Below are 144,179 nucleotides of genomic sequence, written 5' to 3' on the forward strand. Positions count from 1 at the left end.
GGCTAAATAAGGTGGGGGAAATGAACTTGCCTATCCCCATTCACACCCCCACCACTCTCACCCCTTACCTTTTGAACTACTCCCTGAGGCATCCTGGGAATTTGACTGATTCCCAGATTCTGAAAATTAGCCTCTTAATGTTGGTTGGGCTTGTCTGTCAGGTGCCACCCACAGTGGATTAATTTCCATTTTTTACCTAACTATGCACGCCTTTAGCCATTCATACACACAAAGCTGGAGTTGATAGAATAGTAATATATTCAGGTTGCACATTAACCTAAGGCTTTGCTATATTCACATTTTCATGAATTACCAATAATATATATATATATATATATATATATATATATATATATATATATATATATAAACACTGATGGCTAACATTGCGCTGAACAGTAAATCATGTGCAAATCTAATTCATAAGGACAATTAGCATTGACCAGTGGGAGCTGTACTCGCACTCAGATGTCATGAGACCTTTGTCATTCATCTTGAATCGCTAACAACACCTACGTACGCTGTTAGAAATAGGGCAGCCTGCTTCCCAAGTAACAGTTTTTGCCAATGTAATCCAAGTTAATTACTGGATTCCAAGATACAGTACTCATTTGTACCTTATCAAGGGTATTTTTGTTCATTAACTATAAAACACACACCAAAACTTAGCAACCTATGACCATAACTACGGCTTCCCTGCAATGGATCCAGTAGAAGAAGAAAAAATGGTAATAGAGTCAGAGGGCTGCAGAGGTCGCAGAGTCGGATGTGGGTCTGCCGGGACCCAGCGAGGATTAACACAAGCGCTATGCTCAGGACATATGGTATTTGACATCTCCCACTGGGGAAGAGACTCTCCCTAGGCCCCCCCACATCACCACGTCTCGTTCTAGCTGGCTTTCCCTCCCTCTTTCTGTCAGGATTTAAAGGCCTAAAGTGCTATAGTTGTTTACTGTGAATTAAACCGGCCCCTCGTACACACTTTATGAGAAGTCGTAAGGGCAGGCAGGATGGTGGGTTGGCAAACATTTAACATTGCAAAACTTCAACTTCAACTTCTCCCTTCAAGATACACTGTCACAGGTCTCACACTCAACACAAGTTAAGTGTGTCTACTTAACATTTATTGCTAAATCAATTTGTTCTTTTCATTTTGGCAAACGATCTGTAACAAAATTGCATTTGTTCTTCACTTTTGACAGATACAGTATTTCCAGCATATTCTCCACCAAATACCCCAACTTTAATTGAACAATAACTGTACACATTGCGCAACTTTTTATTGTTACCGTTTTCCATGAATTAGGATTTCAAATTCAATTTGTTGTTAACACAAATAAAACAATAAAATGCGGGGCCGATTATATATATGTAATAATATGATGAGGTGATTATTATTTTATATGATTTTCACAGTCATATGAAGGGAAAACAACTTTTGTTTGACAACTATGTACTAAGAGCCTTTGTGTCATCCGTACTGATTCACGCAAACACACCTCTGGTGTATCATGACCTCTGTCCTTGGGCCTATTAATTCTGAGTGCAAAAAGTGTGCGTTGATAGAGGCCTGAGGAGTAAATGGTTAAAAACCTTGCATGACCGTGTCCCTCAAGCAGGTACAAAAACAGTCACATGAGAGCAACACCTTGTTGTCGCATCCTGTATTGTGCCAAGTGTCAAAGCAAGTCATTTGCGAGTTTATTATTGTTCGCAGCTTGATTATCAGCATGTTGTAACAACAGCATAAAAAAAGAAGGCTCTGGTGGGAGCTCGCCAAAATAGACCCTCATTCAAGCACAGCTAGCGTGTGAAAATACCACCCCACCTCATATTTCACAGCGAGAACGAGCGGTTTGCCGAGAGGGCCCGGTGATGAATTACACCAAAGCATGTTCCTTATGGGAAATGTGGATGGTGTAGGAGAAAGAAAGGGGAATGAGCTCCAGCGACAAATTGCCTTCACTGTCAGTTAGTCTGTGTTGCTTTCTTCTTAGTGTGTTGTCAGGCAAAGGTGGTTGGGGGCTTTATTGTGTTAGGTTGAGGTTATTTTGTCTTGTGTTAGACATTTGAAAATCCCTTCAGGTAGTAGAATCTCTGCATCTGGGACTGCCTGACCAGGAATTTGAGCGCCTTGGGAGTAAAAACAAGCGATGCAAGCCATAAAAAAAAACCTCTTAGATGATGATTCGCCCCATCAGCTCTGTCGATACCTGTTAGCAGCAGCAAGCAGACGGTGGGCTGCAGGCCAGATGAGCTACCCAGCCGATTGGAATGTTGCCAGCTTGAATCTTTGGGATGAGTTCAACGCGAATTTGTGTTCGCCGTTTTCCATCCCACAGGCCGGAGCGTCAGCAAATGCCTAAGGCCACGAGGATGACTCGCGATCTAGAGGATGAACCACGGAAAGGCAAGTGAGAGGGAGACAGACAAACCTTCTGACCAGGGAACTCATACCCTGTGAGCTTTGACATTTGATGTCTACATTTAGCTCCATGTGCATTTCCATTAGATAAACCAATATTAAAAAAAATAAAAATACAATTTCCAGAGATTATTTTCTTTCAGCCTGAGTTGCGTCATTCCATGGTTCGCTAGCCGCCATTTTGGATGTTTACCACACACACGGATAAGACGCAGGGATTACCAGGCCTGAGTGCGTTTCCCTTCGATCTCAATTTACCTCTGAATAAATCCCAAACTCTGAGCATGTAGCAGGCGTAATCCAGCCTCCATTCTCTCATTCCAGGCACGGGAAGAAGAGCGAGATTACTAGTGAGGTTTTAACCAGAATAGGTAGCTAACAAAGCGGATGGCAACAGAGGTGGTCTGATTTACTGAGATCTTTCTGCATTAAGCTTTGTTTTCTGTCGGCGTGGTGGGGTGCATTGACAAATGCAGGGGAGTGGCCTTGGATATTCCTGTTGATGAGGCGTATTTTCTGTCAACAAGTGCCGGTGTGAAAAATAGTGCTGCAAAATTTTGGCTTTGCACCGTGATCAAGATTAGTCCTGTCTCACTCAGGACCTGAAAATCCTTCGAGCATTGTTTGAGCCTTGAATTGGAGATCAATAAAGGATGATCTTATTTTACACCAGAGGTTAAGCGATACAATTTTATTTTTGAAATTCCGTCTGTATCTGAAAACATCTGGATGTGGGTTTTAAATAGATCTATGATGGCTAACGTAAACTCTTCAACGGCAGTAAATTGAGCCTTCTTTTCCTAAAACCGAGCCTTGTATAATGGGGACACTTGCTACTGAGGACACTTGTGGGACAAATTGCTATAAAATCTTTGATAAATATAATTTGAGGAATCACGTGATGACTTTCTGATGACGGGTTTCCTGAGATTTTCCTTTTATCTTACTGATGTCTCATCTCTACATTGCAAATCGTTGTGACCCCTTGTTATCCACTCTTCTCATGCCATTTACACCAGAATGGACACGGAGACGTCCTGCAGATCCGGCCCATCCAGGGCAGTTAGTGAGTAATTAGAAAAAGGAGCATATAATGCTCTTCTCCTTGAGAGTTTGACCCGATTTGTTTGTGCCGAAGTAATTTCATTATGTCTATGTGATTCCCAGGAGTGGCGCTTAAACGCACACCAGAGAGCGGATAAGTATTTGGCACGGCGTCAGCAAAGGCGAGCAGTTGCGGAGCTCAATTTCACTTGCTTTTATGTTGACAAATTCTATTAGGTTACAAAGGTGGCTTAAATTCAGATCATAAAGTGTTGATTTGCCACCTAAGGAGCCTGAGAGCACGTGGCCACCCAGTCTGGTGTTTTTTTTTCATTTTAGAAACTGCAACAATAATTTAAACCTTAACCATGATCCTTAAACCAAAGTATCTTAATCATGAACATTCTCAGTTTTTCAATGGACAATAACCCAGAGATTTATAATCAACAACATTTGCAAGGAATGTTTTCAAGGAGACATATTATGCATTTTTTTTATTTATTCATTTTCTAATAAAAATTTTTACAATTTGAAACTCTTCACGTATCTCCATAATACATACTGTATGTATGTGACATCCCCTTGTCAATATACCTCAAGGATAAAGAATTACAGCAATTTACAGCAATAGAAAAGTTTATTTATTTCCTTAATTTCATTCAAAAAGTTAAACTCTCATAGATTAGAGATTCAGGGCCCACAATTTTTGAACAATTTCAAGTATTTATTTGTTCACTTTTACATAATTTGGGCTTCCAGCTCATAAAACCCAGGAAATCAGGAATTCAAAAAATTTGAATACTGTGAAGAAATCGGCCCAAATTTTGCAGGCCATAAATGTTATAAACTGAATGTCACGCACTAATCATCTACGAAATTCAAAGCACCTGCAAATGTTTCCATAGGTGTCATTAAATTGCTTCAGTTTGGTTCAATTGTCTCAGTTGGGTTCAATATGGGGAAGACTGCTGGCCAGAAGACCAGCATTGATACCCTCCATGGGTAAGCCACAAAGATTCATAGCTTAGGAGGCTGGCTGTTCACAGAGTGTTGTGTCCAAGTATATCAATGGAAAGCCAAGTGGAAGGACAAAATGTGGCAGGAGAAGATGCACCAGCAAAATAGATGACCATGGGCTTCAGCGGATTACCAAACAGAGAAGATTTAAGAATATAGCAGAGATCCAGAAAGAGTGGAATGAGGCGAGTGTCACAGCTTAAAAAACCACCACATTCAGACGAATCCGAGAGATGGGCTAGAACTGTCGGGTTCCTCGGGTCAAGCCACTTCTTAGCCTGAGCCAACGTAGGAAGCGTGTCGACTGGGCCAAAGAGAACAAGGACTGGACTGTTGGCCAGTGGTCCAAGATCCTCTTTTCTGATGAAAGTAAAGGTCCAAGGATTTGGAGGAAGACTGGTGAAAAACAAAACCCAAGCTGCTTGAGGTCCAGTGTAAAATATCCACAGTCACTCATGATTTGGGTTGCAATGTCCAGTGCAGGTGTTGGTAAACTCTGCTTTCTTACAGTAAATCCAAGGTAACCGCAACAGTCTATCAGAATATTTTAGAGGATTTCATGATTCCTTCTGGTGAGGATGTGTATGGAGATGCAGATTTCATCTTCCAGCAGGACCTGACCCCTGCCCATACCTCCAGAAGCACCAAAACCAGGTTTGATGCCCATGCCATCACTGGCCAGCCACCTCGCTGGATCTAAACCCCATTGAGAATCTATGGGGTATTATCAAGAGGAAAATCAGGGGCACCAGACACAAAACAACAAAGAACTGAAAGCAATCATCAAGGAAATCTGGGCATCCATAACTCCCAGGCAATGCCACAGGCTGATTGTTTCAATGCCACGGCGCATTGAGGCAGTGATTAAATCAATGGGATTCCCAACCAAGTATTGAAGATTAACATATCATTCTCAAAGTACCATATTTTGATTGATTTAAGGCAACCCTAATTTTTTTCTTTTTTTCCTACAAAAACTGAGAAGTAAATGGTGATTTCTCACAGTATTATAATGTTCTAATGTGGGTTTTATGAGTTGGAAGCCCAAATTATGTAAAATTAACAAATAAATACTTGGAATTGTTTAAATTGTGCGGCCTGAATCTATAATCAATGAAAGTTTAACTTTTTGAATGGAATTATGGAAATAAATAAACATTTCCATGACATTCTAATCTTTTGGAAAGGGTTTGTATATAGTACAGCTTTTGAGTCCACAGGAGCTAAGGAGGTTTATGTTTTACCATTTAGTGTATTTTTCATTGTCCTATCCTGCTTTTAACTATTTACAGCATTTTAGCAGTGACATCTTTGGCAGAGAACATCAGCGCTTGTTGTTGTATTGTGCGCCTGCGAATTGCCAGCCCGTTTATAACAGCTCTGTTAACTTTCTCCTTTTTTGTACTTTCTTCCCTTTTATTGTTTTTGCATCGTGCAAAACCTTTTGCACTATTAGAATGTTTTAGCCATGATTTGTTTTTGCAGAGAATATGTTCGCTATTGGACTTTTGTCGTTTATTTACGATGCTATAACTGTGAGGCAGGGGCGCCTCCAGAAATGTTTGGGTGGGGTGACCAAAGGCATTTGTCAATCGGTGGTGGGGTGGCCTCAACCAATCGTCGACGGGGGAGTGTGGAGGGGGGGTGCTGATAGACTTTTTCTTCTGCTGAAACTAATCGTAGACGGCTGGGCGCTGACTTTTTTTTGGTGCGGAAAATAGACCTGAACAAGGAGTGGGTTGGGGTGGGCTTTGGCTGAACAAGTTTTTCTGCCGCCAAACCTTTCATTAACGAGGGTGGGGGGGGGGGGGGGAGAACCTTTCCGCCGTTTGACGCTAGGATCTATGCAACTGACTGGTGAGTGGGGTGCCCAGCAACAAGTTCATAGGGATGGCTGTGGTCATCCTTGGCCACGCCCCGATGGCGCCCCTGATGTGATTTGCTTTGCCCCAACATGGAACTGGCCACCATTCCCTTGGCGTGCATCCAATGAGAGACATGGAGAAGGATGAGAGCCGCCACTGAAATGAACTAAAGCGAAGCAAGAGCGAGGGGACTGATTGGCTGGCAATCAGTTCAGGGTGTACCCCTCCTCCTGCCCGATGATAGCTGGGATAGGCTCCAGCACGCCCGCGACCCTAGTGAGGAGAAGCGGCTCAGAAAATGGATGGATGGATTGATAGTTAGCTAGTTAGTTAGTTACCGTAGTTTCACGACCATAAGGCGCACTTTAAAGTTGTACATTTTCTCCAAAATGGACGGGGCGCCTTATAATGCGGCGTGCCTTATGTTTGCACTGAGTTCCAAAATCTATAAATGTTGTTGTGTGATGAGCGCTCTGCTTGACTGACTGGGAGCATTTCCTGCCGCACGCTGCTTATACAGAGGAAAAGCGGACGTGGCTGAGGACAGCATGCGGACGTAAAAGGGTAAGGGTGAGCGTGAAGGAGGACGCTAAAGGCAGTAGGTATATAGCGCCGGTCAAACCAGCCTCCACTCGTAAAGTAGCAATCAAGCCAGCCGTCACTAATTTTGTTCATACTAGGTAGGCATTACGGTAATAAGTCGCCAACTCGCGGCGAAAGACACCTTCAAAATAAAAGCTTCCCAATACGTCAATGCTCTTCGGTTAAGGAATGCAACCAGCAAGATTAATTTGAATCTTGAGATGCATTAAAAAATTTAGTTTATTAGTTTTCGGAGACTTTTATTTTGAAATACAATATCAGATCTTCATCAAACCTCTTTTAGTGGAGTCCTTGGTGGTCTGTTACACAGATCTGGACTTGTCTTGCAATGACAATAGGATTATGTTGGGGTGGCTTCGGCTCAGTAGGTAGAACAGGTTCGAATGCCTGCTAGGACTGTCCGCATGTCGAAGTGTCCTTGGGCAAGACACTGAACCCTAATTTGCTCCCAGTGGGCCTGGCAGCGCCTCACATGTCACCAGTCGCCCATTGGTTTATGAATGTGTGTGTGAATGTGAGGCTTTGTAAAGCGCTTTGGGCACTGTGATGATGTAGATAAAGTGCTATATAAGTGCAGTCCGTTTACCATTTATTTACCTGATACCTAAGATATCAAATAAACTACATTTTTTAATGTATTTCAAGATTCAAATTAACTTTGCTGGTTGCATTCCTTAACCGAAGAGCACTGACGTCCGTATTATTGGGAATCTTTTATTTTGGTTGGCTTGACCGCAGTCGGAAACTGCAACTACGAAGAGACACGCTTACGAAGCACAGTTTAAACTGCAAGCTATCAGTTACGCGGAGGAACATGAGAATCGAGCAGCATCGAGAATTCAAGATCAACGAATCCATGGATCGCAAGTGGAGGAAGCAGGAAAACGAACGTCGTCAAATCAAGAAGACGAAGCTGATTTTCCGCGGGAAAAAAAAGAAAAACAAAACGCGGAAACAAGGCGAGGTGGCCCGAGATGGATTCATGAGCAAAGAACAGCCGGGAGAAGCGTCTCTTCAGTCACCATTCAACTGAGTGCAAAAACTTGGAGCTTGCCATCATTCTGGGAGGTTTGACGAACCGCTGGACAGCCGTGTAAACAGGGCGTTGAAAGTAAAGTTGCGAGCGGTGTGGGAGCGATGGATGACAGATGGCGAACACAGCTTTACTAAGACTGGGAGGCAACGCCGGGCAAGTTACGCCACCTTGTGTGAATGGATTGTGGATGCTTGGGCTAACATGTCCATCAAGTTAACTATCAGCATAAATCAGCAAAATGATAAAATGATACTACATCTGAAGCCACCCAGGAAAAACTCCATTACCATGTCAGATTTTGATACAGTTGACCAAAAAAAGCGAGTCAAAAGCTGAAACCATCAACGAGCTGTCTTGACTCAATACCATCTGACTTTTTCAAAGCTATTGCAAAGTCTGTGCTAGCTGATTTGCTGCAAATAAAAAATTGCTCACTTCAGTTAGGCGAGTTTCCTAAAGCTCTAAAGTAGCTGCCATTAAGTCTCTGCTAAAAAATAGAACGCTGGACGCTTCCATGTTAGAAAGCTATAGACCCATCTCAAATCTCCCTTTCATAGCCAAGATAGTTGAGAGAGTTATTTTTAATCAACTCACCAATTTCTTGAACTTAAATTTACTTTTTGACAAATTTAAATCAGGTTTCCGAACTCATCACAGCGCAGAATCTGCTGTTATCAAAGTGCTAAATGATATAAGGTTCAATACTGACTCGGGAAAGGTGTCATTTCTGGTCTTGTTGTACCTCGGTGTGGCTTTTGATACGGTAGATCATAATATACCGCTGAACAGGTTGGAAACGTGGGTAGGACTAAATGGAACAGTCCTTAAATGGTTCAGGTCCTACCTGGAGGAAAGGAGTTATTTTGTAACCATTGGAAGTGTTCAATCTCATCGAATGACCTATGGGGTACCTCAAGGGTCAGTTCTTGGACCCCTCCTGATCAGCCTGTATATGCTACCCTTGGGTCAAATTCTTCAGAACTTTAATTTTGACTATCATAGCTATGGAGATGACACACAGTTATATCTAGCAGTGTCTCCAGATGACTACAGTTCAATTGAGGTATTGTGTCACTGTCTAAAACAGATAAATAACTGGATGAGCCAAGCTTTTCTTCAATTAAACCACAACAAAACTGAGATAATTGTTTTTGGCAATAAAAGAAAGTGGATTGCTGTTAGTAAATACCTGGAGTCACTCTCTGTAAAAACCAAAGACCAAGTCCGAAAACTTGGTGTTCTGTTAGATTCCGACCTGACTTTCAACAGTCATATCAAATCAATTAGTAAAACTGTCTTCTACCACGGCACGGTGGCCGACTGGTTAGAGCGTCAGCCTCACAGTTCTGAGGACCTGGGTTCAAGCCCTAGCCCCGCCTGTGTGGAGTTTGCATGTTCTCCCCGTGCCTGCGTGGGTTTTCTCCGGGCACTCCGGTTTCCTCCCACATCCCATAAACATGCATTAATTGGAGACTCTAAATTGCCCGTAGGCATGACTGTGAGTGCGAATGGTTGTTTGTTTCTATGTGCCCTGCGATTGGCTGGCAACCAGTTCAGGGTGTACCCCGCCTCCTGCCCGATGACAGCTGGGATAGGCTCCAGCACGCCCGCGACCCTAGTGAGGAGAAGCGGCTCAGAAAATGGATGGATGGATGGATGTCTTCTACCATCTGAAGAACATATCCGGAGTGAAGGCTTGCATGTGTCAAGCAGACCAGGAGAAGCTCATCCATGCTTTCATTTCAAGTAGACGTAACTATTGTAATGGTCTTCTGACTGGACTCCCCAAAAAGAGCATTAAACAGCTGCAGCTCATTCAGAATGCTGCAGCTCGGGTTCTGACCAGAACAAAGAGGTGAGAGCATATTACTCCAATTCTAAAGTCTTTACACTGGCTTTCAGTCAGCTTTAGAATATATTTTAAAGTTCTGCTACTCGTCAATAAATCACTCAACGGTTTAGGTCCTGAATACATGCAATAAATGCTAATGTTATATAAACCCAGTAGAGCTCTGAGATTGACAGACTCAGGTCATATAGTGGAGCACAGAGTCCAAAGCTAACATGGTGAAGCAGGATTTAGCTATTATGCGGCACACAAATGGAATAAGTTGCCAACAGAAGTCACTTCAGCCCAAAGTATGAATGTTTTTTTAAGTCCAGGTTAAAAACTTTTTCATTTTTTTTTCATTTTAGAGCATTTCCATTTTTTTAAATTATATTTCTTGCACTGTACACTGTTTTAATTATACTTTTATTTTTTTTAAAATGCTTTTAATCATGTAAATCACATTGAGTTACCTTGTATATGAAATGCGCTTTATAAATCAATTTGCTTTGCTTTGCTTGACAACGTCACAGAACAATCAAGTATGTGCAGCACCCTTATCAGAAACTAAGACTGTTAGCAATTACTAATCTGTGCGTCCAAAGAATAATAAATACAGCTCTGCTTAACCTATGTCTTAGACATCGTGTTCAGACAGTGTAGTACGGGCGATGTTTGAAATTGATAGATCTTCGCAGAGAAACTGTAAATTAGCTGAATTGTGACATCACAATTGGCCACAATTGTTACGAACAACTTGCTGTCAGGCACATTTTCGTTAAACTCAGACAAAAGATTTACTTGTGTAATTTTAGACTTACAATCCAGAGACCCATCTATTTATATACAAGAAATTAACATTTTCCATACTATATCCCCTTTAAATTTACTTGCAGAGGAGTTCATTTGTAGAGAAAAGTCATGCCTAGAAAGTTGTAGTCTTTGTTGATATCATAGTTTGAGAAGATGACACACACAATGCTGAGGTTGGAAATATTGTGATGTCAACAGAAAAAGAAATAGAAAACGCATTTAAATGTCTGGCACCAGGAACGGTGCTCGGGAGCCAAGGCAGGCATTGTGTGTGACAGGACGCATCGTGGGATGGCGCACAAAAGAGCAACTCAGCGAGGTACATCCCAATCTAAGGGCAGGGAGTCAGCACAGGTTGTACCTATTAAAACAGCTTAGTAACTAAAGAAGCAGCAATTTAAAAGCGAGGGCGGAGGCAGGATAGAGGAAGAAAGCTCAGCTAATGCCATAACTCTGAGGGCTCCCAAAAGACAGCTTTGAGGATTGAACTGGATGACAGCGAGGCTCGTCATGACGGAGGTGGCTGGGAGTGCTGGTAATGAGAGGACGTGCCCCATGCCAGGCATGATCGTGCACAGATTGCACCCTGAGAAGGAGGAGGCAGCCCCCTTTGTCTATTTAAACAGTGTCATCGGCACCAGTCGGAATGAAGAAAGCCATCCTGAAACACATATTTGGCAGCGCAGCGCTGCCGTGTTCTCCTCACTTCTTGTGGTTAAAACTCAGCAGATTATTTGTTGCCCCACAGATGATGGGAGAGACTGCACCAACCTACAGTAATTTTTCCCTCCTCTGTGGTTGGCAGCAGCGACCAAACCATGCAGGAAACAGTATCCTATCACTTATATGGTTAAGTATTTTATGAGTAAAATGCTTCCAAATGTCTCAGAGAAACCTTCCAGACCACACCAAAGACCAAATGAGGTAATATTACATTTCTGAAAAGTCCCCACGATGATACCCTGACTTTGGTGTAATTGCATCAGAAAAAAACACTGCACGAGTCTCGCTGCGTTACATGTCAGGCCATTTGACTTGGTAAAAGCCGAGCTCATTAAGCGTGTGGGAGAGAAAACTTTGCAGTGTTTTGCCGGCCCAGGGCGTCGTGCACGTAGCGGCCAGCACAACATGCAGTTGCACGGTATCAAAAGAAATCATCCTGTGTGCTGTTGGCTCCTGTTTTTCTGCAACACAGGAAGAAGCTTGCACATAAAAACACATCAGCCCTACTACGAATGCTGCAATCAAAGCATCGCCTCACGGCTTTTAAATGGAAGTGGAATGGAAGTGAGTGAATTATTTTTTTAAAAAGTGCTGGGATTAAGAGGGACAGGCCCACTCCAATTAATTTATTATTTTAATCATGATTATAAAGATTATAAAAAAGTTTTTGCTGCTCTTTTTTTGTAAATAAATTTGTCTTGCCTTTTAATTTTATACTTTTGAAAAGCCAGTTATTTTCCCCTTTAAATTATGCCTCATTTGTAAAGATGTACTGGGGGGATGATCAGTGTTGAGTCCACTTCAAATATGTTTAATTTCAGCAGCTTTTGATTATTATTGTTATTTCTATTTTTTGGCATTTAGGTGCCTGTGGAACATGTGGAGAAATATCTTATTGTAATATACACAATTACCGGTAGAGTTGCAGTTTCAACACACACACACACACACACACACATTTTATCAGATATCTTAAAACTGTCTGTATCACTTGAAAGTAGAGTACTATTAAAATTATCTTTTGAAAAGTCATCCCTCTCCAGCTCCATTTTATGGCTCAAACTTGGCGCAACAAGAATAGCCAATCAGAGACTGCAAAGAATGGAGATGTGACCGAGAAGTGTGTCAATGACTGCTCGTGGACACTGCCGGAAATGCAGCCTCGTAGCCTCCTTAGTTAACTCTGCTTAGCAGCAAACGTTTAAAAGAAGAAATTGGACAGCTCTCAAGACAAAACAAGGGTAAACATAACTGGTGACCTATACGCGGACTGGGCTTGGAAAACCACTGAATACATCACGTCACCGTTATCAGTGGTTCATTGGGTAAGTTGTTCACCTCGCTTATATTTTTTATGGATTTGATAGGCTCAAGCACACCTGCGACCCTAGTGAGGATAAGCGGTACAGAAAATGGATGCATGTCCATTCCCCAAAAAATACAACATCAAACTGGTAATATTTCTTGTTTGTCAATACTCCATCATGAATAACCAATGCTAACAATGTAGCTGCCGGGCACAGTAACGTAGTGAGCTGGGGACGTTTCTCTGGCCAGAGACGCGAGGGGGAATGCGTGAGGATACGTTCCAATCTTGCTAGCAGTTTGAAAACTGCATACTCAACCTTTAAGCAAAAAGTCCAGATTTGGTCCATGTAAATTGAATCAAAGGGTTAGAGTGTGGAGAAGACAATGATAATTATATTTTGTTTGGTGCAGAGCTAGAGATCGACGGGGTGACATATCAAGCATGGGAAAAATCAGGCTTGTTATCATTAAAGAAAATGTCGATGCAGAGAGATCAGGATCTACAGCAAGGTGTAATTTCCAATCCTCCAAGGTGACAACGCTCGCCCCCGCAGACTTTGGGAGTCAAAAGAATGGAGTGGCCTGCCAACGGCTGTGACCTCAACACTTGTGGGATCAGCTTGGACAAGTTGTTAGCGCAAGAGTGACCACACAACCACATTAGCTGAAGTGCAGCAACTCCTTGCTGAGGAGTGGAATATCCTCCCACAGCAGTGTGTGACCAGAATGAAGAGGAGGTGCCAGAATGGTGTGGCTGTGTATGTTTCAGCCACATTCTATCTATCTATCTATCTATCTATCTATCTATCTATCTATCTATCTATCTATCTATCTATCTATCTATCTATCTATCTATCTATCTATCTATCTATCTATCTATCTATCTATCTATCTATCTATCTATCTATCTATCTATCTATCTATCTATCAGATAAACATTCCTTACAAATCGAGTATAATTTAAAAGAGAAATAAATATACAATTTATTGACAAGTAGCATTGTTAGCTAGAAAAAAAATATAACTTAAAAATTTTCAAACATTTTGCTTTGCCTTTAAGTATTAGTCCATGAATTTTCTCTTTATATGAGTGCCACCCATGACCCTGAACAGGAAGTAGCTTATAGCATATGAACTGATGCTCTGTGTGTTTTTGTTGTTAACATAACAAGGTAGAGTAGGTAAAAACTAAACAAACAACTCTACCTGTCTGCAACATTATTCTTGCAACAAAGTGTAAGGTATTTTTCAAATGTTGAGTACAAGAAAACATGTAAATTTTGTTGTAACAAAAATTTACTTTTCTGATTTTAGATGGTTCTCCCCAGTGAGGGAACTCTCACAATGTGTCTCATGCTAATTTTGGCTGATACATGGACTCAAGGCCCTTAAACATGGTTATAGTATATGAAGCTTGAGAAAATTATTTGGAGGCTCTGCCCCCCCGCCACCACCCGCTCTTCCCTCTCCTCAGCAGCCTAATCTTGTGCAGATTAAAACATTGTTATCAAGAAACAGGCTTTCCCTGTAAGTAATCCCCTCCTTTTTGAAAGTGGGGGGTAGGAGTTGGGGTGGGGGGAAGAGGTGTTATGAGGAATCTGCAGCAAAGAGCCTTTTTTTTGCTTCTTGTTATGTCAGCCTGTATTTTAAACTGCGTTAATCATATACCTTTGTGGACACTTAATTAAAATTACAAAACCAATTTTAATCGCAGGTCCAATTAATATGTAAATATATGCAAATGTGGTGAAACAAGGTGGTGATTAAGTTAAGGACACTATTTCATGCCGTCTTTAAGTGTAAAAACAAACCGTCTTCACTGTTTACTGACAGATATAATACTGTAATTCTTGTCTGAAATCTGCATGATTCCATGCATCATCCTTTGAATAGACTATTGTCCAAAGTTTCCCAGGCTGGAGGTGAACGTTGACTATTCTAAATGGGTAGATTCGCCCTTCTAATTAGGCCTTGGAGATATGGTACTTGTTCAAAGTGGCGTCTGCAGGGGGGTCGGGCAGGAGAATGAGCATTGTTGGTGGGGTTGAGGGGGGGCAATCAGGTAATAATGAATGGATATTATGCAACTTGGGGCTAAAAGACTAAAGAGTAGGAAGAGCAGTGAAGAAGATTAATTCCAGCCTGTGAGAAAGGCCTGTAGTGGCAGCACCGTGGAGGTGATGGCAGGTCCTTACCACTTAGATAACTTTAGAAATAAAAAGTGGATCTACGGAGGCTTTTATCAGTGTTGAGACCCGTCTACTTACTTTGTAAGATTGTTGCACAACCCTGAATGGATGGATGAAGCAGATGGGTTAAACATTGTGTTTGTGTTCTCTGCTTCTGATGCAGGTTGTTTGTGTAGACCATGAGTGTCCAAACGTTTTTTCAGAACAATGAAAGGATTCAAGGGCCACTTTGACATTCTTCATCTTTGATTTATTTACAGTAACATGCTAAAAACTAAGATATGCTCAGCAATTATATATATGTATACTGAGCAGAAATCTGTACTAAATTGACCTTGATACTGATCAGAAAGTGCAGCGAACAAGTGTGTGTGTGACACTATTTGCAGCTGTAACTGAATAATCTTTAATCATCAGGGCAGTGTGAGTAGAAATGTTATTTCTATTTAGTTGTAAATACTCTGGGGTGTCACTCTCAAACAGGTAAATGACATGGGCCGTGTCAATTGTTAATTTTAGTATGCACAGAGGGCCACTAAAAAATGAATGCCGGGCCACAAATGGCCCTGGTCCATAGTTTGGACACCATTGGAATTGCCCTAACCTGTGTGCTCTATTTCTCTGTGTGTGTTGAACCTGCGAGTGAAAGGGAAGCCTGCTGGGCAAGATTTGAGAAACAGTTTGTGTCGTCGGTTGTTAGCAACCTGTAATCCCATCTGAGCCGCCAGAATGTACCACGTCCGTTCACTCCCTGGGGCTCCCAGGGAGACCTGGACCCAGCTGACACCTCAACTACATGAGCTTTCCAGGTGACTTACACACACAAACCTCAGCAGGATGTCAGGGTCGCAGCTGTCAGAAAGATGACGCGAGCCCCCAAGTGGAGGAAGATGATGAGCAAGAGTGGGCCGTAGCAGATTACTGAAGGGAGAATGCTTCACGAAGCAAAATGTTGCCCTCCAAGACAAAAAACACCATGTCATACAATTTTGTGCAGAGGAACACAATAGTAATAAAACGGTAGTGAAAAATAAAGTCAGCCCAATATTCGATGTGAAAGTGTTTCATCAATGACTTTCGACTGCTTCTCAAAGAAGTTTTAGATTAGTTAATTTCACTATTGACTGAACACTTTCAGTGGACAGCGAGCTAGGATACTAGGACTATGAACAGTGTTTCCTTATGAGGAAGAAAATAACAGTTGAGATGTCTCACTTGGCATAATCTTCCCGATAGCACGAGCGCAAGCAATGGATTCCATGCATGTGTCACTTTTAAAGACGTTTCTAATAAGATCAAATACTTAGACGGCAATGACTGTCTGAGGTAATCATCCGTCAAAAAGCAGAATCCAGACAGAATTATCACCTGCTACGAAATGTGTAGAATTGCCTCTTTTCTTCTGACAAGTGTTAAAATGTATTTTTGCTGGCTTTGAAAATTAAATGTAAAATGACAACACTTTTTTTTTTCATTGAGGCTACAACGCTGTGAGCAATCGTACATACCTGCCTTGTCTAAATGTACAAATTTCCACTTAGGTCACATTCTGCATTCATTTCAGACATGCAACTGGGATGGATTTTGTGCCTTGAGGTGCATACTAAATGTCTTCACATTGGCATGATTTGGATCTTTTGACAAATAAATTGCACAGAATGTTTTCAGCCGCCGGAGGATTAATGCGTCGCAGACAGGGGACACTGACACCAGCCCTTACATGTCCGCAGAGATATCCACCAAATAGGCAATTTTAAAATGGAAGGAGTTGGTTTGACTAAGCAATAAAATTGTTGCACTGCCACAAGAGTGCCGGCGTAAGCCACTGCAGCTGTGCACCCCAATTATTTTCTTTATAAATCAACAGCAATTTATTTGATAACGAGGTTAAATTTGATCAAGTTGCTGACTTGGAAGTTGCCTAAACGAAGAGAAAAAAAAAATCATTGATCTAATTCCCTTTATTGGTCATAATCATGAGTCCCCCTTTGGCCTCGCTTAATCACAATCACATTGATTTTCCACTGGGTCACACTGGCCAGTGGACTGCCGCACTGTTAAAAGAGAATCTTGGCAAGCCCGATCTGACTGGCTGTTACTTCACAAATATTCACTTGTGATTGTTTAAAAAGGCTGGGGAATGACAACTATTTGCAGCTGTGGATAAACGCACAATGAAGTGAGATAAAGTGGAAATAATATCAACTTGTTTTGATGCTTTTAATGGTTTGTTCATGTGACAAATTATACAAACCACAGCTAACTGTTTTTTTTCTCTATCACTGGATTGACTAGTGGCCAGAACAGGGTGTACCCTGCCTCTTGCTCAAAGTCACTTTGGATAGGCTCCAGAAGCCCAAGACGCTGAACAGGAGAAGCTGTAAAAGCCATAAAGGATGGCTGGCTGGTATTTTGTATTCAAAGTAAAAGTTTTCATCCGGACTAAAAAAGAACTTGGATCCAAAGGAGTCCTTTGGATGGACATTCTGTTATTTGACAGGAAACTACAAAAAGATAATATATGTATATATATATATATATATATATATATATATATATATATATATATATATATATATATATATATATATATATATATGTAAAATAAATATTCAACTATTATTCATGATTTAACTAATGCCTAATAAATAAAATGAGGTTACCGGGTTAGCGAGGTCATCATGGTGCTGTGGTGTGTCACTCCCTCCCATCATCAGGCTCCTCATTAACATGATCTCCTTCCCAGGTGAAGCACACGGCAAGTGTAAGGTCCAGAATGAAGGAGTCCAATAAGACAAATAAGACATCATTAGTGCACATTAAAATCCACATTATCGCTTTTACTGCCTCTTCAGAAATCAAACGTGGTGGCTGAGTCATGGGTCAGCCCACTATCTTGTCATGCTGTGGCCAGTGGCAGGTTGTGTGGATGCCAGTGCGGCAGCGGCGATCAGAAACGCTACAGTACAAGATACTTGAGATGCTGCTACTGGACAATGGACTGACAGGATGAGGCGTCTATCCTAAATTGACCCTGGCCTGCTAGTCATCAACTCATGCCATAACAGAGCATTTCTGCAGGAAGGCATGTTTTTGAATGCAGACAAGTTCCTATATATGAGGTAAGTTTTAAGCAAAGAGAAAACCACCCCTTCGCTATCGTGCATCAAAAAAAAAAAAGAAAAAAAGAAAGAAAAGAGAAAGAAAAAAAACTTGCACCTTTTGAAGAGAATTCAAAGAATAAAATGTATGGCTTGTTCCTTGCGAACCTTGAGGGGGCTGACGGGGCAGCAAACAAAAATAATGTAGCTTGTTAAACAAGCCAACTGGGACTTGTTTGGCTCACATGCCCTGCCAAACAGGAGAAGTACAGTTGCTAAAGGGTCATAAAGGCTCAATACTGGACTGTTGGAAGAAATCCAAAGACTGCTTCAGGTTCGCACATTAGCGGGCAGAAATACCCACGCTATGCCACAGCTTTTTTCTGCACAGAGGTGAGATCATTGAATTGAGAAAAAAAATGCTGTTGCATTAAGTCATGGCACAACCTCAAATCCCTTATTAAGAGTAACAGCATTTGGAGTAATGCTGTGGGGACTTCTATGTTATGTGGCATCCAGGAGAAAACCATCTTGAAACCTGGTGACTGTTAATGAGGCGGTACCACCGAATCTTGGATCCCCAAGCAGACAAATAGAGCAGGTTACCAGAGTTGATCCAAATAAAACAGCACAAAAAGTAATGAAAAACTATGAACTATGAACTATGAAGGTTGACACGAATACACAAGAGAAACAGTACAAAACAAAAGTAAAAAAAAAAAAAAAGAAGGGGACATAGCCATTCCCGAAGGAACATGCCAAAAAAAAGGATACAAATGGGATCTGCACCACACAGAGAAAGAAAACTAAAATAACTAACTAATGGAAGTGTTTAAATTCATCAAGACTGGCAAATAACTGGAGTCCAAAAGTCAAAAAAGCATGAGCAACAAACAACAACATGCAAGAAAGTGGATGGCAAGTAATGGCAATATTCCGGCGTCTTCCTTCTGCTTCTGCAGCATTTAAAAACCCAGCTGATTGTCCTTGTTAGCAGGTGTGCAAAGGAAGCTCTGCCCAGAAATGGTCACCAAGGAAACAGAGGGATTGCAAGCAAAAGAGGCACTAACAACCAGGCAGGGAAAATGGATCATGACAGTGATCAGATTGTAAAATTATTCACTTTATCGACATGAAAACATATGTGGGCTTTTATCCACAGTCGCTCCTCAATTCTCACCAGTTTCCTTTCATTGTATTCTCGCAGATGCATAAATCGAGCTACAGAAGCCAGAACAATCCTCTTTTTTCTTGACAATCGCGTCGTGTTCTATGTGGTTCAATAAAATAATATAGGTGGTCCCAATAAGAGTGCAGGTGTCACTTTTTCTTTTTTCTTGAAGTGAGATGGTAGGTGTGCCAGGATCAATTGCTGACTGTAATTTGTTCACACTGGTTCAGTTCCGTCGAATTTGTGTATGGCTATCTTAAAATCCTGGGATTAAAAACAATAATGACATATTTTCAAGCATTGCCTGCTATTTAATAGCATCGAATGTGCTGCTAACCAAAAGGAACACAGCTACAATTTGTTCAGGTAATTTTGGTCAAACATTTAAAATAAAAGTCATACAAATTAGGCATGTATAATGGGTAATGTCTGTCTACATTTTTTCGTATATTATACCTCTATATCAGCCATAAAAATATCAACTGTTGATACCTTATTTTAAAAATACAGCTAATTGCTTCTTCTTTGAGGAATGATAAGCATGACAAAGTCAGTGCTGAAATCAACGAGCAAAACATAACAAACAACAACAAAACATGCAGTGCATACAGTACATACAAATTATTGAACAACCACCCAGAGTCATTTAATTTTTTTTTTTAATGTTTTGGTAATAAATGGTTAATATGTGTGTATGTAGAAGCTTGTTAACAGAAATAATAGTTTGAATAATGATAAATTATAAATGATTGTTATTCACTTAGTATAGCAAATTATTATTTCTTAATTAAGATGTCAAATTATAGTTATTTATCTGCATTCCAAAATGAAAAAAGTAAATATTTTCATGGTATTTTATAACGCTGGATTCATTTCTGATTTCTCACAGAAGCTCACTCAAATTTGCATTAAAACGTTTGAAATTCGTCATTACTCTGCAAAATGTTAAAATATGACAGACAGACTAAAATAGAACAGTCTGTATTAAAGAACTTAATGGAGCTGGATTGTGTCCTAGACAAATATGTTGTAGTGCGGTGGGAAAATGTGTTAAGCACTGTATCTAGTTACACAACATACAGTAGATTTATTAATACAAACATCCATCTATCCATTTTCTGAGCCGCTACTCCTCACTAGGGTCGCGGGCGTGCTGGAGCCTATCCCAGCTATCATCGGGCAGGAGGCGGGGTACACCCTGAAATGGTTGCCAGCCAATCGCAGGGCATATACAAACAAACAACCATTCGTACTCACATTCACACCTACGGGCAATTCAGAGTTGTCAATAAACCTAGCATACATGTTTTTGGGATGTGGGAGCAAACCGGAGTGCCTGGAGAAAACCCACGCAGGCACGGGGAGAACTCCACACAGGCGGGCCCAGGGATTGAACTCCGGTCCTCAGAACTGTGAGGCAGACGCTCTAACCAGTCGTTCACCGTGCCGCCTAATACAAACATGAAACTGATAAAATTCCACGCAATCACCAAAATGACAAATTTTTGTACGTCTTTACCAATTTGAATAATTGCTTCTCCCTTAAAATGAATATAGTGTCAATCCTTTGAAGAATACCATCTTGTTCACAATCAACATACATTGTATGACCTTTCTTTTTAGATACCACAAGTAGAAATGCATTGCTGCAGTTTGGCTGTCCGGTCATAAAAGTGAAAATGCGAAAAAAGATGCGGGACTGCCTTTGACAGAGTTAAAATACAGCACCTCTCTGCAAAACACTTGCACGCTACTTTGATTCAAGAAACCAAAGTTTCCATAGATACCAAACATGTCACTTTGGTGCAAATACGTTGAGAAAAGATGCACACGCGCATCCAAGAAAATGTCCGTGTGATGTCACAGCACAGCCACAAAATGCATGAAGTCTTGAGACATTTCCCTTGACATCACCATCACATTGCTCAGAACTTCTGAGGTGAAACTTTGGGGTAAAGGGACCGAGGATCTGTTCTTACAGCTGCTACAGTATTTGTGCAGCTGAACTTAATTGCATTATGAGCTCGGAGCACACTTAGCCCTCAGCGCAGCACCAGGAGTAACTCCTGCAGCGGCAATCTCTGGATCAGAAGGAGAGGCTGGGCTCTCGCTCCCTTGTGATAAATGAGTTTGTATTGTCTGTCAGGCTGGCTTCCTGCCGGCGCAGGTCACTGCTTATTAAATTACCACTTGTCAATGTCCTAAATACTGATTGATGGATGAGCATGGCAAACCAAGGGCTCCCATGACTTTTGCTACCCCCTCCACCACAATTTTCTCATCGTGAGGGGAGGCCTCCATCACATTGTTATTGATTTGTATTGAACTCGGGCTGGTAGCCGCCTTCTTGAATTCTTCCGGCAAGTTTGGATAATGTTGAATTTTGTTGCTAGATGTTTCACAGTCCCCAAGGTGACCTTTCACTGTTGCTATAGTAAAACATTTCTAGGAATCAAAGGTCTACCTTGATGGCTTTACACAGTCCAAATCCATATCCTTCCTTTGAGACAAATCTAGCCTCGTTGGATCTTTTCCCCTAACGCACTGAGCTTAAACAACCGGGTTATACACTGGGTAAAGAAAGTTCTGCTCAGCGGCCACCAGTTAAATTAGTAAATTGAATGAAGTTCCCATTTCATCCTCCCCCAAGCATGGCTGTGCAGTCTCCCCTAAAATGCTGGGCGAGAATGCACTCATCCGCGTGCGTGCGTGTCTCATGGGTGAGCTCTGGGTTAGGGGGCATTGATGAGTCTGCAGATGATATTTGAACGTGATTGAGGGGGAGAGCAGATAGTAAATCACTGCATTGTTCCCGCTGTCGCTGTGACCCGTCATCACTGCACTTATCACGTTGCCTAAGGAGGTAATAACCAATTAAAAGGCAACAATGAGGTGTTCAAACTTCTCTGAGAAGAAATGTTTGTAATGATTAAGTGTGTTTTTACTCAGCAGCCATACATTTGAAAACTTGTGGCACTTAAAAAGCGGCCGTCTGTTTTCTTAGCGGCTGTTAACTATGCCACGTTTGTGTCCGACGATAAGGTAAATGAAAGGATGTTTCAAAGGGAGGCGGCTTCTCTCAACACTTTCCTCACTCAAAGACCGGACAAACTAGAGCAGTTTGGAAAAAGACCGCCGGCATGCCGAGTGATTGTCAGCCATGCAAATAATCACTTACTTACACTCAGTGAGTTTGCTTCGGATAAGGCAAATTACCATTTGAAAATGAGCTCAAAAACACTCTAGGCAAAAAGCTTGCATCATGATTCTTAGTAATATTATCAAGGATACGTAAGCACTCGCACACACACATGCACACACTGACACGGGCAAACATGCAAAGCAGCCTCCCCTCCGCCGCCTCTCAACTGGCTGTAGGGACACAGTGCACTCTCGCATCTGATTTGCTCTTATTGCTGCATCCAGCTCTAATTGGTTCTCAGCCAATCATGCGCCACTGCAGATTTAGTTCCCGCACGCTGATAGTTGGAAGACATTTAGAAAACATTATAGACAGTGGGATAAATGGCGTTGGTGACTGGGCAAGGCTAATAGTGATGATGACGCACTGAAGGAGTCAAATAGGCACCATCAAGTGATTCATAAAATACAAAGAAAACTAAACTCTGGTTATATTTCATTGTTCTTAGAACACCACAAATAACACACTAACTTCTATTTGAAAAGACTTGCCAGGGGTGGTCAATGTCATTCTTTCCTCTCACATTGAACATATTGTATAAGCTAACAGTTTCGCGATGGCTTGTTCAGCAGCTAAGGTTTTAGTACAGAGACACAAAGTTTTCACTTTGAAGTCAATAATTGAGCATTTACAGAGGACAGAAGCTTCCTGGAGTCTCAGGCAGGTGATGAGTGTATCAGAGTGAATAGCCAGGTTTTGAAAAAAAAAAAAAAAAAAAAAAAAAAGGCCTGAACTTTAAGCTCATCTTATCCATTTAGTTGCTGAGTCTATGGTTGAATTCAGCAACTTTATGAGGATCTCAGCTGGGATTGGGAGGCAAGTGAAGTTTAAGCTACAGTGTCAAACTAATGCCAGTTTGATTAAATGCTGCACGCACACACAAGCAGCGGGTGCCTCTGATCCTGAGCTGCATGCACTGTGCCACTTTCTTTTGGATGTGGTCCAGTGGACTACACGGCACGTGGAGTGGTTTCCTGTGTTTTGGGTGAGAATGACATATAGAACATTTTACTTTCATGTTTAAACATAGAAAATTTGAAGTTTCCAGATCCGTGACACTGAGGAGATTTACAGGGTGGGTCGTGTATTTCCATAGATGGGAGAAATTGATTTAATAAATATATATGAATAAATTATGTTTGTATAGATGTACATATGTATTTTCCAGATACTCTGACTTCCTCCCTTTTCAAAAACATGACTATTAGGTTAATTGCAGACTCTAAATTGTTCGAATGTGGGATTGTGTGTGTGAATGGTTGTTTGGGATGAGGTCCAAAGAGTACAACAACAACAATACAACAATAACGTATGTCAACCAAGCAAGAAAATCACTGTTTTCCTTGTCATATTAAAAAAAATGTTATTGAAGAGATTTGGTTATTAATATATATATCTTTTTATCTCTAAGCATAATTAGAGCGACATACAATGCACACAAAAAACGGGCAAGGGAGAGTTGTCACACCCGTGAGCAGTTTGGATTGGATATCTTCACGATAGATGGCAATTAACTCTGTTCTCTGAATGGAAGGTATCATCCTATCTACCAAGTGTTTGTTCCTGCCACGTTTTCCTTCTGCAAATAATGCAAAAACCATCACTGATTCAGTAGATCATCCAAAAGAGTCACAGAGAAGTCTGGAAACTGATAGTGATCTCAATGCTCAGGTCACGAAATCATATTATATGGGTCAAACCATCATGGGGAGATTGCATTTAGGGGTAATGGACTTGCCTTGGTGGAGGTTTGGGCTCGTTCTTCTTCTGGACAAGCAATGACCATGAATCACTGGCATGACTAGATCAAAACAAGATAAATCTTTATGAGAAAGAACATGCTTGGTTTTCAAAACCAAACCATCTTTCTTGGGTGAAGTGAAAGTAAAAAAATAAAATAATAATAACAAGGAAATTAATGAATTAATCTCCATGTGCTGCTGAGCTGTAAACCTTCTGTTGCCTTTTTGCAATAATAAATACCAAACAGATAATAAGCACTACTCTAGATGGACACAGGTAACAACCACAGCTGCAGAAAAATCAAAGAACAAAGGTTAACCTTCTCCTTGATGTTTCTGCTACCTAACTAAACATTGAATAGGCAGTTGTACAGTGTTCCACAGTGTTACTGTCAAGGGTTATTACAAGCTTAGCAAGAAAAATGAGATACTGGTTGACCTATTTCTGAGCACTTTTTTTCATGCCAACTCACACAGTCTCCCCTTCCTCCACGTACATCCCTTTCTTCAACACAAGTTTGCCGCTTCCTTTTTATTCCTGTGCCCACCGGTCCTTCTAGAGAGGAGGTCAGGTCAGAGGCCACCTGGCTCATCCACGTTGCCGAGCATGAGCAACCTGGCAACAAAGGCTGCCACTGTTGGAGACCTGTCACCCGCTGCCAAACTTTTACCGTCGGCCCCTCCCCTTGGAGCCTCTCTGTGAAGAAAACCCCTGCAGGGATACTTCAATGGGGGCAGTGAGCACTTGAGACTTTGAAGCAGTAAAGTTTGGATGCTGTCACGAGAGGAGTCACACTGGGAACTCACTAGCCACGGGAAGGTGGAAAATAAAGGCAGTGACGTACTTCTGCTTTGGTGCGTGCACAAAGACAATTCTATAGCCGCCATTTTTGGTCACGTCTTTTACATCATCAGCATCATTTGGCTGTCAGAACTCATTTTGTTAGTGGGCCCAGAAGCTCCTTGATTGGCTGTTTCAAAAACATCTTCAAGCAGCTATAAATGTGAAACAATATGCTATGAAACCAGATGAAAGAGTATTAGTTTCTCGCGCAACTGAAAATCCTGCACGTTGAGTTTTGCAGATAAGACTTGAAGGCCCTTCTGTTCTAAAATACACACCAAAGCAACATCGGAGACCAGGGGTTTGGTCTTAAGAAGAAGTTTGTTATTGCACTGCCTTTGACTAAGGTCATACCAAATTAACAGATGAGTGACTGAATAAAAATAGCATGCCATTAATTCATTTTTTTCCTCCTCTCTGCTCATAGATCTTAAAGGTTGACCTGATTTTTAATGCTAAACTATGTGGAGAAATGGGGGGGTTGGGGTAGTCGCGGTGTTAAAATTGGAATAAGCAGCACAGATTCTTCCTAAACCAGGTTCCGTGTGGAAACTAAAAACGTGTTTGGTCTTTTTGAAAAACAACTTACACAAGTGTGCAGTTTGGATTTTCAGACTTGACGTACAATCAGTGCTGACAACCATAATCAATTTTCAAGTGATAGAACACATAAACAAACGGGTTGGTGCAAGCCATTTAATTGCCAGCACAGTCGTTAACATGCTTAACTCCCAGCACTATGCGCCACACTCAGCATTCAAATAGATCCTAATTATTTCTTGTTGAAGGTCTTAAGATTGTCAACTCTTGTGCTGGCTGACGATAAAACACAGCTATTTCAAACTTAATCATCAAGTACAGCCATTTGGCATGAATGGCTCAGAGGTTAGCGCGCCATTAAATCTCCCGTCCGTTTTGCTTGAATAGACTGGCATGCACAAAAAGCAGATTACGTCCTCAAATCAAACTCAAACTGATAATCGCACTCCTGAACAGTCAATTATGGAATGTTTACTGTAGCACCATTTGCTTCTGTGTGCTTGATAAAATGCTAGACCGACTCTAGATTGACAAGGATTTATGGGAAATTGCATAAACACAAATTATAAGCAATTTAACATTTTTTGTCTTTTTCTAAAAATGGACGACGAGATACCGGGTGTTTAATGAGGAGAGGCGATGATGGGCAGTCCTTACATCATAGTATGCAAAATAGGCCATCTATGAAACAGTGTCTAATGCACTTCTGCACAGTGCTGGATGCCAAAGAAGACCACTGCTGCTGCTTACTTATTGGGATAATTACCAAGTTTTTTATTTTTGAGAGGAAGAGTCAGAGGAGATAAAGTAACAACAAAGCACTGGAATAGATATGCACATCTATCAGAATCCTGCTTTTGGGACAGATAAGTTAATCGTCAAATAAAAATGTAATTAAAATATGATTTCATCTTTTTTTCTAGAGTTCACAGTAAGCTCACCTGTCCTGGGAAAAAAACTAAAGGTTTTATTCTTTCATATCTCTAAAAGCAGTCAGCATGTGGAATAGTGGTTAACACGTCTGCGGCAAAAACCGAAAACGTCACACCAGTTGTCCGTTAAACCAAACCTCCGCTCAACCAAACTTCCGGAAGGCAGCGGGCTGTAAGTGGAAATTCCGCCACCCAGCACCCGCTCTCAAGCCCTCGACTTGCTCATTCAATCACAAATCTGACAGAGCAGCATTAGATTTGTGATTGACATTAGCAGGAGAGAATCTGTCTGCGGCTGGTTTGGCTCACAATGTTTCGCCAAACGAGGACTAAACACGTCATCAAAACCAGTGGAATCTATAACAGCAGTTCAGCGGAAAATTGCTAAACCTTTCTACGACTGCCAGTTTGTGTTGTCACTGTGTGGATCCAGCGGTTTCGGGTCAGTAAACATAGAAGCGTTCACCGTTCTTGTGCTAACTGCAAAAGTGGTCAGAGCCAGCGAACTACAAAGGAGTGGACTTCCTACCAGCACAGGCCAGTAGAGGCCAGGGAGTGCCGGCACCATCTAGCTAAAGTAACTCATATACCAGTGATCACTATCTGGCAGACCGTGGTCCGGGTCTGGATCCTGAAGCAGTCCCATACGGACCCACACCATAGCCCAAAAAGAAAAGGTTATGATTAACGAAAAACAGGGTACTTCTATTTGAAGCGGCACAGCATTATAGGCTTTACGGTAGCCTTACCGACCAATCACATGCGAGCTCAGCCACCGCTTTCAGCCAATCAAATCAGATCTCAGGCGGCGATCAATGACTGCGCGCAGCCCAGACAGAGATGAGGAGAAAAGGAGTAGGGAGGAGTGAAAGAGACTAGCGTAGAAGTGAGTAGACGGAGAAATGCCATTATGAAACAAAACATAAAGGTTTTAAAACAAAACCCTGAAAACGGCACAGTTCTTAAAATATGTTAAAATAAAACATGTACAATTGTTTGAGACTTCACTGTTGTGTCAAGATGCCAAACAGAAAACAGGAAACTCAAACATTTTTTATTTTTTTATTTTTCTGGTTAGGCACTTTATTTGAACACGTATAACTTTCTCTTTTTATTTACTTGCTCTTATTTTAAAATTCACAGGCCTATTTTTATTTAATAAAGGAGAGAACACACAGTTGTGCTCATATGTTTGATTACCCCAGAATTCGTAAGATGTGGACAGTTCTTTATAGAAAACATGACCGACCAGGCGAAACACATTTAATTTTATTTTTTAATGGGATTCAAACTAACCTGTCAGGCATTTCAGAAAAGCACAATCATTAAGCAAAACATAACCATTAAGAAAATAATGATGATCCTTTTTCAGTCATCTCAAAAAAAAAAAAAAGTCAAAAATTTTTCCAGGGTATGTAAACTTATGAGCACAACTCTACATATCAGTCATACATATTTGTTTAGTTATGTGTTACTTTGACAATAATAAATGCCAAAAGGTTTTTGAATTTGACTGCGGTATTGTTTACAAGCAGATGCAGACAACTAGGCAGGCTACTGAAACACATATCACAATAAATAGACACTAGTTGATCTTCCGGAGTTTTGCTTCAAGTGATTTTCTCAATCTGGACCTTTTAAAATTTTAGTTGAATACCCCTGTCCTATACACTTTGCTGTGCAGTCAAAAGTTTATTATTTTACACTGGACTGCACCACTACAGTAATCATCATCATCAATCATCATCCATCATCATCATCAGCAGGAGTTGCAGCAGAAGCATATTTGTTGACATGTACGTACCAGGACTGTACACTGTGTATCCGCATGCTTAGATGTAAACTGTTTATTGTGCTATATTTGTAAGCATTCAACATGCTATTTAAGTGTTTTGGGATGATTGTGTGTGATATACATTTATGGTTTTAACTATTAATTTGGACAGTTATAATCACTTTAAGGGGCGCGTCAATTATTTGCAAAAATCCACTATTGGCAGTCAGGCTCAGTCCCTATATCCTGCGAATAGCGGGGGTCTCACTGCACCAGCAAAATGGGATTTGGTTGGCAGTGTGCTCCTTTATACTGATGCAACTTTGTGGAGCAAACTAACCCGACAATCAGAGAGACAGCAAATCGAGATGGAACTTCTCTGTAGCTGAGAATCAGCTTCCTCAGCCCCTCAAGTAAGATCCATTTCCAGGTCTAGGGTAGAAGCATCGAGGACGTATGTACGATGGCCCTGAAGTTCAAAACACAACAGAAAATAACTAATCACAACGGCAAATAAAAAACACAACAGCAAATAACAAAACACAACGGCAAATTAAAAAACACAACAGCAAATGAAAAAACAATGACATTAAGCTACCGGAAAAGGTAGGAACTGGGCGGGGATAAAACTCATCCCTGATTGGACGAGAGGGAGGACTTGATTGGACCTTTGACGAGGAAGTGGTTTTTGAAATGAGCGTTACCGGTGATTCAAACATAGTAATATTTTGACTCGGGACATATGTAACCTGTCTGATTTTGTGGCTCTGTGTTACATAACTACTGCAACACTTCCTGCGTGGTCAAACACACTTGAGTTCGAATCCATGCTGCCACCGTGTCACGGATTGGGAGATGAGTGCCCGGGCCGCTAACTCAGCAGCCAGCAACCTCTTTTAAGGATTGGGGTATGGGGTTACTTAACATACATCCGCACCGCTTAACACACATTTTTACAGATACATATGAGGTGATAGTCGCTAGATATGCTCAGGACTAAATCACAACATTCAAATAAGTATGCGTTCACTGACAACACATTTAAAAGAGGGTGGGCTGCACAGACGGTGTCGTCCAATCAAGTCGTCCCTCAGCTTAATGTGATTGTGTATTTTCATTTGCTGTTGTTTTTTAATTCGCCGTTGTGTTTAGTTATTTGCTGTTGTGTTTTTTTAATTTGCCTTCATGTTTAGTTTGCTTTTGTGTTTTGCATTTCAAGGACACCGTACTTAGGAGCAAGGACGGTTGCAAATAACGGACTTGAGATTCACCTTGAGAGTTAGATAATGATTCCCAAGTAAAGTGCACCTTTGCTGCACCACTACTTCAACCAGTCAGTCACATTACATACTGTACATACAGTATGTGCATACACAGAGATGAAGGGTGTTAAAAGCACTTTTTTTCCAGAAGGACAAGCAGTTAGTGTGAATGTGTGCAGTGGTTTTTTGTTTTAGCATTATCATATAAATCTATCAAAGAATGGAACAACCTCCCCAGTGAATTGAAGAACATCACAAATTACAAAACATTCTGTAAAGAAACAAAGATCTTAAGGATCCAATCCTGTCAGCATTGACTTACTTTGTTTATGTATGTTAACCAAATTTTTTCAATGCACAAAAACTAATACATTCCATGTGGGTATGTATATTCTGAGAATTTTGAGCACTCTGCTACTGCACAGGTGTGAATCATGTCATTAATGTAATGTACAAATATACTGTGCAGTTTGATTCTTCTAATCTCTTTCAACTTAACTTTTCTACTCTTTTAATTGTTTTTACTTGCCTGCCACAGGGACTGCAGATGAAAAGTTAACAAAAAAAATATAATCTGGAATACATCTTCTCTATTCTCGAGTAAAATTTTTCCTGTACATGGGTCCTGACAAAACGAATAAATCAATAAACTACATTAAAGTGCAAACTTTTCATTTCGACAATGTCATCGTTATGTGAAACTTTTCAAACAGGCAAAGAAAATAAGATTCCTGTTTTGCCTTGGTTGTTGTGGTGTACCCTTATTCATGTTGCATCTTAGAACAATGGAACTAGCAAACACCATTAATGAAAGACATTTCTGGCCACAAACAGTGTGGCCGGCCAGCCTCTCTGTCTTTGAAGTTCCCCCCTCTCCCTTAACTTAGCCCACTCTGTTGGCTTTGTCCTTTAATGTGGCGGGCGGGCAGGCCTCCTCAAACCGTCCCAACAATCACGTCAGTAGACGTCTTCAGAGCTGGGACTATTTGCATTTCCTGCTCCGTTTGAGCTTCAATCACACAAAAGGGTCCAGGATTGCCGCACAAGAAAGAGCGGCGGGGTAAAAGCACCCTCCCTCTCCTCAAAGTGATGTGGTGCTGCAGAACTCAAACCAGATGAATCTTCTGTAGTTTTACCTTCTCCTCTGCCAAAGAAACATCAGGCACATCCTGTTCGCTTCACTAAAGACGGACTGAGGGAACAATGATGCTTCACTCCACACACGCATTTGATTGTGATGGGTGTGTGAGATCACAAACGTTTATGGTGGGAGTTACAAAACAGCCTTCAGGATGGAGATGAACATTATTCCAAGGTCACTGTGAGTCCTGTAACGTTTGGCAAATACTGTAACTTCAGGTGGATGTTGTCGCTGTAAAATATGTATGGGCAAACATATTGTGACAGATGACAATGTTTGATTGGCTCACACCAAATTATAATTTTTAATTACTAAGTACAGTACTTCTTAATTTGGACATTGGGTGATGCTGATCTGATGAGGCATTCAAATGTAAAGATTACTCAAAGAAGAGTGAGCTCACGAAATCATTTGACACATCCTACACTGTTGAGAAGCGAGAGCAGAAACACCTGATAGCCAAATAGCTCAACAATAACAACAAATATAATTTTGCAAAAACATTGCTATGAAAACCTTTCAGAGATTGACTTAATAAAAACAGTGCCTTGCTAAACCTGCAAGAATCCACCTGTCCACAAATAAAATTGGCTGGCAAAATGTATCTGCTAAGTTACTTGAGAACAGAAATAATGACTCTTTTAAAACATCCACATGGCTTTTGAATGGCCAAAATGATTGTATGAACAGCTGTTGTCTGTGACAAATTTGACATCTAAATGTATTTAAGCATGAAGAAGTGAATACATTTAATCAGTCAGATATGATGAACCATATAAACTGGTCTATTGAGCACACTGGTATATCAGCCACACCCAATAAATACATAAAAATATCAGAATGTTTTTCCACCCATACACCACACTCTGGACTAGTCGCCAGCCAATCGCAAGCCATATATACACAACAACATGCAAACTCTACACAGAAAGTCTGGAGCCCGAATTCGAACCACCAACCTCAGTATGTGCTAACCACTTAGTTACCGTGCTGCCATAATTGCACAGACTGTATAACCATAATTTTGAAAACGTCTTGAGCCCATGGACATTTTTTTTACTCCCTGGAGATGTCGCTGTTTGCATTAATTGTGATCTATATAGCAAGTAAATTGAATATTCTACAGTGGTGAGGTCTGCTGCCTGATCTTTCACATACTGAAGATAAAAGTGAAAACAGCAAAACCCAAAAACAAGCAGCAACTGAGGGTGACTGCAGTGAAAAGCTGGTAAAGGAACTTTGTTGATGGGTTCCAGACTAATAGCAATCAGTAACTGCAATTTATTTTTTCATTCAAGTGGAGAATTTTGTTACATTTCCATTCAAATACTATTAAGCTCTTAAAATTGGAAGTAGTCTACAGAAATGACTGTAATCCCTAAATGGTAAATGCCACATTTTTGTGAAATCTCTTCAATTAAAGCTGGATTTCTAGACCTCAGTCACATTTTGTTTTATTTCAAATGCATCTGGTGGTGTCAAGAAAAATCCTTGAAACTCTTTCTTTGTGCAGATACTTCTGACCCTAACTGTATACAGTATTTGTATAAGTTTGGGTCCAGGATAGGAACCATACTTCTAATTTGGGTATTCAGCCGAAAGTAAGTTTGGGAAACTGTGGTCTACGGAGAGAGTGCTGAGTGAAACTCCACCCCCTCTGGCATCAACAGCAACTTTAAGTAAACGCTATGAATTATTTGCAGCTCCTGCTTGTCCCCACTGCGGTGCACATCCACAGTACTGTATGTACATGCGAGGTGCGAGGGTGTGGCCCGCTAATGAAACCCAGCTGTCGTGAGCTGAACTGTAGAGAATGCTAACTCTGAGCCACATCGGCAAAATACAAACAAAAGGAGTAGTGATTTGCAGACGAGACAACTGAACCGAGCCGGGCCGTCCACAATAGAGATGTTCATGTAAACAAGAGCGTTGTGCTAAAACAATACAGCTGCATCTCCGCTCGGTAAGCGGCGATAGTCATCACTCAGTGTTTACTAAAACAGAGCGAGCTCCACAGAGCCTCAAAAACGCAAACCAATCTGGATCCACTAAGTGCGTGGCTGTGTTGATGTAGTATATATTGAAAGCCTGGGCCGGCATAAGGCCCTCACTACTGTCCAAACGCATCAGTGATTCACTTCTTCTTGATCAGGAATTGTCATTTTAGCACAATGTCCTGCCCAACTAATGCAAAGTGACAGTTCCTCCTCAATTTCTGAGAGCCTGCAACACTTTTTCCACAGCAACATTTCCAAAACTAATCATTGCTCTTTATGGAAAAAGAGCTTATCATATGCAAAGTGCTCCACATCAATGTCTTCACAGTCTCGTTTGAGAAATTCATTGCACTGAGAACTCCCTCGGGAACGCCAAGTTTCTGCCTCGCTAAAGTTTTTTTTTTAGTTTTTTTTAATTCTCTCGCTTTAATTCAACTTGGCACGTTATTTCTCAGAAATACAGTCAGGCTCGCGGGAGACACACAGACGTGGTCGCACTTGTTAGTGCTGAATAAAGATCAGACAATGGCTGAGGGGAGAGAGCCTGCAGTCTAGTGCGGTATTGACACAGGAGATATTGCCTGAACAAAGTAGATCCGTGAGAAAAGGGAGCGAGCAAGTGTGAAGGAAGAAAAAAGAGAAAGATTATCTTAATTATCATTCAGGAGCTGCTTAGTGCAGCACCTGTGCATGAATAATGTCATTTATAGGCACATTGAGATGTGCATAATTCCCCCTTAAATCATACACATTAGCAGCATAACAAGGGATGAACAAGTCGGTCTCTCGCAGGCTCGACTCTGAGCTTCATTGTCAGACGCTCACCTCCCTGCTAACAATGTACTTCTTTATTCAAACACTCCGCTCTCCTCTCATTTAACATTTGCTATTCGGACCACAGGGGCTGTGAGGTTACATATCCTGCTTCTTATTATCGGACTGGATTTCATTTGTGCGCAGCAATACTTCAATATAGGCCTAATCTAATGCTCGCAGGGCTATAAACTTGTTTTGAAGGAAAAAACAGTGGGGCGTTACAGTGTGACAAATACTGAAACAAATCATTATTTCATTTTCAGTCCTTGTTCACTTTAAAAGACTGACTGCTTATAAAAAGATTATCTGGACGTTAAGTAAACGCTTGCATTTGGTTAAAGGTTACATTGTGCATCCAGTTTAGTCTTGCTTAATGTAACAGTTTTCACAAATAAACGAAATTGTCTCTAAATTGCGGAAGTGTGAATGATTTGGTTGCCCGTTGATTGACTGGCGATCAGTCCATGTGGGTGTGCACTGCCACTCACTCAAAGTCAGACCAGACAGGCTCCAGTTAATCCACCAAACTGGGCAGGATAAATGGTTAAAAAAAAAAAAAAAAAGATATAATACACCACAGGGATGCTTAATTACAGCTAGTCTAGCAAAACATTAATGGCCCAGTATGCAATATAAGGCTAATGTTTAGAGAGATATATATACTGTCAGTGGCATCCAATGGCAGCATAAAGAAAACTCAAAGGATGCAAGAGCCTCTATGAAGTCCTTCAACTTTAAATAACTTTAAATTATTAAACATGCTAAAACCACATGTTATTTACCTTACCACTATACACTACTACTGATGAGATAGTACACCTAGTTTTTCTATTTTTTCCGACGAGTTCTCCTAGTTTTAATCAAAACTTCAAAATGTCTCTATAGAGCAAGTAGCCTATACGTGTTACAATTCTCTGACATTTCATGAATTTACTGTTGACAAACGCACCTCAAAAAATTCTAGTGAGTCAGATAATTTTTCTAATCCATTCTAATCTGTCTAATATATTTTTCTATGCTTTCACCAAATGTGATGTAAAATGGTTGATTCTTCACACGCATTATTTGGAGCCCGGGACGCTTGTGATGTTACTCTGACCCTTCATGATGGCTCATATTTTCCTTAGCTTGCAACGCTAATTTCATAAATGTTATCAACTACAAATGCCTCTTAACTGTATTATATTTATTTCTTACTGTGTATTTTAACAACTTATTGAGTGTTTGTTTGTTATGGACTCTTAATTTGTTTGTTTTTTCTATAGAAATTGTATGTTCCAAATTAAACCAAACCACAACACGTGACCGCCATCTGCAAACTCTGTTTGGGTCTTGAGCATTTGTAAACTTAGGCGCTTGGCTTTCTATAATTACTGAAGGTTCATCAGTTCATCATTATTATATGTTGTCTGTTTCTGAGTTTAGGAAGCTTTCCAATGATACTAGCCTTTTAAAAACAGGATAAAGATTAAGAATGTCAGGAAAGTTTGAAACTCTGTTTCAACAAAAAAGGTCACATAATTTCTCAACCTATATTGTCTTTGCATAAAAACATTGCCCATATATTGATGATTACGATAATATTGATGATGAAGATTCATAACTTGATTAATATTTGTCACAGGAAATGATATATCAAGATCTGTCTGATAATGCTGATCTTATGTAAGTGCCTGCGTGGTTTTTCTCTAAGCACTCCGGTTTCCTCCCACATCCCAAAAACATGCACGGTAGATTGATTGAGGACTCTAAATTACCCTTAGGTGTGAATGTGTGCACGAATGGTTGTTTGTTTATATGTGCCCTGTGATTGGCTGGCGACCAGTTCAGAGTGTACCCCGCCTGTCGCCTAAAGTTAGCTGGGATAGGCTCCGGCAAGCCCGCGACCCTTGTGAGGATAAAACGGAAAATGGATGGATGGATGGATAGTTTCAAACTGGTCGAGAATTTCTCAAACACACATGACCGGCGCTCTGCAACTGGAACGGCTGGCAGTCGCTCGCTCGGCAGGAGAAAAGCAGTGCTAAGACTAAGAGTGAGAGGGAGAGGGGGACGGAGCTTTGCTTGTCGCCAAGTCTTGTTGTTGAAATGGGGAAATTGTCTTGGCGAATGTTAAATTCCTATCTCTTTTGTAGAACCGGGTCAATGTGAAACATGTTAAAATAAAGAACAGAGTTGAATAGCTGAACATAACGGGTGATTGACTGGAAGCGCTGTCCCTTCGTCTTTAAAAAGGAAAAACATTTAATGACATTTCCACCTCCAGTACCAGCACCAAACTATTGAATACTCCTACAACACAACGCCACATTATCCATCCATCCATCCATTTTCTGAGCCGCTTCTCCTCACTAGGGTCGCGGGAGTGCTGGAGCCTATCCCAGCTGTCATCAGGCAGGAGGCTGGGTACACCCTGAACTGGTTGCCAGCCAATCGCAGGGCACATAGGAACAAACAACCATTCGCACTCACAGTCATGCCTACGGGCAATTTAGAGTCTCCAATTCATGCATGTTTTTGGGATGTGGGAGGAAACCGGAGAGCCCGGAGAAAACCCACGCAGGCACGGGGAGAACATGCAAACTCCACACAGGCGGGGCCGGGGATTGAACCCGGGTCCTCAGAACTGTGAGGCTGACACTCTAACCAGTCGGCCACCGTGCCGCCACGCCATGTTATCACATATTTAAATAATGAGGTTATTATTTCTGTCAGATGACATCCCAGTAACCTGAAACGTACAGACACCAGAAACTCATGTACGCCACCTATCCCTTCCAACAGAAATGCGTAATGTGTTGCCATGCATTTGGTCCATTCCAGGTAAGGTCCGCTAACTCTTTATCAGTATGGTAAAAGTGAAAATTCCCACTGTCAATAAGTCATGTGACAACTAACAAACATTGCAAGCTTTTGTGTCAGCAGCACAGAAAATGTGATGAACCTGATTATATTTGAACAAAATATATAAAAAATAAAAAAACAAGTTGTAAGCTGCTCTCTCAGCAGTCTATAATTTTAGGTTAAACTAAAGACAAAAAAATGACAAAAACAAGAGTTTGCATGAATACAGTATACACAGGGTTAAATACTCAGAGACGCTCGAACCATGGTATCTGTGTCCCGACAGAATACATTTACACCAAGAGGACGTCAAACAGTTGAGAACAAGGCGGGTGGGGTTCCAACATGCCACAGTCACAGAAAGTGTTTGTCATCCACATCAAGTTTAGCGTTGCCCCGGGAGACACACACACACACACACACACACACACACACACACACACACACACACGCAGGCTACAGTAGAAAACAAAAGTAGAAATGAGACCGCCATCACAGAAAAATGTCAAATATTTCTGCCCCCACTGCAGACCGTGAAGCGGCCTACGTGGCCCAAAGTTCACAACAACAATGTGCGACATTGTGGCGCTTCTCTCGTAAGGAGAGCCATCCCGTTTACGGCGGGCCCATCTGAATTTCAACTATGCTGGCAAAGATTTGGAGTAGGAGGCAGCTGAGGGAGTGTGCTACTGTCACATTTTATTGAGTAAAGTAATCCACAGAATAATAAGAATTCCTCAACGAGAGCAGAATATCCCTTATACTTTTATGATTTCCATTTGACCTTTCCTTCAAAGAAACACCACACGTGAATTTCCTTCCCTCTTTAAATGAAACGGTACCTTCCCTTTCCTTCCCCATTCTCATGCTCAGCAGCAACATAATTCATATCGAGATCATTATTCTTAATCCCTCCGAGCATTCCGGTAATGTTGGATAATTGCAGTGGCGTGACCTCAGGACAAACGCCATTATGAGTCGAAAGGATGACAAGTAATCTAAAGGATGTAATTCCCCCTGAAAATTGGGTAGCTCCTGTAGACAAGGGCCGCCATGTCTGAACTTGGGTTTTATTTATCCACTTCCATGTGATATCTTTAAGATAAGCAACATAAATAAATTATTCACATCAATTAATGTTTCATCCTGCAAGATGAGAGCTTGTGTGATCCCTCTAACAACTATTTATTTCATGCTGGAACACCACTCTTCCTGGAAGCCCACCGCTATCGCCTGAGGACATGTCTTTTAAATAAAACCATCAGAGCTTTACATACCTACAATTTGCATATTAAAAGCTCGGTGAGACATGATGGTAGAATTGGGTAAAGCAATCTAATCGTCGCACCACTATGAATGGAATCCCATACTGTTTTTGGCCATAAGAGATGCAGCAGACTTTATGTTTCCGTTTAACGTTGGTTCTCAGGACACTTTACTTTCAGCAATTAATCATGACTTCCATGCTTCAGTCTTTAAATCTAGTCTTTAAAAACAGAAACACAAACTTAATCAGGAAAAAATGCATTTCGACTGATATTTTTTAATATTGGACACGACAGTCCTTTCACACACTGAAGTTAAAAGTGTAATTCAAATCAAACAGAGGACTTAGCAAACTTAGTGTTCACAAAATATGTTTAATTTGAGGGCGAATAAAATTTTTACACAAACGTACCCCAGGAGGTATATGTGTGTGTGTGTGTGTGTGTGTGTGTGTGTGTGTGTGTGTGTGTGTGTGTCACGCTGATCACCTCTGATGGTCTGCAGCCCCATGGCTACACATGCCCTGTTTAGGCAGAGACAAGAAGACACCCGCTCATATCATGGTCAAAGACTTCCAGCACCATGGCTCAGAGGCGAGTAGGCCGCGCTACTCTGCCTCAATTAAAACACACAGACACAGACGTGAGTTACATTCTTCAGTCCACTGGGCAACGTAGGAAAATTCTACAGGCTGTAAAAATTGCAAACACAAAGCATAGGGGACAAAGTAAAAAACTCTAAAGCAGTGGTTCTTATAACTGTTCTCGTCCTGGGACCTGCATTCTCCTATTGTCACCAAGTCGTGACCCACTTTTATAGACGTTAAGATCAAGAAAGAAAATGTGTTGTTTAAAAATAAAAGTCCTTAAATTTTTGTCTAAACATAACTACGCATACTTACATGATTACAAATTGCCATTCAGAGCAATTTATTAAGATTACGATTATTAAAACTTAAAAAAAAGGGCTACAGAATTTCTTAAATCTTGTCACTGATTTCTTCATTTTTTTTTTGTAATGTTCGTTACCCAAAGTAATAGACTTTTTCACAAATACCTGTCAAAATAATTGTAAAATAATAAAATAAGTAAAATAATAGTTTGACCTGGGTTCACTTTTAAATATTTCACTGGATATGGGGTCCAAGGTTTTTTTTTTTTCGGTTTTTTTTTTTGCTTACATACTTGCTTACATACATAGTACTACATACTATTTAAATCAGAATGATCACTAATCCACACTAACACAGAATTCATAATTACAGCAACTATCTGTAAGAAATACAAATCCAATGAAAAAACAGGAGAGCATCAACTGAGCACGCCTTCTTGTGCCACGTGACCACGTATTCTCATTCCACTGCGTAAAGCAGTTCATTGCACGCCATTCGTAACCTTGAAACATCGTATGTCAGTATCGTTGGAAACCGAGGACCCCCTGTAATTTTGTTACCCATTTGGGTCCATGACAAAGCAGTTGAAAATCACTGCTATAAAGGATAGGAAAGAAAATATAGAACATAAGCAGAGAGTAAAGAAAATGAACCAGGATAGAAAAGGAAAAGAGGAAACCAGAAAGAAAAAGAGAAAATACTTTAAATGTGAAACAAAACAAATTTGAAAGGGAATTAGCAAACGACAGTAGAATAGGAAAGGGATGAGGAAACAAAAGGATAAGAAGATAAATGAGAAAACTGAAAAGGATGGGAGATAAATGAGGAAACTAAAAATGGATAGGAAAGGGGGATAGGAAAGGAAACTAGAAAATTAAAAGGTGAGGAAATGAAACGAGGAAAAACGAGGCTCGAAAATGAGGAAAAAGGGAGAGGAAAGGACACAAATGAACTTAAAGCATAGGAAGAAGACATGATACGAGAAGAGTTACTGGGAGTAGTTGCAGAGTTTGTTGAGTGGACGCAAAGTGCACAGCAGCAAACTTCTCAGCCGGTGTCACTGTGACTTCCTCTGATTTGTTCGCCCCGTGGCAACCGGCGTCCTGCATCGGCCCAGGCAGAGAAGACGAGAGCTGCCCTGAGTCCATTTGCCTCGCTGCTAACGGGTCACATCACACGCCGGCGTCACTTCCATGTCCACTCACTTTGGACCTGACCCACTTTGCCCAGTCCAACTGTAGTGGCATCATCCTGTCCGCCTTGGCCAATAGACCCTGACACGCGGTGATTGGATACACACAGCTAATTAAAGCCTTTATGCGCCATCATCGCCATCAGCAGATTGATGCTCCACCGCATCACGCAAATGAGGACGTTGAAGCATTTGGGAAGGACTGGAACTTTTGTGGACAATCGTCCACAAACTTTGCCAAAGACGAAAAATTGTATTTCATCAAACCCTAAGTCAAAATTTTGTTATCAAGTGGCTCTTTCTCCAACAGGCTTATTCAGCTTTGCTTCTTTCACTATTCATTGACAGCGTGAGAAATATACTTCTGGAAACTGTGCAGTAAATATTATACAATATACAATCAATATTATGCATATTAACAAACATGCTATAAACTGTTTATATTACGAGAGATCAGAGGTGGGTAGGAATTAAAATGGTAGCAGGTGTGTGTGGACTCCAATTGAACATGAGTTTGAAAGTGATCTGTTACCTCTGAACACAGCCACATGCCAGTTATAAGAGGGAGTGCATACTTGTGCGACCAGATTTATTTTTAATTATTTTATCTGAACTTTATATAACCAATTAAAACAGAACATCTCTCTGGCAATGGTGACCTGGCCAAGAAGGCATCAAGTTAAACATCAAGTCCAAGTCAATCACATTTAAATTTATTTCATTTGTTTATTTTCACCTCCACTCTCAAAATGATTGAGTTGTACAAATTCTACGTTACATTAGTACGGTGGCCCTGAAGTTCAAAACTCAACAGCAAATAACTAAACACAATGGCAAATTAAAAAACAACCTATAACTAATCACAACAACAAATAAATAAACGCAACAGCAAATCAAAAAACACAACAGCAATTTAAAAAAAAAAGAGAAATAACTAATCACAACAATTAACTAAAGAAAACAGCAAATGAAAAATCACAACAGCAAATGAAAATACAAAATGAAATTAAGCTACTGAAAAAGGAAGGTACTGGTCGGGGATTAGACTCATTGCTGATTGGAAGAACCTACAGGAAGAGGTAGGTATTGGTGAGGGAGATAAGACTCATCGCTGATTGCATGAGAGGGAGGACTTTATTGCACTCTTTGACCAGGAAGTTATTCCTCATCGAGTGAGGTTTTTTAAATGAGCGTTACCGGTGATGAGTCTTATCCCCGACCAGTACCTAACTTTTCCGGTAGCTTAATTGAGTTTTGTTTTTTCATTTGCAGTTGTGATTTTTCATTTGGCCAGCACGGTGGCCGACTGGTTAGCACATCTGCCTCACAGTTCTGGGGACCGGGGTTCTAATCCTGTTCCCGCCTGTGTGGAGTTTGGATGTTCTCCCTGTGCCTGTGTGGGTTTTCTCCAGGCACTCCAGTTTCCTCCCACATCCCAAAAACATGCGTGTAGGTTAATTGACAACTCTAAATTACCCGTAGGTGTGAAAGTGAGTGCAAATGGTTGTTTGTTGATATGTGCCCTGCGATTGGCTGGCGACCAGTTCAGAGTGTACCCCGGCTCCAGCAGCCCGCGACCCTAGTGAGGATAAGCAGTAAAGAAAATGGATGGATGGATAATTTTATGTTATTTGCCGTTCATGGTCTGATTCAATAAATAAATCAGAAGTTACTCAATAGTTACTCAGCACTTGAGTAGTTTTTGTCTTTACTCTTACTCAAGTAATTATTTGGATGACTAATTTTTACTTTTATTTGAGTCATATTATTAAAAAGTAACAGTACTTTTACTTGAGTACAATTTTTGGCTCTCTACCCACCTCTGCTATAGAAATATATAATTCTCAATTTGTGTCAATTTTTCAAATATGACTTACAGCATGCAATATTATGCACACATTATACATATCAACAGTTTCATACACTGTACATATTGAGTGTATTATAATTTATCATTGTAACATTCTATATCACTTTCAATAATATTTTACTTCCCACTTTGCACAAATATTACTGTAGCATAATTAGACATTATTTTTTATTTACCACACACCAACATGTAACAATGTATTTTTTTGTTGTTGTTGTTGCTTAAATTTGATTGAAATGTCTTTTAATTCCATCTTGTTGCTACTCTTTTACTTATTCTCACTTTATTGGTTTGTGTGTTTGTATGAATATTGCTCCTGTGACTACTGTATGGATCGATGTTGCGCAGACATCCGGAGTGCAAGTCCAAGTTGCACTTTCTTCTTACACATGGCAACGGGTAAAACATTTTTTCTACTGCAATCGTCATCTCTACATTTTGAAACCAAGCTTTATCTCCAGGGGCAGACAAAAGTGAAGTCTTTGTCAATAATGTTTGTTAAGTCACACACCGCCTGGGCTTCCACTGGTCTACATGCCAAGGTGCACAAATACACTCTGAGTGTGCCATCATCCTTCCTGAGAGCACATGAGGACATCATTTATCGAGGTACCCTGACTTAAAGTATGTTATGGTGTTGAACAACTGTAAACCCTAATTTGCATCACAAAAATAATCTAGCCAGTGAATGAACCTGGGTTTATCTCCCACACCTGGTGACTGACTATCTGAAGTTATATAAGGAGGGTGTCCACAGATCATGTTAGTAAGTACAAAAATCCATCCATCCATTTTCTTTACCGCTTATCCTCATGAGAGAAGTCAAAGCCTGGGGGCTTTGCTCTCTGCTTTGACTGTATATTTTATTATTATTATTATTATTATTAGAACTCTCAGTGCCATGAGGCACATTAGGCCACATTTGCGGTTTCTGTAATCTGTAGTTTTTTACAGGAGCAGGTGATTGGCCTTCTGCTCAACCCCCAACCTGGAGGACCAGTTGTTTTTTCTGTCATGGTTTTCCTGCCCTTACCCAAGCTTACAGGACCTGGTATTCCCATGCAGTCTCCCATCCAAGTATTAACCAGGCCTGACCCTGCTTAGCTTCCAAGATCAAGCATTCTCAGGGTAGTATGGCCGTAAGCCCGGACTCCTGACTCTATAATGGTGGAAAACTCTGAGGTCAGGCACTATTTCTTCAGTGGTTTCGCTGAAAATTCCATCCATCCATCCATTGTCTTATCTGAGGTCGGGTCGCGGGGGCAGCAGCCTCAGCAGGGAAGCCCAGACTTCCCTCTCCCCAGCCACTTCCTCTAGCTCTTCTGAGGGGATCCCGAGGCGTTCCCAGGCAAGCCGAGAGACGTAGTCTCTCCAGCATATCCTGAATCGTCCCCGGGGAACCAGGGAGGCTGAGGAGTGTGATCCCCCTGTGGTAGGAACACACCCTCCGGTCCCCCTTCTTAAAAAGGAGGATCACCACCCCAATCTGCTAATCCAGAGGCACTGTCCCCAATGTCCACGCGATGTTGCAGAGGCGTGTCAACCAGGACAGTCCGACAACATCCAGAGCCTTGAAGAACTCTGGGATAATCTCATCCAACCCCTGGGCCTTGCCACCGAGGAGCTTTTTAACCACCTCGGTGACCTAAACCCCAGAGATAGGAGAGCCAGCCTTAGATACCCCAGACTCTGCTTCCTCATGGGAAGGCGTGTCGGTGGAATTGAGGAGATCTTCGAAGTATTCTCCCCACCGATTCACAACATCCCGAGTCGAGGTCAGCAACGCTCCATCCCCACTATACACGGTGTTGATGGTGCACTGCTTCCCCCTCCTGAGATGCCGGATGGTGGACCGGAAGTATTTCTCCATGGACTCACCAAACTCCTCCCACACCCGGGTTTTTGTCTTAGCGACTACCAAAGCTGCATTCCGTTTGGCCAGCCGGTACCCATCAGCTGCCACAGGAGTCCCACAGTCCAAAAAGGCCTGATAGGACTCCTTCTTCATCTTGAGGGCATCCCTCACTGCTGGTGTCCACCGACGGTTTCGGGGATTTCCGCCACGACCTTACGGCCACAGCGCCGGTCGGCCGCCTCGGCAATAGAGGCGCAGAATGTTGGTCCACTCGGACTCAATATCCCCCGCCTCCCCCAGGACGTGGGTGAAGTTCTGCCGGAGGTGGGAGTTGAAACTCCTTCTGACGGGGATTCTGCCAGACGTTCCCAGCAGACCCTCACAATACGTACAATACGCCCCTTCCCATGGGCTCACCACCTGTGGGAGGGGCCATAGGGATCAGTCTTAGTGTGAGCTGGGCGGTGGCCGAAGGCGAGGATCCGATGCCCGGCTACAGAAGCTGGCTCTAGGTACGTGGAATATCACCTCTCTGGCAGGGAAGGAGCCCGAGCTGGTGTGTGAGGTTGAGAAGTTCAGACTAGATATAGTCGGGCTCACCTCCACACCAGAGCTTGGGCTCTGGTACCAGTACTCTTGAGAGGGGTTGGACTCTTTTCCACTCTGGAGTTGCCCATGGTGAGAGGCGCCAAGCAGGTGTGGGTATACTTATTGCCACCCGGCTCGGCGCTGAAAAATCCTAATGATTTAAATGCTGTGTCTAGGAGTGTCGCAAGGTACAATGTGCTCATCGACTGCAAGGTGTACAGCTTCTCCCGGAGTTGCCTGAAGAACTGGCCTCCCATCTTCAATACAACTGCAAGTCCCTGGCTTTGTTAGTTCCCCCAGCATTTTCATGAGGTGGAAATTTGGAGACAGACACATTTCCTCTCCCGAGAGCTCAACAGCAGCATTTTGGACGGGAGAATCATAAAAAGGCACCCTCCAACAATGTTGAACACCTCTGATGTGAAGTGGATGTGATGTTGTAGCCCAGCTAATGCTGCCCCTACTTGGCTCCCTTGCAGCATCAAATATGTGCCGTTTCATCTGGTCTCCACATCTTGCATGAGCTTCATTTTATTCCGTCCCCAGATGAAGCTACACTTGTGGAAGCTTCTGCTGTCAAGATGATTCGGCCATTAAATTACTACACTAGAAACACAGACAAATTATTAGCGTTATTACACATTAGAATAAAGGGAAAGAGCATACCTTAGCATTGACACTGCTTCTAAGGTAGGCAACAGCTTACTTGATTTGGCCCAGATGCCATAGAGCAGAGTCCTGGTCAAGAACCTTCTTCACAATCTGAACTACTGTGCATGTGCGTTTGAGTGTGTGTGTGTGTGTGTGTGTGTGTGTATATAGAGCAAATATGGTACTGAAGCTGCAGCTCTTTTGCACAGGCCAACCATACTGGGAGCAACGCACATCACCTTATTAGTGATTCCTCCATTAGGGAGCCTTAACACACAAGCTATATTTTTAGCAGTGCAGCAAATTTGGTATCCAAGTTGATGGTAGTCCACATGTCAGAACTAAGGCTAACAGCAGCCACCATTTCCAATTGAGCCTTTTGTTACGACCGGCTTAGGGTAACCGGTACATAACAGAAATATATATATTTCCCTTTATCTTTGCCTACTTCCAAAGACAACCAAGACCACAACAGTTGTAGTCCAGGCAAAAGACAATTTATTAATACTTTAAATGTAAGCAGCAAACAGTGTCTGTTACCTGTCTTTATTTGCACAACAAACGAAAGTCAACATGTACAATGTGATACTGCATTTGTAATATTTTAAATGACTTAGCTGGGTACAGCTTCGGTTTCCTCCTTATCCTCATGCAAGGCACAGTAATGCCTCAGCATGGAGGAGGGTATTGCACCCCAACTCCTTGAACACAAACGCCTCAAAAAAGAAATTGACAGAAATACTGTTCTTGATTAGCAAATCTAATGTGACTGAAATCATTTTAGATTTGGCTTACCTTATTAGTGTGAAAGTGTTCCCAAATGGAGGAAATCCTCATCTTCCTAGTTGGCTCCACTACCTTTCATCCTTCTCTCCTCACTCTCCTAAATCTTCAAATTACCTCTCTCTTTTTTTCTGTCACTCGCCAAACTATCTCCAAAATCGATAAATGCTATCCAAACTCCAGTATCAAATGTATTAAAACTACGGTAAATCCGAGCTCTGACCTGACCGCAACGCTCTATCAAAAACAAATACTGTATTGTTAATGGAGTCGGAGAGGTTCATATTGTTTTCAAATCTTGCAGCAAAATCTGAACGACTTCCCGAAGCAGACTATTGGTAAAGCCAGGCAGCGAGTCCTCGAACTTCATCATTTTGGGCTCCTCGCCCAAATGAAGCAACCCTCGATAGGCGCTTCGTTATTCGACACACGCCTCGAAGCCTCTGCACATCTTGTAGCATTACTAGCGATTTTGTTTTTCATTTAACTTCCACCGTTTTACCCTCTTTTCTCGTGACTCCAAAATTTAGTTTTAATTTGGATTGAGGTCCACTTCTTTTGTTTCTCTATCATTTTGATCAAATTAGTGGGTTATTAGGATGGATTATTTGCCCCAACTTCTTTTAAGAACACATTCGGACCCCATTTGTTCCCCATATAAAAATTTGTTCTAGGTTGAAACATAACATGAGTATGCCAATTTAAGTTTGTTGAGGTTATGAGCTGTCGCTTGATGTTTTTTGTTTAGTTTTTCCGTGCTTTGTTGCAAGCCAAAATGTGATTTACGAGCAAGCTTAAGATATGCTAATGCTCGATTGAAGTGAAAAAAAATTAGAGCAACAGCCCCCAAATGCAATTTCAACCATTTATACAACAATACAGTCGAACACACAAACACAAAGTGAGAACACTGCCTTAGACCCAAAGTCACTTCCAGATGCTCACACGAAGACCAGCCATGTTCCTTCACTCACTAGGCCATGCCCCTTAAAGGCACACATCCACTACAGCTATTGTTGTTGTGACTTGTACAGCAAATACATGTAAAAAAGGTTTAATTCTTTACTTTCTCATTCTTTTTTTGTACAATGCAGTGCTATTTTGTTTATTAAAAACACGTAACAAAAAATAGTGTGGTGTTTCATAAGGGGATGGAATGGATTTCAATTCATTTCAATGGGGAATATTGGTTTGATAGTCGGGTAAATGAGCATGGGCCCAGAACTAATTCAACTCTTAAGTCAAGGTACCACCACTGTACATGACAACTTTGACAGAAAGTGAACTAATATTTAACAGCATTATGAGCCAAGCAAAGGCAAACTTGGATGATACGATCGTGTTTCAGCAGCACCTTTGCCATGCTGACTGTCGAAGACATGCACATATGATTACTTGCAGCCTTACTGGGGGAAAACAAACAAACAAACTATGTTGCTGCTGTCAGAACCATAGGAATGCATGTTGATTGGTCATTGTGATCCCGTTCCCCCCCACAACTTCCTCAAATTGTTTACTAATTACCTTTGAGGCTCATCGCCAGCCAAGTCTCACAGCCTCATTCCATTCCATATTTCATCTCTTGTTACATGGCACATCGCCAATGTAAGTAATGCAATCTGCACTTTTAGATGAAAAATGGAGCGAAAAATGTTTCTGAGCTTTGGGCCTCAGAAGTTGCTTTGGAACCTGGGCGTCCGAAATGTGTATTTTTTACCGAAAAAACTTGTATTTTTTTACCGAAAAAAAAAACACCCACACAAATTGACATAATTGCTAGGCACCCACCCACCGCCGCCCCCAAGCACCCCACCCCACCCCCCACAGCCCCACTGTGCAAATTTGGACATGATTACAAGTGTGAAAAGCAAAGGGGGGTCTAGCTTCATGGCAGCAATCGAAGATATTGCTCCCACACACACACACACACACACACACACACACCACAAGTACATGCATGCCCGGCAAGTCGATTTAATATGCACAGTTGCACAAATGGCATGACTCGGAAAGTCTCCAAACCTCACTCGAGGTGAAAAGTGTCCTGGAAGAACTTGAACAATAGCGCTCTGTGGCTATAGCGTGGCAACCATTTAATACTTTTGCTGGAGTCTTTGATGTGCAAAAAAAAACCAACCCAACCTAAATTTTGCTAGATTAAGGGCTCCAACGACACTGGTTTCTCTGCTTTAAATTGTCCGAGTGGAGCATCATTACACTTCAAAAGTCCTCAGCAGAAAAAGTCAATGATTGAGTAAAAAGTCATCTAATTATCAGAGCACAAATGCACATAATTCTCCTTTTTTCCCCTCCCTTCCGGCTTGTACTCAAAAGGGAATCTTGTCAACCATTCGGGGGATTATAGTGCACGACAGCTCGAGCACTTTTCACTTGAGGTGTCAAGGTTTCACCGGCTGGAAGAGGAGAGTTAATTCCTGCTAGGACAGGCAGCACTTGGGAATCTTTACAAATTCTGTGAGTGGCTCCTGAGTGGCTTGTCATCCCCTCCAGTGTTTGTGACTTGAAAGCTGGGTTAAATGACATTTTTAAACATGCTTTCTTATTCTCTCTCTCTATACAGCGTGTGTATGTGTGTACAGATATACTGTTAGCATGGACTTTATGTATAATTAATTGATTTAATTTGCACATACTTCAAATATTTAAGTTTGATTGCATTGCTTTACAGTGGTAAGTATATTTAACTAATTTGTACACATAGTCAAATGTTAATTTAAAATGACCTTCTATTACTTAAATATTTGTTGTAACCGCATCTCTATTTCCACTGAGTTGTGAAGACAGATCATTTGACATCTTAGCTTGGTACAGTACACTATCACAACTTTAAAGAAGACAAGCCATGAGTGTTCTGTAATGCAATTTATGTGTGGACACAAAAACACAAATGTTTCAAAAATACTTCTAGATGTGCAGACAGAGGATAAAAGTGATTGGTGAATTCTACTGAGGTTTGTTAATGACTGACCCTGTAAAAGTTCCCCTCTGACATCCCTGCTGCTCAACACGCTCATTTTCTTGAGATATTAGGCAATTTAATTACAGTTAAGAGCATTAAGGAACAACTTTAACTATAATTTGCAGTTCATGAACTGTTTTTGAAAATGACTCTTAATATAATTAACTTCTGTCATTAGGCCTAATCCCTGCAGGCTGTGGAGGGAATGCTTCCTTAAAGACATTACATACATGCAAGGCCACATTCATCCTTTCCAGCAGGAAGGTTGGACCAGGAAGTCCTCAATGGAATAATTAACTATTTCCATGGAGGGAGCACAACACGGCGCTAAGTCCATTAACAGCCACAGAAATAAGGAATAATCACTCACCAAGTAAAAAAAAGAAAATAACACTTTTTAGGAGATAAAAATGGGGTGTGTAAATGAATTTTCTCGCCAATGTTGCAGAAATAGCCAAAAGAGAGCGAGCAAAGGGTTAACAAATCACTGCTGATTTTTCCAGACGACATTAACCCTGTGTTCACTCAAACTGTCACATCTTCCTCTGCTGAAGAATGCTGCTTAATTATAGCAGATATTTTACGTCAAAAATGCTGAGCTCTAATTAAATCAAGTTGCTAGTGATGTGAACGCTCAGACCGCCAATGTGGCTTCATAAAAAATACATGCTGAAAAAAAAGGGGTCATTTCTAAAAGGAATGGGCCTTGCACCTTGACGGCTAAGTGATGCTTTGCTTAACGTCTCCTCCGATGAGGTTGAGGACGTGTCACTTTGTCTTTGGCGGCCTTTAATCAGGCTCCAGCTGTGCTGAACTGACCGTTGATTTTGCATGATATGATTACACCTACCATGCTGTGCGGCGTGAATTAGCCATCCTCCTCTAGAAAACGTGTAATGAGCGATGTACCCTTCGCCCACCTGGGACCATGATCCGGCATCCTAATCAGGCGTCAGCCCAAAAGAAGAAAATAATTTAAAAAAAGCTGCTGTTGCCGGCATGTTAGAATTTGTATTTGTGCATATCAAAAGATTAACACTTTGGCAAAACACATAATAACTTACCCCTCAGTGAGAGGGAGGGGGAGAGAGGCTCTCCTTTGAATGTCGGAGGAAACCACCACAGTCAGATGACCAGCTGCATGTTTGATTTGTGAGGCTGAATCTGCTAAAAGCCAACATGCTCCAGAGCCGGAGTATATACTGTATATACGCGTTGCACAGTTTCACCTGATTGAGCACTCACAAACTCATCTCTGCTTGGAGGTAAAGAATGCAAGAAATTTGATGCTAAATTCACACAAAAAGTGCTCATTGTCAAAAACAAATTCACCACAAACCTTTGGTCTACAGAAAATAGCTTCATGGTTGTTTTTGTTTTATTCCCATGGTGCAGACATTTGCAGTGTGACAGCCGCAAAAAGCAAATTAATCAAAATACCATACTCCCCCCGTGACCCTTGTGAGGATAAAACGGTACAGACAATGGATGGGTGGATGGACCATCGTCCCTTGTTTATCACGGGGGTTAGGTTCTGGACATCCCTGCAATTGGTGAACTCTGCGAAGTGGTGGCCATTTTGTTCTTATATATTTTAAAGTTCATACTCTTATAAGCATTTCCTATACTTTTAACACTTTTTATACCCTGAAACATACATAACAACATACAGTATAACATGCTATAAGTGTTCTCACCTTTGAAGTTGAAGGCGATGACGATTTTGAATGTGCTGCACAGCTGTCACCCTTATATTATTTTTGTTCCTCTTTATGTACCAGACAGAAGATTATTTTATGCCTTAATGGCAGCCAACAGCTGCAAAGATTCAACATGTCGATAAGTTCCGTCCTTTCAGCTATGATTAGCTGCTTAAAAGCCACCGAATGTTTTGGCGGCATCGATGATACATGACGAGATGTTAGTGTATTTATCTCACATTTATTGATAAAGGAATGAAACACGGTTCGTAACCGATGCCAAAACAGAGCAGTTAAGTCAACACAAAGTCTCTCTGCCTCAGTTTTCCCGTCCCGTTAAAAAAAACTCTCGGTGCTTAGCACAACAGAGCTCTTATACTGTACTGTACACACACATATATATATATATATATATATATATATATATATATATATATGCTCTTATACTGTACTGTACACATATATATATATATATATATATATATATATATATATATATATATGCTCTTATACTGTACTGTACACACATATATATATATATATATATATATATATATATATATATATATATATATATATATATATGCTCTTATACTGTACTGTACACATATATATATATATATATATATACTTGTTAGAATTACAAGCAATAAAATACATGTACTGAGTGTACAGTACAGTATAAGAGCTCTGTTGTGAATACAGTATAAGAGCTCTATACAGTACAGTATAAGAGCTCTGTTGTGAGCTCTGTTATATATATATATATATATATATATATATATATAGGCGGCAGTTTGTATGTTCTCCCCGTGCCTGCGTGGGTTTTATCCGGGCACTCCGGTTTCCTCCCACATCCCAAAAACAGGCATTAATTGGAGACTCTAAATCGCCTGTAGGTGTGAGTGCGAATGGTTGTTTGTTTGTATGTGCCCTGCGATTGGCTGGCAACCAGTTCAGGGTGTACCCCGCCTCCTGCCCGATGACAGCTGGGATAGGCTCCAGCACGCCCGCGACCCTAGTGAGGAGAAGCGGCTCAGAAAATGGATGGATATATATATACTATATATAGATATTGAATAGAATATATGTATGAAAAGGTATTTTATTGTTAGAATTAATAACAGTATACATATATATATATATATATTCATATTAAGAGGTATATATATATATATATATATATATATATATATATATATAAGAGGTATATATATATATTCATATTAAGAGGTGTTCAAAATGGTGGTCATTAGCTTGCGTAATGATGTCCAAAGTGCCCAATAGCATTGCTGCACATGCAATTTCAATTTCTTGTCTAAAAGGCTACTAATGTAGTTGGCTTCCTGCGCTACACAACATCCTTTAGGGTCCCCAATAGGTAAAAGCGTGCTGGGGTTAAATCAGGAGAATTTGCGGGGAAGTCAACTGCACTTTTTTCCTGATTTGTGTATAGACTGTTTTGACTCTGTATCTACGCAGTGTTTTACAATAATACTTTTAAAATATAATTTGTACCTGTCTCTGTCACTGCCGAAATTCTCAGGTGCCGTGAATGAATGGAGTGATTGATCATTGGCAACCGTCTCTCACACTCTCTCTTTAATTGTCACCCATTTACTGTACTGTACATCTTTTCGTGTCCTGTTTGACAATCGCGCCATGTTTTTATACAGTAATTATACAGTACAGCATATTGTACTGCATGTGAAGCCCCAAAACCAGATACACGGTCATTTTTTTTCTATTGTAGCAAGCCGGTAAATTGACGTGCTTGACGCTTGGTGTGCAGTCAAGAGTCACTAACTACATTTGTTTTGTAGTTGCCCAGTTCAGTCGCTTCCAGCTGCATTGCTGTGTGCGGCAGGCATTACAGAATAGCAAGTTGTCCAAAAAGCACAAAAACATTGAAGAATTGGACATGTTCATCCACACGTTTACAGAAGGTCAAATTAAGTCCAAAGGTTATAATACATTTAAGGTTCATCACCAGAAAACCCGATATTCCAAACTTTTTGCACATAGTGTGCATACTGTATACAAACACACACCGACTAATAACAAACAGGTGTGAGTAGAACACTTTGGAGGGAAGGAGCTGATTGGCTGACACATGTGGAGCAGATTTGACAAAACCAAGTGGAGACAGTAACACAAGAAGTGGATAGGAAACACAAGAGTAGCACACAAAGGTACCACACAAAACTCCACAACAGCATCCAGCAATATAAAATGTACACGCAGTTTTCCTATCTTCCTTCGCACCCCGGCATCTTAAAACTGTTAATTTGCTTTCTGTGTTTGAACAAAAAGTCAGGACAATGTCATGTCATGCACGCTTCTCCATCTACCTGCAAGGTGAGTTTATCCTGAGAACGAAGTTGAAAATCCAACTTTATTTAAACCTATGAGTTGTCAGCCAGCAGGGGGCTCACCTGCCTGGTTTAATAACAAACTCTCACCCACATCTGTATGGGGCCCTCTGCAAGCATTTTGGTAAGACTGAACCTGACGTAGATGGAGGAGGAAATATTTTAACGTTTAAAACTCATCTTGATTTTGATAATATGGTGACCACGCTGACCGTGTTTTTGTGACTGACGTTTCCTTGTTCTGCCTTCTGTTCATATCCTTTCACTCCTGCCTTTATTTTTGAAAAAAATGGCACATAAATAAAGACTGAGCTTGGCATATTTGTCAGTTATATTGCGTTTGTAGAATATTCATTCATGATAATGCGGGCAGGGAATCCGAGTGTGATGCCGAAACATTAGGCGAGTATCTTTCATCAGCATCTTTCTCTTGGGCTCCCCTCCTCTTCAGCACCGCTGGCATCAGGCTACACCACCTGCCTCATTCCGCTCGGGCCAGAATGAACAGCTGGCCGCTCTTCTGACGCTCTGATTGGTTAATCCCTCCTGGTCACTTGTGCCTTCTCCTCCCTGCATGTCATTGAACTTTCTTTCGCTGAGCGCCAAGGCCCTCCTTGTGTCTTTGGCCACAGCCGTCCTTCATGTGGCCTGCTCACGGCCTGGGTGCCACGTGGGGTTGTGCACATCAGAAGTGTCCCAGTCTCATTTCAGTCAGTCTTACTTTATCAATGAATCGATAAATACAAATTGATGCTGATCTTTTTTGACCCCATGAAGACCTTTAGCTGATAGGCTAGGATTAGTGCCACTGTGTCCCTCTTTAGAACAGGGCTGGTCAGAGAAACTTTTGAGAAAGTCAAAATGTGGCCCTCAAAATTAAGGGCAGAGAGGCCAAGTCATTTGTAGATGAGGTTAAAAAAGGAACCAAAAAAAGGTACATAAAATATGTGAAAAAGGCTCACTATCACTAAAATTATCACTTATTTCTGACCCATTACATAATAACTTATTTCTCACCCATTACATAATACACTCAATAATATAGATGTAATTTTGGCATTTAAAAAAAAATTATTTTAGAAGAAATACCCAATTATTCAATAAAATAAATGACTAAAAATGTTAAATGTATGCTGTGAAATTGTGTATTTTATAATTTGCAATACATAAACTAACCAATCATTTACTGAGATTTTAAAAAAATGTGAAATCTATAACAAATATTGCAGGTCTCTTGATAATCTCTCTGCTTAGTAGGGTGGATGAAAAACATTTCACGCATTGAATGTGGCCCCCAGACCATACTTTGCTCACCACTGCTCTAGAGGTTAGGTGAAGCTCACAGACTCCATGATGCAGCTCTTTGCTTACATGTTGAAAATGATGATCATGTTTTTGTTTTAGTTCAATCCAGTTTCCAGCCCGGGTGACGTGCTTAGAGAGCATTTTGACAACATGAGCGTATCGCTATCATTGGGCGCTGCGCAGCCATATGCCCAGCCCAGATTGGCGGTTTGTTTTGGACAGCTGAGCTGCAATGATTCACTGCAGGGCTTCGTGGAGACCAAAGCTAAGTGTACATTTTGCCTGAGGCCACAGCGCTGCCTGCACATACACTCTCAGCGCCTCCATTGACTCATTTGCATGGACAACACCCTCACCTAATGTCTTGTTCTAATCACTGTCGCCCCATCGTCTTCCCTTTCAGCAATAATGGGTAAGTTTGTGTAGCTGAGGAACAAAGGTCACAAGGTGCAGCCCCAGTTGGGAGTTATGCAGGGTCACACTTAACAACACAGAGACAGTAATATAGCAAAATAAATATTTACTTTGAGTAAGTAGGAATATAGATTATAATGTCATACATGTAGGGCAGCAGAGCAGAAATAATTTTCTTTTCAAATCAGTCAGTAAATTAAGTGCAGCAAAAATCAATCATGTACACGTTCATTGAGCTCAATTGCAATTAGAAGCGAGCCTCTACTAATAGTTCCAGACGGTATTGATTAGTACATGTAAAAGCAGACTGGATCACTTTCAGCTAGTATTGCAGAATGACAGAACCACTTCACAGCGATGGCTCTGAATCGGTCCGTGTTTGTCTCGGCCGGGGATCATTTCTCCCTTTGCCTCGCTAACTCAGCACTTCCCGTTTGCCTTTCGTGCCGCTGCTGGAATTGCAAAAAGATTTCATCACACCCATCCCCGGCCTTTGACCTTCTGTTAATCCAGAGAACCTGTGTGCAAGTCTGAAAGATGCAAAGGTAGCTGACGGTCAATTAATGATGCCCCCATCCACGCCGCACCGCCGAGCTCACTCCTTTCCTCCTTGCTCCTTTTCCGCTATGTCACATATCAAATTCAACAGCTAATCAACATTTAGCTAACCCCAGCCCCTCCACACGGCCTCCTTTCATCCATGAGATAGTCTGTGAATGATCCGGTAGCGATGCGATCGATGGGAAAATGCAAAGCCGGTTCTGATGTTTGGCATCGCTCAACCTTTGGTGCTTTCATCTGGGCCTTTTGATGTTGCTGTTCATCTGCATAAAGCAAAGTGAAGGGTGTGATGGAGCCCACCTGTCATCGCCAAGTACAAACGTGGGAGGAGGAAAATACATTGCGCAACTATTATTTCCTCCTGCCAGTATAGTCAAATTAATTTGTTTAAGATGAAAAAGATAAGATGTTTTTTTTTTTTTTTTTTTGCAAAAACTCTCGTAGTAAAATTTACATTTTCGTTAGAAACATTATTTTTGCAGTTAAAAAAATATATATTTTAAGATGAGGAATAAAATATTCATTTTGAATGTTCAAAATTGTGTACATGAGATTTTATATATATAATGTATGTATTTATTTATTAATTAATTAATAACAGCGGCACGGTGAGGGACTGGTTAGCACATCTGCCTCACAGTTGAGGACCGGGGTTCAAATCCCGGCCCTGCCTGCATGGGTTTTCTCCGGGCACTCCGGTTTCCTCCCACACGCCCCCCCAAAAAAAAAACATGCATGGTCGTTAAATTGAAAACTCTAAATTGCCCGTAGGTGTCAAAGTGAGTGCAAATGGTTGTTTGTTGATATGTGCCCTGTGATTGGCTGGCGACCAGTGCAGGGTGTACCCCGCCTCTCGCCCGAAGATAGCTGGGATAGGCTCCAGCACGCCCGCGACCCTAGTGAGGATAAGTGGAATGGAAGATGAATGAATGAACGAATGAATTAATTAATTAATAACCTAAATTAATAAAACAACTACACAGTCTTCTAAATAAATTGCATCAGGAGGAAATATTGCATTACAGTAATAGATAATGAAACAGATAAAAAACACATGTATATATAATAAGTAGCAGAGCCAGTTTTCAAATGTATTAGAATTAATTAATTAATTAATTAATTAAGAATCAACACCTGCGATTGGCTGGCGACCAGTTCAGTCAGGGTTTACCCCGCCTCTCGCCCGAGGATAGCTGGGATAGGCTCCAGCACGCCCTAGTGAGGGTAAGCGGTACAGAAAATGGATGGATGGATGGAAGAATCAACACATCATATTTTGCCTCCTCCAAACAAAGACAACGCAGCAAATGTTTGGTATTTTTTAATTTGGCTACTTTTATTCGAGCAGGGTCATTTTCAAGAGAAATTACAAATCAAGAATTCAATAATACTTTTACAAAGACATTTCAGGAAAGATTCTTCTTCAGTCATGATATCATACATAGTATTTAACAGTCCCTCTTCATTTTTTAGCTTAAAAAAAGAAACAAAGATGAAGAAAGTGGAATTCTTTTCAGTCGAAAATACAGTGTTTTCACAATTGTATAAAAGTTCCCAAATTTTGAATTTTCCATTATGTGGAAAATAAAATAAAATAAGATTAAACTTCGCATTTCACAATGTTTCAAAACACAATAAATGCTCTCTTTACGTAAATTTTGCCCTATGATCAACACCATGTTCCTTTTTACTAAAATATATCTATATATTGAAGACCTATAGTACTGTACACAACAGTATGAAATAAATAAAATTAGGAAATATAAAATGGGCCACATAAATAAGTTTTTTTTCCAACCTACAAATAAAATGAATGCAATTTGTTGTTTTCCAAAAAGAAAAGAAAAAGGTTTGGTGTAATACTGACAAAGAAACATTGCACAACATAATGTAAACTAAGTAACTGCTGCCTAGAGTCTTAATACTGACACGGGTGCTGCAGAAAACAATGGTAAACCATCCCATAATACTGAAGCTGGTGGAAAAAAAAGTAACCTTCCTTTGACACAATACGAGGGTGGCACTTGCAGAAAACACACAGGTTAAAAGGTTTGCATATAAGGCTTCTTTTTCATAAAACACCTCAAAGGCTTCATCCTTCATTTAATCCCCCCTCCCAAAACGTCCAGAACCCACGTTTTCCCTTAAGACGGAGGCACCACAAGCTCATCTTCCTCCTCTTTGACCCATATCCTTCACAGTCTTAATGATTGGAGGCCTGACACAGTGTGGCTGCGGGTGGCGGAACCAAAGGTGGGTGACGACAAACACCAAAGGGCTAAAGGGGTACGCAGACCCCGCTGCTCTTGTTCCAACCCCGTATAAATATATACATAGGCAACACTTAATTTTTTTTCTTCATGATTATAGAAGCGGAGTGCAATTTGTACAAGTCTCTGTTTTTGTGCTATAAATACTATGGAACACGGGCAGGGGGAGGTTAGCACCACACTCATGTTTAGGCCTTAGGACTGTACATTTTTCCAAATGTATTTATTCTTTGTTGGGTTTGCATAATGTAGCTTCAGTCACAAACCCCTCCCCCTCCCTTCAATGCCGCTGCCTCATTGATTTAGCGGTCAAAGCTTCCCGGAAGCTTCAGGCACGTGCACATACGGTTTAAAACATCAAGTCTTAAACCGAGCAGGTAATAATACTGAACCAGGAGAAACGTCAAACGTTTCCCGTGGAAAGCCGACTACATGGCGTCCTCCATCGTGTCCTCGCGATCCGATTTGGTTTCCATTTTGCCATCCAGCGAGCTATCGTCCATCGAGTGCTCTCCGTTCTCCTCTTCGTCCCTCAACGTGTCCGGGTCCGTGTCCATGCTCTTGCTCTCCTCCTCCTCCTCAAACTCAAACTCATCCTCCCGGCGTCCCGTCTTCCCATATTCTTCATCCACTTCCTTGCGTCCCTCTATGATTCCTCCGTTCACACCATCGTGCCGCAAGATGGCCTCGCGTTCCGCCAGCTCCGGGTAACCCTGAGGAGTGATTCCCTGCAAGTAGGCCCGGCTCATCAGCAGCTCCGTGGGCTCCAGGTGGCCCTTCTCACGGGCCTCCCTCTCGGCCGCCTCGCGCTCCTCCGCCTCGCGCTTGCAGTACGAGTAGCGATGGTTCATGTGCTGCGAGTACGAGCCCGAGTGCGAGAACCTTTTGCCACATTTGTCGCACTGGTAGGGTTTCTCGCCCGAATGCAAGCGTGAGTGCTCAATGAGATGGTGCTTGTGTTTGAAGGCCTTTTTGCAGATCTGGCATTGGTGCGGTCGCTTGCCTGTAGACACACAAAACAAAGAGTGGAGAACGTGAGAGGCGTGACAACGGTTGGGACGACACAAAACAAATCACACAAAGCAGAGGAAAGCAAAGAATTTGATGGATTGGATGGCGTGGAGCAAAATGACATAACGGGACATCAAATCTAATGTTATTCAAATTGTGAGGCGAAAATGCGCTCGCATTCGCTGGCTGACATTATGGAAGCTCCCTCCTGCGCTCCAAACAAAGAAACTCATCAGTGCGTCGCACTCGTCAATGCATCATAAATACGGTGGCTGAGGAGTAAAGAAATCTGAGCTCAGCAGGAGGGGGGGACAAGCTTATCTCTAAATATGATTCAAGTTCATGTTGCTGCGACGCCTGCCACAGGGTGCAGGCATTTCTTTTCTTTTAAACTTTTGCAACGTATCCCTCACACGAGGAGAAACAGGCTTTTTAATCTCGAGTCCGACCACTTCCCTTCCCTGTAGGACCAGAACAACAGAGCGACGTGAGCATGAAAGCATCACTGCCCCAGCTCCCGACTTTCATGTCCAAATAGATAAGACGTACAAAAGTGGCGAACACTCGACAAGCGTTAGCGTCTGAAATGAATGATGCAACCCCGTGAAAGAGGAACTTTGTATCGTTAACAGTAATAAGAAAGACTCGTTAGTGGCATTCTGAAGGTGCTGATGCGATCTATCTAAGACAGCTGCCTTTACTCATCGGGATAATGACTACGACAACTATATCCACCCTGTTGATGAAGAAGCAAGTTACAAGATGTGCAACAGAGGAAGGAGGAAAAGGAGGGGACAAGTTAAAAGATTCACTGAGGATTTTCAATACAAACATTGACAAAAGGGAATATAATGGGGTTGGAAATAAGGGTCTAGAACAGTATATACCTGTGTGTTCATATTTGTGTCTGAGAAGGGAACTGCTCTTCTGGAATGTTTTGTCGCACAAGTCACACGCGTACATACCACTTTCAGTCTTCTTAATCTTCTTCCGCGACAGACAGGAGTCGGGGTCTGTCATGTCGTCCAGCCCTGACATGTAATCAGCTGTAGCGTCAAGCAGCTCGCCCTTAGCAACAACAAACAACCACAACAAAAAAAAGAAGAAAAAACAAAAATCAATTTGGGCTTGCATTTAAAGCTTCATGTGGCCAGCACGAAAATGAAAATCCCCCCAAAAAATGACGTTAATTCAAAATATTATGTATTTACTCTTTTGAAATATATATTATCATAAAGTTAGCAAGGTTTTTTGTTAGTTAGCAGGAGAGAAACCCATAAAAATGTGTTGCCAATCTGGATAATGGGGAATATTGTTTTATTTATTTATTTTATTTTTTCCCATAAACCGTAAGTTTCACAGTGAATAATGCAGGAATCAGCACACAAAAATAAGCATGTCTCTCTAACAGTCAAGAGGTCCTGGCTCGGGCCCTCCTGTGTGGAGTTTGCTTGTTCTATCCTGGCTTCTACACATTCCAAAAACATGCATGTTAGGTTAACCGGTGATTTAAATGGTCTCTAGGTGTAAATGTGAGAGTGAATGGTTGTTTGTGTCTATATGCACTGCGACTGACTGGCAACCAGTCCGGGGTGTATTCTGCCTCTTGCCCAAAGTCAGGTGGGATAGGCTCCAGCTCACCCATGACCCTAACGAGGACAAGTCGAATAGAAAATGAATGGATTTATATATACATGGATCTTCATGACAAGATTCAAGCATTTCAGATGCTATTATCCAAATTAGGACTGTTTGACATTGAGATCAGTCTATTTAGAAATTGATTTCATCCATCCATCCATCCATCCATTTTCTGAGCCGCTTCTCCTCACTAGGGTCGCGGGCGTGGTGGAGCCTATCCCAGTTATCATCGGGCAGGAGGCAGGGTAGACCCTGAACTGGTTGCCAGCCAATCACAGGGCACAAAAAAACAACCATTCGCACTCACATTCACACCTACGGGCAATTTAGAGTGTTCAATTAACATGCATGTTTTTGGGATGTGGGAGGAAACCGGAGTCCCCGGAGAAAACCCACTCAAGCACGGGGAGAACATGCAAACTGCACACAGGCGGGGCCGGGGATTGAACCCCGCTCCTCAGAACTGTGAGGCTGACGCTCTAACCAGTCGGCCACCGTGCCGCCTAAATTGATTTAAATATGCTGTAATTGATACTTGTGCTAATAATCTGGTCAATAAAGATCCAAACTTTTACATGAAACTATTTCCATAAAACTGCAATGAACAAGTTCCTTATGTGGCCTGAAGAGAATGCATTGAAAGGAGATTCGTGGGGTGGCATATATTGTATTGCTCTCTTCTGTATCTTTCTCAGTCTAGTCAGTAGAACCACCGTCCCTTTTTAAAGTCTCTTTTACGATGAAGACGAGCGCGTTGTGTGAATTGATGGAGAACAATGTTCCAGCGTGAGAGGAACATTCTGCCACAGCAATCACAATCAGAAGGTGTGACGTGTTCCTTTAATGAACTTGACAATGCAAGGATGTTTTAAGATGGGACTGCGCTATCACTTGGCAATCAATTTCAACTAAACGCCTGTAGCTGTATTTTTAAAATCTAATTTAATAACTTAGAATGAGAAACATTATTAATACTTTTTTTTCATCAAAATGGTTCACTCTATGTTAAACAGCCCTCAGCATGCAGTGGTAATGAACATGGGGCCAGTGCATTATTAAACTGCACTTGGAAGCTAATCTCGCTTTAAAACACCACTGAGGAGTGGTGTAGTGGTGTGGGAGTGTTAAGAGGAAGCTCTAGGGCAGGTTTTTGTCATTTTCTACAAATCCAAACATTTTGGTACTTCTGCAATTTGGTACCAGAAAGATGAGGACTCAACATTGGGTCCAGTGATAAAACATGCTTTTGTTTTAAAACCATCTGTTTTTAAAGCAAAAAGGGTTATTTACTCTGTCGGCGCAGACATGTCTAATTAGCAGAGCTATGAGTTCACATGGTGCCGCATGGGGCTGTCACAGAACCACAGGTGGTTTATTTACCTGGAAACCGTGTTTCCGCTGGTACTTTCTCCGCTGATGCATTTCGGCAAAGGTAGCGGCGCCAGCTGCATATGTGTAGGCCATGTGCGGTAGGAAACCCATCTGTTCCATGCCCGGGTAGGGCCTTAGTCCTGGGATGCTGGCCTGCATTGGCGGCATGAATGTGGCCGGTGGAAAAGCGCTTTGAGGAGGAAGTGACGTGTACAAGGGTTTGGCGGCAAAAGGGTTAATGCCAAAGATAGGGCTAGTGCTTTTCTCCAGGTTGCCGTTGTTGGCAGAGGTGGAGAATTCCTTCTTGAGATAGGCTAGGTTCAGAGGCTCCTCGAAGTGCTCGCGTGGCGAGGGGACACTGCTAAGCTCGACTGTAACACTGTTTACTTTGGGTCGGCTCTTCACCGTCAACGCGTGCTTCGGTTCCTTGATGAGTCGTGGAAGCGAAAGGTCGAGCGGCTCAGCCTGCAGGTCCTCTGACACCAGGCTGTTGGGGGTGTACGAACTGCTGTGCGAATGTTTGGAGGACGTCGACGACAGGTTTAGTGGTGACGGAGTGTTGCTGCGGGAATGGTCCAACTTGTCACCTGCGGCTTTTGTGTCGCCAAACTGGTGGTTTTTCAAATGTCTGAGGGAGGTGTCACAGTTATTGTGGAGCTCAGCAATGGCTGGGGATGTGATGCAGTTGCCTGGTTTGATTAGAGACATTGCCGACCGCAAAAACAAAGGGTCTTTGGGGGGAGTGTGGTGGTTGTTTGTTCCGACAACCATTTCCGTGCTGTTCTTGTGCTCCAGCGGCGGCGTTCTTGTGCTACTGTATGAGAACATCTTCCGCTGATCAAACCATTGCTTGACAAATTCCTGAGGAAGGCCAACGGCAATAGAGATCTTGAGCAGCTCCTCAGAGTTGGGCTCCATGTTCATGGCAAAATATGCCTTCAGCACAGACATGTGATCCCTGTAGGGGTGAAGGGAACCTGTCAGTCCCTTCTCAGTCAAGATGGAAGCTGCTAGATGAGCATTCTTCTCCATGAATATATGTTTGTTGGGCATCAGGTTCTCGCTTGGTTGGAGCACAGCTTTGATCTCCTCATTCATTTTGCACAGGTAGCGTTCATGTTGATGGAGTGGGATGGGACCTGGGAAGGTTTCTTTGCAATACTGACATGCATATGGTGTAAACATGTTCTCTGATGTCTTTTCCTCCATGCCCCCTTCTAGCATATGGTTGGATTTTTCATGTTTGATATTGTTAATTTGTCTCTTTGAGTCTGTGGTCAAGCTCTGGAGACAGGCTTTGGCTTCATTGACCTTCTCAAGTGTGTAATCTATGATGCTTTTAGTGGCACCATTGTGATTGACAAGTGGAAGACTGACCTGAGGCCCACCTGCTAACGTCAGGCCCTGTTTTTGCTCCTCCACCTGTGAGCCTAATTCCTTCATGTAAGCTGTGAGCTTGGACAATTCCTCTGGTTTGCAGTCCATTTTCTGCCTGCACACTGTGTTGTCAACAATTTGCAGGACCTTTTGCACCTCACTCAAGTTGTTAATCAGAGGGCCCGGGTAGCCAAGGAGCTGTGATTCTAGCCCGGGGATACCTAGGTGCTGCAGAGGGCTCTGGGCTGTTGAGTTGTGGTGGACCCCCAGTGGACTGTTCCCTCCAACTCCCCCATTCATGAAAGGCCCGGGAGCACCAAACCCATGCGAGGCCATCATCAGTTTATAGTCATTGAAATCGAGCGGTTCTGTCTTGATGCTCAAATGGTTGTTGTGGTCAGTGAGGCCCACTGGCTTGCCGTTCTCCAGCTTTTGTCGCAGCTGGGTGATGGCAGTGTTGGTGGGGGAGGAGGAGGCGGAGGTGGGGGAGGAGGCTGTCTTCATGTTGCTGCGCATCCTGCCGTTCACGGCGATCAAACCAATGCACTTTTTGCTGCTGATGTGCGAACTGTAGGATCCAGAGTGCGAGAAGCGCTTCTTACAGTTGGGGCATTCGTACGGTTTTTCACCTGTAATGGAAATCAGAGAAAATAAAACGACTGCTTGAAGAGTGACTCATTTGGGTGCACCGTGTTTAACTGCCGCTTACCGCTGTGAATGCGGAGATGTTCCTTCAGGTGGTGCTTGTACTTGAAGGCCTTACCGCACTCAGTGCACTTGAACTTGCGGTTGCCGGCTGCTTGGTTCAACAGTTGGTGCTGTGGGAGAGACATTTGGTGTTAAAAATCCACAGAGACGCCAGTGGAGTTAAGAAGATGACCGTAAGTGGACAACATTACAATAAGCGTGCGTGCTGCTGAACAGCCACAAGCGGTGGCGATACAGAGAGGATCGCACACCTTTTAATTTCCTGCCTGCTCGACTTTCTTTAGAATTTGGCAGCCCGGAAAATAATCTATATTTAGCGCATTTCCCTTCATTAGAGACACTGATTTGATCTACTTTTCATTCATTTCATAGTAATAAGTCTTGTCTCACCATGCATACCTGTATTCACAACGCTTTTGAGAAGTTAAAATGTTATGCAGAACAGAGAGTACATGAGCATCTAATTTGCAATTCTAACGATCATCAGCACCCAGCAACTAGTCTGACTGTCTAAACCTTCTTATCACCCGTGAAAAAATTCACTCTGAGTTGAGAGACTTTTTTTCCAAGCTCAGATGAGAGAAAATCCAATGCCCCCTTCTACCGGCATAGCCATGAAAAATGTTGGGGTGTATGCATTCCTGAGGAGACAGATGGTAGAGCACAGGACACTACGAAGAACAGCTCCAACCTTCACAGATCAAGCGGGGAGAGTCGGGGGCCCCTGCTAAGCGCCGGAGAGAACCGCGCCACTCGTATATTGCTGAGTTGCATAAACAAACAGCAACAGCTGCTTCGGTGCCTCCGCCCCCACCTCCTCCTCCCCTTTTTCCCCTAAGGACCTCTGCCCGCTAAAGTTTAGTCTCACTGCTAATAAGACACTCTGGGCCCTTAATTGTAAATGGCACCAGCAAAATGCTTCATCTCGGCTTCATGGATTGGCGCCGTCAATGCCGCCACACATGTGGGCGGGGCACCGGCAGGATGCTTGCATATGTATAAGCTCTAATTAGTCATATTCTGGCTAATTGCTTAAAAGGAGGAGGAGCATTAAGACTTGTAAACATATGAGAGCACATGTTTACTGATGGGTACATTATTCCTTATGCTAATGCACTGAGATGTTTTCAGGCTTGCTAACAGGACGGACAGGACGGAAATGACAAAGAACAAACTACCAAATAAGCTGACTGTGGGCCACACTGCAGCTGATATTATAAGTTAACATAAGTGGTGGAGCAGAAGGAGCTGCGGTGCTTGAACAAGACTCGCCGGCCATTGAGTGAGGAAGCGGCAGCAGAATGGTAATATGGGGATTGGGACGACAACGCATTCGGCCGGCCCATCTGCTCACGTTTACATCCAGCTGGTAGAGCAGGTGAGAGTGCAGGCTGATGACATCAACTTCAGCCTGAGGCTGTCATCCTGTCTCAGGTGGCAAGTGAACACATCGTATGACATGGATTTTTTTTATAGTTTATATTGGGGTAAATAAATAAATAATAAATAATGGATGTTTGTTTTGCAGTTCTACAGTTTTTATACAGCAACCTGTATTTTTTAATCTTTCTTCCCAGAATGTTCCTGTTAAATTTGTGTAAAAAGAAGCATTTTTTTTAAAAATAAAACGAATATCCCAATTTTTTATCCAAAATCTCTGTCCAGTATTATCTGATATCAGCAAAATGTTTTCTGTCTGTATGCAGGGTGACAATTTTTTATCCAAAATCTCTGTCCAGTATTATCTGATATCAGCAAAATGTTTGCTGTCTGTATGCAGGGTGACAACCTGAGTTACACCGGAATCAAACAAGAATAATCCCATTCATCATGTTCAGATGATTATTTCTCTACCAATTCTTATCAGATCATGCAATAATTTGTGTTTAGTGTATATAAAATCTTATTCTATTTTGTGGGTCTAAACAATACTTTATCTGCTTGTCGCTCTTTAAATACTAAATCCCAATGCGACCAATTTATTATTTTATTTAAAATGTAATAACCATTTCTCATATTGAGCTAAATTACACCAATGCCATATTTAAAGTCCATGACCAATGGAAGTGTTTCATCCTCACAGGAGGACTCATGTCCACTGTCACGAGACGTACTCATACATATGGTGCGAAAATATTGCTGCTATTCATGCAGTGTGTGTGTGTGTGTGTGTGTGTGTGTGTGCGTGTGTGTGTGTGCGTGTGTGTGTGTGCGTGTGTGTGTGTGAGAGAGAGAGTGTGTGTGTGTCACCAGAGCAACATTAAAGACTAGGAGCAAAGTTAAGGCGCTGATAAAAATTTCCAAATTGGAAATTAACACAATCGCTGGATCGTGAACACGAGGCTGCAAAATCATATCAAGGAAGGCCATCAAAAAACCATTTAGGGCCTCAATTAAAGTTATTACCATTAAAGGAGTCGCATCTTCAAAATGCCATGAAAAATTAATAATGATTGCCAATCAGAAAAAAAATGATCTCTCTTCTCAGAGGATCAGAGCACATTAGAGATAAGATGGCGGTTGTGTGTGCATGTGAGTGTGTGTCTGCGTGTGAATGTGTGTGTGCATGTGTGTGTGTGCGTGTGTGTGTTGACAGGGGGTGGTATAAGGAGAAGCAATAGCTAACCTGATCTCTTGCAGGCTTGTGCGTGGCCATATGTCGCTCGAGCTGAGTGCGGTAGGCGAACGTGTAGCTGCACAGCGGGCAGGCGAAGTTCTCCTCATTCTTCTCATGGCGGTACTTGATGTGCTCCTTCAGTGATGTCAAGCGCTTGTAGCCCCGGTCGCAGTAGGGGCAGGTCAACAGCTGGGCGAAGGCATCTGGCGTTCCAGGTGGCAGGTCTGCATGGGTGACGGTAGGATAGGAGGGGAAAGGGGGTTGAAAGGGAAGGGAAAGCGGGCCAAAAGGTCAGCCAATCAATGGCAGCTAATGGGCGGCTTGCCCAGAGTAGTATGGGAGGTATCTACGCAATCTGCTGCACATGAGCGCCACAGTGTAGGACTGGCACACACACACGCACATGCACACAAACACACGCGCGCACAGGCGCGCGCAGACACATTGTCTTTTAACAGCATACAAACACTTTGTGTATTTCATGATTTTGATTTCTGTCAACTTTCCCTTTTACTCCACAACAACCCAAGAAAAACGTTTACTTTTACCTAAAAACATTTTCCCAAGCTATCTTAATTACTCATTACTACAAAATAAAATCCAAAGAAATTGCTAATTAGCATAATACCTCAACAGCGGACAACAAAGCAGAAGAATAGTCGTGCCTGTACTGACGCAATACAAATGGATGTACCTGCTGCTGACTCTGACTGACTCTCTCACGCAACATCTCCAGTAGCAGATGACAACCAAAATTATTACAATGGTGATAACGAGGATAATTTTACACATCCGTCAATGTATGGACTGAAATGCTTTTCGTACATTGGATTTTGTGCTTCTTCACAAAGTCACAAAATATTGGCATTCAAAACTTCCTTTCCAACCTGGTAGGTTAAAATAATTTATATGAATCCAGTGAGGTCAAAACGTCAATGTTCTTTTAGTTATCGCGCTTGTTTAGGCATATGTTAATTTGACGGCCAGGATAACTTGCGCTAGCAAACTTCACTCGTTAGCCAACGCACAGCTCTTTAGCTACACCACTGAAGTAAACTAAATACTGTAAATAAAAAGGTAATCAAAATTCTAACTTCTCTCGTAATATTTTGATATCACATAATTGCGTTTGTTACTTAAGGAAAGCAGATCTTAGACTCTTCAAGACTTTTTCTCAAGTAATATTGTATAAGGTGCCTTCTAGGCGGCACGGTGGACAACTGGTTAGAGCGTCTGCCTCACAGTTCTGAGGACTGGGGTTCTATCCCCGACCCTGCCTGTGTGGAGTTTGCATGTTCTCCCCGTGCCTGCGTGGGGTTTCTCCGGGCACTCCGGTTTCCTCCCACATCCCAAAAACATGCGTGGTAGGTTAATTGACAACTCTAAATTGCCCGTAGGTGTGAATGTGAGTGCTAATGGTTGTTTGTTTGTATGTGCCCTGCGATTGGCTGGCAACCATTTCAGGGTGTACCCCGCCTCCTGATAGCTGGGATAGGCTCCAGCACTCCCGCGACCCTAATGAGGAGAAGCGGCTCTGAAAATGGATGGATGGAAGGTGTCTTCTACCAAAGTTATTTTCTGTTAAGATACTTGTACTTTACTCAAGTCATTCTTTCGATACATACACACACACGCGCGCGCGTGCGCTCGCCCCGAAACACAGCAGGACGGCAACTTCCTTAATGCCGTCACTTTTTAAAAATCTTTCCCACTCATATGCTTGCCATGTCTGCAGCTTGACCCCCACTACCTCAATACTCAATCCTCCTCTGCCTGCTGGGACCTTCAGAGGTGAACTATCTGGTTTCTGCCCAGCTGTTGCTTTAGACTGTAGGTAAACACTGTGGCATCCGGCAAATCTGTGGGACCAACAGCTGTCTGCTCACGTCGGGCAAGAGAGCTGCTGCAGCTTCTTGTCTCTCATTCAGAACTTTTTGTTTCCAAAGAACATGGGACAGGAGGCAAACTGAGCAGGCACCAACTTGACAAAGCTCATCTCCATTTTGATATTAAATCCCTCTGGGCTCCATGGTGGCCATTTGTGGGTGCCTTGCTTCGTTTTTAAAAAAAAATATTTTTATTATATTTTTTGAAATTACTATCATTATTATCATTTTAGCCGCGTTAGTGCAAACGTAATGAAACTTCCCAAGGATGCAGATTTTTGTCTAATTCTGTTATTTTCAACTTTATCTCTTTAGATATATCAAAAATGTACTGTTTACATCAAAGTTTAACTATTGCCTCTATTGTGGCCATTATTGTCTATGAACTAAAACCCATGAAAATGTTTTTTTTAATTCCTTGTACTTTACTGGATTAAACCATACAATTTCGGTGAAATCGGTTTCATTCTGAAATCCACTTCAGTTTTAATTTTTTTTTTTAATCTTTTCTACTAGATCATCATGTACATTTACATTTGTTCATTTTTAGAAAAGGGAGCAATTTAATGTAATATTCTTAGTTTCCGAAAGAGACGTAAAAGGGCTAACTCCACTTCAATGAAGAAGTGCAGAAATGCTCTGCTGACCATGAAGAAGAATTACATTTTATTTTAAGAAGTAGAAGCTCCTGCTGCTGGCTGTAGAAAGACTACTTTTAGCAGTATAAAAAAACTACTCTAGGTGGTACTGAGGTAATAATTGATAATTGAGGTTGTGCATTGTGCAAACAAACTGGAATATAAAGTCTTAAAAATTAAAAATAGATATAAATTTTATACAAATGACAAGAACTGATGTTACTTAAAAAACTTTGCCGTAAAAGAAGCAAAAAACAAACAAACAAACAAACATTTTTAAAAATGACAGACTATACCTGTAGGTGGCAAAAAATGCTTTAAACAAGCTATAAAGGCTGGTAAAATCAAACAAGTGTTGCAACTGGTTTAAAAGTTCCGTACCGTTTTCCTCCGGCCCCGCTGCCTCCGGCGTCCCAAGGCGGGACAGCTCCTCCGGGGCTTCTGGGTAGATGATGGCAGTATCACCTCGCTGGAGATACTCAGCGATGCTCACCACGTGGCTGTCGCTGTCGCCCAGCTTCCGCTTGGCAAAAAAGTCCTCGAATTCTGAAGTGCAATTGACGCTCTTGACTAAAGAGGGGAAGGGAGAACAAACAATAATATGTTTGCTATCTTTTGCAAGAAATGCCCTGCACAAAGATATTGAGAATATCTTGCTCCAAGTGTGAGGTGACACAAAAAGAATAGACCAAAGCTTCAGAGAGAATACCTATAAATTATGGGCTCTGCGTGTCATGCTGCGCCTCTAAAATAAGAATTGTAACCAAATCCATCATCAAATCATAGAATAAGCAATAGAAAAACTTGAGTGAGCGAAGTCACTCATGACTGACAAAACACATATGACTGGGTGCACTCCTGAATTCATCAGTAGCAGAGCATAGACGTGCACATTTAAGAGGGACTGTGGCTTAATTGGTTCAAGCTAAACCAAAGTAAAATACAGCGGTGGATTGTGGTGCCAAAATGACCATCTTTACTAACAAATTAAAACAAAATCAGTGACAAAATTGGCGGCCTGCTTTAGTTCTCATCTGAGTAATATCTCATTGAGGGTCAATTGTAGCTAACAAGGCTTTTGGATGGCAAGCGAAGGTGAGCTTTAAAGTGTCATTTCTGACAACTTCACCAGCCAATTTGTAAAAGGTCAAGGTAGCAAATATTTGGTTATCGAGAGAGAGAGAAGAGAAAAAGCAAATGTCATCGGTGCCAATGAATCCCTTTAAGCAGCCGCGATTGCATCATTTACGATGTTCATTAGACATGTCTTTCTAAGCTAATTGCCAGAGATGCGCTTATGCTGATTAAACGGGCTCGTTACTTGTTAAAATGATAAATGTGATATACTTTAACTCAGCCAAAGAGGAAATTACTTTCTTCACAATGAGAAATGCTTGTGACCATATCAAAAAAATAATCCTATTTTAATAAATATCTGCTAGGATGTTGTGACACAAGAAGGACGTTTTAAGTAGCAGGAGCCAAACGAGCAACAATCGGACTCACCTGTACAATTTCCAGCCATTTGCAAAGTGGCATCAGGGCCCAAGGTGTCGAAATCTTTTATTTCATCTACATAAGAGAGATGTAAGAGGGGTGGGGTTGTGGAGGAAATGGACAAAGGCGGCGGAGTGAGTGCAAGCCAAGAAACATGACACATAGAAGGTGTGGGAGAAATAAAGGCACTGCTGTGCATCACAGCGCATCACCGCTTTGCTTATTACACTCAATGAATACTATCGTCCGGGCCAGACAGTGACTTATTTACCTTTAACATGACAACAAGCTGTGTTTACACACAATATCCACCTGAGCAATTGCTGAGCTTCCGCCAACATGCAGCTTGAGCTCATTACACCCGGCTGTGATGCCACCGCAATCCTCCACACGCACATTATGACTCCTTTATTACATGTGGACATTTTCATCCGAAGCTGCCTCACACAATAGTGTACACTTGCTTGTACTAAAAATAACACACCCCTGCGCCACAAATTAAGAGTTGCATTACCACGTTTGCATCGCTTGTTGGTGTTAAAGACATCGTCCAATCAGATTGTTTCTGACTCTGAGCAATGTTAGAAAGATTATAGACTCTTTCAATCAATTTGGTTAATTGGTCCTGCAGACAGACAGTGAGGTGCTGGTACAGGTGAGGTGGTTGTAAACTCAGGGACAGCTCGTAAACAGTGTCTGCACATTGGTTTCTGTTCACAATTAAATCAACATGCTTCCAAGAACACGGAGGCCATGTTTTGCGCCTTCGTTTTACTAGGTGGCACAAGGCGGGACCATCCAATGTCACTCGACATGCCACAGGAAGAGGTGGAGAGAGTGGCGCTGATCATAATGTTCCCAGCACAAAAGCCGCACAAAAGCCAGAGGCAAAATTACTTTTTTTATTTTTAGCTGACAATGGACTTGATGGCAGTGTAGTCTGTGAACACCCCCACTCTGGCTTCTGGAGGGATTTTTTTTTTTTTTTTTTGATTGCATGTCTGCCAAGCGGCATCAGAACCGCAGCTTGAGCAAAAAACGTCTTTTTAGTCACATAAATCATGAGAACCATATTGAAATATACCCACACAGCTCAGATTTCAGCACATGTGCGTGTCCTCACAGGCCGTGTTTGCTTTGGCTAATCAAATTTGGGTGCATTCTTTTGCCCTGATGCAAGGGGATGACCAGTGGGATTTACTGGTCCTCCTCTCTGCCCTGTTTACCTTGGAAAACATGTGTTATCTGCGGTCTGAAGGCGAGACCAGTGCTTCCAGCAGGCGGCAGGTCCACCTCTAGCACACGGGGCAATGTGTCATTGCGGTGAGCGAGGAAGGAGGCTAGCTCTTTCAGAAAGTGAGTGTTTATGTCCTGACATGGCAGCCAACACTTTTACATGGCATAAAAGCTGTCACAACAGATGCGTGTGGGCCACAAAAATGTGCTGCTGTGGGTCACTGGGTAGCCAGAGGTGTATTTCGTCGGCATTAAATCACAGAAGGCCCACCTCCTGGAAGACCAAGACTATAGCACACATCATCACAATGCACAGTTTGTGTTTGTTATGAAAACATTCCTAATTTAATGGACGTTCTCTGTTCTGCCTCTGAGCTGTGGGCCACATTTAATGCAATGGTGCTGTACTTTGGGAAAAAAGGATTCAGAGCGGGTCGATGCAATTTCTATTAAATATTTTGCATGCATCCTTTCACGTTGCAGCGCCACACAGCCAAGTAACAGTCTGAAATTTGGACTTGGCAAGATGAAAAAAAAAGCAATTATTTAGCAATACTAGGAACCTCTGCAATTACAAGTCCGGTGGCAATGAAAATATGGTGCTGTATTACGATCCTAACTTGAGAGTGCAGGTGATTTGTGTGCAAATGTCTGTCAGTGACGATGATGTCATACTTTCCAGAAGACTGCATTCAGCTACATTGTGGGATGGAGGAATGAATGTCATGGACAAGGCCAGATGTAAGGCTCTGATTGTCTTCTGGAATCACAGGAACTTCCTGTCTTGCATGGAGTCACCGTTAAAATACATAGAATGTGCCAAAAGTGATTTTTTCACCAAGAAGGCCGGACTCAGCCTTCCGGAGACTTCCAGCAGGCCCAGTATGAAGCTTGTTGATAGGGTTCCAAATCAGCAGGACAGTGATGTGTGTACGTGTTTGTGTGTGTGAGTGTGGGGGGGGGGCTGCTACCTTATCTCAGGACTCAGTTATGTGTTGAGGTATCTGCGCAGACACTCAGGCACCACCAAAGTAAGAGTAGGCTGGGAAACACAGCAGCCACAAGATTGGGAAAGAGACTCTAATGAACTTGACTTGCTCTCCCAAATATGTCAGACACTTTATCACAGCAAGCAGATTATGTGGGAATTGCAACATGGCTGATTTACAGACATTATGGCACCGCGGGTCTTTATCAAATAAACAATTACCGTATGCAACGACAGCTTGTTTATCCTTTATCTTGATTTATTTACGCAACTGTCTTCTTCCCTCTATCCCTGAAGGATATGAACTGTTATTTAGGCTTTTTCCCTCCCCTAATAAATGTGCCACTTCCCCACCTCCAGTATTAAAATTAAAGCCCGCTGAAGGTTCCTGGGTTCTTGTGTGCAATGCATGGCTAGTTCATTAGCAGAAATGAATAGCAAAGCCAAGCTCATTTAAAAAGGAGCTGTCTTACATGACTTCTCGCCGCACTCTGTTCCTGTCACTCGCTTCCAAGAATCATTGACTCTTATTATACATGTAAATGGCTATCATAAAAATAAAAATTTCATTTAAGATTGCTAATGACTTTTTTTCAGCAGTCTGGCTTTCTTTAATGGTTCTACCCTGCCCCCTAATTAAAAGTATTTATCTTTCAAGCATCCGTGACTGGCGCCCCGGCAATCAGCGCCGTTCAACAAAAGAACATAAGTCAAGTTTGGGGGAAGGGGGGTGTCACCTGGGAGGAGCCACTACGTGATACGTTCAGATCAGGGGTGTCAAACTCGTTTTTGTCACGGGCCACATCATACAAGGCCGTTATGAGTGTGAAACCATATATGGTGTAAGTATAGTCACCTCGTTTACGTCAAAAATAAATTTGAGGGATTTCAAAAAAATGCTATCTGTTAAAAGTCAAGAAAATGTTCAGTTCTGGTACAGATTTTCTGTCAAAATGAAAAGAACATATCCATTTATTAAGAAACATGTAACTTCATTTGCTTTATTGTGTGCCACCTAAAGTGATGCTGCAGGCCAGATCTAGCCCCCAAGCTTTGAGTTTGACACGTGGCTAAGACAGTTCAAGCACTACAAAATGGTGAGTCGGATTCTGAATGGCATTACTATTACATTGTACTGCCGTCCTCCTTGTTAGGTCATGAATGTCATAGCTACCACTCTCTTAGGCCCATTTTAACAACCGAAATGATTTCTAGTGGCTGCCAGCCAGGGGAGTGCCATGGAGGTCTCGCCATCAGACCTGGCTCCAGCCTTGTTTGCGTGACGCTTGGCTGCATTTGCTTAAGTCTACTCGAGCACCAGATGGGAGGGGTTTACGGTATGAGATGATACCACAAGCGGCAGCATGTGCACATAAAGAATCTGCCAGTCAGATTAGGGGAGTTCATGGATTAAAAGATCACCTGAACACCACACATTTAGTAGCTCAAAGTGAACCAAATTCTGCTCAAGCCTCAGATGTTTGAAAGAAACCATAAACTGGTGTCAGGTGTCCCATTTTAATTTTAAAAAATGAGAAAAATGGCTTTAAGAGGCAAATGTGACGTGTACCTTCTGTAGCTCCCTTCTCTTGATATATCAACCAATGAGATGACCTCATCTGACACTCACCAGTACCATCCACTGATGCACTCAGCATGTCGCTGTCGGGCCAGATGTGCTCCACGCCGCTGTCCCTCATCTCGTCGTCCTCCTCCTCTTTGGTGGGCAGCCCGTGGCTCTCGGCACACGGTGAGGAGTCTGCATTGACCAGGCTGGCCGGGCTACCGGTGCCGTTGATCAGCGGGTCTTCCTCTGACACCTGCAGCTTGTCCTCCTCCTCTGTCTCTGAGCTGGTCTCCACCACATTCTCGTAGTTGAGAGCTGTGAAATAGGGGACATTAGGATTAGTGGGTGGGGCCACTTGTTACGGAGACTTTCATCACTGCAGCACTAACAGAACATTCTACAAGGATTTCAACATCTTTTGGAAGCTGTAAAGGTCCAGCATAGCTGCTTGGCCCAAGGCATGGGTTACACCCCAATTACAGCACTGGAATCTCCGACTGAACCACAGCAATGGGCAGACAGCTGCCAGTGTGATGTGGGCCAAAATAGCCGCTAATTTCTAGTCGCGCTCACATGCTTCACATGCCGGCGTGCTGCACCTTTCACGGCGGCTCCGCGCCTCAGCGTCGCTGTCACATTTCAGATGCTTAACATAGCACATGCGGCACAACGAAGTAGCGTCAACTACGGTCACCCTGATTACTCACCGCATGCAGCCGACCATGAACATAAATACAAATGTTTCCTAACATGTAAAAACATTGAGACACGACAGGCCTCAAGGCTTGCTGTGCGCACACACCCCTGCTTCTTAAAACACACACACACACACACACACACACGCACACAGACATGGGTAAATTGTTGGTACCACTGCCTAACGCACACACTGAAAACACAAAAGTAATAATAAAGTAATGTATTGGAAATTAACTCATGAAACTTTGACTGGTTCATCTTTTTTTGGTCCAACTGAAATAATTTGGAAAACAAACCATTGAAAATGGCCTGGCCAAAAATGATGGTACCTGTAACTTAATATTTTGTTGCACAAGCTTTTGAAGTTTTGACTGTTCTGGTGTAGCTTTCAGTGAATCTTCATTTAAAACCTATAAGACAGCTGTGGGGCTATAAAACATGCAGTCAGTTGAGGGTGCCTTCATTTTTGTCCAGGCCAGTTTCATCCCCCCCCTAAAAAAAAAAAAAAAACAATGCCTGATTTTCACTTGTTCATTTTCAATACATTTTTGTTTATTATTGCTTATTTTCAATTTCAAGTTATTTCAGTGAACATTGTCAGTTTTTCTTTCTTTAACGCAAGGGTACCAACACTACAACCAACGTGGGTTGTTTTTTCATCAGGGCTGTGAACTGACTCATGTAAATCAGTCTCCACCACCGGCAGGTTACGGTAACGGTGGACAAAGCACCACATACGGGGGTAATGTTCAGGGGTTGGAGTCAGTCACGAAGAGGCACCATGTTTTGTTGGATCTCTCACATTTTAAAAGGTTTAATAAATCTATAAGAGGCCGCCTCTTCCCACGGTGAAGTCCATGCATGACACTTGTGTGCATGTTCTACATATGAAAGACTAAACCTCCCACAGCCCCCTCCAGGCACGTATGACTGGCTGGTCCACACTTGCCTACATCGAACAACTGCACAACAGGTGCAAATTAAAATGAAAACGGGGCTTTGAGGCTGGGTCGGGGGTGCAGGCGTCTGGGATTGCGGTGACCTGCTTCGAATACCAATCGGTGGAGGAAACAAAACCCTTTCAAGAGGTGTGATCACAAGGGTTTAGGCAAGTTCAGACTCAGTAATGCTGCTTATGATGACAAAAAGGGCAATGGTGACCTGCTAGGGAGGGAGACTGGGCGAGTTGCTGGGGATTGGTGCTCAGGGGCGTGGGGGGGTGGGGGGGGGGGGGTGGTCACGGTTCTCCTGGGTGGTCCAAATCTACCTTGGCATACTTGATATAGAGCCTTTTCCACACTCTGCTCCAAAACACAGCGATGATATTTGTTTTTCGCAGGTCTGCCATTATATTTTACGAATTCAACTGTTTAAAATAGATTTCACCACCAGCTCAAGGAGAGTTGTTGCTTAGAACAAAAGGGCCGGAAGGCTCGATCAGCTTGTCACTGTGGACCCGTCTATGGATGAAGATTCAATGACAGCCTCTGAATGACATTATCTCAGGGCGGATAGGTTATAAAGGTTTTGAAGGGGCTATTGTGAGCTGATAAAAGTAGTGAGGGAACATCTCTTTGTTGCACAACTGACTTCTACTCCCACGTGAGGAAGGTGGGGCACCGCCCACCTTCTACACAACAAACTTTCACAGTGGAGAAGAAAAGTGGTGCTTTCATTTAATTTTGTCACCACTTTGTGTCTCCTGCTGCATGGGGGCGGCCAACTGTCTTGTGAAACTACAGCCAATGCCATCTTCCCCGAGCGTCAGCTGTCTGTTGGCGTCAAGGGAGCTTGTCAAGGCACGACATGCGCCGCTAACGTGCAGAAAGACTTCTTTGTTAAGGTGCCACTGCTGACGAGTCGCTCATCCACCGCCATTGTGCTGTGCAACAAAGTAATTCTAACCTACGAACATTTCGCAGGCCGTCATTTTGTCACCCTCTTCATCATCCTTTTGTGGCACAGGCAAGCAAAGAAGACAATCATGTTTACTTCTTTGCTCGCTCATCTTACCTTGGTGTCAAAGCACCACGTTGGCTGCATTAAAGTGTTACCTGCATCACTGTGCCATTAATTCAGTTTGCGTGTAACTTCGCTTTGAGGTTGCAGTATCTCATATTTGGTTTTCGCAGGTCTTGCCATTAATGGCTCTCTTGTAAGTGGAGCTGTGTTGCTCTATTGATTATGGCGGTGAGATGGATGCCAAGTTTCTTTCATTTTTCTCATTTGTTTGATAAAGATATATAAAGCAGAAGAAGACAAATGTGGCACTTCCTTTTGAACAAAAGGACTGTAGGTTTGACTTTCAACACACAGCACCACTGATCAAATGGTGGCGTCACAGATTTGTCACTGGCAGAAATTTACAACCATCAACACTTTAATGCATCTGTTTGACCCAATCTAAAAGAACAGAATCACTTGTGGAATGCTGACACCAGATAAAGAGTGAGAAAAAACTTTTTTCAAAGCCAAAGATCAGCAAGCTTCATCGTCAGGTGAGCAGTTTCCTCCGAGGCACTGAGTTCAGAGGTGCTGCACCTGCATTCTGGAGCACTAACAATGATAATCACATTCATTTAAGCATCCCAAGGTGCTGTTAAGTGCCGCAAGGAGACTGCATTTCCTGCTCTGGAGCCAACCAGCCAGAGAGAGAAAGAGCGAGCGCTCTTCCTTCTCGTGGGGCGGCGGTTAGAGGTGATGGCCGGGAGGTGGAATGACTAACACCCACGCTGTAATGCTAACCCCGGCTGACTCTTTAGCCGAGTGTCGAGGCTTAGCTTCGGGTGACACACTTGGCCTCCTACGCCGATAATGAGCCCGGACAGTCTCCCTATTGGACCGTAACTGCTCGCGCTCGCTGGCTGTCTCATGAATGTGAGCCAAGCGGATCACCTGGATAGCTAAAAGCGAGATGTGGGGGGCGGGTGTAGCGTGGCATTAGTCAGTCCTGGTGTGTGGGGGAGAGCACCAAGGTGGAGGCGAGGTCGCTGCCTCGTGGCTACAACTGGCAGAAGTGGATTTTTACTGCGACCTTTTGTCTGCCACAGCTCCTTGGCTACTTCTCACTCGGCTGTGGTACAAAGCAAGTACGATTTATTTTAAAGGAGAGACACTGCAACCTGGCAAGAGGGAAACGCCAGAAAAAGAAACAAGCCGCTGAAGTTTCTCAGATTACAGTTTGAAAATAAGGAATTGTCAAGTCACCAACAAAAGTGAGTGTTTGGATGTTCCGTCTTATCTGGTCTGGGAATGAGGGCACGACAGAGCATGGGGGACACAAGGGGGCCAAGTCGGTGAAAGGAGGGAGGTCGTGGACAAACAAAGACCCTGAAAGGAGACAGCGAGAGTAAAGGGAGGAACGAGGAGGTGGGGCGGTGGGGTGCAATGAATGGTGAAAACTCAGCAGAGTGTAAACGCAACCTGAGTGTGTGTGTGTGTGTGTGTGTGTGTGTGTGTGTGTGTGTGTGTGTGTGTGTGTGTGTGAGAGAGAGAGAGTATGTTCCTGAGAAGAGGGGGCGCTGCATCGCTGGAAAGTGGAGTCAATTATATTTAGAAACTTTATACAACGTTGAGATAAAACCAGCAAATAAAGCATTTATTTAGGTTTGCTAAACAGCTCAGTGGTGTGCCACCTTTGCATCAACCAACCATCTGTGACCCGCCTTCCGTAACCCCCCCCCCCCCACACACACACACACACACACCACATATGAACCCCATTCCTCCTCCCCCAGTTCATGGATGTTCCCGCCCCAAACAAATGTCCCCCAACCATTTCCAGCCCCACCTCCTTGTCCTGCTGGTCACACAAGGAAAATAATAAAAAAAAGGAGACACAAAAGCTTCCCTGGCTGCCCTCAGGACCCGAGGTCTGGAGAGAGGAGGAGGAAATGGAGGAGGGGCAGGCTGGTGAAGGGTGGGTGGCGTGGAGTTGGCAAACCTTTTTATTCCTACTCAGGTAAGTCTCACTTCACCTCCTGACTGTACCATTACATGCATCAAGCAACAACATGAGGGGGTTCACATTCGAAAATTTAATTTATTTGATAATTTCCCAGAATAATTAGAGTTAATGTGGGTTAATTAATATGCAAATCTCTCAGCAGATGTTCGTCAGGGAGGCCAAGGAAAAACAGCCCCCGTCTACCTTCGCCTGGTCGCCTTATTGGGCCATAATTACTGTAACTAACCAAATGTATACACCACAAGAAAACACCAAGCTGGAAACGGCAGATTCACATGAAAAGAAGCAAGCGGCAATTGCCACTCCACAATAAAAGAGCTTTTTACACGTTGAGTTAGTCCAACAAATACGCTCGTGTCACAGAAAGAGAAACACACGTTGGTATTGCACTGACATCATGTTTGCAGCAAGGAATTTGCATCAAGTTTGGAAGTGAACGCAATCAAGTGTCCGACATGCTCAAAGACACACACCTAAGACGTGACATGGTGACACGAAGGGCAGCTTTCTAAATAGACACCACTTGTAAAAGCACAAGCCGGAGAGGCAGCGGAATCTGCTGATGAGGACCCGGACCCTGTTATCATATATAGTATGAAACCTGTGTGTGCGCGTGTGCGCCCCAGGAGATCCGGTGTAGCCTTGCAGCACTTTGAGCCACCCTGATAACACATCTGCTTCAACTGTGTGTTTATGAATCATGCTTATCTGTGCTCAGATTGCTACGACGCGCCAGTGTGCAAGTGTGCACATGCGGGACTGGACAGCTGTGTGTGCGTGTGTGCATGTGTGTGTGTATGTGTGTCTATGTGTTACTCGGGAGGGAAGCAACAAGCCAATGACAAAAGGGAAGAAGCTCAAGGAACTTCCAGCCAGAGACATCACACTAAAAGATTAAAATAAAAAAAATCACTGCCCATGTCAGATGTTAACTGTTGTGAAGGTCCTTGTAGGAATCACTATCAATGAATAATTGTACCAGTCCTACCAAATCCTCCAAATGTTCTATAATAGAATTAAAAGGAAAAAAAATAAAGATTTCATATACTGTAATATGCATTTATCATCTTAATGAGGGCTCCAGTATGACTGACTCAGAGGAGATCGAGAGTACTCTTACCAGTCACGCTCAGTACACCTGTACAATCCAATGTGATGCCTTTCCCAAAATAAAGAGGCTTTGTATTGATTGACACTGTCAGACAGGTATTAATTTCACAATATGTGGATCATTGTGGTTCTAGTTTACAGTGATGTGCAACATGTACTGCATCATCATGAGAGCTCTTTCTAATATTTTATTATATCTCTTGTTCTGGATGTCGTTAGATTTTGTTTGTGCCACGAATGTTGTGATCAAGGGGTTAATACGTATGGATTGGTTTTTAAAAATAAAATATCAAGGAAATCTAACTATGCACTTTGCACACAAAAAAAAATAATCCCCGAAAATAAATATCAGGCAAGTATATGCAAATTCAAACCTAAGCAATAATTGTGAAATTAATTTTTGCCAAGACTGATTAAAAGGCTTTAATAAATCTATATAGAGTATTATACAAATCTGATATTGTAAATATATTAGGCTCTGTGTAAAATTAATTATAAAGCTGTGGTAACATATTGCACTGTCAGGACAGATTACTGTACTTTTTTCTCATGAGCATAACCTCGGCAGTAATTACAGGCTCACGCCAGCGTTTGATGCTGTGTTCCTTTGGCACCAGCACACTAAATAAGACACAAATAAATTAAGTTTCTCACACATACGACACATCCATTCTGGAAGAATTAATGGTGGCTTTAAGTTCATTTTCGGATGAGGCCAAAATCCAGCAAACACACGCTGGAAGGTTCCATTGTGTATGCGGAGGCAATGAATAAAACGCTCATTTGAGGTTGAGCAAGGCACATACCATGCCAAGTTTATGGGTTTGATTCTCACTGAGAGGAAAGACCAATAACGTGCAACCATCCTTTGCCTTTTTTTACTCAGACACCAAAACTGTTGATCTGGTTTGATCTGACCAAGGCTGTTCGCATTCTTGCTTGACGCCGCAAGGCCGCCGGTTATCGCTGCATAAACAGAACCTGAGTGCTAAAACAGTGTTCCTGTCCACTCCACCAGTTGTTTTAAGGTGCGAGAACAGAAAATGTTGTACCATTGTGGATGACAGCGACATGAAAAAAGATTATATTAAAGGCTGACATTAAACTCTGCTCGTTCAATCAGTGTATCGTGTGTGTGTGAAGTGGAGGAGGGGAAGTCATGCAGGGACCTCAGATGGACTAAAGATATCAGACAGAATCAACCAGTTGGGGGTGGGGACCGAGGTTCCAGGTGAGGGGCCACATGAGGGTAGGGGGGATCTTCTGTTTCCTCTCTAGATTGACTGAGCCAAACCGGCAGCCCAGGGCCTCATTCACATGGTAATGAGAGTGTAAAACCACATCTGTTACTCACACACATACACACACACATGCTCGCGCACCTACACACACACACACACACACACACACACTCTCACACACTGGCAGTCTGGACCTTCTAAACCGACCTCCAAATTAGCTAGCCGGACAAAAGGCATTAGTGTTTAGCGTTTAGCAGAAAATGCTAAATAACGACAGGCATGTTTGTGTTTTCACATTTTCCCGCGAACCATGCATCTCCATGTACACATCATCTGCACTGGAGGGGATTTTTTTCAACAATGCAAACGAGATTGATTTTTTTTTCTGAAATTTACCGCTTTAATAACTCTACTGCATGTGTATGTGTGTGTGTGCGTGCGCTAGCGGCAAGGTGCGCCAGGTGCAGGCTGACGGCAATGTGACACGACTTAACCTCTCTCGCCATCTCGGTAAACGGTATGAAGAAGCAAGCAACGCTGAGGCCGGGCCCCAGAGCCTACCGTGTGTGAGTGGGAGGAAAATTCTGAGGTTTTTCTTTCCCTTTTCCCAATCATGCACCTGTCTTTCCCTTGTAGCTGCAGGAGGTCAAAAAGTACACTTTTAATGACACTGTGGTGTGACGGAGGAGGCGGGACACCTGGGGCTCTTTGAGTCCACCTTGATAAGACAGCCAGCATGTTTAAGGTTGTGACCCCTAACATGTGCTCCCGTTTGATCACATCAGACTTGAACGTCCCTCTGTCCTACAACAAGCTCAAACTGTAAGAACAGTTGCTACATTGGATGTTTAACCCTTTGTGAGGTGCCCTTTGTCCACATGTACTCATTGTTATCGTACGTGCCTGTCTGGTGTCACAGTCTGAGAAACTCCCCGCTTGCTCAGATGAGCGCTTACATAATTGAGCAGCTGCACTGGTGTGATGTGCTGCAAAACAAACGCCCTCTCTCACTCTCTAACTCTTGCTCTGTTTCTCACTCACTCACACACACACACACACACACCTACACACACACACAAACACACACACACACACATAGAGCTACCCCAGGGTTCAGCTTCCCCGTGTTGCTGTCAAACCTGCTGTTTTTGATCAGTGGATTGAAAGCGGAGCTCAGGTTCTCGGGTGACGGGGAGGCGCGAATTAGCTCGACAGGCTAATTGACGTGCAGATTACGCCACTGTAAAAATGCTCAGACGTATTTGTTCTTGCCGCTCTTCAGTCCCTCATTCTTTGGCCCTAATGAACAATTTACCTGCCTGGTTAAAGGAGGTTCTTGGGTAAACAAAAAGGGTTGTACTGGAGTTCTGTTGCACATACAGAGCGAGAGTCTGGGATTCCCGGGTGCAAGGAAGCATGCCTTTCCAAACCCTGAAGGAGAGGATGGTGAGCATACATAATTCCAGAAGGCAAACCATTCACTAATGAAATAGCATACCATTAAGAGCACGGCGCAGCTTCCACCCCCCACGGTATATTGCTATTTCCTCCATCTTTTGTCTTTAGGATACTATTATTAGTAGAGCACGTGAAAAACCTCTTTTCCTCTGCCTGCACCCATTCTTTAACAGCTATGTTAGCACAAAAACATTGGCTTTCGCTAATAGACTAATCGCACCTGCTTGTCTAACTGGGAAGAGGAATCCAAGAAGTGCAGGCCATTCGCAGGACAGATGCGGTGGACAAATCTGAATGTCCGGGTCTGCAACTTCTCGCCCCACTGCTGGACGACCTATCATCAACTATTTTGAGGTTAAATACGCTACTGATCTTGATGAGCCTCATTTGGAGGATGCATGAATGCAATGGCCCCTCCTTCCTCACCCCTCACCAATGGTGCTTGCAGATGAGGATTCTAATAGTTTTTAATTTTTCATTAGTGTTTGTTTTTATTTTGTTTTGAGTTTTGGTTTTTCAGTCTTTGCTATTAGAGCAGGTTTGCTAGGTTTTATTAGTTAGATTTTTTTTATATACTTTTTTTTTTAATGGTTTACATAACAGTCACTGATGGTGTAGTGGTACACTCGCCTGACTTTGGTGCAGGCAGCGTGGGTTCAATTCCCACTCAGTGACGGTGTGAGTGCGAATGGTTGTCCATGTCGATATGTGTCCTGCGACTGACTGGCGACCAGTTCAGGATGTAGTCCGCCTTTCGCCCAAAGTCAGCTGGGATAGGCTCCAGCGTCCCGCGACCCTAACCAGGCTAAGTGGTGTTGAAAATGTAATGGGTTTACGGAACTTGTCAGGTGCGAGATTAAAAAAGGTCACCACAGATATTGTGTTATTAGAAAAAAATCAACAAAAGTTACCATTTTAAGTCAATTTGGACAAATGAAGAAAAAAAGAGGAAAAGAAAACATTTTCACTGCAATCCACTCTGAATCTAAAGGGACAGAAAACCTCAAGCGGTATTAAAGGTCAACCTGTGAGCTTGACTCTCCCACCTGTCTTTTTCCAATCGTAATGTGTATTTAATATACCAAGTAAAGGCTTTAGAGGCAGAAAACTGGGAGGAAGTGAGCCCAGCATTCAGGCAGGGAGGAACATAGAAGTCCGGGCGAGACAGGAAACCTGGGCTGAGCGCTTTTTATCTTTCTCTCTTGGTCTCCCTAGACGGAACGCTGAAGGCGGAGGGATCTTTTTAAGCACATACCTGATAAGGAAACATGCATGAAGGAAAATTACCTCCCTCCCTCCCAGCATGGTGAAGACTCTCTCATCTTTTGAACACCAGATACAGTCCCTTTCATCCCTGCCAATCGTGTTTCTAATGGTGATTAACACCTTAAAATGTGTCATTACGGAGGGCAACAGAGATGGATCAGAGAGCGCCACTCGGCCTTTGCAATCAAATCCTACTGTGTTCTGATGTGGCAGGATGGCAGCAGCTTGAATTGCCTTTTGCTCGTCATCAGAGAAAAACATCATTATAAAACAAAGATTGCCCCCTACTAGGGTGACCCACTTCGCTAGCAGAGTTAGCTGATGCACAACTGGACCAACAACCCTCCCAGAGTTCCCAGGCCCTTCCTTTGCTGCCTATCACCTCATTTGCACAAGAAGTAAATGGAGACACAGAGGACCACTTTCCCTTTCCTTCCTCATCTCTTCTTATCCCCTGCCACTGTTTGTTGTTTTAGGTAATCCAAACAGTATTACAGCAACTTTCTCATGTTGTTGACTTGACCCGGACTACTAGGGCCACCTTCCTCAGACATCCAGAGGTAAGGTTTGACAAGACTCTTCCCTCGCTGTTGCATAACTACTCAGTCTCCATGGTAATGGCCAGCTAATTGATCCTCATGGGGTTGGCTGACATGGAGGGATCTTTATTTATGACCTGCTCCAACATGCCCCCTTCTTCCTTTCAGCCTTCGTATGCCAGGTGTGACCAAAACCACCATGAGGAGCCAATCAGGCTTTAACACCTTAATTTGTTCTCTTAATGTGCCCACTACCACCTCCCCACTGTGCCTCATGCATGTCGACTGCTACAAATTGACTTCCAACAGAAATGTGACGTGTCACAGAGCCATTAGAAGGACATAGACTTGAAATCTGCCCAGGAATCATGTGACACAGTGTGACAATCAGCCCGCCATTAGCTCTGGCAGCAAAGTCACATTTTCTGCTCACATCAGCATTCACTTTTTTTTTTCACTCCCTTGAACAAGGCATCTTCATCACATGACAGGCAGAACAGCCCCAATTAGACAACATGCATTATGCTGGCAAAATCTCAAACTTCCTGCTTAGTAAAATAAATAAAAATTTTCTATGAAGTCAAAGTTTGGACATTGGAACCTTGCTGGCGAGAAACAGAATGCTGTAAAAGCAGGCATCTGGCCCTCACAGCTGCTTCCTTTTGGGATTCCTCGAGTTGCAACACTGTGACTCTGCCTCCTTTTTCTGGCCGGACAGGAAGCAGAGTTCAGCACTGTGGAACAGTTGCGACATGGCACAAAGACGACAGCCAGAGTGCCACTCCCTTGCCAGACAACTTCAGCAGACCAAGCTGAGGACAGCTTGACCATCCCAATGCCACCCCCTCAAGAGTCTGACAAAGGTCAACTTGAAACCTTCCTGAGCAAAAGTCTGTGGAGATGCTGAACGGACATGCTGACAGACACTTTGTGCCTGTGAAGACATTTCAATGTGCACAAGCTCTTGCAAGGGCGACACAATTGGTGAGCTGGCTGGCGCTGAGAGGGCCACCCACGCCTCATCAGCCATACTTAATGTCATTATGCATAGCACATAGATTTCCACAACACAACATCACCGCCGGACACTAAACCAGTGCGACGATTTCTCTTTAAAAGGCAGTGTCCTATTCGATTAGCAATGCTCAATTAACGACAATTTAGACGGCAAAGAGGAAGTCGAACCTGAGAGAGATCAGGTGGCTCGGCGGTGGCGTCGTGCTGAGTCTGTGCGAGGGAGATAAGAGTAGTGTGTATGCAGTCGGCCCGAGGCCCATTCCAGAGTGTGTGTGAGTGGGGGAGGACGTGCTTGTACAAAGATTTGTGTGTGTGTTGGCGTGGACAACACATGAGAAAGGTGCTTGACGGCGTGAAGCGACTTATCTCTCATTACGGCAAACAGAGCAGGAAGATGGTCTCTTCCAAACAATTAGAGGACACACTGTTGTGACGGACACGATGCCCGCATGCTGGTTCGAGCTGCTAACGAGCTGCTCACACTTCCACCATGACACATGTGACCAGATTTGAGTCTCTTTTGGAATTGCGGAATTAAGAATTGGGAAAATGGAGGCGTATTTTCAGGCAGACACAATGAAGCAACTCTGGCCTCCAGAAGTGAGTGAAGCAAGAACGATCATGAAATGGGAGTAAAGGTGGCTCGCAGGAGGATAAAGATAGTGACAACACATGAAACTAAACCAGAGCTGCTCTTTTGTCCTCTACATGCACGTGTGCACGAGCATATGAGCATCCAGGTTGACTTTCACGTTGCATGTCGCTGTGCATCAACGTGTCCACTGAATGGCTGAAAGGCAAATGGCGAGTGACAGGCCCTGGAGAGCTCGCTGCCCTGGATGTTGGTGCTCGCCCTTGATGGCGGAGAGAAGAAGATAAATATGTTTGTGGCCAAAGAGGAAGACGGAAAAGAGGATTTGGCGGCACCAGAGTGTGTCTGACAGCTTGAAGGGCTGGAACGGCGCGCAAGCCGACACCTTGGTGGCTCCCGGGTGGATACAGGAACCTTGTTCATGAGGAGGAGCAGGAATACAATTTTGCAGCCAGTGAATTTTTATTTATTGTGTCACACCTTCCTGCTGACACTCTAGATTTCCACTAGAGTAAACGGAACTGGCGCCACACACAGAGACACTTCCAGGTACAAGTCCCTACTGATGCGTCCATCCACTTCCAGCTGATGCAATAAAATACTTAATGATGTTCTCACTCTCCACTTGGAGTGTGGAGCTGCCAGGAGGAGAAGGAGCTGTGCTTCTCATTCCTCTTGCCTGTCCTCAGTGGTCAACAAAGGCGGGATAATTTTTGTAAGCGAAAGTAAGAAAATCAATAAAGACGAGACCCAACACCAACCGCCTGACCAGAGACCTCCTGTGTTTGCAGATGCTGATACCAGCATGGCATCTTCCCGTCAGCCCAGGCGCAGGGAAAAGGGTCTAAAGTCACAAGGGCAACATTTGGACATTAATACCACAACTGTATTTAAACAAGCTCTGCTACTCTGCACTAACCGCCAAGCTGAGCTGCAACACGTGGGCGGTTGAACCGCCTGAACTTGATAAAATGTGGTGAGATGGAAGATGGTTCTCATCAAGTCCAAATAAATCAAATACCAAGAAGTGAAGGTAACAAACTGACTTTTCTGCGACACTATCATGATTCAACAGCAACCGCTGCCCTCGTGCATGATATTTGGCTGCTCGCCACTCCAAAAACATCCAAAACAATGATACATCGCCCACCAAAATGACTGGCTGACAGCTAACCCAGCACTCTCACTAGCCCCCACCCTCTACTACACAGAAAGAGTAGTGAGCAGAGGGGAGGGCTTCTTAAGGATGAGTTGTCGTGTTTTAAGCAAACATGACCCTCCTGGTTCCTCCTGAGGAGAAGTGGACAAAGCCATGGTTGAGTGGCAGAGAAAGCTAAGAGCCCTCAATGGTGACGATAACTAGTTGCCTCCTTTTGTTTAAGTGTAGGTATGATGGGGGTGGCAGGGGGGAGACAGGGAGGGGTAGGTCTTCATGAAGTACCATCCAACACCACTTAAAGCTGCACCCTTGCCACTAAAAATAGCTACCATTACTCTGAGAGGAGGGAGAATTAGGAAAATAAAAGCCTGTGCATGAAAGTACCATGAACAAGTGCAGCAAAACTATGGTGAGACAAAACAGTTGTGGACTTTGACACCTGAAACCAAAACTTTGTGAGACAATGTGCTGAGGTGTTGAACATCTTATCTGACGCTCAGGGACGTCTGTTGGAAACTCAGGATTGCACCACTTCCTGACATTCCATGATAGAGAGAGTGAGAGGGAGGGAGGGCAAAGAGGAAGTGGGGGGAGGGACGGCCATGTTGAGGTCTTCCAATAAGGGATTATGACACAGATCATAAATATACTCAACCTTATAAATATTTGAGCGTGGCTACTCCTCTTGCTTAATGTGCTGTACAGCCCTAATTAAGCTCCCATCTGATAGATGCCACTGCGTAATGATGGGGTGGTGGGATAGGGGTCCGCAATGGTACAGTGAGGGAGGGACGCGGGTCCACTGATGTGATGTCGCTGTGGTGAGGAGCAGTGGTGACTGGGGACAGAAATATCATCTATATTGCTAGCTTTATAATAATGATAGCAATAGTAATAATTATCTGATACTTCAATTAAAACTGCTTACTATAGGGGCAACCCACGAGAAGCGCCACCGCCAACACGCACTCTTAGAAGAATAATTCCACCTGTCTGATGTCAAAGTTTAATTGGAGGTAATTTTCCACTACATAGTGGGAATTCTTGTCTTGACCCGGCATCCCGCCAGTAAAGGTTTCTAATTCAAGCTCTTTATTTTGGAGGGTGATGACAGCTGCCAACAATAGACATAAAGAGAGGAAAGGCGGCCTCTATGTCACACTCTTATTAAGAAGAAAAAAATCTATGGCAAGAAGTTGAGCCTTTACGACGCGCCACAGAGGGAACCCGCTGATTCTTGTGCGACCCGAGACTGACTTCTCACCTCTCGTTTAACATGTGAACCCATTCTCCAGTGAACCTGAGAAGCCTACGTTGAACCACCGAGCGGGAGCTCGAGACGTCCTGGCTTAATGTTTCCGCCATAACCAGATGATCGATGCAGATTAATTATGTGATAGTGTTTCTGGCCAGCTGCCACAAAGCACTCATGACTCTCAGCTTGAAGGGGCAGAGGCAAAAGTCAGCCTCGTTCAGGTACTATATTCAATTAGTGTGCCGCAGAGCTGCGCTGGAAGCATAATTTCACACACAAATACACACATGCATGCACGGCTGACCCGACACGCTCATATCGCTGAGCAAACATGCATGCCAAGTAGCCATGAGCCTAATGAGCCCATTATTGTATTTACCTTAGATAAGGTGAACGATGCCTATCGATAAGAGCCAGATAATGCGGAGTATAAAGTGGAGACACGGGCGAGCGTACACAGGGCTTCACAATTCAACAGTTGTGTCAAAACATGCGGAAGGTTGACAACAGTGCGATCTAGACAACAAAACAATTAATTCTCAGCTTATATCTGCAGCAAGACAGAATTTGTGTCGCAGGGGGTGATATGATTGACCCATATTGGGTTCAAGGTAATGAGTGAGTTCTTTGACTTCTCAGGAGAGCTCACATTTAAAGTAATGTCGCATTGACCAGGGTTAAGGGGATGTTGTAAATTCATACTCTAGCTAAGGAATCTGAGTGTTGCTGTTGTATGAGAAGATAACCACATCAATCCAGCATACTTGCCACGTGTAATGTTACAACACCCAAACCCCCCACCGCCCCGCCCCCCGTCCTCCTGGATGCGACCTGAGACGGGCCCCCAGCAGAATTGTGGGTAATTTTTCGCTCACATGCTATGCCGTCGATGGCGGCGCTTTTGTGAGGTGAAAGAAAGTGACAGCGCCGACTCTCCGGGGCAAAGCTTCCCAGTCAAGTGGATCGGCATAGTGAAAATCACTTATGAATAGTCATTAAGCCTTCGTTACTGAGCGCCTGCGAGCCCGCCACTTCCTGCCTGGCGTCCTCGCAAGGTGCATCATTTAATTGCCCAATGATCCCCCAATGTATGACTGCACATCACATGGCAAGACGCAGCCTCAATCAGCCCTGGGCTTCCACATATTCTGGCCATCTGCTGGATGTTGTTGAAAAAGAGACACAGAGACTCACAGTGAAAGCAGTAGCAATGAAGAAATTATTTTTGTATTCTGTGCTATTCTCTTGCTGAGGCTGCAAAGCTCTCCAAGTTTTTTCTTTGTTTTTTTTTGTTGGTGCTGTTTTTCATTCTAATAGTACCAGGAGCAAATCTGTGTGGTGCAAAAGAAAAGGTCTCTTCTGCCCTGACCTCACAGTGTCACAAACGCCTGCCTGCTACCAAGTTTTTGTGTTTGGCAGAGCCATGTTTTCCTTGTAACAACATTCAAATCAGCGGGGTTATCTGTCAGGTGCACTTTGCTTCGGGCAGAGCAAGCATTGTATGTCAGCTGCGAAAGGCCTTTACTTACTGCCTTTATTTGCAGAGCAATTTCATCCTGCCTGCGTGCGTGGAGGATTGAGTTTGCAGTCTCGTCTCGCCTTCAAATGTGGCAAATCGGTACAGTCGCCCCCTTTGACACCAAATGCAGCACGATTATAGAGTCGATGCAGCCTTAATAAGCTAAATAATGAGGGAATTGCAGAACTACCCCACCGCCATTATGCCCAACAATAACGCAAGGAGTGTGTAAACCAGCGTAGGGCAGAAGGTAGGCGGCGAAGAAATAATGAGGCTACTGTGGAAGTAATGTTGTCTCTATTGTACGCCTGTGTAAAAGGCTGATTCTTAACATGCACAGCAATAAGCCAGTCGGAGGCTTCTGGAAGAATGGTGCACAGAGCGGAGCTCTCTCTCGCTACTTCACCCCGCTCTCCGCCTTTCTTTCTGTGCTCGTCTCAGTGACAGCCAGCGACAGTGGCGGCTGGCAGCGGCTGGCGTCTTCAAGGCGAGCGATGAGCTGCAGGTGTGCCAAACTTGTAAACATGCGCAAATTACACATTTTTCCAACCCATGGCAATGAGGTCACAGAATAATTGCTGTTTTGTCCTGACGGATGCGTAAGCATGGAGGCGGAGGAGGATTTGGCAAAATGTGATCACAAACATATTTTGGGTGCACAAGTCTACAAGCCCTTAGTTCTGCAGCTGATATCGCGCCGCGCATCTGATACTGGCACATCTAGCTGTTCGAACAACAGTGAAGTAAAGACAGCATCAGTTCAATTTAAACTAGTGCTACAGACAATACAGTTTGTGCTCACTCTGTGAAATATGAGTCAGGTGGACATCAATAAATCATGTTAGCTACCTTGAAAATGGTCATCCAGGGCCATGAGCTTGTCTGTGTTGAATCTGCACATACATTCGAACTGACAAATTGTCTGGCCACACTTACAACACAACACAGGTGCACAATTCAACAGCCGTGCACGTGTGGCACTGAAAAAGCGCTCAGAGGTCGCCCCTTGGCAGGAGTGCACCCAGGTGGCAAGCTATGAATGTGGACCTCTGTGAGGCTCCATAGAGCTGCGAGTGTCTGCAAACAATTAAACACATTCTTCCAAACCGATGCTTTTCATCGTACAAATGTTCAGTAGGTACTGAATCTTTGCTGACCCTCAACCCTTTCCTTACATCTTCAATTACTTCCTTCTATATGTTGCACTTTGTCGAAGTAGGCCAAGCCTCCGCCGTAGTTTTTTTTTTTTTTTTTTTCACGAGCCGTTAATATTGATTGGCGCTGGCGCCGAGAGAAGGCTAGGTCAATCTCAGTAACAGCGTTCCATTACATGTCAGACGACAGCCGCGTTAGCTGCGTGTCTTCCATACAGCGGTGCATGCAGCGAGTTATAAAATTGATGGTGACTCAAATTGATTTGGATAATGAAGGTCGCTGCACCTTGAAATATAACGGCCACTTATTGTAATTACTGTTGCAATTACCAAGGTCATTGCCACGGAGACAAAGGCCTGAAATACTCCTACCAATGATGAGCCTTTTATTTACTGGTGAGTGTAGTTTACTGTGGGTAAACATCTAAAAGTCATGTCAGACATACAACAAATAAACACTTAGAATCCTGTTTGACTTCAGCCCCCCATTCCTGTCTCCATCCCACTCCCCTCCCTCCCACCTTTCCCCTTCTCCTCGCTGCCTCTCTGATGCCTGTCAACGAGGAATAACATCCTAATTCAAATGTACTCAACACCTTGGCTGCAGCGCTCGCGGGCACAAAAAGGTTTGACACAGAGCAACTTAGAAAAAAGCAAAAGTGACTTATGCGCTGCTGTCAGGTGTAGCGTCTGTTTCCTTGCCGCGCTGCCTGCTCGCTATCTGTCAGAATCAAACACTATTGGAGCGTGTTTCCTTTCACACAGTTGAGCCTGCAATGAAACCCGTGGCCTTTGTTTGGCCCGCGCCAAGCAGGAGGATGACCTCAGCTCTGAAACAATAAAGGGCCTGTAATGGCCCCTCCAGAGGCACGCCAGGGGGGAGGAGCTATAAACTTTTCTCTTCTTTAACACACTGTGCAAATTGATGCTGTAAAGTTGCGATCTCATTGGGGAGATGCACCACTTATGACACAAGTGACTGCAAAGACAAGTTTGTTTCCTGCTGCAAATATACTTAGACAACAGTTTATGCATATTGTGGGAAACCAAATCGTTTGTGTTTGACTTGTGGATTTTAAGGTAGTACGAATGGTGGCGGAGGGTAGTAGCGAGGGGGCTGAGGCATGGCAAACTGCTAAGAGGATCAAAAATGGAAGCACAACAAAAGCTGTGTCACAAGACCCCCCGCCCCCCGCCCGCCCCTCACTACCCACCGCCTTTACCTCTAACCTCCTGTTACCACGACAGCACCACAAAGGCAGCCCATAATAACACAAAGAACAAAACGGCGGACAGATGTAGGTATTGTCATGCAGAATATAACTCCCCCCCCCCACACACACACAAATTCTCCCACCCCAGCCTTCTCTGAAAAAGAGCAAATGCGACTCTGCCACCGAGATGGCCACGACGGTCAGTGAGCAGGTTGTCTTGAGTCAACAACAGTCAGATGTTTCCATGTCCACAAGGCTTTTACTTTGAAAGGGTGTGCTGAAATGCAGATGCAAATAAGTGGCCATCTACTGTTCACATTACCACACATTTATTTGTAGCTTGTTGGTCAGCTGGATACTCTCATTTGGCCCTCAGTTTTCTGTGTTTTTACTTGAGAAGCTCAAGTGGATGCAGATAGATGTGTGATGCACCTTTACAGGACTGATTCGGACCAATGTGTCGCAGGACGTCAGTGTTAGACCACTCTGGGTATAATTGCCTTGTCGTGATAATGACTCAAGAGTGGGGGCGTCGCAGAGCCACCTTGAATTAGCAGAGGATTTAATCTAATTGGTGAAAGTCATCTGCTCCAACCGTCCTCATGTTAAATCCCCTCGCTCAACAGTCTAGACGGAATTCTTGACAGCCCACATGTTGGGTCTTGGTGGCAGTGGGACAAATGTAGAGCGGCTGGCCAGTCTGAGGGTTGTGTATGCGGCGTGTTAATTTAGAATGGCAGTGTGGGCCTTTTTATAAAGGAATCAATACGATTTAAGGTGACTCCTGGTTGTACATTCAGGATTTTCCCTGGGGAGGGAAAGCGAGGAGGAGGGAGGGGGCGGGTCCCGAGCAGGTTCAGTAGAAACAACATATACAATCACACGTTTCAAACACTCGCATCAGCAAACCACACAAATGCCGTACTGAAAAGTGGGCCATTGCTAGCGTAATTTGGCTGTCATCTTCCTACAGTTTAAGGATCCTCTTCAGTCAACCTGTTGATGGCCTGCAGCACCGCAACAATTCCCAGAGAACACCCAGGGGGAGCATCATATATCAAAGGAAGGAAATCTTTACCGACAAAAAGATTCTGCTTCACCTTAACGTTTACTTTGATCTTCACCCTCAGGTGCCAGAAAAACTATTCATCCTTTGGCGTAGCACCTTGCATATAATGTGGAAACCAGCTTATGACATGATCTTGTATGAGCACTTGGGTGCACGCTGCAAGGTGAGATTTGTACGCAACTGTGTTCTATTAAATATGAACCTCCTGTGCACGCACACACACACACACACACACACACACACACACAGGCAACGGGGGTTTGTGCATAACTCTTATTTATGTCATTCAATTTAGTCCTCATGATCAACGACAAACCTGAAGGCTTGTGTGGCGTATGCAGTGTGTAGGGCTCAACACTACTACCTTGGAGGATTCCTCAAAGTGCATCATTTTCCTGCTTTTACTGAGCATTTGTTGCAAAGTGCCATTGGGAGTAAACAGTTACCTACAGCTTGTATGCAAATAGCAGGCCTGTGTGTGTGGTTGGGAAAGATTAGTTTGTGGCACGAAATGCATCAATCAATTAAAAAGAAAGAAAATTAATAAATGCTGGATATGCGCTTCTTTCCAAAATTCTTACTTTTAACAATTGACTTAGTTGCTGTGACACTTCGCTGTGTAATTTATTACATAGGCTATTACCATAGCCTAATTAGTTGCATCTTATTCACACTGGCTTTTAAACAATAGGTAAAATAAAACATCAACTATAAACAAAAAAGCACATTAGGAAAACTTATTTTGCATAATGCTGCTGCACTCAATTCTAATTCCAAATTTTATGAGATTTCTTTTATGAGTCGCACGCACCTCAAGGGGTTGCGCAGGCTTCCCGCAGCCTTGACCATTCCTGCTCATACAGTATGTGGGCAAAATTCATTTCAATATTCATCTCCATGAATATTTTCCTCTGTTTTGTGTGAGAAATAAGGTGGAAATCACAAACAGGTTGTGGGGGTGGATGAGTGTTGGGGGGTGGCTGTCTGGAAATTGTGCTTGGTGGGAAGACAAATCATGGCGTTACCTCAGGTGAAAAATATTGTGGCTTTGCTTAAAAGCGCATGGAAGAGGAGCTGCGTTATTAGAATGTTTAAATATTAATTCTTCTGCTGGCTCGTAAAGACGATGGAAGCGAACGCTCACACTACTTTGTTTTCCCTCCATGCCGCCGCAGTAATCTCACTGTGCTTGCCCTCCTGCGGGGGAAACGGCGTTTGCACTTGGGGGGTAACACGGCGGCATGCAGGTTAATGTGTTTGTGCCGGAAACTTAGAAATATTACAGCAGGTTGTCACATGACCGGTACTCATGGGAGAGTTAACACCTAACACCCTAACAACTTGCAGCTCACGTGTCACATACTGAGAGCAGGCTAATTGTTACTCATGTCTAAGGCCGTGCATGTGTGTTGCACGCGTGTTGTTATGGAAACATCACCAATTATTACCTCCTTTACTGAAGTAAGCGTACAGATACTGAAATGTACTTAATTACAAAAGTTGTTTTTTTCCTGTGAAATACTGTGTTTAAAATACTCGTCCTTGCGTTCATAGAGAAAACAAAAGAGAAAGCTAGCTAGCTCGCTTTGGCTCAGGCTTTTATAACAACAACAAAGAATCCCATAGATTTTAAAATGTTGTGAATTGACTCACCAAAAATGCTTAATTAGCTAATGAGGACAACTGAAAAAATAGTCTTCCTTTGCAGTGTTTTTTCAGGTTAGAATAATTTTTGAATGCCAGAAGTGCAAAGGTGGCTTTCATGCTAGCACAAGCCACAATGCATTCAACATAAATCATTCTTGTAGCTGACAACATCAAAAACTTCTCTTAAATCAGGCCATGGTGAATATCTGTGGCCGTTGTCGTCATTAGTCTTCTCTGGTTCATGTTCCTCCGTGTCGCTGCTGTTGCACAGTACTAAAGTATTCCTACTTTGTTACTTCCCACCACTGGCCAGTGAGTCACGAGCTCGAGGCAGTGTGGCTGCCAAAGTGCGGCGATCGATCAATGTGAACTCAGACACCAAGAAGACAACAGATCGCAACTGAGGCCTGCTGTGCATGAACGTGAGAGCATCGTCGCGTTCGGTCGCTCGTGCTGAGCCCCACCGCCACATGTTGGAGTCAGTGATGCGGGAGTGGCGATACACAAGTTGGGTGTATAACCACTTTAAAAGCTCATCAGGCACGGCCTTTGCTCGTAAGGAAATAGCTTATTCATGACAACACCAGACACGGTGAAGGTAATTACTGACATCAAGGTGGCCTCGCAAATGTTTAAACCTACAAGTGCTGCCAGAGCCCATGAATAATGCAACATCATTTGCATCTACATCTTTTAAGTGTGCTTTATTTGAAAAAACTGAAACATGGGCAGCGATTAAACTTTGATGAGCGAAAGCTGAGCGCACGATGCATGTGTGCAGATATATATCTGTGTATGTGTGTGTGTGTGTGTGTGTGTGTGGGTGTGTGTGTGTGTGTGTGCATGGATATGTGTATGTTTGCTGCATCCTTATTTCTAGAAATTATTTAAAACAGGTGATAAAGGGGACAGAGGAGGTGAGAGGAATGGCCAATAAATAATAATAAAGCAAGAGTGGTACGGCAGTGGCGAAGGTACCATCAAACAGGTTTGGTGCTACGGAGCATATTGTTTTAGACAACAAACACATGTTTTTACAGCTCTTTGAATAATAATGAGGAAAGAGAAAAGCTGAACGTGGTAAGTGCTGGTGAAGGCTGTTGTTTGAAAGATGACTTATTAAAGGCTTACCTGCTTTGGAACCCGGAGGTGCACAAGGAGCAAGACCCCAAAAAAGGAAGAGGAGAGTGAAATTAATGAATACAGTAGCTTCACGTCACTCAAACATTTATTATAAAACATGATGGCATGGCATGATAATGTCTTCACAATCCTGTGTTTGGCTGATAAATGGACCTGACCCCTCCTTCTTTGTTAAACAAACCATACATCACTGGCTCGCGCTGCTCGGCCGAGCTGGGGGCCGCAGAGGTGACACAGAGCAGAGGGTGAGGGGGAGGTGCATGGTGGGTATTTTTAAACTGAGGGTGCAAACAAAGAGCCCCCCCACTTCTGCCCGGAGGATCACCTAGCACCCCCCTGCCCCACTTTTCCCACGCTAACCTCAGGCCTCATTTGCATTCCCCCACCCACCGCCGCCGCCATTATTTTCAGGTGAGCTGCTCCGTATAAAAGAGCCGGCTTAAGGATGTGTCACTGTGCACATTAATGTGCATGTGAGGTGATGTCTCCAGGTCCATCAGTGTGCGTATACACCCCTGCCCATTATGCGCCCTCCCCCCGCCCCGGGCTCTTAATTACGACTGACTGGCACCAGACACAATCGCCCCCTTGATTCGTCTGCTTCCCACCACCTCCCTCCTCTGCCGCCAGTTACCCGATTCATTTCCCAGCAGCCTAAGGAGCTGCCTGTTTCATCCTAACTCTTTACAAACACCTTGATAAACTTAACGGGTTGGTAAAATTGGGTTAGGAGCGTGGCTCTCTGCGGGCAGCAAACATTTGCATGTGATCGGGTGCAGCTGGTTAGAAACTGAAATGATTAAACATCCTCCACCAGTAACCACATTCGGGCACATCAAGACTTGATGGAACTGCGTGAGCTCGCCATGACCACACTAATGACCACCACGGCATTTCCTCAAAGAGATGGCAAGCCGACAAAAGTAAAGCTGCATCGCTTTTCTCCACCTTAACTTGACCTCCCCAGAATTCACTGGCAGCACCCCGCCCTTGGTCTGACAACGAGAAAAAAGATGGCGCTTCCTTCAGTGCACATGAAAAAAAAAAAAAAAAACTTAATGTGGCGAGTGCCTTTGAAGTTAAAGGGAAGGAAGTGCGACGCCACTTGAGACGCCAGAGGTAATCGTCCAAGGTGGCGACAAGCGTGATGTCACAGCAAAGTGAAGAAAGAGGGAGCGTGTGCACGGGCCTCATTTAGCAAATAAATGAACTCAAAACCAAAAAGATGCGACGAAGTAAAGCTCTGTGAGTTAACACGTCGTGGATTCACAGAGGATACACCTCCATTTTATCTCATTTATGAATTACAAGCAAAGATGCCATTATATATTATTAATTCTTTGCTGTTGCTTTGGCTCCGGCTGCTGCAGCGGCGGTGAGCTGCGGATGTTGGTGGCGGTGTAATTACGTTCTAGCCGGGCAGCCATCCGTTTCCTTTCAAAAATTTACAGGATTCTTAATCACGTTGCTCATTTGGGTGCACGGTGGCGATGATGGCGAAACACAAACAGGGGGGCATGTCTGCTTGCACGGGAACACCTGCTTAGCATTGATAGCAGATGTCACCCAGTGAACTGAGGAAGGGGAAAGTGCGGCGAAGAGGGGGGAGGTGGAATTAAAAATGCAAGCATCACCAACTTCTTATTATTTACTGACTCTGAAAATGAACTACTGGAATGGGAAAAGGAGAATCCTGGCAAACGTCAGGGAAGCGGGCCTCCTAATTGTGCCGCCTCTGCCATCGCCAAGAGAAGGGCGGCATCGGGAGACTTCTTGTAACCTCCTCTCTTAGCTAGATTGCTAGAGTCTTATATTTCGATCCGTTTGCATCAGTCTTTGCTGCATTATTCATTTGCATTACAGCTCTGGATGCTAATTAAGCCTTGCCTGGGATGCCATTGTCTTTATATGAAACATGCATATTTTAGACAAGGAAATACCGAATGCTTCATTTGAACTCCCAACTTCACCTCCCGCACTCTCATCCCAAGCCGCTATGGCACCTTTCTATAGGCTCATCTTGGCTACTGTTTGCAATAAAAGTGTGTGGAGTCAGAGTGACAATATTTGATACACACACAAAGGTCTCGGTGACAAACTGAGGACCTTGATGCATCCACCTATCAGTAAGATAATGAGAGACGAGAGAGTCAAGGAATTAGGGAGGCCAAGAACGGGTGGGCGGGGAGGCGACCTATGTAACACATTTACAGACACACATCACAAAAAAAGTGGACAAATCGAGAGAAGAAAGAAGCTATACTAAGATCCAGTCTGCCCTGGGAATCAAACATTGAGCCTTGATAAGTACATATCAACACTTTTTGTTTTGTAGTCTTGGGTTCTTAGGTAAACTGTCTTGTGTAAATGGTCACTCAAAAAAGTTATTCCTGAAGTGCAACAGCGAACAAGATTGAAAAAGCTAAGCACAATAGTCCAATGTAGTTGCTATGGTTGTTGATTGAAAAAAACAACTGCAATGAATAACCAACCTCAAGCACTGTGGCATTGCATGTCTGTACAATAAAGCACATAAATATGCCAACAGTGCAAGAAAAGGAAGAAAGGCAAAAGATGGTGAGGTGTGATGTAGCGTATGGGAAGGACGAGTACTGCCTTTAACGCCCATCTGGCTCTGAGATATAATAAAACTGACGTATTGATTCCTTTGAATTTACGAATGCCTGTTTCATAAACTGCATTTCCAAAGCCTTGGCCTCTTTAGAGGCCCGTCATTTCTCCTCCCAATGGATCAATTATGTGCCCACGTAATCCTGTTACCTGAGGAACCCTGCCATACTTCACAGGTCGCGCTCACATTATGTGCGCATAAATTGACTCTAGGTTTTTTTTGTTTATTTTTTGTGTGTGAGCGTATTCCACAAACCCCATCCACCCCCATGCCCCACTCTAATGCTGTACTAATTTTAGCGATGCTCCCGCCTCCGCTTTTACTGCTCAGTCTCTCTCTGTGGCTTTCCACGAGGCTTTTCCCTGCACGTCTCTGCTTTGTTGTCACTGTGCACACATCTCTTTCACCTAAGCACCATCATCCCATCACATCAGCCATGTGAACTCCTGCAGAAAAATATGTTTGAATCATAGGGAGACACTTAGGGTACCATTTTGTCTGATAAATCCACGGTTGTCTCCACACTGCGCCTCAGGCCATAAACAAGGTACAGTTTTTAATACGACACACGAGAGGCTTCCTCCATCTGCTGCAAGATAAACGCCGCTGTGTGCGAGGCAAAGCGCAGCTACGCATCTGTTACACGAGTCAGGCAGGTCCAGCCATTATAATAATATTATCTCTTACATCCAGTTGGCAGAAACACTTATAATAATAAAATCACAACAGGTACTCAGCAGAGATAAGAATCAGGATTTAAAAATGGTAGGATGCGATGGGATCAAAAATGGAATGGCATTATAAGAGACAAACTTCAACAAGTCCTAATTTGTATAAATGTCAACAATGTTACAAAAAAATCTGCACCAAAATTAAACCTTCCTTACAACATGTGTAATAGCCAAAATGATCCAAATTCAACACACTCATAGTTTGTACCTTGTGTACACCAATTTCATTTGAACAGGAATTGTTTATACTGCTTTTATATACATAGATTTTGTTTGCTTTGAGTTTGTGTGATCTTTTGTTTCATTACTGTAGCCCAAATAAACTGACACATGTTGCTTTTAACAATTAAAATTAAGTTACAATAAATGTAATTAAAATTTTTTGTTTGAGTGAGTTGAATTGATTTTATGAAATCCTGTGAACAACCAAACATAACATATATAAACCTAAAAACATATATAAAAGCTTAAAAACATAAACACAACCGATTATGTCGTGTACGTCTTATGAAACACTTGAAAGGCCGGCTACTGCATTCACCACCAAAACACATAGAGGAGGAGCGTTTGACCTACAGTATGTTTCGACAGGCCAGGCATGACTCAACACACTGTTGCGGGAGGAGAAACCCGCGTGGCCAAAAGTGGTCACGGGTCAACGCAGCATGAGTGTAAATGTCGGACGAAGATGGCGGGCTGTCAGGTGGAACGGAAATGTATGTGGGAGCGCGAGCTCAACCTCTTGATATCTGTTTTATTATCTGTGTGTAACCGAGAGAGCGGCAGTGAGGGGAAAAAAGTGAGGGGGAGGGGGGGGGGGGGTGCTCAGTGGCGGTGAGAGAAGAAAAAAAAATCAGCCCTCGATCTTATTTTCCACACTTGGGCAAGCTACAAGCAGCTCAGTTACACTACACTTGCAGTGAACAATCAGTCTGGCAAAGGTTCACAAAACAGCGAAATACCTTGTCACTTACTGGCTGACCTGCTCCAAGGATGAGGAGGGAGGGAGCGGGGCTACGAGAGGGGCTGACAACATGAAATCATCGTGAAGCAACCTTGGTGTGGCTGAAGGAGAACTGGCCTGTTCAACTTACACACATGAAAGACATCCCCTTCGCTATGTCAAACTAAAGTGGAAAAGTTTTTTTTTTCTAAAATATCTGCTCATGCTTTTTTTAATTTCATTTGTTATACTAGTCACAATCTTTGAATTTGAACATATTGTACATATTTTGTGATGCGCACCACACACATCGTACCAAATCTCGCACATACAGTATGCAAGCAAGGAGAGATGTCAGGGTGAAAGGGGCAAAGGGCAAACAGTGCTACATCTCTTGGGGGGACGGTGGTGCCTTTTTTATATAACATTTGCAAGAAAACACAGCTCACAGCAAACTTCCTGGAGATGCTTGTGAATCAAAATTTAACAAAGTCAGGATAGATGAGAAGAAAAACTGGAGATGAAGAGCCTGGCAGGCACTACTCAGGTTCCACTCATGAAGGAATTTCCGTTCATCTTTCTTTCCCGCCATGCACTGCCGTAACGACTACTCCCACTGGACCAGCCCCCTTCCATACCACACTATAAACACAAGCGCCATGTTGCCGGCACAAACACCCATCATAAGAACTGTGGCTATAGCGGGACTTTCTACAGCCAGTTTTTTTTCCCCCCAAGATGGTGGAAAGGTTTGGCTCGCTGTCTCGTTCCAGATCCGACATTCCAGCGCCGCCAACTATAATGATGGACAATGACAGGTAATTACTAGGGGTAGTGAACATGAGAGGTCCAGATCAGCAGTATCTGTGAAGGTTCTGGAAAGTTTGAGTGGGAGTGAGGACCGCGGCCAACATCCCGAGCGGAGCAGCGATCACAGTCGGGGCGGAAAAAAAAATTCCGAGCCACCAGTTTAATGTTGTGCTTTCCTTGACTTGGACTGCAATGTGGAGAACCAACATTTGGGTCGTGTGTGAGCCACGTGCACTGTGCACTGAACTCAAATTTCTAAATAATTTTGGGGGGTTATGGTGTGTTTGTGTAGCAAATAGCTTCACACGTGTGTGTGTGTTGTTGCAATCATCCTGATGTTACAACCCCAACATCCCCATAAATTACCTCATCAGTCACTGAAATTAACACAAATTCTTGCAGGCAATTTGACAATTTCTAATGCTAATTAGCTTCTTCCCTTTACTTTTAAACTGTGTAGCACCTGTTTAGATCGTGAAGTGTGTGTGTGTGTGTGTGTGTGTGTGTGTGTGTGTATACTATCTGCGTGTGTGCCTGTGCGTCTTCGCAGACACTGCAGCCGCATTTAATCACAATTTTAATTAAGCATGTTGGTAGATGTGTGTGAGAGAGGCAATTATAATGCAGATGAATGATGATTTTGCCGCATTAAATTGTTTTGTTTCTTCGTTAGGTTGATTGCATAAACACTGCTCACTTCTTATCTGCTGTAATTTTGTAACTGTTTTGCCAAAAGAGGGGGAAAACACCAGGTGCTTTGCATTCTTTGATCCAGTTAACCCTTTAATTACCACAGAAACGGAGAGGATTTACTATCTTTCGTCCCAAAAAACAATTAGAGTCCCGGCTTGTCAATCATTGTGAGGGTTTTATTGTGGGGTGTGGGGGTTTGACCTTAAAACAAGCTATGTTAACCAATCAAAGTCCTCTGCTCTCTAGCACAGATGGGTTCTGCTGGCACCAGTACCCAATCTTTATGTGCTCGTCAAAGTAACGTTGGGTTCCACAACGGCGCCTTCGCCCTCCTTTAACTGCTTTGGAATTTAGCTTTGAAATTAATGTAAAAACAAAGACAAACCACTATGGCGTGTTTGCTGAAGACGCCAGCGCCTTTTTTTTTTTTTTTTTTAAGTTTTAGTTTTAATGAGATCGTTTTTCCCCGAAGAGCTGCAAGTGGCAGCCATCCTTCTTTTTTCTTTCTTTTTTAAAGATCCACTTTTACACATTCTGAGAGAGAGTAAACTGTAAGTGGACTTGCCCAAAAACATGGTCAGGAAAAAAACTCCCAGAATCCCCCCGTGCTCTGTTCACTGAACCCCCCAAAACAACACTCATTCGCTAATCCCACTGAGCAATGCTTTCAGTTTGTCCAGAGAGCATGTAGGGGACAGTCCAGACACACACACACACACACACACACGCACGCACGCACGCAAGCAAGCACGCACGCACGCACAGACGCACGCACGCACGCACACACACACACAGACACACACAAACACAATCGCGCACACACACACCTACACACACACACGCACACACATGCACACACACGAAATAAAACTTTCCCTTCCCTTCAGTCACCCTGAAGTGCATCTAACAGGACGGAGCGCCTCTCTGAATATTAGCTGTGACTGGCTGGAGGTAAACAGAGCATTAAATCCTGCAAAAGAGGCCAATATGTGCGCAGGACAATGGCCCGGCCCGGCATCTCCAAGCCTTTGTTCTGAGCTTAACAAAACTCTGCCGTCACACTGCTTTACCTCAATGCTGGCCTGTCGAAACGGCCATCAAGCCGTCATCTCGCAAAGCTGAGGGCGGGGTGGCGACAGTGGGGGAGGCGGGCAATTGGAGAAGAAGAAGATGATGAAAACAGGAGAAGATGAAGGTGGTACACAAAGTGGTGAGAAGATGAAGAAGCTAAAGGCTGCGGAGAGGAAAGGAAACCGTTAAATTATTTGCAAACAGGTGGTGGGAGGAGGGGGCGTGGGGGTAGAAATTAAAAACATAATCACCCTCACCTCTCCCACGCAAACTTAATAACAATATATGGCAGCAAGAAGGAGTGTGTGTGTGTAGGTTGGGGAGAGTCTTGGGGGGGTTCTCTATGACGTGGATCTGGAGCAGCTAGATTCACTAAAAGTTTCATCACAAAGCCCTTATCTCCTTCCCCTCTGAGGGCCATGGCGAGGTTCAAGAGGAGTGTGTATGTGTATGTGTGTCTGTGCTTGTGTCTGTGTCTCAGAGAGAGAGGTAGAGAGAGAGAGAGAGAGAGAGAGAGAGAAAGAACTTGGCAAATAAAATATGTAAACGCCTGCCATTTTGTAATTGACAAAAAATATATGTCAATGTAAACCCTAAAAAAAAAAACTAAAAATAAACAATTACAATACTCACCATGTGATATGTGCCAATGTATGCCAAGGGTAATTTGTGTTAATGATTAATATGTACACACACTGAGTCACATCGCGACCAATTAGTGGTCCTCCGTATAATGACTGACAGACAGACCGCCCAATGATTGCATGGCCAGTGACTAATTCTCAATAGAAAAAGACAAATAAGCACCCAGCTGACTGAGGGAAAGAAATCTGTGATGGTTTAAAATCACAAAATGGACAATTTACAAAGTTTCAAGTAATGGTAAAAGAGGACCTCTGGTCTCCCGAAGAAGGGTAGCCAACAAGAAGCAACGTAAATGGCTATTAATTGGCAGAATATCGTCACAATTAAAAATGGCTACTGCAAAGGTAGCACAAATGAATATTTCATGACTTTAATTACTGAAAAGTCATTGCCAGTCACTGCAACTGATTAGCAAAAAATAATAACATTAGCCAAACTGTGATTGGCCCTTCAGGAAGCCGCAGCCAAGTTGAGGAATGCATGTACAGAAACATCCGGACGCAGCTTAACGCTACCCGCACCTCGATTTCCCTTGTCCGTGTACCCCCCACAGCATTGCGGATGGATAGGGTGGTTGTTTGCTTCCAGGTCTGCTTTTTTGTTGTTGTTTTTTGTTTTATGTGTGTGTGTGTGTGAATATATATATATATATATATATATATATATAGTACTTTTCACAGTGAGGACTCAACAAGTCCTTTACATTATGCAATAGTTGTAGGTCTAAATATATAAAACAATAGAAACACAACATCCAACAGTTTACACTTAATAAAAGAGAAAAAAAGAAGTTAAACAAATCTAATCAAAATAAAATACAACAAAAAAAACAATTTAAAAAAATTACTCTCATTGGAATGCCTGCCTAAACAATTTTTTTTTAAACTGCTTTTCAAAAATGTCCACTGAAGAGGCAGCTCTTAGTGCAAAAAGGAAGTGTATTTCACAATTTGGGGGCAATAGACTGCAAGGTTCTATCACTTTTATTGATTGATTGATTTATTTTTATTTTGTCTGAGCAAAATAAAAGGCAGTCAACAGAGTGCAGTGCCCAATATTACAATGAAAGGATACGAAATCCACCATGTATGGAGGAGCCTGACCATTAAGAGTCAGTAAAGTAATAAGAATAACACAGTGCAATTTATCTGAGGAATGCAGAACGATAAGGATGTGACTTCCCTGGGTGGGGGTGCATATGGACTGAGGGTGGCAGTAATTAGCTGCTGAGATGCACGGAAGTCAAAGTTTTAGCCTGGAATGTTTGGAAAAGCCAACATCTAGATCAGTGATTTCCAACCAGGCACATTAGTCTGCTGTGAGAGATCATCAGGTGTGCCTAAGGATATTATTCAATTTCACATTTATTTACAAACATTACAAATAATGTATATTTGTTAATCTATCTATTCCAGTGACATAGTGACAGACAGAACAATGAAATGTGTTTCCTTTAGATGGCAATTAACCTGTGCAGCCACTTTTTGTGAATTATTTGTTCGATTGTCTGTTGTAAGATTTTGTTCGAATGTGAAATATGTGCCTTGGCTCAATAAAGGTCAGGAAAGAGTGGTCCAGACGGCGTCCATATCTGACCTGATCTTGGCCAAATCGCACAACCTACGTCCTTTGTATGAGACATCAAGCTGACTAATATCGGATAAGTATTTGCTACACAAACATCAAACGGGAGCCTGTTGTATTGAAACACTTCCTCTGAGGTGGAACCTGAAAGTGCAGACGTCTCCTCTGCAGTGTCGGTTTGAGCTGCCTGTCAGGATGGCGGCGGACAGGCCTGTCGGCGTGATTATCCCCCCGCTACCTGAGGAGGTGTTTGTTTGACATCTGCCTTTGACAGCAGCGGGACATGCGGCGTTCAGGGGCGGGGGCTCCCTATCCAGTCAGAACCTATTAACACGTAAATTCACCTCTCAGACTTTTTACCACGCTCGACTTTGCTCCACATGTCCATGTGCTGTGCCGCTGCTGACATTTAAAGCAAAGGGTGCTGCCTCCACCTCCCCCCCCCCCCCCCCCCCAACCCCTTCCACGTTTCATCTCTCCTTGACTCACTCTTGCCAGAGGTTAAATGTATGTTTGAATAACAGAGAGGCCGCATGTAATTTCTGACCATTTCCTCTTTAGGCTGCAACCTCCGGTTAGCGGGCCGCTTGATCAGTGGCAAGATGAAAGCCAGCGAAATGTGTGCAGCCGCAAAACGACCTAATTTTGTTAATCTCACTAGGCAATCGGCCGCAATTAAAGCGAGATAACACATCTGAATTCCATGTGAGGGCACAGAGCAATGCAGGCGAGTCCTCGTTAGAGAAAGGTAACGAGAGGGGTGCGCTGAGGTGGCTCGCAAGCAGGGTGCCAGTGAATAATGGAGCGAAGAGATCCCGCTACAAATAGCATGCTCTATTAACACGTTAAAGGTAGCTTTTCAGGAAAGACACTGACTTCCACATACGCCATTGCTTTTATTCGATGGATCGCTTATTGATTGGTGCATGTGCTGCTGACCTTGCCTCGAGAGATACCGACAAACACATGATGGCTGCAGTACACGTGTGTGTGTGTGTGTGTGTGTGTGTGTGTGTGTGTAGGTGTGTGTGTGTGAGAGAGAGAGAGATAGAGAGAGAGAGAGAGAGAGAGAGAAAGCGAGAGAGAGCATAATGACACGCAGTGAACGACATTCCAAATGTGTTTGCACAAAGTTGTCATCTCTACAGTCGCCACAGCCAGTGAGACAGCGTCGGGAAAAAAGAAATCTTTCTAATTGGCAATTGAGGTGATTACGTTTTCCTCAGAAACATGGTGACAGCGCATTCACAGACATTTTATCAGTTTCATTTAAGAGAAATTGAAAAAAGCTCCAGAAAGGGATTGTGCTGACACATTAAGACAAAACATCACAATTGACTTTTTTTTAAATGACCTCGTTTACACACCTTTGACAACATTTGCAACTTTAAAAAAGTAAGTGCGCGGATCATGTTGGAAATCAGATGTAGGCTGTATCGCAGCAGCAGAGCGAAAACAAACAGTAGGATGAGACAAGCCGGATGGGCCCTATAAAGACTTGTCACTGGACTCAAATGAGGCGTGATATTTCAGAATGCATCGTCCTGCCGCAGTGAGGCATTAAACATGGCGCCCGTGCACATGCATGCAAGTATTTGCCGGACCAGAGGTCTACAATTGTGTTTGTGTTTGTGACAATGAAAGAAAGATGGGAAGAGGAGGGAACAAGAAGGCATGAAATGAAGACAGGTGGTCAAGGAGGACAAGTCGACATGTTGTATGCAATCGTCACAGCGACCAAATATGATTACAACTGAAAATGTCCCGCCTGTGGGTGGTTCTCACCCAGTCGCCACTTTCCCCATTTTTGGCACTGACTGCGAATGTATGTGTGTGTTTGTGTGTGTTTGAAGACCCTCACACACCCTTTTCAAGCGCCCCAGCACCAGCCACCCCATCCCTCCAAAGCAGGGGTTAATATCATGGCTGCCTGGTAAGGCATTATCCAGAACCTCTCAGAACAAAAGGCCCCTTTTGCAAACAGACTCTTTCTCCTTCACCCCCCCCCCTCTCCCGCACCCCACCCCCACACACCCACCAGTGTCCAAAGGTGTTTGCTGAAGTAAATCTGCCTAAATCCTGCACAGCTTGGCCAGGAGGAGGAGGAGGGGGAGGGAAGGTGTACCGATAATCCTTCTTCTTAACCAAAACGAAAAAAAAAAAAAAAAGTTGTGTGAGGAAAAGAAAGGGTAAAAAGAAATCCATATCACATGATGCCGCCCCCAAGCCCACATCTCCCCATCTTTGCTTAAGATTTGCATCCATCCCGCCTGGGAGGTGCACGATAAAGATATCAGTTTCACAAGGAGCTTGTGAGACACCTGCCAGTGTTTGCAGGTCACAACTTTTCCAGGCAAGAAAAAGACGACACCTGCTCACAGATGCACAAGCGCGCCGCTTCTTCTTAAGAAGTTTGAGTGTCCACGAATAGTGCGAGCACGCCATCTCGTAACACTATCTGTGTGTCAGGAGGGGCCCGGGTCCCCGCTAAAGAAGGGAGGCTATAAAAGGCTTGTAACCAGGGGACCGGCAACAAACAAGCACAAACAGCCCAGTTATTTCTCTCCAGCAGCCACCCCTTCCTCCCTCATCTTCCTCCCTCGCCCCCCCTTTTCATCTCGGCCCCCTTTCTGATGCTGAATGCAAATGTGCAGCCCTGCTGCTGGCGGCGAGAGGGGCTGAATTGTGATTAAGAGGGAGAAGAAGAAGCAGCAGAAGAGGAGCTCCTTTCTTTGTTCTCCCCCCGGGGGATGTTTACCAGGAGAGACGCGGCGGATCAGATATGAAAGGCATTCAGGTCAGCATTGATGTGAGCCAAAGTGAAATGGTACCTAAGGCATTCCAAAGACCCGCCGTGTCAGGGGTCTGGCCCGGCGGTGCCTCTGCGAGTGTGTGTTCTCTGGCCGGCAGGCGGAGGGGGGGGAAGAAAAGAAGCATCTTCACACAAGCGCTGTGGTTGAGGATGCAAAAATAAATAAATAAATGAAAAAATAAAATACGTCAGAAAATGTTTTTCTTGGCTATTTCGGGGGAAGATGAGGAGGGAAGAAAAGGTTCTAACCGGTGTCCAGGATAGAGTTGATGATCATTAGTGTGTGTGTGTGTCTGTGTGTGTGTGTCCCCACAGCCACAAGCCACACTATTTGCTTTAATGTGTCTTATCAAAGGTGCAAGCAACTCTGTGCACGTCTGTGTACACATGCTGCTGAACTAGGACACATATCAGAGAAGATGACGATGAAGACAAAATGTCACATCACAAAATGATAAAATGACAAAATATTGAATTTATATTAAAAAAAGACTACATTTTTAAATGACAACAATAAGTGGGGAAGAAAGCGGACATGGAAGAAGAAGACAGTCAGTCACTCGTGCAGACTCTCACCCAGCAGATGTATTCATAAATATGTATATATTTTTAGATATATATTTATAGGCCACAGCCGAGGGAAGAGCAAATCCAAAGGTGTCACGCCGGTAGTGATTGGACAAATCTGACCTCTCATTCGCCCATTTGTTGTTGTCACACACTGCTTATTTGGAATCATGCACAAAACTGAGGTGTGAGAACACTCCTTGTCGCGTTTCTGTGGGCCAAGCCGCCACGCCACAGCGGCCCCCGGAACATCTCGCCGTAATTATTTCACTTGCTCAAACAGAATAATCCTTTCAACATGGACGCGCCGTGAAATAGTTCTATGCACAGAAGAAGCCATCAGGAGTGGAAGGCTGCACACAATTGGCGACCCGTATGGGAATGGCAGCGCTGAATGGTGCGGCGGACAACCCCCCGCCATTATTGACGGTATAAACATGTAAATGAAACACATTACCGCTGACAATCAATTGTCTGCGAGCGCCCTGTGAAACCTCCTCCTTCCCTCCCCCTGTACCTTGAGGAGGGGGGGTGGGCACCTTGTCTCACTCCCACATCCCCCCCCCCCCCCCCCCCCCCCCCTGCCTCCCCAAACGCTCACGGTTCTCTCCCACACAACTTTAAAAAGACTGCAGAATAATAGTAATGGACAAATTGTTTGGACTGGCACAAATGTGGCATTGTGTTACACTCAATGCTGCTTAGACACACACACACACACACACTGTAATTCAGACTACATGTAAAGTGCGTTACTGGGCTGCAGCTGTTATGTAATCTGAGTATAGTTCCGAGGGGACATCCTGACACTCTAAGGTCATAGGTCACACAGGGAAATCAGAAATGATTCCGATCAGACTAATGCAGGATTTAGAAGCGGGGGTGGGGGAGAAATACATTTCCTGGCTTATCACAAGATTTGCTCTTGCCGGGCGTCTGGTGGTAAAATCAGCGGTGATCACGAAAGGTGTGCAAAAGCGCACTTCTTTTATCAGCAGGATCCAACGAGCCACACCTGGCCAGGGTCAAAGTTTCACTTGGCGCGTGTGCATGTTACTTTGGACTATTTTGTTGGTGTGCAGGCAGGAGGGAGTGATGAGCTGTGGTTAAATATCACATGACACACTGGCCAGAGAGTGCTACCGTGTGCCACCTCCAGCCTTGAAGGCCAACAGTCATCTGGATGAGAATGTCATCGCTTGGACAACATAGTGAGCAAAGGCCTCATTAATACTAATTGGCTGGATGGCTGAAAAACAACAACACATTAACCACAAACAGGCCAAAATAAGTAAATAAAAAAACTCATGAGGCCGTTTCCTGATACAGAGTCACCCTCCAAACTGCAGCGAAATTTTACATTCATGTTTGGGTCTGATTAGTAAGTGAAGTCTGCCAGTGGGCTCCCGAGCCGGGCCTCGCGGACCCGCCACACGCCTGGGCTCGGCCCGGTTAGCCCTCCACTGCGGCCAGGGAGAGGACAGCGAGGGGAGAGCGGCCAAGCTTCCATAAGACTCTACATTCCCAGGGGTGTGTTCGGGTGGTGGTGGTGGAGGGGGTGGGAGGTGGGGTGGAAGGGGAGGAGGGCGAAGGCATCAACTAGGGAACTTACATGTCATATATTATTATGGAACTATTTTCGCTGGCGATTCAAATATCTGAGCTTCTCCTTGACATGTGAAAACATATTTTTCATAATGTTGTACATTTGGAACAAAAGCCAAGAGTATAGTTTATTTTTTATTTTGTTATTTTTGTTTTAACAAAACAGGTGCTGTTAAACAATATCTCAATTTTATTACTATTTTTAAAATATAAATTACCAGAATATATTTTCAGAACAGGAACATAATGTTTGCCGACCATCGATCCAGCAAATCAATGAATAAAATCTGATCCCGATAAATAATCCGTGGGGGCACTGTATGCTACAAAATATAATGCAAATATTACAAATCCGTAGTAGATTGAACAAAAAGGCGAAGCTTGTCTGAGCAGCTGCATGGCAGCCTTCATGTTTCACACGCGCGCGCGCGCAAATACTCACGCAAGCACGTACACACGCGCAGCGTGTATGTGTGGAATAATCAGGAATAACGGGGCCAGGAAATGTCACAGCACATTTGCCTCTTGTGGGAAAGTGTGCACTCAAATGGATAAAGAAAAGCAATAAATGTGCACCTCCAGCGCCCCAATTAGTGTCCGAGTTTAGAAGACAAGTCCTTTATTTCTAACGGTCACGTCCACGAGTGCACGCGATGAGACGCGTGGCTTTCTGCGTCAGATGTTTTAATCTATATATATATATATTTTTTTTAATATTGACACGGGTACTGTAGATGTAAAAGCAAACATTCAACGCGCGCATTGAAGCAAAAAAAAAAACTGAATCACAAGCCGCGCGTGTCCTGGGAGCAGCCACAGCCGGGTGACCGTTACACCCCCCTCCTCCCTCGCCCATTGCACTCCACCCCACGACGGGCTCGTCCCAGCCAGGAGGCCCGTCGGCACCGACACAACTTCCCAACACTCCAAAGTTTGTGCGTCGCTCTCAACACACTCCAAAAACACACACAAGCGCACACGGCTGCAGACACGTTTGTGTTTGCGCTCAGCTTGTCCCCGAATAACGGACTGGAGCGCTCAGCAGGCTGGGACTCGAACAACAGAGTAAGGCGAAGAGATTCGCCGGACGAGCTCTTACCGTTTTTCCGTCTCGGGTTGGCCTGTTTTCGCCGCTTGCACCGGGGCCCATCCGCCATCATCTCCTGCCTCATTTAGAAGTGCGCGTGTGGGCTCAGACGGCAGCTCGCATGGACCCGAACGCTTGGCTTCAGCTTGTCGTCTGGACACACGCACGCATACACACACGCGCGCGCGCGCGCACACGCACACGCACACAGACAAGAGCGGCGACAGTGTTAGCGAAGACATCCACACAAACTTACTTTGATGTATACAACAGCGTAAAAAAAGAAAATACATTTCATAAATAAATAAATAAATAAATAAATAATTTGAATAATTTAGAGCTCATCGTGACAAAAAGAGAACATACATTATCAGTTGAAGAACATCTTCATGTTTGTCTAGTGATGTTAAACCTTCAATTAATTTCATTTAAGTACGAAAAGTTCCCCTATTTTGTTTTTTTCGAGTACTTCTGAATTTAAAGTAACATAAGGTGTTTGGGCTTCATACTCGTCATGAAGGGGGGGGGGGGAATTTCATAAATAACATTTTAATCCATGTTTAAACTGAGCTCACGGGCGTGCACACACATATTCAAATCCTCAGTGAGGAAAAGTAACGGAACTTTGAACAAATTGCGGCTACCGCATTGTTACACCACACGCGGCTTTCGGAAATAGCAGCTCAATTATAAAGCTGGGACTGAAAATGTACGAAAGAAAAACGTGGTTGCGGACGCGATGAAGCCGCAAATTGTGCACAAAGAAAAGCGCAAAGATTGTTGTGGGAGCAGCTGATCATCTAAGTTTAAAATGACAAGAGGTTGCGTCCGCTGTTTTGCAGCATGGCACAAGTGGGCATTAAGTTGACCGCCCGGGCAGACCAGCGTTGTCTGGTCCTCTCCGGAGCGGGGCTGCGCTGAGCAAAACGCCCGGCAAAGAGCGCCTGGAACCGGCTACGAGGAAAAGCCCACTGGAAGCCTCTGCGCATGCATGGATTTTTATTTATTTATTTATTGCTAACCAACTCATCCACCTGCGCAGGTAAGTTCCAAGTGAAGCACGAGTGCGTTGAAGTGGAGAATGTCAGTTTTGAGTGAGAATAAAAGGAAAAAGTGCGAGCAACGTACCTGCCTGCTGTGAGGGGAACAAACAGTGGCGTTGGTCCGATGACACCGGAGCGCGGCGGTGTGCGGATTCCGGTCCAGCGGTGATAATAAAGCCTTAGAAATAAAGCCTGCGAGTGGTTGGGAGGAGGGAGGGAGCGCGCGTCCTGCTCGGGCAGGTTTACAACTGATGTCTTACACCCACTCCAGGAAACAAACCTGGGTCGGGACTGACGTGTTCCGCCTCTTCTAATGACATTTTTTTTCTTTCCACCTCCTTTTCTTTGCAGTGCACACGGAGGAGAAGCCCCCTGAAACGCACGCCACCTATCTTCACGGGAGGGGATAATTGAGGGGAGCCAAACGTGAGCATCTTCTGGCTTCAACTTATTTTTTTTATTTCCTCTATCCCACCCCCCGACACTCTCTTGTTGCCCCCTCCTGCTCCTCTCGCTTTCTCCATCCTTCTCTTTTGCACAGTGAAACCAACTATGTCCACGCTGAGTTTGTGTGTGTGTGTGTGTGTGTGTGTGTGTGTGTGTGTGTGTGTGGACCGGGAGAAACTTGAAGCGTCCACGCCAGCCGCAATCAGTAAGGATTCTTATTTCAAATATTGTATTTACATTTGGTGTTTTTGGCAGAAATGTGCGTGTACTTAGTCCGCGTCATTGACCGCAAACCGTTGGATAATCGCCAGAAACTGCAGTTATTCAATCTAAAATGACCCCCCCCCCCCCCTGTAAAATGGAATAGTAGCAATTAGTGCGCTTATTTATTGATTGATTGACTTAATAACTCGCAAATTATTTTGGTAAAATAAAACAGTTTAACTCTTGAATTTGTATGTATTTTTTTCCTGATGGAAACAATCGACGGTAACAAATAAAATGATTTTGTCAGTCGATCAAATGTCAATATTTGTGGCATTCGTTTTAAAAGGTGTGGATAAGATACGTTACAATTATGATTTGTAATTATATCAATTTTATTTGAGAGAGTACAACATCCTGGCACTGCATGCAAGGACACATTTATGTGTAAATGTAATACGGGGGAGAATAATTAGCATTTTACTGAATTGCACATTTTTAGCGCCAGATAATAATTAATACAAATCAAACTAAAATCTAAATTTATGATTTTGCACTAAAATCACGAACTATATTCCAACAGTGACACACACAGCTATTTTAGATGGGCTCTGGCGCCACTTAAAAAAGTAGAAAAAAAAGAGGGTGGAATAAAAAGCATAAAGTGACATAAAGTGTCCGCGGAGCTGCACGAGTCCCTGCAGGAATATTATGCGAATATCATCGACATTTTCTAGGTTTATTAGAGTGATTCTCGCTTCTGGAGGCCACTTAAGAGGATGAACCCCACATTTATTAAAGAAGTCAACCATTTCACACAAGCACATCTCTCTCTCTCTCTCTCTCTCTGTCTCTCTCTCGCTCTCACACGCTCGCGCGCACACACATGCTCACACACAGAAACAGACAGAGCGAGAGCGAGAGAGAGAGAGAGAGAGAGAGAGAGCAAGCCCCGCCCACGCCGCGAGTCGATTGGCTATGTAAATAAAGGGTTATTTTGTGTCCCTTCCTTTTGCAGGTCGCTACTGGATAGCTAATTAAATCATCAATCAGTCCCCCTCCTCGTTTTTAAATCCACAAAAAAACTTAGATGCAGGCTGACTGTTACACTTACAGAAAGAAAAATGTACAAGGTTTGATCGAACAATTCTTCTTCTTATTATTATTATTATTATTATGATTATTTCTTTAGCGCGGCGAGTGACGTTTTACCGGAGAGACTCAGGTGAGTCGGATTTGATTCCAGCCACAACTTTTCTAATGTGAAGCAAGTCTGAGGCCGCTTTTAGAAAGTGTATCAGGTCCTGGGTGAATTGTTGCCACGCGTAATTTGCTTTTAGGGTATTTGGATGCGAACGAAGCCGCGCAGTTGTCGCGCTTTCTCACGCACGCGCGCGCACACTTGAACGCAACACGGCTGCATGCAGATCCATTCATCCACACCGGCCTGAAATGCTACCTCTCGCCTTTCTCCACGCACGCGGCCTCTTGTGCGTGGGGCCGCCGCATATTCAGCGTGTAAACGGATTAAGTGTGTGTGACCTTTATAGGGTGGCGGTGTGTTTAATGCATATATGTTGTTAATTGAGGAGGGCGTTGCTGGGTTAATATTTATTTTGCGTATAAATTTGATAATAAAACTGTAATTACAAGATGAATTGTCTGTCTGCTTGTTTAATACAACGTTGCTGCAAATAAATCTGATGGGTGTTATTATGTCAAATTGAATCAATATGTGCTTTATTTCCTGAGATTTTTAGTGTGTCTGCAGGCAGAAGACCAAGAATATCCCAAATTCTCTGTATGTCAAAGGCAGCCACAAATTTAGGTCCAATTTCAGAGAAGCTGTGTTGATCAAATTGAACTTGCAGCACAAGATGACAGCAAGGAAGCAACACATACATTTAAAGGTCAGAGGTCAAGAATGCACAACAAGTGCTCAGAATAAATTGTGCAGATGCAATCTGTGGTGGATTTTTCTTCTCGTCAAAGATGCCCTCACCTGAGCAAAATGCACAAATATGAGCGTGTGATGCCGGCTGATTCTCTTATGAATAAATTCATACAAGGGTTTGTGTTGCTGTATGTAGAGTGGCTGCATGCCAAATGAAGATGCCGCAGCAGCCACAGCCCCAAGACAAGGCTCAGCCGCCACTCATCTACCATTATAGGCCCAATTTAGATGAGTGGGAGTCACACAAGAATCACAGAAATTTGGGAGAGTAAAAGTCCACATTGGTGACTTAATCTCTGGATCTCAGTTCATCTCATTGTGGAGAGTCATGGTCAAAAATTTACATTGGGATATAATGAGACACTTGAGCCATGTTCAGGTTACAGCAGTGATTCCCAACTCCTATCTCGTGACAGACCATCAGGCGTGCCGCAGGGAATTATTCAATTTCACTGAATTGGTCTGAAATGTATTGATGTGTAAATAGTAAAATAATCTCTCAATAATAATCTTTCTTCATCTATCTATGAGAGTCATGGATAGTGACATGCAGATTAAATCTCTTCCACTTGATGGCAGAAGGCACAATTAACCTGTGTATGACTTTTTTGTTACAATTTGGTTTGGTGGTGTTCTGTGAGATTTTTTTCTCGAGTAAAATGTCCGCCTTGGCTCAATTAAGGTTAGGAAACAATTGTAGCAATTCTATAGTGATCAATGTTTATTTTTCCTCAAAAGGAAAGCATGAGTGAAGGTTTGGCCTGTGACATGACGATTAACCTCCACAGCTCCGGAAGGCCAGGTGATTTTTTTTTTTTGATGAGAATAGTGGTCGGATGGACGAGCATTTGAATGCACCACAGCTAGGCTCCAGCATCCCACATTTCATCTCCACACTGTGCTTGCTTGCGTCTATTCCAGCTTTGCAACATCAAACTGAGCATCTCTCGACGGGCTTCGGCTCTGTTAGCCGCCAACGCCACGCCGCAGAGATTGACGGACAATTAAAGAGCAGAAGGCGACTGCCGGGGCGTGTGATGTGTAAGGGATCCTCCAACACGTAAAATAAAGAGTTTACATTGGTTTCTGATCTCCCTTGCTCGGATAAGAAGGAGAAGAAGCTTGCCGAGGCACAAACAAATATTTGCACTGAGAGCTATTGATTTTGCATCTTCTCAGCTATTCACTTACTCACAGTGTGCTGCCACCACCAGACACACACACACACACACACACTGATACAAACAGCTGCATGTGAAATGAAGCCGCTGATGCTGGATTGAGTAAATAAAGAATTTAAGAAAACTGTACATTCTGCAGACCTTCAATGATAACTTCACTTTATAAGGGAATCCACCTTGCTGCTCACCACAACATCAGCAGTCATGCGCAAGGAAAGTCACAAAGAGTCAATTTGATTTTGTGTGCTTGACAAATAAAAGGCTTACGATTCAGGGTTTGATGGATCCCGTAAGGAAACTTTTTACTTGCGGAGAAGAAAAAAAAGCACAACTTTATCACTTGCCCCAATGAATAATTGACAGTGTCTCCGCTGAATAATTAATCAAACATTTGAATAATTGTTGTATCTCTCATCTCAACATTCATTTGCATATTGCCATGCTCTTAATACGAGTGCACATCCTCTCAGGACACAAAGACACCATGAAAGGAACAAATGTATATTTGCAGGAACCTTGTCCCACATTTCCACTTCACGGCCTCAAAAACATTTTTAGTGAGGATAAAAAAATTAAGATTGGACAGATGCTTCCGAGTGAGACATGTTGCATTCTATATAATCTGCAGAATATCTTAAAATCCCTGCGGGAACAACTTAGTTGAAGACATTTTCAACACTAGAATAGCACTCAGTGGGGCACAGACATACACCAGGGCTGAACAATTTGGATCATGTCTATTGCCAAGAATGCATACAATAAAAACAAGGAATGTGCATAAAGGTATTAAGAGAAAATCATTAAAAATTAAAATAGGGCATAAATGAAAAAAAACAGACAATAATACAAAATTGAGAATAATGACAATTACCATTGGAATGAAAATGGCAATAAATCTCTCAGCGAATATACTGTACATTGCCATGTCATTGACAAAACTAAAGTTAAACAAGTATTGCAAAGACATTTGGAGTCTATGTTGGCAGTCATGCAAATCAGCACCAAACTGTACAGTTATACAGCATCTAAGATACTCACCTCCTTTTTTTTTTGCAGTCATTAACATAGCTAAAAAAAATAATAAAAAATCTGCAGTCAACACCAGATCTGAAAAATGTATTTGCCACAACCTTCAGGATAGAAAGGAACAATGATGAAAACAAGGGTGTAAAATAAACAATGCTATCTGATGGCTCTACAAACACCAGACACATACAGACATTCATACAATCAGGCATACACATGCAAATATTCATTCATTCATTCATCTTCCATTCCGCTTCTCCTCACTAGGGTCACGGTCGTGCTTGAGCCTGTCCCAGCAATCTTCGGGCGAGAGGCGGGTTATACCCTGAACTGGTCGACAGCCAATCGCAGGGCACAGAGAAACAAACAACCATTCGCGCACACATTCACACCTAAGGGCAATTTAGATTCTTCAATCAACCTACCATGCATGTTTTGGGGATGTGGGAGGAAACCGGAGTGCCCGGAGAAAACCCACACTGGCACGGGGAGAACATGCAAACTCCACACAGGCGGGGCCGGGGATTGAACCCCTGTCCTCAGAACTGTGAGGCAGACGCCCTAACCAGTCGTCCACCGTGCTGCCACATGTAAATATATTACATAGAATTATTTTAAATAAATAATTACTGGCTGGTTTCAGTATAAAGATTGACATTTGGATTCTCTTCTATTAGTGTAGTAAAGCAAAATTAAAAGTTAGTAAACAGGTGTGTGTGTGTGTGTGTGTGTGCGTGTGTGTGCATGCATCCGTGTGTGTGTGTGTGTGTGTGTATGGAGAGCTGTTTGCAAACTATGAACAAACAAGGTGCAAACAAACATCTTTTCATGAACTGCAAAAAAAGTCAACTTTCAACTTGTGGCTTCTGACAAGCCTCCAGAGTTTTGCGCATTTGTATTTAAAATGTTTTTTTGTTTGTTTTTTTTCAGCGGCGCTTCACTCGCCTCATCTGCCGCTAAAGTTTACGGACTAGTGGGGAAAGTCACGGTTGGCTGGACACTTGTTTGTTATCCTGACACTCAAAGGATTTGGAGAGATTTTGATAAAAGTGCATTGACCATTTCCTGCTGAGCAATGCTAACTTTCAGGACAGAAAACAGGGTATGCAGTGTGCACGTGGCCAAGGTGAGTCCATGACGCCTCTTTTGATGGCGGGCTTGTTGTTACAGGCTGCGCCGACCGAAGAGATTGTTGCCCACAATTGACTGCGACAATTAGGGTGACATCAACGTCCTGAGTGGTGCTCTTAAAGCTAATTTACATGTCACTTTGCCCTAAAAAGAGAAAAATATCCTGCTAGCTCCCTCCAACCTTTGCGGCTGTCTCCAATCCATCCCAGATCGCCTTGTAAACTGTCATTTGTACACCGCTCAGGGGAACCTGGCGGACGAGAGGCGGCTGCCATTTCCATGTGAAAAGAGGCAATCACCAGGGCACTGCTGAGCCTATTGTTGGCAGCAAAGGTGGGGGGGTGGGTGCAGGGTGGGGGGGCAGCAATTTACAGGCAGAGATGTTAACCTTCTGGCGAGGTGCGTTTCACACCCATTAGGCACGTATGTCTGTCTGGTCTTTGCCGATTTTCTGCTCTTTTGTCAAACACCTTATTAAGCCCCTTAAGTTCAGTTAGGTACAAATTGTGGGTGTGTTGTCAAAATGTGTAAAGTGAAATACCAGGATACCGTTTTTTTCAACACTTTTATAGGGGTACCAACGGCGGTCCTGGATAAAAAAACGAAACACAGGCCAACAATTAGTGTTAGGGTTAAGAACTCTAAATTGTTGTTCGTAGTTTACCATGCAATGTTTCTCTTCCCTGTTAAATTCATTAATGGGTTACAGCGTCATACTGTTTAAAATTTTTTTTTAAAATTGATGACGCAGGTATCATTCTTCCTACACACCCTGAGGTGCAAAAACAGGCTAGATCGCATATTAAAACGGTGATGGGGAGAGCTGAACTTGGTGAAAAAGCAGCTTTCGCCTGAAACTCACACACACTACTGAACCACTTTCATACATACTACTGAAACGCTGTCACACACCCTCGGGATTGTTTTTTATGCTCACATACACTCACTCACGATCATGTTCCTGAAACACTGTCACACACGCAAATGAAACACACACACACGCAACTGATTTTTTTCCCTTACACACGCACACAATTTATATGCTCTCACACATACTACTGAATTGTTTTCACACACACTGACATTTTTTCCACTCACATACACAACAGGAACACTTTGACACACACTACTGATTTTTTTTTCGCTGACACATGCAACTGCAACACTCTCACACTCGCTACTGAAATGCTTTCCCAAAAAATACTGATATGCTGTCGTACACACCACTGAAACGCAGTCAGGTACACAAGAAAAACACTCTCATACAATCTACTGAAAAACACTCATGCACACTATTGAAATGCTATCCATCCATCCATTTTCTGAGCCGCTTCTCCTCACTAGGGTTGCGGGCGTGCTGGAGCCTATCCCAGCTGTCATCGGGCAGGAGGCGGGGTACACCCTGAACTGGTTGCCAGCCAATCACAGGGCACATACAAACAAACAACCATTCGCACTCACAGTCACACCTACGGGCAATTTAGAGTCTCCAATTAATGCATGTTTTTGGGATGTGGGAGGAAACCGGAGTGCCCGGAGAAAACCCACGCAGGTACGGGGAGAACATGCAAACTCCACACAGGCGGGGCCAGGGATTGAACCCGGGTCCTCAGAACTGTGAGGCTGACGCTCTAACCAGTCGTCCACCGTGCCGCCACTATTGAAACGCTATAATATATAATTAACTGAAATGCGTATTTCAGTTTATTATACAAGGGTATTTTAGTGTGATGTCTGAGGGATTTTAATAACGTGTGTGAAAACATTTAAGTAGTATGTGTGAGCACAAAAATGTCATTAGTGTTGGAAAGTAGTTGAATGTAAGTGTTACAGCAATGTATATGAGAGTGTTTTAGTTGTGTGTGAGAGACATTCATTAGTGTGTGACAGCCTGTTAGTCGTGTGTATGAGAGCATCCCAGTAGTGTAATGAGAGAGAACTGAATTGTGTCCCTGACGGCCCCTCATAGTAATGTGTGCATGTTCGCAAAGTGGAAATACCATAAAAATAGTGACGGACAGACAGCCCAAGTTTCCCTTGTTCTGAGAGGCTGTCTGTGGCAGGTGCAGTGTGTGTGCGCGTGTGTTTGTGTGTGTATTGCCGTGTGTGCCAGAGTGTATGAAAGACAACCAACCCCCCATCCCTCCCACTTTCATCCACTCCACACGCACACACACACATGCACACGCACACACACACGCGCGCTCACACCGGCTGTCCTTTCAAAGGGAGCAGAGTGTAGAGAAACAGCAGGTTGATGGGATAATGCCCATCATCTGTTGCACAGTGTCATTTGCTAACCTGCTTTTGTAACAGCCATGTACACACACACACAAACACACACACACTCATACACACACACACGTGCATGCACACGCACACACACTGTTTTGCAGCATGGATTTTGATTGTTTTTTTTGTGTACAGATGAAGTGTAAGTCTGAACAGAAACCAAATCGGTTGCACAGCCCAAGTGTGTGTGTGTGTGTGTGTGCGCGTGTGTGTGTCTGTGCCTGTGTAAAGGTTGTGTTACATCACCGAACACAGGGGTTGCTGTGCAGCTCACAGTAATCCATCCATCCATCCATTTTCCATACCGCTTATCCTCATTAGGGTCGCAGGCGTGCTGGAGCCTATGCCAGCTGACTCTGGGTTAGAGTCGGGGTCCACCCTGAACTTCGCCCCAGCCAATCGCAGGGCACATAAAAACAGAAAACCACTTTCACGTTCACTCACCTTTGGGCAAGTTAGAATTTTCAATTAACCACACAATGCACATTTTTGGGATGTGGGAGGAAACCGGAGTACCCGGAGAAAATCCACGCAGGCACGGGTAGAACATGCAAACTCCACACAGGTGAGATCAGATTTGAACCCGGATCCTCAGAACTGTGAGACAGATGTGCTAACCAGTTGTCCACCATGCCGTTCTCAGTATAATCATTTGAATAAATTCCCTATTTTGATGCGAATGACCTAATCCAGATTTGCTGCTCATTATTTCCATTCTGTCACAAACATACAACAGATATAATCTCGATAATTCTTAATCTCAATAATTCCACTGAAAACATTGAGAACACTGCGCACGGTTTTCTTCTCACGGCCAGAATAATTTTGTTGACATTTTTACACATTCATAGCCAATTTTCAAGCATTTGTTTCCCAACATAGTTGTGAGGCAATCATTAGTGTGAATGTAGGTTACCAATCATAACCTTTTAATTAATTGTGTAGCATAAAACAGCCTGGATTATTGTGTGGACAGGTGGGCAGATTTAAACCGCCCCACTCAGACACATGTTGGGACTAAAAGCGAGCCATCATCCCGAACAAAGAGGCTTTTTTTCATGGATGCACTCCAGATTTGTGTGTATATGTGTGTACATGTATATGTTCACTCTCTTAGAGTTGAAATAGTGCAACTAATCATATTTTTTTTATCATTCCTTGTTTGAAACCATCTGGTATGTTTAAATATTTTTGACAAAATGATTAAAGTTACGAGAGTATCATCATCACATCTTTAAATATCATCGTTACATTTTGCTGCAAAGTCCTTCTAATATGAGTCATTGTTGTCATGCCGCCTTCACACATCAAATGACCCACTAACTGGCTCCCTTGCATACAAAATCAAACACATATGCATGTAGAAATAGTACAAGCGGTACCTTGACTGACAAATTGAATTTGTTCCATGACCAAGCTCGTAATTCAATTTTCTCATATTTACCCATTGAAATAAATTGAAATGCCATTAATCTGTTCCAGCTGCGTAAAAAAAAAAAACACACCCCCATTGTCTGTGATGTGTTTTAATAAAGAAATTTGAACTGTATTGTATAAAAACATAATAAAAGACAATAAAAGAGAATGTTAAAAATAAACTGGTTTTATGAATTGTAATAACTGTACATTGGGACAAAGACGAGTCACAGCAACTGCAGTGTACGCCTTTAAGGGGCATGGCCTCGTGAATGACATCAGGAACATGGCTGATTTATTTTTGTGTGAGCATCTGGGTGTGAGTTTTGGCTCAATGTTGCTCGTTGCGAGTGTTCTCATTTTCTATTTGTGTGCTTGACTGTTTGTCCCATTTAATAAACAGTTTTTCAGTCACTTCACCCTACTGAAATTTTGGCTCACAACACAAAGCAAAAAGAAAAACAAGCAATCGACCAAGCGACTAGAAAAACTCAAAAGTTGAGGAACCCGTAAGTCAAGGTACTACTGTACACAAATGTACCATACTTACACATCCTTTCCAGTCGCTGTGTTGTCGTATCAGGCTAAACAGTCTTTAACATCCATCTGATCATTGATTGAAAAAGCCAGAAGAGCTGAGCTGACACTTTTCTTCTTCAGTCCGATAGGTCGTGGTACTATGACTTACACATTTACTGTAAATAATTAAGAAATTAGCTAAGTACCAACCCCCTCAAGCAGCGTTTTTCCCAACTGCCCCTATGTACTGCTACACTCCTCACATTTGCATTACCCCTTCATAACTATAGCTATGACTAGGGTTGTGCATCGTTTGAATTTGAGCGATTCCGATCCCGATTCCGGTTCCTTATTTCGATTCTAGTTCCAAACGATTTTTGATTCCGATTCCTTTCTGGGGCTGGGTCAAAAAGGTTTGCAGGGTTTAAGTAAAGGGTGCCCAAATTATGAACATCCATTTTCTTAGCAGCCCACAGCATAGACTAAAAGGAATATTTGACTTGGGGTTCTTTATAACCAGCATTAATATCAAACCTATGAAGTAAAAAGCAATGTGTGTGGAACTAACCCAATTGACTTCGTTTATTAAAATTCAGCTAAAAGTTAAATATTGCTTTGTTAAACTGTTATTTGGGACTGTTTTATCACTTCAAATGGTTTATATGTGCAAGTTTTAACTTGACTTCCTGTTGTAAACTTGTATCCTTTTATTTTGAAGGGTATGCACCGGAACGAAAAGTAACTTCACACGGCACAGTTGATTTTTTATTTGCTTAAAATTAATAAATGGAAACAAATGCTATAAAAAATATATTCCTTTACCTACCCACCGATGAGGCACAAGGTTAGTGTTTGTGATACTTTGAGACGTTTATGTGAATTTTGTCCCAATTCATTGTGATGTAGTTGTAAAGTTTTAGCTCATTATTAAGCTTTTTTTTTTCTGTCATCAGCTTGGCGGCACGGTGGGCGACTGGTTAGAGCGTCAGCCTCACAGTTCTGAGGACCTGGGTTCAATCCCCGGCCCCGCCTGTGCCCTGCGATTGGCTGGCAACCAGTTCAGGGTGTACCCCGCCTCCTGCCCGATGATAGCTGGGAAAGGCTCCAGCATGCCTGTTACCCTCGTGAGGAGAAGTGGCTCAGAAAATGGATGGATTGATGGATGTCATCGGCTTGGTTTGAAGACTAAAACAAATGCTAAAAACCATCAGTGCAAATGCGCAACCAACCGTGTACCTTGTTAGCTGTCTCAATGTTGGCATAGACATATTTTATTGTTTCACTCACCCAATTGACTGAGAGTTGACTTCACTGAAGGTCCGCACGGTCTAGGCTCAGGCTCGGAGTGTGTCAGACGCTACACATCCTGAAAGCCTCCTTTGCACAATATAATCTGATTCTAAGTGTTGTACTGAGGCGACTGGTCATTAATTTTAACAAAGTTAAGACACACTTTTGTTCGCCGCCGCCACACATCTTTGTGGATGTTCTTCTTCGTTGGTTTTCGCCACTTCTTCGTTAGTTTTCACCACTCTTCTTCGAACTTGGCATCGAAACTGGGACCCGACATTTTAAAATTTGAACGATTCCGGGAGAACCGGAATGTTAGTCCCGGTTACAATGGGTTCTCAATTCTTGATGCCCAACCCTAGCAATGACTCAATATTTTATCTTGTTTGTTCATTTTAAGATTAACGCTTGAATTACCCGCTTGCTCAATTAGTAGAATATATTAAGAAAGCAAATAATCAGCTTTAAGGACTGTATATGGTAGCCCATGTTTATAAAGGAAAGATTTAACATTCATAACATGTTTTGTAGTTGTAGAACTCAAAGATGTGCTTCTGCACCCCACATAGATGAGATAAAGAAATAGTCATCGTCTCTATGGTCATCCATCCATGCATTTTCTTTACCGCTTTTCCTCACTAGGGTCGCGGGCTACTGGAGCCTATCCCAGCTATTTTCGGGCGGAAGGCGGGGTACTCTCTGACCCGGTCGCCAGCCAATCGCAGGCCACATATAAACAAACAACCATTCGCCCTCACATTCACACCTATGGGCAATTTAGAGTCTTCAATCAACCTAGCACGCATGTTTTTGGGATGTGGGAGGAAATCGGAGTGCCCGGAGAAAACCTACCCTGGCACGGGGAGAATATGCAAACTCCACACAGGCGGGGCCGAGATTTGAACCCTGGTCCCGAGCACTGTGAGGCAGATATGCTAACCAGTGGAGCACCGTGCCGGCCGCTATGGTAATATTTCATATATAATGCAATATTCCATTCATTAATAAGATGCAAAATAATACAGTCAGGGGTGCAGCCAGGGCTCACCCTAGACTGAAACTTGGCCACCCCAATGGCCACCACCATCGTGTGTTTTTTTTTCACGTCCCCGAAACTTTGAGCTGTATAACTTTTCAGCTTCCACTTTGAACTTTGTAACTAAACAGCAAACCTTCCCCAAAATGTAAAACAGGTTCAGAAGGTAATCCTTGTAAAGACAAGCTAAATTATTTTTATTTTGTGGTCATGTCACATATGAACAGGTCTATCAGTTTGTATACCTGGAAAAAAAAAGGCGTTTGGGTCTCATGACCAGCAGCCTCCAGTGACACAGCAAAATTTTTTCCTTCATGCTTGCAGAGCACCATAGAGGTCGTTAGTGGCCCCCAACACTTGAGCAGCACCTCCTGTATTTGATCTTCCATTGGAGGTATAATGGCCCTGTGTGGCCGAGCAGATGAAGACACAAAAAGGTAAGCCGTTGTCCACCTTTGACTGCACATCTCACTTATTTTCAGCTGCACCCAATTAAACACTAAAACAATTACAAGCTTGTGTTATCCTTTAACTTCTTCAATGAAAATTAATCAAGCAAACAGCTTACATCACATACTCAAGGTCCAGATATTGACAAAAAAAGATACACAAATAAACAGATACACCAAAATAATCATGAGAAAAAAATACATTAATACCTACTGAAAAACATCACACAAGAGGGAGGAATACCGATGTCTCCAGATCCGAGACTAGTATTATGTTGCACTTCGCCTTGTTTGACAAGTACCAAATGATTTCATCGTTTGAGTATTTTATCCAGCAGATAAATGCGTACATTACATTTCTTAATACGGCCTGCAAAGTACTGACACTTGCACTTACAAACATTATACTCACACTAGCCCATCAAGCTCTATTAGTAGTATTTTCAGGGCATCATTATCAATCAAGTCACTGACAGCACAATTTGTACATCCTGTTTATGTTCATGTTCAAAATCTGTGTTGAAGGAATCCTCACAAAATATCAAGTGCACCTAAACTAGAATCAAAGCTTCAGGCAACAGGGGCTCCTACTACAGCGTTCCAGTCAGATTCTGTCACTTACCTTTGTAAGCAAAGGCAAAAAAAAAAAAAAAAAAAAAAAAGTGGGCGGAGCCTCAACTTTCATGCTCTGTCTTTCCAGAGCCGTCTGTCAATAGGTGCAGCCAGTGTCAGTAGTCCTTCCCATCAAACAGGGCCTGACAAAGAGGCGGCGGCGCATGGGAAAGGGGCAGCAAGGTGAAACTAATGCCATGGATGTTTGATTCATCAGGGCCTCATTGTTGGCGGCCACAGCTGATTGTGAAGGTGCAGTCAAGCAAAAGGGCTGCGGAGTAATCAGTCGGATTTATGGTGCCGAGGGCCTCGGAGGGAGGAGGAAAAAAGCTGGATAGAAGCTGTGTGCACTGCAGCTAGAACACACTCTCATGTCATGTTCTGATGCTTGTCTTTGTGCATGTTCTTGTGCATAATGCATGTTCTAGTGCTGTCAGTGATGCAGGTGAACGTGCACTAAGGAGAACAACTGCAACCAGCCATTTTGTAGACAAAATGAACTCTCTTCCAATTAGAATAGTCAATTCTGTAAAAAAAAAGAAAAAAAGAAAAACTGCTACTTCACTTAAACAACAAGAAACATCTGTAAACTAAAACCATTCTCGAAAAAAAATTAACCATTTGTAAAATAACAATAATAATAATAATAATAATAACAATAATAATAATAACAACATTCTGTCAGCAACTAGAACTCCTACCAGAAATTATATCAGTATATTCTGAAAACAATTACATTTAGTCCAGCAACTGGAAACAAGTTTAAGAAACTAGAACATTTTAAAACAACTAGAAAATTATGTAACAAACGACAATCATCTTGAAACAACCATAAAGTGGAAGGTGCCTGAAAAATGTGGCAAGCATTTATAAACAAGAAAATCTTTGTGCATGTACATACATTTAAAAAAAAGCAGACTACAACTTAGTACTGAGTAGTACGTGAGAGGTGCCGCGTGAGAGGTGCCGCATCAGCATATTTTCGTTCCCTCCCGCCTCTCCTACCATGTTCTCCATTCTTCTCTCAAATTCGCAGCTGTCCTCCATCATGTCGGACATCCCCTCCCCCCTCAGTGCACCTTCCTGATTGGTGGCGGCGGCGGGAAGACAGATGTAGGGCGAGCAGGCGCTAAGCTGTTGTACTCTTAAGCCTAATGTGGAAGTTTTATATGCAGAGAGGTGAAGCGGGGAGGAGGCAGTTGCGACTGATTATGATAATTCCTGCTTTTAATACAGCTGTCCCTCCAGCTTAAGGTAAACCAAATGTTGCCATGGGAGATTAGTGTACCTTGCTTGGCTATTAGTGAATCCCTCGTTCCCCCACCCCAACTCAGCCTCTCACGCACGCGTCAGAAATGCCACTAAAGCTGCTCACGCTGGCATTGATTTGAGAACCAGAGAGGCAGGAAGTAGAACATGAGGGTGTAAGGTTTGAAAGACTGCAGGAGGAAAATTGTTGCAACTTGATCGGCTGCTGCACCTGTTGGTGAAAAATTATGCTCAGCCTGAACTTCCTCAGAGGGATGTTTGCATCATGACTTTTGGCACCTTTCATCTCCAGGAAAGTTTTGCGTCGTGCACTTTAAAATGATGAACATTATTCTATTTTCTCGTATACGTCATCTTTGTAAACAAGAGGTACTTCTGGGTGGCAGAAAAAGATTGCCTACCGCTGACTTGAACAGAAAACGATGAGAAAAACTATATTTGACGGTTTTGCACCGTCAAATGTAGTCCAAAAGGTATTTGTAGGGGTATTTTTTAATTTCCTTCAAAAAAATAAAAATAAATCCAGGTGAACGTGTGGCTGAAGAGGATAAATTCAGTGGATGACGTAAATTGTTTTCAGGAAAAGCTCGCAAGACTGCCTGGTGGCAGTAACCACTTGTAAAGGAACAGACTGGGAGCCTAACCTCCAATATCGAGTTTGTGGAAGGCATTTTTTCACAGATATGTATAAAATGTTTGGTCGGGTTGTCTTTGAAGTATTTCCGTAAAACATGACGTCAAAAAGCACAGACCAAAACAAAAAAAAAAACACAAAAAAAGTTCCGAAAATGGATAGACGGATAATGGCTTGCCTGCTCGCTGATGTTACACTATCCATTTCACTATCCATTTCACCAACCAAAGAGCATGCCTGTATCATTAATCTGGGCAACAGAAAACACAATCAATTAGCCAGTCCCTCAATGATCATATAAACTAGGTCTGAGTTTCCACTTTATGTGCTTTTAAATCAACTTACCTGTTGAAATGTAAATTATGGCCGGCGTTCTGTCTCCTTTAGAAGTAATGTACTTCCCTTTTCAACTGACACGTCACAAAAACTACCACGTTTGAGAAGAAGACGGAAATCATTGTTCAAGCCATTTCCCCATTTGACCAATGCTGTGCCTTGGTCAAATGACATTGGAGGGTTTGTTTACAAGTGGTGCCATCTGAGATCACTTGGCCTTTTGCCACCTGAAAGTACGTCCATCCATCCATCCATCAATTTTCTGAGCTGCTTATCTTCACAAGGGTCGCGGGAGTGCTGGAGCCAATCGTAGCTATCAACGGGCAGAGGCGGGGTACACCCAGAACTGGTTGCCAGCCAATCGCAACTGGAAGTACGTGTGACGTCATAGTGAGAAGTTCTATAAGAAGAGAAACCTGTGCATATAGTGTATACCTGTGCACTGCCCCATTTTGTCGGTGAGTGCTGAAATTGCCACAGGAAAACCAAAACACACTTTGACACACTTGGCATCGTATGTCAAACAAGATGTCAGTCGCTCCAAGTGGAAGTGGCTAAACACTAACATTCACAAACTTTCAGTGTTAAAATAGCTGAGGAGGAAGTCCAGGCAGTAGTCAGATCTCTAATTTGCCTTTACTCACGAAGAAGTGATGGTGCCGCTTTGCATCCAACTTTGTGGGTTTGGGAAGGCCCTTTTCTGTTCGAGCATGACCGTGCTTCAGTTCACAAAGCTCGGGCCAAACAAGTATGCTTGCATGAGTTTAGTGTTGACGAATCATATTTTCTTAAATTTTCTCTTCCAGTTGGTCGAACGCCCATGCATCCAAATACTTTTATCCACACATGGAGTGCATTTTCAACCAGGTAAAAGTAAGACTGCTATGCTGTGAACGTAGACGCATGCATAAATGCATGTGCCTGAATATGCTGCTTGGGAGCCGTCATTGACATCCTAACACGCAAACCAGAGCTGACTCATGTTTCCAAAGGAGCAGCAAGGCAGCAGAGGCATGATGCTGCTGGCTGGCGGGTCAGTGGGTTAATGACATCCCGCTCAACCTAACAATTGGAGCAGTACTCAGGTTCAATGGCAGCTTCTGGCCAAGCGTCAAGAGTGGTGTGACTTTAGATTTATCTTGTAGTTTTCATCACTTCACTTGTAACTTGAAGAGTAATAGAATCAACATTTTTGAGTGAAGTGAACTTCACTTGCCGCTCATTACTCAATGAGACGAAGGTAAGTGTGAGACTTTTCCAAACTCAACTCACACGTTTCCTTGGAATGATACGGCTCCCTCTACAGGTAGATGCACTGAGCTGTGTAAAATCCAACATAATACAGGAAGTCCTCGAGTTACGACGTACTCGACCTACGACGTTTTGACTTTACGACATCTGTGCCTCGTGCGCCATTTTTCCCACCACCATAGTGTTTCTGCTTAGCTAGTGCACAGTGCTTGTCTGTGTTTGTGCGCCGGGAGTATATTTGCCCTTTTTCACACTCTCAGCAATAATGGTAAACGCAGCATCTTATTTTTTTATTTTAATGTATTTTAGTTTCTTTATACGAAGTGTTTAACCTTTCCTGCTACGGTCACCTGACCGCAGTTGGGAGACGCAGGGGTTGCACATCGATGTACACGCCCACACACACTGAGCTTCCTGTCACAATCACGTGGGACAATACCCGTAGCAGAAGTATTTCGCCGTAAATTTCGACTTTAACGGTGAAATCCGACTTACGCGGAAATTCGTGTTACGTCGCCAGCGTTGGAACGGAACTTGTTCGTAAATCAGTTGATGCTTAGGATTTAGTAGTCAACACTGCAGCATGACTTTTAACAAGGACAAGAGAGTTTGATCATATTACTCCTAAATTGGCCAACTTGCATTGGCTCCAAGTCCATTGAGATACGGGCTCAAGGATTTGTTGCTACTTACTCATACAATATTACATGGCTTCGCACCTTCCTGTCTTGTTGATTTGGTGCTACTGTATGTTCCGTCTCAAAACCTACATTGGCAACACATTGGTATTTTGGTGACTCTGAGAGGTAAAAAGAAGTCCGCAGGTTCAAGAGCATTTTCATTTCAGTCTCCAGTACTCTGGAATGCCCTTCCTGCGGAAACGTCAGTGGCTACCTCAGTAGAAGTGTTTAAATCTCAACTTAAGACTTATTTTCTACACTCTGGCATTTAGTTAGACTACACATAGGCCTATTTTACTGCCGTTTATCCTCTCACCTCCCCCCTCCTCTCCTGCTTGAAAAGAGGGCTCAATGGCGATGACAGAATCTGAAGCTGTTGCCATATGAATTTTGCACCTAACGATCAGGACAAGATCTGATGTGGACCACTTTCCCGAAGGCATATAGCTGAGGCGCTTCATCTCATTAAATTTACTTTCATGCTGTCTTAGCTAACATTGTACACCACCATACTATGTTAGAAATGCTACCCACTCAGTATCCATTGCACCCTGGTCATCCTGGAAGGGGATCCCTCCATATGTGGTCCCTTTTCAAGGTTCCTTCTTTTTTTCCAAAATATGAGTTTTTGAGTTTTTCCGTGCACGGTTAGGGGTTTTAGATCAGGTTATATTACCGATCTTTGTCAACTGTGGGACTGTGAAGCCCTTTGAGACTCTTTTGTGATTAAGGGCTCCACAAATAAACTTGACATGAGTTGCTCATTTCACAAGAATTCTGCATTTACTTTCTGTCACTCGCTCTAGGGCTGCTGGATCACAAGGGCCCATCGAAGCTCTGCCAGGAATTGACATTACACCAAAGTCTTGCCTATGTTAAAAGAGACAAATAAGGTTTATATTTATTAGGGTTTATTTAGGGTACTTATGACCCCTGAACATGTAAATGTGAACAATGCAGTGCGACTGGTCCCCCAATGTTGTCTCCAAATCTGCTGCTGAATATACTAACGGGTGAGTCACTGTCAGCTTTGTCAGAACCGCACATTTCTCGGTTAACAGACTGAGGAACAGTTGGGACATGGTACAGATCGAAGGCTTGGGTTGTGTGCGTGTGTGTGTGTGTGTGTGTGTGTGTGTGTGTGTGTGTGTGTAGGCACCAGATCCTGACCTGCTGGAGCCTGACAGGAGCTAACATTTAGGTGGGGATTTGTCAAACAGAGTCCAAGATATGCAGCAGAAAAAATAGAGGACGTCCGTTTAGGTTTCATCTCACATTGAGTGCACAGGCAAATGTATCCTGTTCACACTACGAAAATACAGTAATTCATCTAAATTTGATAACTGGATCACAAAATACATTCACCTGTAAGGAGGGACATCTACAATTTTACATAAAATGACGGTGAATATGTTTTCCAGTGTGTCTATACATCATTGTTGATGAACTAAGCAAAATTTAGTTTTGGCTGCAAGGCTTGAACGTGCAACCTGGAGATCAACGACATTCTGAGTTGGCAAGAGACATTCCACCGGGAACAGTGAGAAACACGAGCAAAACAGCCTGCAACTTCTCAGGAGGTTTAACATAGACAAACAGCGTGACTATCGTCACATGGCCGTCGTCTATGTTTTGACACCACTGACAAGCACAGTGAATGAACCTGTGCTGCCGCCATCAGGAAGCGGCCTAATCACGGTGAGGAAGTGATAAGGTTGGCCTGTTGCAGGAAGTAACCACTCAGCTTAAACATTCAAACCTGCCAAGAGTCAATCATCAGGTATTTTTCCTCAGACCTGAGAAGGGTGCCAAATAGAATTACATTTATATTATTTTACTGTTTATACTGTCTTCTAAACAAACAAAAAGGAATAATACCTGACTCCTGAGTTTCTCATCTCCAAGTCAGAACCTTCGATCACAAGGACAACATGCTCAGGGCGGTTTGTGCGGTAGGCCCAGTGAAGAGCATCAGTGGGATTAGCGGCACCTGGAAAGGCCTGTCAGGTAGATTACAGTAACAGCCATGAACACGCTCCATGACGCATTCAGTTTTAATTTTGTTATTACATCTGTCATGACGGCATGTGTCTTAGGGCGCAACCAAAAGACAATGCCACGAGAGCAGCAGGACCCGTTTCACGTAAAGACAGCCTAAAGCAGGGGTGTCAAACTCTTTTTTGTCTCGGGCCGCATTGTAGTTATGATTTCCCTCAGAGGGCTGTTAGAACAGTGAAACCATATAAATGTTTAATCATCACCAAAACATGTTATTACCATTACACAACAAATTGAGGGATAATTAGTTTTGAAATCAGAAGACAAGGATAATAGTTTGTTCAAGTATTGTTTAAGTTACTGCAGAAGAAGGGTTTGGTAACAGAAAAATGCAATATCTCAACATTATTGTTTATTATTATGACAATTTGGAAATTGGGTACAGATTTTAGCGAAAATCACGGAAGTTGATGAGCATGATTTGCTTTCGCGGGCCACATAAAATGATGTGGCAGGCCGCATCTGGCCCCCGGGCCTAGAGTTTGACACCATGGCCTAAAGTATTTTGACAGGCTGGCATAAAAACAAATAAAAACAAATCATAAATATACAACGCACAATCACGCTGAATGTTGTTGTAATTAGTGGGAGCCTTGCGCTTCTTTCTCTTCAACGAGGTGGTCCCATCTTGGGGTTACCTTTTTTTCTTTTAAAAATCGCCAAAGGATTGTCAGCGTTATAAGACAAGTCTTGAGCTCCATGTGCCAAAGCTGTTTTTGACCGCTTCATTGCCTCATTTGCCAGCTTGTCGTGGCATATTACGGAGAGCGGGTTTGGTGTGTGTGAATCAACTAGCAATAACCCGTACCTTAAGCAGGACTGCCGATATTGCCTCTTAAATAAAAATTTCTGTTTTTCTGGAAGTTGTAGGCTTTTCTCCTGTCTTTATTTACTCATTACTCATTTTTGCTAGCTTGTTGGCTTCATTTTTTCCCATATAATGTGACCGAGATGAGCATTTTGACACAGGCACATGCGGCTGTAACTGATTGTCAAAATAAAATGTATTTCAAATAGTGATGATCAATCAAATATGTTGTCTTCAGTGGCTTTGTGCAGCCTGGTACCAAATGGTCTGGGTCTAATACCGATCCGTAGCCCGTTGGTTGGGGACCCCTGAACTAGAGTCTCTGGTTATTCTTCAGTATGAGCTGTACCCCCTTGACTTGAATTTCAGTCTGTTCGGTATTAACAGACAGACATTCCTGCCGATCCCAGCAAGTCACGCCTACATTCTCCTCATCCTTCCTGCTGGAACACCACTCTGGCAAAAGTCACCTGGGCCTGAAACAGGCGCTGAGCTCATGTGAATCAGTGACAAGTCACTGAGAAAAGGCAGTTCTGGCAAAGAGCTCTGGGGTGTGTCTGTTCCCGGCCGGCTGTGCACAGATGACAGGGCAGGCAAGCATGGATCTGAAAGGAGGGAGGGCTGACAGTGGGTTGTGTCTTTACTGTTCCCTGATTTAGGAAGCATCTCTGTGGGAGAGTACTGCAGAAAATGAAAGGCTCACCTTCTCTTTTGACTGGTGCTTCTCCTGTGGTCTATTTATACACCGCTTTTGTCTGAACAGAAACTGTTGCTGTGCTACAGATACCTGTGATTGAGTCCATTTAATCATACAAGAGATGCTCTCCCAGTGATGTCATGTCAGTGCGACGAGCTGCAGGTGGAGAATAGACAAGGGACTGCAGAATACGCTTGCAATCGGAGCTTACAGTTCTGGCTCCTAACAACAATTTTATTGCTGTCAGCTTTGCAACATTAGTACGTTCGCTGGGCGTCTTCTCAGGCTTTCCTCATCGCCACCACCACTGCCAAAATGTGACGTCCTCAAAGCTTTCAGATTTATTTCAGCTCCATTGGTGAAGAAAGGATCCATCACTTCATCTGTTCACTGATATGACCTTTGACCTCACGCAATACAGGATAATAAATCATTAAGTAGATCAGTGAAGCTGTTTAGTTTACCACATATTCCTCTCACGGTGCAGTCTAACTAAAAAAAGAGGCTCACATTACATATCTACATTTGCAGTGTCACTTATGTGTTGCACTATTAACCAGAGGTTGCAAAAGTACTCACACTCTGTATACTTAAGTAGAGGTACAGTTACAGTACATGTGTAAAAGACTGTTAAAAGTAGAGTTATTCATTTGACTCCTTTACTTCAGAAAAACTAAGAAAGTATAGACTAAAATCTACATGAGTACAGTAGTATGCTATCAAAACAATGTGTTCCCACAGTTTTGCGAACATTGTGAACTGACAAACTAACTGCTAAATTAGCTAATAATAATAACTGAAAAAAACACCTTAAATGTACATGCTTATCCAAGTTAGACAGATATTTTTTTAATGAAAGAACGCATTCGCCACAAACCATTCTTGTAGCCGACAACGTTAAAAAGTATTCACCAAGCCTATAAATGGGAAATATCTTGTTTCTCCTAATCTATTGCATTGTCGTAGTTAATGCTTCCTGGTTCACGTTTATCCATGTTGCAGCTGTTCCATCCATCTATCCATCCATCCATCCATCATCCAATAATTCAAGAGCTAAACCTTGGTAACTTCACCTTTTTCTTTTTTACATTGTGTCATCATCCGCAGAGTTTGAAAAACGTAAGAAGCCAATTTTGACAAAGAAGAAGAAAATAAAAAAAATCTGTTTTCAAATGTAGGGAGTAAAAGTTTAAAGTTATCATAAAAATAATTACTCAAATAGATCTGTACTTTACTTGAGTACAGTAAAGAATTTGTCGTACTATTGTTACTTCCCACGACCACCATCAACACAGACTATTTTGCGGCATGAATATGGAAGTCTTGACCTCACCAGCAACAGGAGCGCCAGGTCTCATCGCTCACCAGGGCCGAGCCGACCCGCCAATGTCAATCAAATGAGAGTTGTAAAGACAAAAGCCAGTTGTTGAACATTGTGATGTTGCCAATAGCAACCAGCAAACACACAAAGATGAGACGAGTCTTCATGGTGCCACCCGCCCAGTAGAGTGGCTCACCATGAAGAGTCACTTTTCAGCGATGGCGACACAGCGGTGAGTCCTCCAGAGCATCGCCACGCCACCACTTTCTTGTCAGCGCTATAATGTTGACCCATATTCCCTGTTGGCGTGCAGTATTATATATCTGCAAGAGGTAATGTTTTTCAGAGCCATGACCAAATGTGTTTGGCTTGGCCCAGATGGCTCAGTGAGATTTAACACAGGTTACATGGGCTGATAGCTGGTCCAAAATAAATTAATTCCAGCAGCACAAAAAAAGAGGTGAACTTAATGAATATTTACACAAGGCTGTGCACATGTCAAACTTCACGGGGGCGGGACAGAGATCACTCACTATGGCGCCATGCGAAGGTGAAGTAACCACATTGTAATGATTTATTTAAACAAGTCGAGCGTTCCGGCAGACAAGCGGTGAAACGGTGGTGATTAAAGCAGAAATGGTGGACAAATTGAAGGCAAAGTGAACGAGAAGTCAGACACTGCCCTTGTCGGACCTAGGCTACTCAGTTAAGTTTCTTGCGGCGAGATCATCTCAACAATCACACCCAAGTACTACACGAGGGCCACAGCAAATAATTTCACTTGGAAAAAGTATTTTCGTTGTGATGTGTGTACTCTACCCCCACGCTGCCATACATAAGGTACATACACAACTGCAAAACAAGCACAGCTGAATCATTATGTTGGCTTAGTACAACTACCACAAACCATAACATGTATAACTATCTACAGATATTTCAAAAATAATGGGGCAGAAGTCCTGTTTACACTTTATTTAACAATTATTTAAGCACACGGTCAATTTTATTTAAGACATAAAGAACCACTAACTGTACAACCCATTCGGTTTAGAAGTGTGGTCGCCACTGCAGATTTGTTTGCCTTGAGGGAAAATAAAATCCTTTTAGTAAATAATGTAAACTGAAATACTCAGTTCCTGGATCCAACCATCACCGTCATAAAAGCTTTATTCGCTGTACAGGCAATGATTTTAGTAGTATTTTAACATTCTTAACTGTCATAGCAATAAATAATGTTTAATACTTAAATATAAAAACTACAAATTATACAGTCTAACTCGCATGTCATGCCTGACAGTGGTTCAAATTCTATGCTTTTATAAGATGAAGATGTCTATTTCCAAAACTGTCTGTGAGCATGCTGCAGCCAACGCCAAGTTCTCCCATCAACTCAAATCTGTCATTTACAGTACGTACCCTCGTGTCAGCTATGCACTCTGAGTGAAGCAACCCAAAATGTGGGCATTCTCTGTCACATTTGGATCTGCGCGCAGCTTGCGTCGATTCTACAGTGGATTTGAAGCACTTTTACTTTTCTGCACTCCAGTGGCTGTTGTACATTTGTGAGTCTAGTGCCCCGTGAAGGTGAAACATCATATTGCAAATTTTTATTCAGTTAACTGCCCCGACTGCCCAGTCACGGCTGACTCATGCTGACGGTGCAGTACACACCTGGCCCTGATACGCTCACCTCTACTCACTGACTGTCCAACAGCCATAGAGTATCCCCTACTTACCTGATGGGGAGTTAGATTTTGAATCATTTGTTTTTATTTGATCAATGTCAGTCGTAAAATACGTTTAAGTCACTGGCCCCCAATTTGTGGCGCAAGCTGGTTGCAGAGCACCACTGATAAACAACGGCTGGCTCACCCTCTTTTCTACAATAGAACTCCAAACGTGTTCAGTCATCAGCAGAGGTCGGTAGAGTAGCCAAATATTGTACTCAAGTAAGAGTACTGTTACTTTAGTGTAACATGACTCAAGTAAAGGTAAAAAGTAGTCATCCAAATATTTACTTGAGTAAAAGTAAGAAAGTACTAAAAAACTACTCAAATAAAGAGTAATTTGTGAGTAACTTGTTTTTTAAAATCCCTACAGAAACATTATTTCCTTTATTCACTTATGACTTCATGAAGAAGCTGTTTGCTGACCAGACTTAGTGATTGTGTGTGCGTGTGAGACACCATAAGGATAGTGCTAATGTTACTATAGCCACTGCCAAAACAACAATAGAAACATCTGCAACTTACCGCAAAGTGTTTTCTCCAGTTAGAAGTGGGCTGAACTATCCAAGTTTGGGCAGTCACAATTTAAGAGCTGCATGTCAAAGATGTTGTGTTTTGGTCTGTAAACACACTAGCGGGCTGTTTTTTCCCCTCAAAATGAGTCATTTTGATTGGCTTGCGAAGGCTACCTGCGTGGTCATGTGACTGCCTTGTGTCGTCTGATTGGTGAATTTGAATCAAATGACACTCGTGATTCCCTTTGATTGGCGCAATGGCCACCCTATGCTGAAGTCAAAGATGGAGTCTAAACATAGACGCACACACGCATGAATAGATAAATAAAAGTAGTGAACGGCATGTCGCTCATTGTAACAGATTAAAAGTATCAATCCTTCTTCACATAAATACTCAAGTAAAAGTAAAAAGTACAGTGCATTTAAAGTACTCTGACAAGTATAGTTTATCGAAAATGTTACTTGTGTAGAGCGAAGCAAAGCAAAGAAAATGTGTTTATATTGCGCATTTCATACAATTAAAACAGCGTACAGTGCAAGAAATATAATTTAAAAGTGGAAATGCTCTAAAAAGCAGTTTTTAACCTGGAATTAAAAAAATGCATACATGGGGCTGACGTCACTTCTGTTGGGAACTTATTCCATTTCTGTGCAGCATAATAGCTAAATGCTGCTTCACCAAGTTTGCTTTGCACTCTGTGCTCCACTATTTGACCTGAGTCTGTCGATCTCAGAGCCCTACAGGGTTTATATTCCGTTAGCATTTCTTTCATGTATTCAGTACCTGGACTGTTTAGTGCATAGGTGTCAAACTCAAGGCCCGGGGGCTAGATGCGGTCCACCACATCATTTTAGGTGGCCCGCGAAACCAAATCATGATCGTCAGCTTCTGTGATTTTTGCTCAAATCTGTACCCAAATTCCAAATTGTCATAATAATAAACAATAATGTTGAGATATTGCATTGTTCTGTAACAAAACCCTTCTTCTACAGTAACTTAAACAATATTTGAACAAACTATTATCCTTGTCTTCTGATTTCAAAACTAGTTATCCCTCAATTTGTTGTGTAATGGTAATAATATGTTTTGGTGATGATTAAACATTTATATGGTTTCACTGTTCTAACGGGCGGCACGGAGGGGAAACTGGTTAGAGCGTCAGCCTCACAGTTCTGAGGAATGGGGTTCAATCCCCGGCCCCGCCTGTGTGGAGTTTGCATGTTCTCCCCGTGCCTGCGTGGTTTTTTTTCCGGGCACTGCGGTTTCCTCCCACATCCCAAAAACATGCATGAATTGGAGACTCTAAATTGCCCGTAGGTGTGAATGTGAGTGCGAATGGTTGTTTGTTTTGTGCCCTACGATTGGCTGGCAACCAGTTCAGGGTGTACCCCGCCTCCTGCCCGATGACAGCTGGGATGGGCTCCAGCACGCCCGCGACCCTAGTGAGGAGAAGCGGCTCAGAAAATGGATGGTTGGATGTTCTAACGGCCCTCTGAGGGAAATCGTAACTACAATGCAGCCCGAGACAAAAAAAAGAGTTTGACAACCATGGTTTAGTGATTTTTAGACCAGTAGAAGAACTTTAAAATGTATTCTAAAGCTGACTGGAAGCCCGTGTAAAGACTTGGATTGGAGTAATATGCTCTGACAGCTGCAGCTGTTTAATGCTCTTTTTGGGTAGTCCTGTCAGAAGACCATTACAATAGTCAAGTCTACTTGAGATAAAAGCATGGATGAGCTTCTCCTGGTCTGCTTGACACATGCAAGCCTTCACTCTGGATATGTTCTTCAGATGGTGGAAGGCAGTTTTAGTAATTTATTTGATATGACTGTTGAAAGTAATCAGAACACCAAGGTTTCGGACTTGGTCTTTAGTTTTTAAAGAGAGTGACTCCAGGTATTTACTAACAGCAATCCACTTTTCTTTACTGCCAAAATCACTGATCTCAGTTTTGTTGTGGTTTAATTGAATAATATTTTAGGTCATCCAGTTATTTATCTGTTTTAGACAGTGACACAACACCTCAATTGAACTGTAGTCATTTGGAGACACTGCTAGATATAATTGTGCGTCATCCGCATAGCTATGATCAAAATTAAGGTTCTAAAGAATTTGACCCAAGGGGAGCATATACAGCCTGAACAGGAAGGGTCCAAGAACTGACCCTTGAGGGACCCCATAGGTCATTGCCATTTGATGAGATTGTAACGGAGTAAATGTAATGCGTTACTACCCACCTCTGGTCATCGGAACCGTAGTCTTATTAAATTACTGTATTCTGTATTCCGATTAAATAACTCTATTTCATTCAGAACAACAACAACTAAAAAACATGCTGTCCTACAAAGTGTGTTAGAACGGTGGGTACAAACACACTGCAGTCCCAAATAACACTAAACAAGTCAGAAAACTTCAGGGAAGATTTTTTTCCAGTTCTATACCTAGCTTGATGGCCGACTGCATGCTGTAGGGGTATAAATGGGCAAAGTTATTATCAATGAAGTGGCAATTGCGTTGAATAGCTGCGTTCTGTAATTATATAGTGGGGGAGGGCCGACTCGTGCCAGAAGCCTCATTACATACCTGGTCCAGTTTTAGCCAGCCCAAAAATCCATACATCTCAGACGGTGAAAAAGAGGTTAACGCTATAGCTCAACAATTCAGTACTAAATTGTTCTCAGTCTTTGCAGGTTTTCAGCACTTATCTTCAAACATATTTCATGTATTTAGGAACAAAACACGAATGTTACTTTACAGGGTCTTGAACTTGCATATCTGCTACGGAAATTAATTTCACATTTAATGCCTAGATCAGACAACAGGATTTTAGCCCCGATATTTGCCCGATTAGCTCTTGCAGCCGATTTCCCAGATCAGGCCCGACATATTTCGTTGGGAAGGACAAAACCTCTTGTAGTGTGACATAATCAACGAACCAACGATTTGGCCCCACCACAGCCCTATGATGCCAAAATGAAAAGTCTAACTTGTTTGATTTTTTGGATAGCTTCCTTGTAGTGTGACATATCAACAACAACTCTCTGAGAACACACCCTGATGTCGACCAATGGGATTGCGTATTCTGACCGGAATACGTACTTGAACGTACTTGCACGTCGTTTTCAGCATGTATTCATGCGCACAAACCAATGTTTACCGATGCTTTAGAGCATGATTCGACAGAACGGCGGCATGTTTACATACAACTGCTACCACTAGCCTGCTAGGCTACATAACATTTTGTTGTCTACTTGCGAGCCGTATCATATTAAAAGTGCGTGAATATATATATATATATATATATATATATATATATATATATATATATATATATATATATATATATATATATATATATATATCAAGATATCCTTGAATGAACGTCATCTCCCGACCACCAGTGATGACCACCACATGTTTTCCCTCATTTTGTTCTTTTTTCCTCCCACACAATACATTGGCGCGGCTTATAGTTGTTGTCGTTGCCATAGTAACAAGTGTATACAGTCGTGTTGACCGGTGACACGTTGCCTGGTTCCTCCTCTCCGACAGTGTTTGATTTTGACAAGGTAAAGCCCAGTGATCTTAAAAGACGGAATACGTCATGTAGGGTTGCCACTGTCTGACCGAGATACGGCAAGATTTTATGGCAGTAGTCTGACATAGTGGAATCGTGAAAGACCAAATGTGTCTGGTCGTCTGATACAGGCATAAAGTGTGATATATTTTCCAAATGATTTCTATGGCATTCACATGGCTCAGGAAAACTCCAGCTGGCTGTAATTGCTGAATAACTTCAGCAATTACAGCCAGCCTCAGACTTCATTGAGTCGCGCCTCATAGACAGTTGTGCACACATTCGCGGGTTACGCACGGTGGGTGTGTCAGTCGTCATTACCAGAGAATCCGCGTGGGTGTCAGGTACGTTAAAAAAACAAAAACACGCATGAACTTACGCATCCACGGGAGAATATGGCCCTATGTTAGTATATCGCTGATGCTTGAATGGCCTCACAAAACAGTATGCACACTGCAAAACCAGGTCATACTACATTTGAAACACGATTGGTCTGTGTGACATTGACTAGGGTTTTGCTGGGTTGTCGGAAAAGTCACTAAATGAGACAGTTTGGTCTTGGAGATACATTGGCATTACTTGCTATAGAAGCTCATTTATCTCCTGACACTATTGCAGCACAGTGTGCCTTTTTGTGTGTCTGCCTTATGCCCCTCCCCCTCCCTCATAATTCACCGTGAAATACTCGCAGCCATTTGACACAATTAGGCACACTCTTCCCACCACATCGCATCCCGCTGGATGGCCCTCATTATCACGAGCGCTTGCCTTTTAGATAACTTATAATGAGGCCGAAAATGTTTCACGTTTTGCTTTTGCGCGACACCGATAGTTCAAAGAGATCCACTTGCAGCTAATTAGGAGCTCCAACACCGCTCTCACATGCTTTTCCCGTTTCTTACGTGGTTAACAGCACCGCCATATGGATGTACGCTAGACAGAAGTCTGATGCCATTATGTCAAGGCGGTGACAAATATCCCTAAAGTCTGCGTCCCACAGTAATGTGCTGCACTGTGACGGAGGAGATGCTGGAAGTTAATGTAGGGAGGTTTTTCCTTTTTATTCCCCAGATGGAGCTGACATCTGCACATGTCAAACACCTGCTCTACCACCTCGTCCTACCCCGGCGGTCTGATGTTGGAGCAGCGGCTCAATCCTGAATGTTCCCATGTAATCCGCCTGGGACCTCAGATCCGTACTGCATCCAACACCTGTTTGGACGCACATGTGATCCCGCTCAGATTCCTTTGGAAGCTGCAGGAAGAGGAAGTTTTCCCACAGATGAATTAAAAAAACAGAACACATTATTGCATAGAATATTTTAATAAGCGTGCACTAAATACACTGATTTATGCACTTAAAATATACCATAAAGAACAACGGATTTTCTCAGAGCACAAAGATAAAGTTCCACACCCACTTACAAGGTCCTGCACTTCATGGATGAGCTTTGACCTTGCTTGACCATCAACATGGCTGTGTTCCACTTGAGTTGGTTGGAGGTCAATGAGGTCCCAGCTAGTTCCTGTTTACAATATGAGCACTGAACCTTGGACCTCACCTGACTAGAGCAGGTAGGGCAACAGCCAATTTGCGTGTAAACGTGCATGTGCGTTGCTGTGTCTGTGTGTGGTTGCGTGCGTATGTGAGTGCAGCGCTCTTCCTTTTTCATAGCTCAGTTCCCCTCGCTGCGCTGAGTCAATAAAGCTGTTACTGAGTATGCAGGATACAAGACCTTCAGTAGGGGTTGTCACACATTCAGTGAGCCGAAGTTGCATAAATAAAGTTAAGTCTAGTGACAGATGCGCGTTTAAGCCCTGATGGTCAAAAGCACATCCACAAACGCCATCTTCTACACAAGAAGCACCACTTCAAGGATCTTTGAGACTACAAGGTGAAGGTGAACACAACATTTTTGCCTTCTTGTTTTTTATTTTGGTGACATCTCAAGTGTGTGACACATTTACAGTTGTGCGTGAATTATCTAAATAAATAACAACAGCAATTGTGTGTGTGTGTGTGTGTGTGTTTGTGTGTGAGACATCACAATATCTGTCCATGTATGTTGGGGGGATGGCACGCTTGTGGTTTGAAAGGATTATGGGAAACAGATGACTTACACTTACACCTATTTGCAGCCTTAAAATTGTGAACAGGAGTTTCATGAGTACAGGAGAGGTGTGAACTCCATTCGTAAAGGTTTGGACTTTGTTTTACCGCACCTCAGAGCACTTTATTTATTTATTTAATTTTTACACAATTTTCTACATACAGCAGTGGTTCTCAATAGTTGTCTAACAGGTACCCGCATTTTCTTATTGTTGCAAAGTCACGACCCATTTTCACAGAAGTTAAGAACAATAAAGACTTTTTTGGTTTGTTTGAAAATAGCCTCTGATAACACATGTAAAGTATATATATTTTTTAAATGCTGTGTCTAATGAGTTTGCTGTACCGCCAAAGGCATGTTGCTTGCTATTACGGCTGCCAACCAAAGACTGAGCCGCACTCATGGCCGTAACTGTCATTAAGGACAGTGAGGTCATGTCCTCGGTATTTTTTCTTCAGTGAAAAAAAAAAGAGGAGCAAGTGGTTTCCGCACAAAGTTATTTGTCTGCAGTTACCATCTTCTAATCATCACCGTGGGTTACAGAGTGAATTTTCTTCTTAAATGTACTAGCTCCGTGGGAACTGCCCTGAGAATGCCTCATCGTGTCCGATCTCAGAAGCGAAGCAGTGTCAGTCCTGGCTAGTACCTGGGTGGGAGACCACCTAGGAATACCAGGTGTTGGGTTTGGGCAGTAGGCCAATCACCTGCTCCCGTAAAACTACGGATTACTTGAAACCGTAATTATATCTCATGGCAAGGAGAGCTCTGGAAAAAAAAAATATATACTATCTTAGGTCATTGGCGCTGATTGGTTACTAGAGCAGTCCCATGAAATTTCCAGCCCAAGGTCTTCTATTCTACATCCACTCCCTCTGCTCCAGGAAGACTCTTGGAGTCACAACACATTACGACCGAGGTAATACAGAATTGCAATTGTACATTCATTCCCTGACAGGACATTGATAAAAATACTAAGCATGCTAATAAGCAAACGTCTGTACATTAAATTTAATGGTGACATCATATGCATTAACTGCCTAAAAATGGTCATTGCCGAGTTACTCTACTAATACTACTGTCTTGACAAGAGTTTTGGTGGTCAATGAAAGCCGAGAGAAATCAATCCTGGCGACTAAAGTCAGCTAGTTAATTTTTTTAAGCCATGCTTGCTCATGTATAGTATGGGAAGTTATGCTGTTCTTGGACTGCATCGAGTAGGCTATTGCAGATAGGCCTACTATTTTTTAAATGTTTATTTTTTCATTACTGTACCTACTTGCAAATATGCTCATTGTAGGACTAAAAAAGGTTATATTATTTTATATGAAGTTACGAGAGGCGGCACGGCGGATGACTGGTTAGAGCGTCTGCCTCACAGTTCTGAGGAGCGGGGTTCAATCCCCGGCCCCGCCTGTGTGGAGTTTGCATGTTCTCCCCGTGCCTGCGTGGGTTTTCTCCGGGCACTCCGGTTTCCTCCCACATCCCAAAAACATGCATTAATTGGAGACTCTAAACTGTGAGTGCGAATGGTTGTTTGTTTCTATGTGCCCTACGATTGGCTGGCAACCAGTTCAGGGTGTACCCCGCCTCCTGCCTGATGACAGCTGGGATAGGCTCCAGCACGCCCGCGACCCTAGTGAGGAGAAGCGGCTCAGAAAATGGATCGATGGAAGTTACCAGACATTTATATGTACACAGACACACACACACACACACATATATATATATATATATAGAGAGAGAGAGAGAGAGAGAGAGAGAGAGAGCGATGCTTTCTTCAGACATCATGAAGAAAGTAAGATTAACCCTGTTGCTCTTTGGGAAGATAGTTAGGCAACAAGAGGACGAGTGGCGTATAAAAGGAAATAAAGGCGAATGAGATGACCAGGTGCTGACAGATAGGACGATCAA

The 144,179-nt window shown here is 43.0% G+C and overlaps 1 protein-coding gene, 1 long non-coding RNA gene and 1 pseudogene across 7 annotated transcripts; 1 reads left to right on the top strand and 2 right to left on the bottom strand.

Moving 5' to 3' along the window:
• Positions 1-42,473: 42,473 nt before the first annotated feature.
• On the bottom strand, positions 42,474-42,582 carry LOC133414397 (5S ribosomal RNA; annotated as a pseudogene).
• Positions 42,583-55,968: 13,386 nt separating this feature from the next.
• zeb2b (zinc finger E-box binding homeobox 2b) lies at positions 55,969-112,238 on the bottom strand. Of its 3 annotated transcripts, none has more exons than XM_061676768.1 (10): positions 111,811-112,238; positions 110,695-110,835; positions 73,517-73,768; positions 69,672-69,737; positions 68,547-68,735; positions 65,651-65,865; positions 63,026-63,134; positions 60,949-62,945; positions 58,893-58,995; positions 55,969-57,919 (listed from the first exon to the last, which is right to left on the bottom strand). In XM_061676768.1, exons 2-10 carry the CDS (start codon positions 110,765-110,767, stop codon positions 57,345-57,347), a joined length of 3,579 nt encoding a protein of 1,192 aa, XP_061532752.1. In that variant the 5' UTR covers positions 110,768-110,835; positions 111,811-112,238; the 3' UTR covers positions 55,969-57,344. The 3 variants fall into 3 exon arrangements, with proteins under 3 accessions (XP_061532752.1, XP_061532734.1, XP_061532743.1); XM_061676750.1 differs by having other exon boundaries at positions 58,815-58,995; XM_061676759.1 differs by lacking the exon at positions 69,672-69,737 and having other exon boundaries at positions 58,815-58,995.
• LOC133402730 (uncharacterized) lies at positions 111,641-117,965 on the top strand. Of its 4 annotated transcripts, XR_009768555.1 has the most exons (7): positions 111,641-111,724; positions 112,077-112,151; positions 112,267-112,377; positions 114,129-114,286; positions 115,069-115,132; positions 115,252-115,371; positions 117,468-117,965. It is a non-coding gene; the product is annotated as an uncharacterized LOC133402730 (long non-coding RNA). The 4 variants fall into 4 exon arrangements; XR_009768557.1 differs by lacking the exon at positions 117,468-117,965 and having other exon boundaries at positions 112,267-113,601; positions 115,252-115,679; XR_009768559.1 differs by lacking the exon at positions 117,468-117,965 and having other exon boundaries at positions 112,267-113,601; positions 114,137-114,286; positions 115,252-115,679.
• Positions 117,966-144,179: the final 26,214 nt, after the last annotated feature.

The sequence above is a fragment of the Phycodurus eques genome, chromosome 1 (genome assembly GCF_024500275.1).
Source record: "Phycodurus eques isolate BA_2022a chromosome 1, UOR_Pequ_1.1, whole genome shotgun sequence".
Lineage (NCBI taxonomy): Eukaryota > Metazoa > Chordata > Actinopteri > Syngnathiformes > Syngnathidae > Phycodurus > Phycodurus eques.

Bases quoted from the DNA above. Each gene is read 5' to 3' on its own strand.
- zeb2b (XM_061676750.1), bottom strand. From the start codon at position 110,767: ATGAGGCAGGAGATGATGGCGGATGGGCCCCGGTGCAAGCGGCGAAAA. The intron at 65,866-68,546 runs GTACGGAACTTT...TCACCCATGCAG, and splicing joins AGCGGGGCCGGAGGAAAACG to ACCTGCCACCTGGAACGCCA. The intron at 62,946-63,025 runs GTAAGCGGCAGT...TTTCCATTACAG, and splicing joins ACATCTCCGCATTCACAGCG to GTGAAAAACCGTACGAATGC.